General features: G+C 49.7%; 2 protein-coding genes across 3 annotated transcripts; both read left to right on the forward strand.

Moving 5' to 3' along the window:
• Positions 1-1,845: 1,845 nt before the first annotated feature.
• On the forward strand, positions 1,846-69,620 carry LOC145339299 (lysyl oxidase homolog 2-like). The gene is made up of 13 exons (XM_080183722.1): positions 1,846-2,202; positions 5,112-5,287; positions 36,778-36,989; positions 40,045-40,258; positions 48,304-48,487; positions 51,089-51,237; positions 53,000-53,167; positions 55,171-55,336; positions 55,690-55,933; positions 61,932-62,047; positions 64,016-64,152; positions 66,489-66,600; positions 68,815-69,620. The coding sequence occupies exons 1-13, from the start codon at positions 1,917-1,919 to the stop codon at positions 68,892-68,894; spliced, it is 2,244 nt and encodes a 747-aa protein (XP_080039848.1). The 5' UTR covers positions 1,846-1,916; the 3' UTR covers positions 68,895-69,620.
• A 25,371-nt stretch (positions 69,621-94,991) lies between these two features.
• LOC145339300 (mitoferrin-1-like) lies at positions 94,992-117,709 on the forward strand. 2 transcript variants are annotated; one of them, XM_080183723.1, is made up of 4 exons: positions 94,992-95,238; positions 107,921-108,149; positions 114,235-114,291; positions 117,195-117,709. In XM_080183723.1, the coding sequence occupies exons 1-4, from the start codon at positions 95,059-95,061 to the stop codon at positions 117,698-117,700; spliced, it is 972 nt and encodes a 323-aa protein (XP_080039849.1). In that variant the 5' UTR covers positions 94,992-95,058; the 3' UTR covers positions 117,701-117,709. The 2 variants fall into 2 exon arrangements, with proteins under 2 accessions (XP_080039849.1, XP_080039851.1); XM_080183725.1 differs by lacking the exon at positions 94,992-95,238 and adding an exon at positions 97,006-97,017.
• The last annotated feature ends 25,750 nt before the right edge of the window (positions 117,710-143,459 follow it).

Consider the following 143,459-nt stretch of genomic DNA (forward strand, 5'->3'; position numbering starts at 1 on the left):
ATCCGAATGAATCCACAGAAAATTCCCACTTGCTTTGATCTTTGTTCCCACAATCCCAGGGTTAAATATGGCTTGAAATTTGGAGCTGTCAGTCAGTGTCACACTCTTCCCTGGGTCATAAGGTTCTGGGGTTTGAGGCTAACTTCAGAAAGGTGAACACAAGATTTGATGGTGCTGTACCAAGGGAGTGCTGCGCTGTCAGAGGTGTTGTCTTTTGGCCTAAACCAAAGCTTTGGTGATGGATGTACAAAATCCCGTGGGCGTGTTTTGAAGGCAGAACAGGGGACTTCTCTGCAGATTACACTTCCCAAAGTATTGAGTTCGCTTGGGACTTGCTGAAGTGGTGAAGGGTATTGTATGATCATGCACATTCGGAGCAGGGCTAGGCCATTTCGCCCCTCGAGTTTGCAGATGGATTTTCCAGAAAGGCATGTTGGGAATTGCTGGAAGCCTTGCACTTGCCTATGGCTGTGCCTAGCTCTGGAGCTGTCGCTGCTCCGTGTAGTACTGTACTGTCTGAAGAATATTGAGGGGCCAGAGCAGTGCTGTCAGTTCAGTACAGGTGAGCCTGAGGTTTGGGAATCCTGAGGGTTAAATATCGAGCGTCACACTTGGGAAGAGGGGGTCATTTCTCAAGAACTTGTGCATCATTTGGATGTATCCAGCGTCTCTGTTGGGTTGTGTATTGTAGTCCCACTCAACTGTACATCATTCTTCTATCCATTTGCCCTTGGTTCCTTTCACTTGGCCAAAACGTCAAGAAAGAGCAACTAGAACTTGCATTTTAAAAGTGGTTTAAGTTGATTTGTTAGTCACAAGCAAGGCTTATATTAACACTGCAATGAAGTTAGGGTGAAATTCCCCTTGTCGCCACATTCTGGTGCCTGTTCGGGTACACAGAGGGGGAATTTAGCATGGCCAATCCACCTAACCAGCTTGTCTTCCAGAGGAAACTGGAGCACCTGGAGGAAACCCACACGGACATGGGGGGAACGTGCAAACTCCACATAGATAGTGACCCGAGCCGGGAATCGTATCCAGGTCTCTGGCACTATGAGGCAACAGTGCTAACCACTGTGCTCCCACGCTGACCAAGTGAAAGCTCATTGCCATGTCATTGCCAATCTGCAAGACCGTGACCCAGATTCAAAGCAAGGTTGCTGAGGCCACAATGCAGAGTACTAATCCCTGTGTGATCTTGGCCTACTGTGGGCTGTTTCTGGGCATTATTGAATCGCTCTGAACATAATGAAAATCTGAAGGTGCTTGCCAGCAGTGGAAGCAGATAATAGTTGATCGCAGTCCATGCAGTGAGGCTGATAACCACAGAAGTGGTGAAAGGATTAGGTTGAGATAAGTATCGTTGAGGAGGAGAGAGAGTTGGAGAGTTCACAGCTTAGAGTCCACCAAGGGAGGTGATGGCTGAGGGGGGCAGGTGATGGCCGAGTGGTCTCAGTGCTGGACTATTAATCCAGAAACTCAGCTTCTGTTCTGGGGACCCGGGTTCGAATCCCGCCACGGCAGATGGTGGAATTTGAATTCAATAAAAGAATCTGGAATTAAGAATCTGCTATTGACCGTGAAACCATTGTCGGAAAAATCCATCTGGTTCACTCATATCCTTTCGGGAAGGAAATCTGCCGTCCTGACCTGGTCTGGCCTACATGTGACTCCAGAGCCACAGCAATGTGGGTTGACTCTGGGATGGGCAATAAATGCTGGCCAGCCAGTGACACCCATGTCCCACAAATGACTCCTGTGTCCTGGTCAGTGGCGAGTGACGGAAGTGTCACTGTTTTCCTTCCTCTTCAGTTCAATGAGTGCTTTGTTCTCGTTGCAGGAGACAGGCAGACCTCTCTGGAGAAGAAACAACAGAGTGAAGGTTTTCCCGATCGGCTGCAGCTCGTGACGGGAGGATGAAAGACCCCTTTGGTGCACTCCTTCAGTGTTTGGTGCTGGTGTTTCTGTGCAGCACCTTCCTGGCCACGGATGGCAGTGAGCAGGTCCCCAAGATCCAGCTGCGACTCGCAGGCCGAAGGAAGAAAGGCAACGAGGGACGCGTTGAGGTCTACTACAATGGCGAGTGGGGCACTGTGTGTGATGATGACTTCTCCATTGCAACGGCGACAGTCATCTGCAAGGAACTGGGCTTCTTACACGCGCAACAATGGGTACCTGGTGCCAAGTATGGAAGAGGCAAAGGTAATGAATTGGACCATGTCCACTGTGATGGCGGCTCGCACGGTCTGTGACTATCACGGAATCCTTACAGTACAGAAGGAGGCCATTCAGCCCATCATCCGCAATTCTACCCAGGGCCTATCCCCATAACCCCACCTGTTTACCACAGCTAGCCCCAAAGGGGCAATTTAGCATAACCAATCAGCCAGCACATCTTTAGACTGTGGGAAGAAACCCACGTAGACACGGGGAGAATGTGCAGACTCCACACAGGCAGTGACCCGAGGCTGGAATCGTACCTGGGTGCCTGGTGCTGTGAGGCATGAAATAGCGCCCCTAGACCCCCCCCCCCCCACCTCCATATCCAGGGAAACACACAGTTGACAAACTTGGTGGATACCATGACATTGTTCAGGCACATCCCACAATGTTTATGTTTAAGTCTGAGATAAACAAGTTTTTTATTGAGCAGGGGTATCAAGGAATATTGGCCCAGGGAGTTAGACCACAGATCACCACTGATCTTATTGATTGGGAGGAGTGGGCTGGAGGGGCTGGATGGCGGAGCGGGGCTGGATGGCGGAGCGGGGCTGGAGGGGCTGGATGGCGGAGCGGGGCTGGATGGCGGAGCGGGGCTGGAGGGGCTGGATGGCGGAGCGGGGCTGGAGGGGCTGGATGGCGGAGCGGGGCTGGAGGGGCTGGATGGCGGAGCGGGGCTGGAGGGGCTGGATGGCGGAGCGGGGCTGGAGGGGCTGGATGGCGGAGCGGGGCTGGAGGGGCTGGATGGCGGAGCGGGGCTGGAGGGGCTGGATGGCGGAGCGGGGCTGGAGGGGCTGGATGGCGGAGCGGGGCTGGAGGGGCTGGATGGCGGAGCGGGGCTGGAGGGGCTGGATGGCGGAGCGGGGCTGGAGGGGCTGGATGGCGGAGCGGGGCTGGAGGGGCTGGATGGCGGAGCGGGGCTGGAGGGGCTGGATGGCGGAGCGGGGCTGGAGGGGCTGGATGGCGGAGCGGGTCTGGAGGGGCTGGATGGCGGAGCGGGGCTGGATGGCGGGGCGGGGCTGGAGGGGCTGGATGGCGGAGCGGGGCTGGATGGCGGAGCGGGGCTGGAGGGGCTGGATGGCGGAGCGGGTCTGGAGGGGCTGGATGGCGGAGCGGGGCTGGAGGGGCTGGATGGCAGAGTGGGGCTGGATGGCGGAGTGGGGCTGGATGGCGGGGCAGGGCTGGAGGGGATGGATGGCGGAGCGGGGCTGGATGGCGGAGCGGGGCTGGCGGGGCTGGAGGGGCTGGATGGCGGAGCAGGGCTGGAGGGGCTGGATGGCGGAGCGGGGCTGGATGGCGGAGCGGGGCTGGATGGCGGAGCGGGGCTGGCTGGCGGGGCGGGGCTGGATGGCGGGGCTGGAGGGGCTGGATGGTGGGGCTGGAGGGGCTGGATGGCGGGGCTGGAGGGGCTGGATGGCCTACTCCTGCTCCAATGAATCAGTGCCTACATAAAATGTGCTCTTGGCTAACCTGATGTGGAGGAGAGATAAATTCAGATTTTTCTTCAGCAGTTAAGTGGGACAAGGCCATTTTGGCCCTGTGAATCTGCTGTACTGTGCACTGAGACCAGGGCCGAACTCCTCCCTCCAATTCACTTCTCTCTTGCACATTCCTTCATTTTACTGGGTTCAAAAATCTCTCAGTCTTCACCTCATATCCACTCAGTGACTGAGTGAGCCTTAACCTTCTGGGGTAGAGAATTCCACTCTGAGTGAAGACATCTCTCCCCATCTCAGCCCTCAATGGCTGATGTCTCGTTCTGAGACCACAGCTCCGAGATTCCGACCAAAGGTGAGCAGGAGTGCAAGGTTGATCAGCCCAGGGCCATTCCTGCCCTCTGAAGGTGCCTTCCCCTCACACCGAGGGTCTCTCTTTCTTTCTCTCCTCAGTGGGACATTGTGTCTGTATGTCACTCTCCCTGGGGCCTGTGCAAACTAATTACAGAGCACAGTTCCCACAACGCCAAAACAAAAGCAACAGCCTCCATCCAGCTGGAACACACAAGCTCGATGAACTGCCAAAAGCAGAATTTCTTTATGTAATTTTTTTGCCATCAGTGACTACATCTGTTAGTCTGACCTGTTACATCTGAAGCTCAACTACAGCAACTGCAAGCACGGCTGAACCACACAAGTTGCTTGCACAGCCAAGTAACGGGCCTCAGATCAATTGGGGTGTTTTTGGGGTGTAGATTGAGGGACCTGTTGGATGAATCCAATTCTGGATCTGTCCAAGAGGAGAGTGGACTGCCTTGACCACCCTTGGTGTGTTATGATGACACAGTTGGTCTTGGAGCCTATCATGTCATCACCAGTTGTGGGGGGTGACACAGTGGTTAGCACTGCTGCCTCACAGCGCCAGGGAGCCGGGTTCGATTCCCAGTTTGGCTCACTGTCTGTTTGGAGCTTGCACTGTGTTCTCCCCGCCGTGTCTGTGTGGATTTCCTCTGGGTTCTCCGGTTCCCTCCCACAGCCCGAAAGACAAGTTCATGAAAATAGAATCATAGAATCCCAACAGTGCTGAAGGAGGCCATTTGGCCCATTGAGTCTGCACCAACCACATTCCCACCCAAACTCTATCCCTGTAGCCCCATGCATTTACCCAGCTAGTCCCCCGACACTAAGGGGCAATTTAGCATGGCCAATCCACCAAACCCACAGATATTTGGAGTGCGCAGGAAACTGGACTTGGGTGCATTAGCCATGCTAAATCCTCCCACAGTGTACCCAAACAGGCACCAAAGTGTGGTGACTAGGGAAATTTCACAGTAACTTCATTGCAGTGTTATGTTAGCCTACTTGTGATACGAATAAATAAGCTTTAGCTTTGTTATTTTCCAGCCCCTCTCCTTCCGTGTGCGCTCCTGACGCTTGTTTTAATGTTGCCTGCAGGTCGTATTTGGATAGATAATGTGCGTTGTACTGGTGCTGAGAAGACCCTGGCTGCTTGCCCCTCTAACGGCTGGGGGATCACTGACTGCAAGCATACTGAGGACGCCGGAGTCGTGTGCAGTGAGCAGAGAGTACCTGGCTTCAAATTCATCAACACCTTGATCAATGACGTTGAGGTGAGTCTTCCTTGTTGGTTGTGTTTGCTCTCAGGGACGTTCCCGCCATCGGCAATGCGTGACCGTGTCGACCCAAGTGATGTGGGAAAGGCTCTCTGCGTCATGCCTGATGGAACACTTCCTGCACCGGGGGCGGGGGCGGGGGAGAGAGGTGTTGCGGGGGGGGGAGCGGTGCGGCGAAACCAGGCTCCTTCCTTTGTCCTCTCCACGAGGGCTCAATCTGAAGGAGCATTGCAAATACCCAGCTGCAGATACATGTAACAACTTCATTGGCAAGGCTGAAGGATGTCATTGTAGAAACCGGCACCAGATCTTTCTAAAGCTAGTTAATGCGGGATTCGACATCCCCTTTCTTCAAAGGCAATAGTTTGTATCGTAGCAGCCTTCAAAAAATACGATTGAAGCTATTACGTGGGCGGCACAGTTGTTAGTACTGCTGTCTCACAGTGCCAGGGACCGGGGTTCGATTCCCGGCTTGGGTCACTGACTAGATGGAGTTTGCACATTCTTCTTGTGTCTGTGTGGGTTTCCTCCAGGTGCTCTGGTTTCCTCCCAAAGATGTGCAAGTTAGGTGTGTTGGCCGTGCTAATTTCTCCCTCAGTGTACCCAAACAGGCGCCGGAGTGTGGCGAATACAGGATTTTCACTGTAACTTCATTGCGGTGTGAATGTAAGCCTACTAATAATAAATAAACATACACTCCTTGAGTGGCCTTGGTAAAATATTCAGATGATGGCTCCTTCCTCTGGCCTCTTCCCCTGGAGAAAATCTCGTCTCTGTCGTTCCATTAAACACAAGGTTCTTATCAGGAATTTTACCCTGGGATTTGAGACGACTCTGGCTGTGATAGCTTGGTCTCCAATAGACGTGTCTGTCATGCTGGAAGGCAGGGCAGTGTTTGGAGGGTCAGAATTGTGCCGTTCAGCTCATTCAGACTGTCTCAAACTCCAAACCTTACAGCTCAGGAGTGTTTGATTTCCTGAGTTCAGTACAAACCCCAGACCTGGTTAAATTCGATTGCTGTGTCTGCTCAAGGAAATATCGACTGTCTTGTAGCTAGTGCCCAGTGGTGACCACATCCATTACCTTGTTGCTAGTTACCAGTACTGACCAAGTCCACCTGTTGTAGCTAGTTACCAGTAGTGACCAAGCCTGTGTCTTGTCGCGAGTTACCAGTGGTGACCATGTCCAATACAATCAATCTGTGCATGTTTGGAATGGATCGATTGGGAATGATTGAGGATTGTTATTGGGAAGTGTGTTAAATCAGGGATAGGCCTGTGGTGGGTGTTTTAGAAGCCTGCCCACTCTTGGTTACTGTTTACTTGCTGGAATGCGATACTTGCAAACTCCAATATGTGGAGTGTGAGATAATTGGGGTTTCTCCTTGAACCACTGATAATTAATCATGACTCATGAACCTCATGCTTTGATCACTCCTTCAATTGAAGAGTTGTTTTTCAAGGAAGCTCCTTCCTTGATTTGAACATATGTCCAAATTCCCAGGAATTCCTCAACCCCTGAAAGGATCCTGTGTTTCTCACATGCTCAGATTCACACACAGTGTGCACGCTGATGCGAGGAGCTCTCTCCGTCCAGGTGATCTGGGCATTCTCACAGGTAAATGGGAACTCCCAGTAGGTCGATAGAATGCTGTGTTCCAATCATTCTCTGCAGTGTTAGCTGCAAATTCAGCTTCATTGTCTTTAGCCAAGTTTAATTTGGAATTTTTAACGAGTTATTTGACAGGATATGGCCAGCATTTATTACCCTTCTCGAATTGCCCTTGTGAGGGTGCTCCCTTCCTGAACAACCACAGTCCCCCCCCCCCCATTGACTCTCTCTACACTTCCTGCTGCCTCGCAAAAGCAGCCAGAATGATCAAGGACCCCACGCACCCTGGACATTCCCTCTTCCACCTTCTTCCATTGGGAAAAAGATACAAAAGTCTGAGGTCACGTACCAACCGACTCAAGAACAGCTTCTTCCCTGCTGCCATCAGACTTTTGAATGGACCTACCTCGCATTAAGTTGATCTTTCTCTACACCGTAGCTATGACTGTAATACTATGTTCTGCACTCTCTCTCCTTTCTTTCTCTATGAACAGTATGTGACCAAGAAACAATACTTTTCACTGTAAACTAATAAATTTGAGAATAATAAATCAAATCAACAGTTCTGTTTGGGAGATACGGGATTTTGACTTAGTGACAGTGAAGGAATGGCAAGATTCTGTGATCTAATGGAATGGCAGAATAGACTCAAAGGGTTGAATGGCCTCCTCCTGTCTTAATTGTTCCCAGCGAGCAAATGGGATTTCAGCAGGAAAGGGCATTTTTCCAGCTGATTCCCAGAGCTCCAGCTTGAAGCTGTTCCAGTTTCCCTATCAGTGTATCAGACAGAGTGATCGATGTTTTACCGGGAAAACCATTTGATCAAAGCACCAACACGCAGCTTGGAGATTATTTAAACTATGTTCCAAGCTTCTTCGTTTGAACCCTGTCCTGTTTTGCTTTAGATGCCATTTTGTAATGTTATTTCTGTGTATTAAAAAATGTCAGAGGAACCACTTAGAAAGCAACCGCAGCCAGAACTGCATTCCTTCCAAAGTATCTGTTTTCTGGAGATATCTGCTGGGTTACAGAGTCTTGTTAATCCTGATGTGAAAAAGCTCGGGGGAATGAGACCAGGAACTTTTTAACATCTGCATTTTACAGCATTGCTCAATGTTAACCCTGATAAACAAAAGAGAACACAGCACAGGAACAGGCCCACCAAGCCCGTGCCGATTCCTATTCCTTATTTAGACCCACTATTCATTGCCTATACGTGGTTTCTGTCCCTGTGTTCACCTCCTGATGATACGCCTCGAATGTTGCTAATGTGCCTGCTGCCACCACCACTTCTGGCAGCACGTTCCAGGCACCCACCACTCTCTGCGTGACAAACTTTCCTCACATATTTCACCTAAAAAAAAACCCTTCTGCCCTTACTCGGTCCATATCCCTCTGTTCCCTCCCTATTCATGTACCCATCTAGATGCCTCTTAAATGTTGCTAATCTGTCTGCTTCCACCACCACTTCTGACAGCGCGTTTCAGGCACCCACTGTTCTCTTTCCCCGCTCATCCCCCACTAACTTATCCCCCCTCTCTCTCTCTCCTTAAACCTGTACCCTCTTACTGTCAACCTTTCCACCCTGGGAAAAAGCCTCTGACTGCCCACCCTGTCTGTGCCTCTCCCCATTTTGTAGACCTCTGTCAGGTCTCCCCTCAGCCTCTGTCTTTCCAGTGTAAACAATCTGAGTTTATCCAACTTCTCCTCATAGTCAACACCCTTGAGACCAGGCAATATCCTGGTGAACCTTCTTTGGATTCTGTCCAAAGCTTCCACTTCCCTCTGTAATAAGCTATGTGGACAGCCTTCTAAAACTTTGACCACACAATATTCCAAATGTAGCCAAACTCGTTTTATAAAGCTATAACATAGCTTGCTCACTTTCAATGCCCTTACCAATGAAGGCAAGCATGCTGTATGCCTTCTTGACCACCTTGATTGGATTTATTATTGCCACATGTATTAGACAGTGGAAAGTATTGTTTCTTGTGTGCTAGACAAACAAAGCATACAGTTCATAGAGAAGGAAGGGAGAGAGTGCAGAATGTAGTGTTACGGTCATAGCTGGAGTGTAAAGAAAGATCAACTTAGTGCGAGGTAGATCCATTCCAAAGCCTGATGGCAGCAGGGAAGAAGCTGTTCACCTGTGTTGCCACTTTGAGGAATCTGTGGACCTGAATGTGCCCATTCATACTTAGCGATCTTGATGGCACAGAATTCCCTTTATCCAATAGCAGTTTGAATCTGGCGCCTTGTCAAGGGACTGACCAGGCATGTGGCATCAGTGATGTCACCGAGCAGCCAATCATATTGACGCATTCTCAGAGACAGCAAACCAGAAAGGCTTGGAAACTCTGGATTGTTTTTGGTTTTGTTGAAACTTTTACAGAGAATGAAACAACTGATTGGGACATAAACATGAGATTAATGTGGGAAATTTTTTTTAAAGAAAGATTTGAACAACAAATTGAAAACATCTGGAATTGTTTTGGAAAAAATTGACATTCACCAGCCTCAGAATTACTCTGTCGTGGTCGGGGGAGTCTGCTTTGAAGCAATCTGTCATCTTAATTAAAATAATTAAAAACTCACTTACACCTCACCTGACAAGTTGTAGCTTTCTTCAGGGTTCTTGCAGCAAGAGTTTGGGCCCTCTCACTCTGCTTTTGTGTAACTCAAGTTGTCTTGATAATCTATTGTATTAAAACTCCCTCAACCTTCCCTGACCATGTTGGGGTGAATGGGATCAAAGGCTATGGGGAGAGAGCAGGATTAGGCTGTTGAGTTGGATGATCAGCCATGATCGCGATGAATGGTGGAGCAGGCTCGAAGGGCCAAATGGCCTCCTCCTGCTCCTACCTTCTATGTTTCCATGTATCCTCATCTGCCCCTTTGGAGGTCCCAGAAGAATTCTCTGGAATATTTCTTTTACTGTCTAGGTCTGGAAATGTTATTTTTGATCCAGTTGATTTATTTTGCTCGTCCCAGTGAGATGCGTTGGTTAGTGGTGATGGGAGGAGGATCCTGGCTGACACTTGTGTTTTTTTTCAGTTCTGTTTGCTTCAGGGCTCTGTCCCTGTACCTCTCCTGACTTCTGTCTTTCACAATCCTCTTTCTGTCACTTGTTGCCGGTGGAAATTGAAGAGCGAACCTTGTTGGCACTTTCTACGCTTGTGGTTTTGTTTTGGAAGTCTTCACACCTGAAACTCCCAATCCAGGAAGACAATGAGGGTTTAAATTTATGACAGCCTTGAGAAACTTTGTCGGATGGAAATCTGGTTTCTGAAACCTGGAGCAGTGAACACAGAGATACTGCGATGACCTTTGGGACTCACACGGGGAATCCCTGATTGACCTCCCTGGACAATTTGTCGAATATGAGCTCCCTGATGATTGGTAATTACCTTATCAGGTGGAACTCGTATCCTGAGCCCTGTATAAAGCAGGCCCCTGAGTGGGTCCATTATCGTATTGTCCCGTTTCAGACCTTTTTGTGTTCATCACAGGCTTGTGGTTTTTGCTTTACTTTATTTTGTGCAGTAAAGCATCATTCCTTTCTGTCTGACTCCTGAGTTATTACAGATCCAGATGCTTGGAGTCAGAGTTAAGCTGCAGTGAGCAGTGGGCCTCTGTTCTCTGGTGCAGTTTGGGAGTGGCTGGATCTCTGTGTCTCACTGTGGAAGCGGAAGTTATGCTGAGGAAGAGGAATGAGCTGCTAAGTGTGACCCAGATGCATGAGGTCATGTGGGCCCTGTCTGGTGAGACCAGTTTTCCGCACTTCCAGCCGCTCTGGGAATAGCTCGGAGATGTGGATAGAACAGCAGTGACCTCTCTGTGTCGAAGCCTGCTCAGCAGTCAGAGCAGAAAAGGCTATTTGTTCTTGGTGAAAGATGTGAATGGCACAGGGACAAGAGGGAAGATTCCCCAAGGAAACCGGAGAGAAGGACCTTCCCATCCCAGCAATGAGCACTGTCAATTCTGTGCTGGTTCTCAAGTGGATTGTGTGGGGATACTCATTGTGACTGATCCTTAACCCCAGCTTCTCTCTTCTCCTGCTTTTGTTTCTCTTTTTATCCCGTGATCGGACGGGAATGTCTCCAGCATCGCCAAATGTCTTCGGGAAGGTTCAGCCCATGTGGTATGGATGCTGTGAGGAAGGGAATTCCAGGATATTAACCCAGTGACAGTGAAGGATTGGGGGTGGATTTTCAATTCAGGACGGTGAGTGGTTTGGAGGGGAACTTGCAGGTGGTGCTGTTTCCAGGTATCTGCTGCCCTGGTCCTACTAGGTGGCCGTGGTCACAGGGCGGGAGGGTGATGTCGAAGGAAGCTGGGTGGAGGAGGGGGTGAATGTTTAATTTGACATGTATGTAGTTGCTGCAGAGAAAGTTCCGTGTGAGTTCCATGACTTGGAAATATCGATATTCCTGCTGTACGTCTGTCGGTGAATCCAGTTGGTTGAAGACTGGTATCTGTGGTGCTGAGGACATCAGAAGGAAGCTGAGGTGGATCATCCACTCGCTACTTCTGCCTGAAAATCGTTGGGAATGCTCCAAGCCTTGTCTTTCACACTGATGTGCTGGGCTCCCCCATCATTGAGGATGGGAGAGGATCGTGGAGCCTCCTCTTCCTATTACTTGATTCAGTGGGTGGCACAGTGGTTGGCACTGCTGCCTCACAGCACCAGGAATCCTGGTTTGGGTCGCTGTCTGTGTGGAGTTTGCACGCTCTCCCCATGTCTGCGTAGGTTTCCTCCTGGTGCTCCGGTTTCCTCCCACACTCCAGAGATGTGCAGGTAAGATGGATTGGCCATGCTAAATTGCCCCTTAATATCAGGGGGATTAGCAGGGTAAAGATATGGGGTTATGGGAATAGGCCTGGCTAGGACTGTGGTCAGTGCAGACTTGATGGGCCAAATGGCCTCCTTCTGTACTGTAGGGATACTATGAAGTGAGCACCAACATTCACGAGTGGTTGTGGCAGGAGTGCAGAGCTTGGATCTACTCTTTGGGTTGTGGGTTGGCTTTGAAGTCGCTTCACCAGGTTGACACCTCATTTTTGGGTTATGTCTGGTGCTGCTCCTGGCATCCGTCCCGCTCTCGACATTGAAGCATGGCTGGATCTCCTGACTTGATGGGAATGCGAGAGCCGGGGTGGGGTGGGGTGGGGGAGGAGGGGATGATATGCTCAGCTGTGAGGTTACAGATCGTGTACAATCCTGCTCCTGCTATACAGATACAATGGAGAACTCACTTTCACAACAAGTGGTTAAGGCAATTAGCAGAAACTTGGTGAGGATGAAAGGGGATAGAAAGATCTGTTGAAAAGCTGAGAGAACAGGAGGAGGCTTGTGTGGGGTTTTTTTGTTCTTTATTCGTGGGACATGGGCGTGAAAGGGTATTGGGGAGTTTTGGTTAAAATTAGGTCAGCTCTGATCTTGTTGAATGGCAGAGCAGGCTTGATGGGCTGAGTGGCCTACTCCTGCTCATGATCTTTCTGAAATCTTTCCCACGAGACTGGAGGACCAGATACTCTCCACCATGGCTGTACGTTTGCTCCTGCGCCCAATGTCGTTGCCGTGCCCTCTTGACACATGTGGGCAAGGTTTGTCTGACAGTGTTCCTGCCGAGTGCTTGGGACTTTGATGAAGTAGCAGCCAGTCATTGCAGGCGGTTGGGGGTCAAAGACATTCTGACTGTTATAAAGCAGAGGTTCAGACCGAAAAGAGGAGTACCTCGCTTCGTAATCTGTACAAAGTGTGTGAGAAGCGATGTGACCTGCTCTTCAGCAACTTCCAGTGGTCAAATATGAAACAAATCCCCCACACTCCCTCTCAAATCAACAAGTAACAATTTATTTATCTAACTGACAGTGAACAAATTGACTAAACTATTAATAAACCACTTCTAACTATTAACTATTCTGAAATAAAACAGGATTCTAATGGTATGCTGTTGAGACATGTACAATTCCCACTCATTAACAGAATAGAATTTAGTCGCTCTCTAAATTACAACCAGGTTTGGTGTCTTCCGGAATATTCTGGACCTTCTCTGTTGATTCTTCTGCCTGGAGCTGCTTCTTTTTTGGTACTTTTGGTGTCTAGCTGGTGCTGGTTTATGAAGCTATGAGAACCAGTAAGTCTCTCCTTCTCTCCCAAGAGCTATTATCTGTAGCAGATGGCAGTTACTCTCTCTCTTTCTCTCTGTTTCACTGCCCCCTTCTTTTATACCCCTCGTGACATGTCAATATTTCCCACAATAGGATTGGTCCTGGTTGTCAAGACCATCAGAGTTGAGTTGAATCGGTTCTTGGTATCAAGTTGCCTGATTTAATTTGGTTAAATACAACAGCCTGTTGTCTTGGTAACCCTGCTGCTTGGCCTTTCAATATAAATGTTTCAGTCTGGGCTCTCTGTGAACTTGCATTTTTAACCTCTAAGCACAGAAAAAAAACACCACCTTTCATCAGGACCAGGCAATGCTTTCTCCCCTAGTATTTTAGAATTAGAATAAACACCACATTCCAGCTTCTTACTTCTCAATCCACAATTACTGTCCCCAGCTTTAACAACACTGACCATGAATTAACGCCCAGTGCTTTTCCAATTCTCAAACTTTTCATATGGGCTGAGAAAAGAAAAACACAGCCAGTAAATAACCTCTTGGACAGCAGCCAACAAGCATCTGTTTCCCATTGCAACAGATGCCTGTGTGTGTGTGCTCCCAAAGATTATCCTTGAAGAAACTCTGGGTAATGCGACACATGGCGCTTCAGTTACACTGTCACCCGGGGTCGGCAAATTGTCGGAAGAGGTTCTTTCCAATTGGAAGGGGAAGAAATGGTCACAGCAGTGCGGAGGGGGGGGTGGGCGATGCTTTCACCAACTCTGCAGTTAATGGGGAGCAGGGCACAGGCGGTTTCCAGGTGGAGGGGGTACAAAGGCATTTCATAGGTTTCCCCGTAGTGTAGAAGGAGACCATTCAGCAACATTGAGTCTGCACTCACACTCCGACAGGGTGATGGGCGGCATGGTGGCACAGTGGTTAGCACTGTTGACTCACAGCGCCAGGGATCTGGGTTTGATTGCTGGCTTCGGGCTACTGCCTGTGTGGAGTTTGTACATTCTCCCCAGGTCTGCGTGGGCTTCCTCCGGGTGCTCCGGTTTCCTCCCACAGTCTGAAAGACATGCAGGTTAGGTGGATTGGCCGTGCTAAATTCTCCCTTAGTGTACCCGAACAGGCTCTGGGAGTGTGGCGACGAGGGGATTTTCACAGTAACTTCATTGCAGTGTTAACACTGCTTGTGACACTAATAAATAAATTTTAATTTAGAGCATTCCACCCAGACTCTATCCCCACTGACCCATGTATTTACTCCACTAATCCTCCTAACCTGGTCATCCTGGGGCACTCAGGGTCAATTTAACATGGCCAATCCACCTAACCTTTGGACATGAATGGGTAATTTAGGGTAACCAGTTCAATGAACCTGCACATCCTGGGGCACTAAGGACAGTTTAGCACGGCCAATCCACCTAACCTGCACATCCTGGGGCACTAAGGGCAGTTTAGCACGGCCAATCCACCTAACCTGCACATCCTGGGGCAGTAAGGACAGTTTAGTATGGCCAATCGAGCTAACCTGCACATCCTGGGGCACTAAGGACAGTTTAGCATGGCCAATCCAGCTACCTGCACATCCTGGGGCAGTAAGGACAGTTTAGCATGGCCAATCCACCTACCTGCACATCCTGGGGCACGAAGGACAGTTTAGCATGGCCAATCGAGCTAACCTGCACATCCTGGGGCACTAGGGACAGTTTAGCATGGCCAATCCACCTACCTGCACATCCTGGGGCAGTAAGGACAGTTTAGCATGGCCAATCCACCTACTTGCACATCCTGGGGCACTAAGGACAGTTTAGCATGGCCAATCGAGCTAACCTGCACATCCTGGGGCAGTAAGGACAGTTTAGCGTGGCCAATCGAGCTAACCTGCACATCCTGGGGCACTAAGGACAGTTTAGCATGGCCAATCCACCTACCTGCACATCCTGGGGCACTAAGGACAGTTTAGCATGGCCAATCCACCTACCTGCACATCCTGGGGCAGTAAGGACAGTTTAGCATGGCCAATCCACCTACTTGCACATCCTGGGGCACTAAGGACAGTTTAGCATGGCCAATCGAGCTAACCTGCACATCCTGGGGCAGTAAGGACAGTTTAGTATGGCCAATCCACCTACTTGCACATCCTGGGGCACTAAGGACAGTTTAGCGTGGCCAATCCACCTACCTGCACATCCTGGGGCAGTAAGGACAGTTTAGCATGGCCAATCCACCTACCTGCACATCCTGGGGCATTAAGGACAGTTTAGCATGGCCACTCCACCTAATCTGCACATCCTTGGACAGTTGATGTTCTATGTATGCTTTGATATTGATGGGGTGTTCACAGTAAAATTCAGGGGATTTCCAGAGCACAGGGCCCAGGTGGCTGAGCACCCAGTGGTGGGTGGAAGAGATTAAAGGCAGGATTCCTGGAGATCTGGAGTTGGAGGAATGCAGCTTTGTAAGATGGGAGAGAGCTGGGACGTCACAAATAGATTTAAATATGGTGAATACTCTACACACCTCTACCTTTCAACTCGCTGACTGAATTTGGTGTTCTTGGTTATTTGTAATAAGATATCGGAGGAGAATTCGGCCATTCAGCCTCTCGAGTCCGCTCCACCATTCGATCATGGCTGATATGCTCCTCATCTCCATTTTCCTGCCTTCTCCCATTACCCTTCACCCCATTACCAATTAAAAATCAGTCTAACTCCTGAAATTTACTGACTGTCCCGGCATCCACCCCAGTTTGGGGTAGTGAGATTTAGGGTTTCTGCTCTCTCTCATGTCCCTTTCTCTTCCCAGGGACCTTTCTGCTGCGTTGTCCGGAATGAGCAGGCTTTTCTGCTGGGTGAATGCTTGCCCTGGTTCGGGTTCTTGTTTCTGAGCACCTCACCCAGTTCAGCAATATGCCTGTGTGCTGTCTGTCGTCCACCACCACCACTGTGGCACCAGAATGGAGCTTGTGCCATCTTCACATGTGAGGGGGGCCACTGGTCCACTGCATGTTGAACAAATCGGAGCAAGCTGTGGACCACAAGACTGCAATGGAAAGAATCAAGAGGAAAAGGAATTTGCAGCCTGCCATTGTACTGCCAAGGGGAGGTGATTGAATATCATCATTCCAAATTCACCCCAGTGGCACAGTGGTTACCACTGCTGTCTCACAGCGCCAGGGACCCGGGTTCGATTCCAGGCTCCAGTCACTGTCTGTGCGGAGCCTGCACTCTCTCCCCGTGTCTGTGTGGGTTTCCTCCGGGTGCCCTGGTTTCCTCCCACAAATGTGTGGGTTCGGTGGATTGGCTGTGCTAAATTGACCCTGGTGTCAGGGCGTTAGCAGGGTAAAGGTGTGGAGTTACGGGAATAGCACCTGTGGGATTGTGGTCAGTGCAGACTCAATGGGCCAAATGGCCTCCTTCTGCATTGCAGTGATTCTATTCTATTCTACTCTGTTCTTTTCTATGCCTTCCCCACATCCACCACAGGAGCAACTGGATAAGGCCATTCAGCCCTTCTAGAATTGTAGAATTGTGACAGTGCAGAAGCAGGCCATTCAGCCCATCGAGTCTGCACCAATTCTTCAAAAGTGCATCTTACAAAGACCCTACCCCCATAGCCCCACACATTTACCCCACTAATTCCCCTAACCGACACATCTTGGGACATTAAGGGGCAATTTGGCATGGCCAGTTCACTGAATCTACATATCTGTCACTCCATTGAGCTAACCAGTAGGCTCCTAATTTGTTGACTGGGATAGGAGTTGGAATGAACCTTCTGGATGAAGACTGAGGGACAGGTTGCCAATGGTGCGGGTGAGAGCGTGTGTCCCAATCAAACAACCATTCAGAGCAGCATTAGGAGGCAATTGAATAGTTAACCTTGACTTTCTGAGAAACTTTTAGCCCGGAGTCCTATTAAGCAAATATTTACACAAGTTCTAGACTTGTTTACTGGTGTCCGGTTTAGATTGGAGAGTAAAGATGGATGAGGAAGGTTCCTTATTCTGTCTTTGGGTCAGGCATGTCGAAATTCCCACTGTTTGCTCTTTCGCTTTGTCCAGCCTGAAACTGATGTCTTCTTTCTGCCAACAAACACCATGTTTAAATTGCCCCCCTCTGCACGAATCCCACTGAGGTATCAGTAATTGTGGATGCGGAGGGTCTGGCTTGCCAACACTAAGTATAGATTTAGTGGGAAGGTTAATGGATTCTGAGGAAGCTGGGGGCCCCTCCGAGGAGCTTTTGGATTTCAGCCCATGTTTCTGTCCCAAAAATTTCCGAAATGGAATGTCTCTATCACTGTGGATAAATGAAGGGAGGGGAGGTTGGGGGAGAGGGCTGGGGAGACACCAATACCATGACAACACACTTTCTCCAAGCCTGTCGCTCGCCTTCCTGCTACCTCCTCCCTGCAGTCTGCCTCAATGCAGAGATATTTCAGTGCAATAAACCTGGACTGAGCCTCTCATCCCCTCAACCTGAGACAGCCGCTATCTCACCCAGTGCGGGCAGAGAGGGCAGGCCAGCGCTGTAGGTGAGACAGGGGAAGGAAAGGACCCTGAGTGACACGCAGTCTTCCAAAGCAGCGTACAGCCAATCGAGCACTCACTGTCATCACGGAGGAAACACAGCAGCCTGGCCAAGCACAAGAAGATTCCACTATCCGGGATGGGATAACGACCATACCTCATCACGCTGGTTGCCAGATCAATATTGTCCAGGAGACCAGCGAGAGTATTTCCCCTGCACCTCCGCTGTGGAAACTGTGCTGTCGATGGAATAGAATCCCTACAATGCACAGGGAGGCCATTTGGCCCATTGAGCCTGTGCCATCCCATTCAGGCCCTATCCCATGACTGTAACCCCACACATTTACTCCCCATTATCCTCCTAACCGACACATCTTGGGCCAATCCACCCAACCCACCCATCCTTGGAGTGTGGGAGGAAACCAGAGCACCTGGAAGAAACCCACGCAGACGGCAGTGGGGTGGGGTGGGGTGGGGGGAGAAACCCATGCAGATGGTGGGGTGGTGGGGGGGGGGAGAACATGCAAACTCCACCCGAGGCTGGAATTGAACCTGGGTCCCTGGTGCTATGAGGCAGCAGTGCGAACCATCATACCAGGAAGATGTGGGGACCTCTGACAGTGCAGCACTCCCTCGGCCCTGCGGTGAGATTGTTGACCCGGACTTTGCGGTGATGTCCCAGGACTGGAAACCCCCGTTGACCTTCTGACCCGGAGCTAAGGAATTATAATGATGAATCGGAAATGCCTGAAGCACGTTGTGCCAGCGTTTGGAGTGAAATTTAACACAGGTTGGTGTTTTGTCTGCAATGCCCAATCACCCTCCGGAAATATGAGCCCATTCAATTGTTTCTCAGTCAATGCCAGGAATCGCTCAAAGCCGTGTTCTGGCAGCATTGCTGCTGTTCTTGAATCTGAATGTGTAGTCCCGTTTTTAATAGAGTTGCGTTTTGTGTCTGAACTTGTTTCAACGTGTGTCAGCTGGATTTAATCTGACCCACAGTAGTCCGTCTGACTGAGTACAGCAGACGCAGCCCAGCCAAACTAATCATCAGGTTCAAAAACAATCCTGGGCTTGGCTTCAAGGGGCAGCTTGACAAGGTGCCGAGTAGGTAAAGGCATCGTCCCAGCAGCTGTAATGTGCCTTCCAGTTATTGACCTGTCCCCCAGACAGCACACCTGTTCTACGCTGACCTGCAGTGTTGGAGGCGAGAGCACGCCCCACCCCACACAAGTGAAGAAATTGATTTTGATTTGATTTATTATTGTCACATGGGGTGGCACCATGGTTAGCACTGCTGCCTGACAGCGCCAGGGACCCGGATTCGATTCCCGGCTTGGGTCGCTGTTTGTGTAGAGTTTGCACGTTCTCCCTGTCTCTGCCTGGGTTTCCTCCGGGTGCTCTGGTTTCGTCCCACAGTCCAAAAGACATGTTGGTTGCGTGGATTGGCCATGCTAAATTCTCCCTCAGTGTACCCAAACAGGCGTCGGACTGTGGCGACTCGGGGATTTTCACAGTAACTTCATTGCAGCCTACTAGCGACTAATAAACAAACTTTAATTTTAACTTGAAACTTTATGTGTTAGTATACAGTGAAAAGTAATGTTTTCTTGCGAGCTATTACAGACAAAGCATACTCTTCGTAGAGAAGGAAAGGAGAGGGTGAAGAATATAGTGTTACAGACATAGCTAGGGTATAGAGTAAGATCAACTTAGTGTGAGGTAGATCCATTCAAAAGTCTGACAGCAGCAGGGAAGAAGCTGTTCTTGAGTTGTTTGGTCCGCGACCTCAGACTTTTGTATCTTTTTCCTGCTGGAAGAAGCTGGAAGAGAGAATGTCCGGGGTGAGTGAGATTCTTAATTATGTCGGCTGCTTTGCCAAGGCAGTGAGAAGTGTGGACAGAATCAATGAATGGGATGCTGGTTTGCCTGATGGATTGGGCTACATTCATGACACTTTGCAGTTTCTTGCAGTCTTGGCAGAGTCGGAGCTATACCAAGCTGTGATACAACCAGAAAGAATGCTTTCTATGGTGCATTTGTAAAAGTTAATGACAGTCAGAGCTGACATGCCAAATTTCCTTAGGATTTTGAGAAAGTAAAGGCGTTGTTGGGCTTTCTGAACTATAGTGTTGGTATGGGGGCACCAGGACAGGTTGTTGGTGATCTGGACATGGAAAAACCTGAAGTTCTTGACCTTTTCTACTTCTTCCCCACTGATGTAGAAGGGATATGTTCACCTTTATGCTTCCTGAAGTCGATGACAATCTCCTTCATAGAATCATAGAAAATCATAGAAACCCTACACTATAGAAGGAGGCCATTTGGCCCATCAAGTCTGCACCGACCACAATCCCACCCAGGCCCTATCCCCAGATCTCGACAAACTTGTCCACTAACCCCTCGAACCTATGCATCTCAGGACACTAAGGGCAATTTTCGCATTGCCAGTCAACCTAACCTGCACATCTTTGGACTGTGGGAGGAAACCAGAGCACCCGGAGGAAACCCACGCAGACACGAGGAGAATGTGCAAACTCCACACAGACAGTGACCCAAGCTGGGAATCGAACCCAGGTCCCTGGAGCTGTGAGGCAACAATGCTAACCACTGTTTTGTTGAGATGATTCTCTCCCTCATTGTTCACCAGATTCTCTATCTCATTCCTGTACTCTGCCTCATCATTGTTTGAGATCCGACCCTCTGCGGTGGTGTCAGCAAACTTGAAAATCGAATCGGAGGGGAATTTAGCCGAACAGTCATTGGTGTTTAAGAAGTAGAGTAGGGGCTGAGAACACAGCCTTGTGGGGCACCGGTGTTGAGGATGATCGTGGAGGAGGTGTTGTTGCCGATCCTTCCTGATTGTGGTCTGTGGGTTAGGAAGTTCAGGATCCAGTCTCAGAGGGAGGTGCCGAGGCCCAGGCCACGGAGTTTGCAGATGAGTTTTGTGGGAACAATAGTGTTGAAGGCTGAGCTGTCGTCAATAAATAGGAGTCTCTCATCGTTGTCTTTGTTACCTAGGTGTTCCAGGGTTAAGTGTAGGGCCTTGGAAATGGACCTATTGTGGCCGTAGACAAACTGTAGTGGATCCAGATAATCTGGGAAGCTGTAATTGATTCGTGCCATGACTAACCTTTCGAAGTCAGAGCCACCGGCCGATAGTCATTAAGGCACACTGCCTGGTTTTTCTCAGGTATCGGGATGATGGTCATCTTCTTGAAGCAGACAGGGACCTCAGATTGTTGTAAAGAGAGGTTGAAGATGTCTGTGAATATCCCCCACCAGCTGATCCTCGCAGGATCTGAGTGCACGTCCAAGTACCCCATCCAGGCCAGTCGCTTTCCGTTGACCTTTGAGAAAGCTGCTCTGACATCTGCAATGGTGACCCTGAGATACAGGGTCATTCAGGGCTTCCAGGATGGAGGGCATGCTCTCGTTGGCCTCTTGCTCAAAACGTGCACAGAATGCATTGAGCTCATCAGGGAGGGGTGCGTTGGAGCCGGCGATTTTACATGTCTTCATCTTGTAGCCTGTTATGTCTTGCAGACCTTTCTATCGTCAGCAGGGGTCGGTGCGGCTAGCCTGGGACTCTAGCTTGGTCCAACACTGTCTTTTAGCACCTTTGATGGATCTCCTTAGATCGTATCTGGCTTTCTTGTATTGGTCAGTGTCTCCTGACTTGAACGCCTCAGACCTGGACTTCAGCAAGCAGCGGATATCCCTGTTCATCCATGATTTCCGGGTGGGAAACACATGGATGAATGAGGGAATGGCAAAATTATCTTTTCACGAACTCATGTTGAGTGGGGTGTGTGCAGTGTGTAACTTGAGGAGTTCGATAGAGTACACAAATCTGGATATATTACAGCGTGGTGTGGTTCCTGCTCTGTCCAAGACTGCAAGAAAGGGTCATGAACGGAGTCCATCACGCAAACCAGCCTCCCATGCATTGACTCTATCCAGACTTTCTGCAGCCTCGGAAAAGCAGGCACCATAATCAAGGACCCACTCACCCCAGACATTCTCTCTTCTACCTTCTTCCATCGAGAAAAAGATACAAAAGTCTGAGGTCACAGACCAACCGGCTCAAGAACAGCTTCTTCCCTGCTGCCATCCGACTGTTTAATGGACCCAACTCGCAATAAGTTGACCTTCCTCTCCACTTTCCCTGTGGTTGTAACACGACATTCTGCGCCTTCTCCTTTCCTTCTCCCCTATGTACCCTATGAACGGTATATTTTCTCTGTACAGAGCGCAAGAAACAATACTTTGCACTGTATCTCAACACATTTGTCAGATCACATGTAGGATAAATTGGATAGATCTTTCAAAGAGCCAGGCAGGATAACCTTCCTCTGTGAGGTACAATGTACATACTTTTCACTGTTCTATCTATGTGCCCTATAGCTGAATGGTGATAAAATCTAAAGCTTTTAACGCAGGTTGGCTGGCCCCAAGAACTCCAGTACATCTGTCAAGATAAGATCGTAAAAAGTCTGACAACACCAGGTTTTAATCCGACCGATTTATTTGATAGTAAACGCACAAGCTTTCGGGGTTAGTCCCTTCGTCAGGTGAATGGAGAACTCTCCATTCACCTGACAAAGGGACTAACCCCGAAAGCTTGTGCGTTTACTATCAAATAAATCGGTCGGATTAAAACCTGGTGTTGTCAGACTTTTTACTGTGTTTACGCCAGTCCAACGCCGGCATACTCACATCAAGATAAGATCAGCAGATTTTTGAGTTGTTACCTCTTGTAAGTTTGGTATTCTTGTGACTCTGTTCTGATGAGTGCAAGGTGAAAAGCTTCGACCCCGTGTCTCATTTTTTCACCAATATTCAATCGCTGTGCTGCCAAATGATTGGATTTTTCTCATTGTGAGGGGATCCATCCACAGATAAATGGAATTGAGGAAGAGGTGGCTTAATGGTTAGCACTGCTGCCTCACAGCACCAGGGACCCGAGTTCAGTCCCAGCTTGGGTCACTGTCCGTGTGGAGTCTGCATGTTCTCCCCGTGTCTGCGTGGGTTTCCTCCGAGTGCTCCAGTTTCCCCTCTCAGTCCAAAGATGTGTGGGTTAGGTTGATTGGCCATGCTAAGTTGCCCCTTAATGTCTGGGGGATTCGGAAGGTAAACATGTGGGGTTATGGGGATAGGGCCTAAGTGGGATTAAAAGCAAATTCCTGCGGATGCTGGAATCTGAAGCCAAAAGAGAAAATGCTGGAAGATCTCAGCAGGTCTGGCAGCCTTGGTAAGGAGAGAAAAGAGCTGATATTTTGAGTCCACATGACCTTTTGTCAAAGCTAAAAGGCAGAGAAAGTGGGAGATATTTGGGCTGCAGGAGGAGGGGATAAAAGATGAGTCATAGCCACAGAAACCAGGGGAAAGGCTGCTCATGGCAGCCCATCGAGAGAATAGGGCCAAACGGCAGAGAAGCTGGAAACTGTGACAGATGGAGATGCAAGGAGGGTGGGGGTGGGGGAATTGTTCTCGATGCAGGATCGATGGGCCAAATGGCCTCCTTCCGCGCTGCAGGGATCCTATAATTCTTCGAGATCAGCTGTGAGTGAGACAGGTTTGAGGGGCTGAATGGCCTCCTTCTGCAGTCAGGGATTCTTTAATTTTTAGAGATCAGCTGTGAGCGAGAGAGGTTTGAGGGGCTGAATGGCCACCATGTTTCAACGCTTGACTCTTCACAGAGTTTGTGCGGCTGGAGATTTGTTTCTTGCTCCTGAGGATAGACTGAGTGCCCTCTGAAAGAAATCTTCAAGCTGTTTTGTAGACGTTGTTATGTGAGCAGATGTTTGGGTTGAAACTTGGTAGAGGATGTGATGGCGGGGAAGTGAGGAGACGGACTTGGAAACTCTTGCTCAGGCATCTTGTGTTGTGTCCAATTGCTTTGGTTACGGAACGGGAATGACTCAGGGAGGCTCCAACAGCTGGGCAGTTTTCCCCTGCCTGTATTCCTGAGAACTTCACCTCACAGCTTCCCACCTCCACACACCCAGTGTTGGCTACTCCGGTCTGTCACTGCTCAGCCTCCCCATGCACACAAAGCAGCTCCGAGTGAAATTTGGAGCTGAGAGTTGGTTGTGGTTCAGACAGCCTCACCGGCCTGTCTCCAATATCGGAGAAAGGGAGGGAAGGAAACAGCATGCTATCATTCCATCGCGTCTCTGTGACTTTTCTCCTCCTCTGCCTTTCGTGCTTTTCGCTATGTCCTGGAGACTGATTCTCATTTCCTGCACAATCCCAGAGTCATCCTGGAGGATGGTTGAGGCTAATGCTCCATTGGTGGCTTGTCCTGCGCACAGGTCTCCCTCAGCACTGACCAGGAGCAAGTAGGGCCATTACTGACTCCCCCCACCCCCCCCGCACTCTCCAGTCTGCACCCTGACTCCAGGGGAGGTTAGCACTGGGGAATGAGAGAGAGAAGCCAACAGTTCCAGTCTGGAATGAGGAAAGAATGGAAAATCTTTGCAAGAACACTGCAATTCCAGTCTGCTGACCCTTGTGCTGTATTTATTTCATCGTTTATAAATGGTTAGAGAATAAAAGGTGCAAAGAAAGTTGGAAAAAAGATATGAAAGCCTGAGGTCACCGACCAACCGACTCAAAAACAGCTTCTTCCCAGCTGCTGTCAGACTTTTGAATGGACCTACCTTGTATTAAGTTGATCTTTCTCTACGCCCGAGCTATGACTGTAACACTACATTCTGCACTCTCCTTTCCTTCTCTGTGAATGGTATGCTCTGCCTGCAGAGTGCGCAAAAAAACAATACTTCTCACTGTATCCCAATACATTTGATAATAATAAATCAAATCAAATGTTTGTGTCACAAGTAGGCTTACATTAACATTGCAATGAAGTTGCTGTGACAATCCCCGAGTTGCCACAGTCCAGTGCCTGTTCACTGAGGGAGAATTTAGCATGGCCAATCCACCTAACCAGCCCGCCTTTCAGACTGTGGGAGGAAACCGGAGCACCTGGAGGAAACCCATGCAGACACGGGGAGAACATGCAGCCTCCAGACAGACTGTGATCCAAGCCGGGAATCGATTCTAGGGCCATGGTGCTATGAGGCAGCCGTGCTAACCACTGTGACTCCCCGTGCTGCCTCAGGAAACCTGATGAAGATTTGTGATTTCCTGTTTTTTGTATTCATGTTACCTGGTGACTTTGGCCAAGCCAATCCCAATGTCCAATGTCTGTTCTGTCAGTCAGTGCACCCTCTGTCCCTGCTCCTGTCGGGAGAACGTTAACCAGAGTGGACTCTCCAGGTCCCTCCAGCCTGCTCCACCATTCAGTCTAAACGGCTGATCTTACCTCAACTCCACCTTCCTGCCTGACCACCTCTCTCCCGCCCCTGATTCCCTCAGTGTCCAGAAATACAAATGTTCTCCCAGTTGGATCCTTGCAGTGTCTGATGTCACTGACATGCCACCTTGGGAAGTTCTCCTTCTCTCTGTTCCATCTTCATCGCCATCATGCAATCACTGCTACTTTCCTCCTCAGAAACCATCACACCCCTTTCCTCTTCCTTCCTCCAGCCCCAGCGGTGTGGTGGGTGCGGGGGGGTGGGTTTGAGATGTCCCTGCACAGGGGGACACCGGATGTCAGGAGATGAAATGGCAGCCAATCGGAAGACTGATCTCCATTCTCCTCCCAGTAGATCATGAACAGCCATATTGACGTGTTTGCTTGGCTGACATCCCTGTCTCATCTCAGACTAGTACAACTGGAGATAAAGTATTACAGAAGAGGCCATTCTGCCCATCGTACTTGTGCCAGCTCTTTGAAAGAGCAAGCTAATGAATCCTACACCCCCACTACTCTTTTTGCCATGTCTGCTGCGATTTCCTTTCCAATTATTGGATTTTGAGATGGAAGGGCAGTCAAAGTACATTCAAATCAGAGGGTCCCCCTCACTGCATTTGAAGCAAACACCCTGGTTTCCCTTCTGGTTTGTGAAGAAAATCTCTTGCGTTGTGCGTCCTCTGGTTCTTGATAGCCCTGTCACTTTTCTCTCAGTCTACAGGAGCTGCCTCTCAGATCCCCAATCTCTGATTTTCTTGGTCCCATTGTAATGGATAGTTCACCTCTGCTAGCTGGATGGTGAATGTATGGACTTCACCACCACAGAAAGCAGTTGAGGCCAAAATGTTGTGTGATTTCAAGAAGAAATTAGATATAGCTCTTGGGTCTAAAGGTATCAAGGGATATGGGGGGAAGGTGGGATAGAATATTGAACTCGATGATCAGCCATGATCAAAATGAATGCAGAGCAGGCTTCTAGTTTCTATGGTTCCGTCTCTCACTCCACCTCTCTCTGCCTGTATCGCTCCATCTGTACCATGGAATATGGGCAATTGCTGGCAAGACCAACATTTACTGTCCACTCCTAATTATCTTTGAGAAGGTGGTGATGTAGGTACCCCCATAGTGCTGTTAGGGAGGAAGCTGTTGCATTTTGACCCAGTGACAGTGAGGGAGGGGAACTTGCAGGGGGTGGTGTTCCCAGGTATCTTCTACATGGTAGAGGTTGTGGGTTTGGAAGTTGTTGTTGAAGGAGCCTTGGTGAGATAATATTGAGTCGTTCTAACGTGAGGACCTCAGCAGGTGTTTTACAGCCAATGAAGGAACCTTTTGAAGTGTTGTGACTGTTAAAATGTTGGAAATGTCGCGGTAGGGTCTGAGTCAGAAAGGGTTAATGTGGGATTGAATACACAGTGCCCACACAGTAATGTCACAAGACACAAGACTCAGAGGCAGGGTCAGTCTGCAGATGGACAGAGTTGGGTTAAGACATGACGTGGGCCTCACACACCCTGTGCTGTAATGATGTACGTTGTTAGGAGTTGTTAATGAAGACTTTCTGCGAATGTAGTCCATCCTGGAAGTCTACTGCGTCGTGCGCAAAGCAGGAATCTTCCGGAAACAAGCAAGCTCCCACAAAGAATGATGCTGACTGGACAATTGATCTTAGCTGAAACACCCAGCTTGACTCCACTTGGAATGGCGTCATGGGATGATTATAGAAATCTCTTTGGGCTCGTTGCCTTTGTGTCTGACAGTGTGGTGGGAAGGTGGTACTTTGCAGAATTAGTATAATTATAACAGCATGGAGGAGGGATTGCGAGGCCAGTGTACATTCTCTGCTCAAACATATGGTTTTGACTCTCAGCTCAGCAGATTGGAATTTGTCAATTCTTCAATTTGGTACATTGTGTTCCTCGAGTGGGCCGTGTTTATCTCTTCCCAGAGGCTGTCCCTGAGGCCTCTCAGCGCTCCACTATTCCCACAACACTTTGCTCGATTACATGCCCTTGTGTTTCTGGTTGCACACTGTGCCATTACGTTCAGTCTCCACTGCGGGAGGATTTCAGTCACACAGCACATTTCACCTCCTTGCGTCATTGTAAATCAAGCTCAAGCCTTCAGGGGAAGTGTTATACAGAGTTACCATACAGCAGAGGAACAGGCCCGAGAGTGCAACCACTTCAACGTCGTCCTGTTCCTCCACATCTCGCTCTCTCTCAGTATCATCCTTCTCCCCTCCATCATTCTTTCCAACTTCCCTTTCTTTGTGCCTCTGCTATTCGTCTCAACTGGGTGACCCAGTGGTTAGCACTGCTGCCTCAAAGTGCTGGGGACCCGGATTCGATTCACTGTCTGTGTCGAATCTGTATGTTCTCCCCGTGTCCGCGTGGGTTTCCTGTGGATGCTCCAGTTTCCTCCCACACTCCAAAGCTGTGCGGGTTAGGTGCATTGGCCAAGCTAAATTGTGTCAGGGAGATTAGCAGGGTAAATTCATGGGGTTACGGGGATCGGGAGAGCCAGTGACACCCACGTCCCATGAATGAACAAAAGAAAATTGACCATGTTCCTATTCTGGTTTCCACTCAGTTTGGGGGATAAATATTGAGCAGGGCACTGGGACTGAGAGGGGGAAAGGTGGGAGAACCTGAGTGGGATTATTGTCACTGCAGGTTTGATGGACTACTTCTGCACAGTCGGGATTCTCACCTTCCCCCCTCTCTTTCTCAACCGTACATCCTGCCCTCGCCTCTGATGCCAGTGATTCAGGGCTATGGGCTATGGAGGAGCAGATGCGCTTGCACACGTGCTGTCCAGCTGGATGAGGGCATTCAGCACTCAGTGAACAAGTGAAGCTTTAACCCTCACCTCCTCATCCTGGTCAAGAAGATGGAGCAGCTGAGTTCTCCTACTTCTCCCTCTCCCTTCCCCTGTGCCCTGTTATTTATCTCCCAAACTGAGAATACACCAGATTAGAACACAGTCTATTCTTTGTCGTTCATTCGTGGGACATGGGCATCGCTGACTGGCCAACATTTATTGCCTGTCCCGAGTTGCCCCTTGAGAAGGTGGATGTGAGCTGCCCTGTTGAATCGCTGCAGTCCATGTTCTGTGGGTTGACCCACAATGCTGTTAGGGAGGGAATTCCAGGATTTTGACCCAGCAACCGTGAAGGAACAGCGATATATTTCCAAATCAGAGCTGTGAGAGGCTTGGAGGGGAACTTGCAGGTGGTGGTGTTCCCATTTACCTGCTGCCCTTGTCCTTCTAGATGGAAGTGGTCATGGGTTTGGAAGGTGCTGTCTAAGGATCTTTGGTGAATTGCTGCAATGCATCTTGTAGATAGTACACACTGCTGCTCCTGTGCCTCGTGGAAGGAATGGATGTTTGTGGATGGGGTGCCAATCGAGCAGGGCTGCTTTGTCCTGGATGGTGTCGAGCTTCTGGAGAATTATTGGAAAGGCACCCATCCAGGCAAGTGGGGAGTATTCCATCACATTCCTGTAGGTGGTACATAGACTTTGGGGAGTCAGGATGTGACTTATTCACTGGTGGGATCTGGCTGTGTGTGAATTGGGCACAGTAATTCCTGCACCTCAATCATTGCCTATAAAGCACTATTAGACTCTCACTGTGGTCCCAGTGGATGGCCAGTTTGGCAGGACTGAGCCGAGACGGGGTATACTATCTCCACTGGTGTGTCACTTCCTGCAGAGGCTCCAAAACAGCAGTCAGGGAAGGGAAAATTTCCCTCTTCCCAAATAGGAGGAGGCTGTTCAGCCCCTCAAACCTGCTTTCCCATCAGTAAGATCATGGCTGATCGTCTCTCTCTCAACTCCAGTCCTGTCTTACCTTCATTTGAGATAATGTCAAAGAAATCTCGCGCCGTGAGTGAGCATCTGGCAGCCATCTGTGGTGTTCCAGATATTTCCACCTCTTCCCCGCCCTCCCTGGTCTCAGTCCTTACCCTTCCAGTTCGAGATTCAGTGAGCAGGGGACAGATACTGTCTCAGGATCAACCCTGCCAAACCCACTCACTATCTTACATATTAGTGAGCCCAGTGAGAACCCTGCACTGACAGAGATGAGACAGTTCATGGGGTGGTGAGTGTCTGGAACAGGCTGTCAGAGGTACTAGTAGAGGCGAGTACAATTTTTCTCTTTTAAAAAAACATTTAGACAGTTACATGGGTACGGTGGGTATAGAGGGATATGGGCCAAACGCGGGCAATTGGGAGTAACTTAGTGGTTAAAAGAAAAGGGCGGCATGGACAATTGGGCCGAATGGCCTCTTTCCATGCTGTAAACCTCTATGACTCTATGAATCTAGAATCAAACCTTATCAATACATTTGATTTGTTCTGTAAGCTTTGTGGGTCAAATACAGAAGGAAGCCATTCAGTCCATCCTTCACTGTGCTGGCTCCAAGAAAGATCCGTTCCATTCCCCCAGGGTCTAACCGCCTAATTTCTTTGAAATAGCGGTACTGCTGGTGTCTCTACTTTTAACCATAAGAATGGGCTTGAATAACCTTCAGTCTGGGGGAAATGGGGGGGGCATCAAGATTGGATTCTCTCTGCATTGGTAGTGTTGGTGGAACCCATGGTGGAATACCTGGCTCAGAGCTCCGGAAATAACTTGGCGGAGAGGGAGATGAGAATCCTGAATCTTCACTGGGACCGTAACATCATGCAGTGTACAAGAGGCCCTTCAGCCCATCGAGTGTGCCCCGACTGCTGAGAAACACCTGACCTCCCGCCTCATCCCACTCACCCATCCTGACTGTGCAAGTGGGGGTTATTCCTGGCAGAGGGGAAGAGGGGAATCCTGAATTTTCCCTGGGATCACCTGCCCTTCCTGCGAATCAGTGTAAGACTGAGAAATGAAGCCCACATATGGGAGCAGTATTTGTTTGGAAGAGTTTGTGTTTTTCTGTTGAGTCCCAGCTGCTGTGAGAAGAAGAGTTTGGCGGATGACAGGCCACATCTGCCTCGTGGCTGGAGAGCTGTGGTGGACTGGGACGAGCAGGAACGTTTCCAGCCTGTGTGGAAATTAAGATCAACTTGGATCCCACAGAATAGTTTTCACTTGATTCTTCTCTCCTTTTTTATCTCTCCACCTCGGGATTCTTTTATTCTTTCAAGTGCATTTATTGCCCATCCCGATTTGCCCAAGGGCAGTTCAGGGTTAACCACATTGCTGTGGCTCTGGAGTTCCATGTTGGCTGGACCAGGTAAGGGTGGCCCAGTGACACAGTGGTGAGCACTGCTGCCTCACAGCTTACCCCAGTCCAACGCCAGCATCTCCGCATCGTGGCCCCTCACAGTGCCAGGGGCCCAGGTTTGTTCCCGGCTCGGGTCTCTGTCTATGCAGAGTCTGCACATTCTTCCCATGTCTGCGTGGGTTTCCTCCCACCCTCCAAAGATGTGCGGGTTAGGTGGATTGGCCATGTTAAATGTTAAAACTCCATGCAAGTTCCACACAAGCTTGAAGGAGGTGGACAAGATTATCAGGGGCCTGGACAGAGTGGATAAGGAGCAGCTGTTCCCCTTAGTTGAAGGGTCATTACCTCTGGCATTGACCCCTCTAAAAGTACGGGCGAGGTACCAGAGGATTGGAGAGTAGCTGACATTGTTCCTCTGTTGAAGAAGGGCAGAAGGAACAATCTGGGAAATTACAGGTTTGTGAGCCTTACATCGGTGGTGGGGAAATGATTGGAGAAGATTCTTCGGGACTGGATATATTCCCATCTGAAAGAGAATAGGCTTATTCACAATAGGCAGCGTGATTTTGTGAAAGGGAGCTCATGTATCATAAACTTGATTGAGTTCTTTGAGGAAGTGACCAGAAAAATTGACCAGGATGGGACAGAGGATGTTGTTTACATGGACTTCAGTAAAGCCTTTGATAAGGTTCCTCATGGCAGGCTGAGACAGAAGGTGAAGTCATAAGGGAACAGAGCTGAGCTGGTAAGATACAAAACTGACTTGGGCATAGAACAGTAAGAAGTCTCACAAGTACTGTGTGCAGTTTTGGTCGCCGCACTTACACAAGGATATTTTGGCCTTGGAGGGAGTGCAGAGGAGGTTTACTCGGCTGATACCAGAGTTGAGGGGGTTGAGCTATGAGGAGAGGCTGAATAAACTAGGCTTGTACTCGTTAGAGTTCAGAAGAATGAGGGGAGATCTCATTGAGGCATATAAGATGATGAATGGGATGGATAGGATAGAGGTGGAGAGACTCTTCCCGCTCAGAAAGGACAGTAGGTCAAGAGGGCACAGCCTCAAGATAAAGGGGGTGCGGTTTAGAACAGAGTTGAGGAGGAACTTCTTCACTTAAAGGGTGGTGAATCTCTGGAATTCTCTGCCCGTTGAAGTGGTGGAGGCTGCCTCGCTAAATATTTTTAAGATGCGGGTTGATGGGTTTTTGATAAGAGAGGGGATTAAGGGTTATGGGGAGAGGGCGGGAATGTGGAACTGAGCCACGACAGATCAGCCATGATCTTATTGAATGGCGTGTCAGGCTCGAAGGGCTAGATGGCCTACTCCTGCTCCTATTTCTTATGTTCTTATGTAACACCAGGTTAAAGTCCAACAGATTTATTTGGCAGCACGAGCTTTCAGAGTCTCAGGCTCCTTCATCAGGTGAGTGAGGAGTTTGTGACTGTATCTCCCCTCTTTGTGAACACAGCTTCTCACTCACCTGAAGAAGGAGCCTGAGACTCTGAAAGCTCGTGCTGCCAAATAAGTCTGTCGGACTTTAACCTGGTGTTGTGAGACTTTGTACTGTGCTTCCCCCAGTCCAACACTGGCATCTCCACATCTTGGGCATAGAAAGCAGAGAGGAGCAGTGAAAGGGTATTTTTCTAACTGAGGTCTGTGACAAGTTCCACAAGAATCAATGCTGGGGCCTCTGTTGTTTGTAAGGTACATCAATGATTTGGAGGAAAATGTAGGTGGTCTGATTAATTGGGGGAGTCGTGGATCGTGAAGAGAATTGTCAAAGGACACAGTGGGATGTAAATCAGCTGGAGACCTGGGCCAAAAGATGGCAGATAGAACTGAACCCAGACAAATGTGAGGTGATGTGATTTGGGAGGTACACTGCAGAAGGAAACAAAACAGTAAATGGTAGAGCTCTTCGAAATATTAGCATAGAGGGAGATTTAGGTGTGCAGATCTACAGTTCCCTCAAGGTGGCAACTCAGGTGGACAAAGTGGTCAACAAGGCGTTTGGCATGCTGGCCTTCATCAGTCGGGGGTTGAGTACAGGAATTGGAAAGTCATGTTGCAGCTGTATAAGACTTTGGTTGGGCCACATTTGGAGTATTGTGTACAATTCTGGTCGCCACACTACTGGAAGGATGTTGATGCATTGGAAAGGGTGCAGAATACATTTACCAGGATGTTGCCTGGTTTGGAGGATGTGGACTATGAAGAAAGGTTGAACAAACTTGGATTGTTTTCACTGGAGTGTTGGAGGATGAGGGGGGTGCCCTGATAGAGGTTTACAAGATTATGACAGGCTTGGATAGAATGGATAGTCAGAGTTTTTTTCCCAGGGTTGAAGGGTCAATTACTCGGGGGCATAGGTTGAGAATGAGAGAGGCAAGTTTAAAAGAGATATAAGGGGCAAGTTTTTCACACAGAGAGGAGTGAATGCTGGAGGATGTGTTGGAAGCAGATTCTGTAACAACATTCAAGAAGCATCTGGATGGAGATAGGAACAGGGAAGGAATAGAAGCAAGGAGATATTCGATTAGAGAGGCATCTGTGTCGGCACAGACTTGGTGGGCCGAAGGGCCTGTTCCTGTGCTGTACTGTTCTTTGCTCTCTGTTCAGTCACGAGGGGACGGAAGTTCAAGCTGAGGGGCAGGAGGTTTAGTGGGGTTGTGAGAAAAAGCCTTTTTACCCAGACGGTGATGACAGTGTGGAAGGTGCTGCCTGGGAGGGTGGTGGAGGTGGATGCCTCACATCCTTTTATTAAGTGCCTGGATGAGCACTTGGCACATCATAACATTCAGGGCTACGGGCCAAGTGCTGGTGGATGGGATTAGGAGATGTTTCTCACATGTCGATGTTTAAGTTCAAAGTTTATTTGTTAGTGTCACAAGTTGGCTGACATTAACAGTGCAATGAAATTATGTGAAAATCCACACTCCGGCGCCTGTTCAGGTACACTGAGGGACAATTTAGCACGGCCAATGCATCCTAACCAGCACATCTTTCGGACTATGGGAGGAAACTGGAGCACCCGGAGGAAACCCACGCAGAACGTGCAAAGTCCACACAGACAGTGACCCAAGGCCGGAATTGAACCTGGATCCCAGGCGCTGTGAGGCAGCAGTGCGAAACCACTGTGTCAACTCAGGTGGACAAAGGTGCCATCCAATGTCTCAGTGTCCAAAACAGGCCATCTTGTGTTCAGGTTGCACAGAGCATGTTACATACCGTTAACTCACAGCCTCAACAGCTCTGTTGTGGATGGACAGTGTGGAACCTGAGCCTGGTGTAAACCATGAGGTCCAAACCTTGCTGTGACCTCCGCGGGGAGACCATCAGTGTGAGGACCTGGAGAGAACATTGAGGCTCCACACAGACGGTGACCCAAGCCGGGAATCGAACCTGCCTCCCTGGCACTGTGAGGCAGTGCCTGACTTCCGATGTATACGCGATGGGCCAGAGGCCCTTTCTGCACTGAATGAAACATGTCGGGCTTTGCGCGGGGGTTTCACAGCATTCTGCTGTGTCCTGCCTTCACCTCTGCATTTGGAGAAGACATTTGGCAGAGTGGGTGATGAGAGATAGCTGCCATTCCCAGACAGGGTGGAAATGACCAGTTGATTTCAGTTGGCAGACAGACCAGTGAGCTGAAAACCTGACCCATCTGCGCATTTAACGCATCAACAGGAGGGAGACTGGGGCCAGGTCAGGATCAGCATCTGGCTGATCCTGACCTCCTGCCGGATACTCAAAGTCTCAAAGCAACAGGACAACAACTGAACGCTCCAGACATCCGCACACGTGGAACAAACTCAAAAGCTGCTCCGGGGACTGGGGTGCCGATGGTTTCTGACACTGCCCTCTGGAAGTCTGGGAGCAGCCGTGTCTCTGAACTGTCTGCTGTGGGCCTTGCAGAATCCACAGGAGGGCTGAGGAAGGAGTGAGTGAAGCTTGCTTCCCAATGTTGCCTGCAGCTGCTGTGCTGCCCTAAGCTTGCTACATCCTGCACAGCTGCTGTGTTCATGTTTCAAAACCATCTCCAGAGCCAAAGTGTCAGGGGCTGTGTTACCATGGATTTCTCGTTGTATCTTAAAACTGTCGTTCACCTCAAGTAGCCAGACAACGTAACAGAGAGGTTTTCAGCTGACTATTCAAACTCTCCTTACAGGACTTGTGTGATTATTGACCTTTTCACAAAGCAGCCTCATACTCCCTGCCCGTGGAGGGGTTGGGATGGGTTTGCCGGCTGCTACTCTCTGTGCTGTATCTAGTCCCACCTTCTCAATGAGGGAGAGCTGCTGTGAACTGGTCTCAATAACAATGTCCCCTCCCACCCATCCCAGAAGCAGCACAGTGGCTCAGAATCATAGAATCAGTACAGTGCAGAAGGAGGCCATTCAGCCCATCGAGTCTGCGCTGACCACAATCCCCACCCCATTGCCTATCCCAAATGTTTACCCTGCTAATCCCCCGATACTAAGGGATAATTTAACATGGTCAATCCACCCAACCAACTTTGGAATGTGGGAGGAAACCGGAGCACCTGGAGGAAACCCACGCAGACACGAGGAGAATGTGCAAACTCCACTCATAAGCCGGGAATTTCCGGCTGCGCCCGTCCTGAAACCGGAAAATCCTGCCCAACGTCAACAAACCTTTTTTATGGTCCACCCCTCACCGTGGCAGGCAGAACGGGAATATTCTCCCCAGACTGTCACCCAAGGCTGGAATCGAACCTGGGTTCCTGGTGTTGTGAGGCAGCAGTGCAAACCACTCTGCCACCTAAACCCAGGGTGATTGACAAAAGGAAGCAGAGGTAACATAAGGAAGAAGCATTTTTCCGAGGTGAATGATTAGGATTTTGGGATGCAGATTCAATGGTAACTTTCCCAAAGGGAATTGGAAGAAGCAAGCATTGCAGAGATATTGGGAAAGACAGGGGGATGGCATGAACTGGATTGTTGGTTGAAAGGGCAAGTATAGACTCAAAAGGCTGAATGGTCTCCATCTGCACTGTAGCATAGTATGTCCTATTCTGGTCCTGGACAAAATAGACCATCCGTAGAGAAGGAAATGAGAGATCGTTACAGTCATAGCTAGGGTGTAGAGAAAGGTCAACTTAATGCGAGCTAAGTCCATTCAAAAGTCTGATGGCAGTAGAGAAAAAGTTGCTTTTGAGTCACATACCAGTTTGGTACGTGACCTCCAGAGTTTTGTATCTTTTTCCCAACAGAAAGTGGTGGAAGAGAGAATGTCCGAGTTGCGTGGGGTCCTTAACTATGCTGGTTGCTTTGCCGAGGCAGTGGGAAGTGTAGACAGAGTCAATGGATGGGAGGCTGGTTTGCGTGATAGATTGGGCTACATTCACGACCTTTTGTAGTTTTTTGCAGTCTTGGGCAGAGCAGGAGCCCATACCAAGCTGTGATACAACCAGAAAGAATGCTTTCTCTGGTGCATTTGTAAAAGTTGGTGAGTCGTAGCTGACATGCCAAATTTCCTTAGTCTCCTGAGAAAGCAGAGGCGTTGGTGGCCTTTCCTAACCATTGTGTCGGCATGGGGGGAATCTGAACAGATTGTTTGTGATCTGGAAACGTGAAGCTCTCGATCCTTTCGACTTCATTCCCATTGAGGTAGACAGGGGCATGTTCTCCTTTACACTCCCTGAAGTCAATGACAGTCTCCTTTGTTTTGTTGACATTGAGGGAGAGATTATTGTTGCCGCACCAGTTCACCAGATTCTCTATCTCATTCCTGTTCTCTGTCCCGTAATTGTTTGTGGTCCGACCCACTGTGGTAGTGTCGTCAGCAAACTTGAAAGTCGAATTAGAGGGGAGTTTGGCCACACAGTGGTAGTGTATAAGGAGTATAGGAGGGGGCTGAGAACACAGCCTTGTGGGGCACCGGTGTTGAGAATGATTGGGGAGGGGGTGTTGTTCCCTATCCTTACTGATTGTGGTCTCTGAGTTAGGAAGTTCAGGATCCAGTGGCACAGGGAGGTGCCGAGGCCCAGGCCATGGAGTTTGGAGATGAGTTTTGTGGGAATAATAGTGTTGAAGGCTGAGCTGTCATCAATAAATAGGAGCCTGACAAAGGTGTCCTTGTGATCCAGATGTTCCAGGGTTGAGTGCAGGGCCAGGGAGATGGCATCTGCTGTGGACCTGTTGCGGCAGTAGCTTTGTCCGCATCGCATTCAAGAAACAATTTGGGCGGCACGGTAGCACAGTGGTTCACACTGCTGCTTCACAGCTCCAGGGACCTGGGCTCGATTCCTGGCTTGGGTCACTGTCTGTGTGGAGTTTGCACATTCTCCTCGTGTCTGCGTGGGTTTCCTCCCGGTGCTCCGGTTTCCTCCCACAGTCCAAAGATGCGTGGGTGAGTTTGATTGGCCATGCTAAAATTGCCCCTTAGCGTCCAGGGATGCGTAGGTTAGAGGGATTAGTGGGTAAAATGTATCGGGATATGGGGGTAGGGCCTGGGTGGGATTGTGGTCGGTGCAGACTCGATGGGCCGAAGGGCCTCTTCCTGCACTGTAGGGTTCTATGATTCGATGACAACACTGTTCACTGGATGCTAATACATGTGACAATAATAAATCAAATCCAAGATGTTGGAGATAATGATTTGAGTGGCGGAGATTGCTCTCAGCTCGATAATAACAGGGCATGTTATTTTTTTAATTTCAGGAAGAGCAGTTACAGGTGGAAGATGTTCGCATCAAGGCAGTCTTTGGGTCGTCACACAAGCGGAGGCCTGTGACTGAGGGCTACATTCAGGTGAAGAGGGATGGAGACTGGAAACCAATCTGTAACACTGACTGGACAAGCATGAACAGCAGAGTCGTCTGTGGCATGTTTGGGTTCCCAGCAGAGAAAAACTACAACGCGAAGATTTACAAGTAAGTCGGGATGGCATTCACTGTGCAGCTGCCAGCCTGAAACAGTCACCAGGCTGGAGAGCCAATGGCCCTCCTATTGCAGTGAGTGCTCACCGAGTGTCAAACTAACTGTTTCTTGAGCCTCGTCCAGACTGAGCTCCCTACGCTGATGGTGGTCTACTGCCTAGGTCCAGGCCATTCAGCCCAACACACACATGCCAGCTCCTGTGATGAGGAATGTCTTCTCTGAGAAGGACATCAGTGAGTGGAGACCGCCTCATTGACTATATTCAAGGCTGTGTTAGGCAGATAGCTGACCCAATCATGGAGGGCAACTTGGGAAAGAAACCTACAATCCAATCAGCTGTGATCTTACTGAATGGTGGAGTAGTTTGGATGGGCTGAATGGCCAACTCTTCCCCATGTTGTTCCCATCCCTCAACTCACCTTGACAGCCAATCCTCTGATTACTTCCTTCCTTCTGCGTTTATCCAGCTTCCCATCACAATTTATTATTCACCTCAACCATGGGAGCGAGTCCCACATTCTCCCCACTCCCCGTGGGAGCGAGTCCCACAATCTCCCCCTCTTCCCCGTGGGAGCGAGTCCCACATTCTCCCCCGCTCCCCGGGTGAAGACATCTCTCCTGAATTCCCCATTTGGCTTAAATTTGCAATTACCAATAATTCCTTCAGTCTTTCCTTCTGAAAGCCCTTGGTCATTTGGAACACCTGGACTGGATCTCCCTGCTGTCTGATCCACTGCTTTAACAAGAATTCCACTCTCCCAGGCCAATCCCGGCACAGTGGGGAAGAAGGCAGGATAACATCCATGATAGGATTGCAAGCTAGAGGAGCCGAATGGCCTCGCCCCCCTCCCTCCCGTTCATAGCTGCAAGCTTCTCAATGACCTTTCTCACCTGCTGAGTATTGAGTTCAGCCTGAGATGTTTGCTGCTGTTTGGTCAGCGTGAGATTCCTCTCACATTCACACTCCCTCTGTCGGATTGTCTCTCTCTCTGTGTGTCTGAATCTCAGCCTACAGACAGGAGGCATTCCTCATTCCCACTGAATGATCGGGATGATGAGATAAGGACTGAATGGCTTCACACGAAAGTTCAAAGCTCAGTGAGTCATCAGAATGCACTGTACAGGAAGGGGGTGGAACTTTCTCACGAGTTAAAGCAAAGTTTATTTATTCATGACAAGCGAGGCTGACACGAACATTGCAATGAAATCACTGTGAAATTCCACCCCCCTCCACCGCCGCCCCACTCCAGCGCCTTTTCGGACGCACTGAAGGAGAATTTAGCGTGGCTCATGCACCTAACCAGCACATCTTTCAGAATGTGGGAGGAAACCCACGCAGACACGGGGAGAATATGCAAACTCCACACAGTCAGCCGAGGCTGGAATCGAACCTGGGTCCCTGGTGCTGTGAGGCAGAGCTGCGAACCACTGTGCTACCATGCCGCCTGTGCTGCCCATGAGTTTGTTTGTCCATCCGGATGGGTTTCCTCAGAGTCTGTAAAGGTCGCCTCAGAGTATTCCTGTCAGCTGCTGGTCGCTTATTTACACATCTATATACATTTCAGTACCCGACACTAGGTTCCCACCAGATCACAGCCCCTTTCTCATTGTGACCGTGCAACATAGTTCCAGCAGTGACAGGTTAGCACAATGGCACAGCGGTTAGTGCTGCTGCCTCACAGCGCCAGGGACCCAGGTTCAATTCCGGCCTCGGGTCACTGTCTATATTGAGTTTGTACAGTATCTGCATGGATTTCCTCCGGGCTAGAACATGACCTGTCTATTTTTATACTCAGTGCCCCGACTGATGAAGGCAAATGTGCCATATGCTTTCTTGACTACCTTATCCACCTGCGTTGCCACTTTCGGTGTTCAGTGGACATGTATGCCCAGATCTCTCCGCCTGACAATACTCCTCAGTGTTCGACCATCGACTGTATAATTCCCACACACATTGGACCTTTCAAAATGCACTATCTCACACTTGTCCGGATTAAACTCCATCTCTCCGCCCAGGTCTCCAACTGGTCTGTATCTTGCTGGATCCTCTGTCAGTCTCTTCCCTATTTGCAAATCCACCAATGTTTGTGTCGTCTGTGAACTTACTAATCATACCAGCAACATTTTCCTCTCAATTATTTATATATACAGTGAACAACAAAGGTTCAGAACTGATCCCTGTGGAACACTGCTAGTCACAGCCTTCCATTCAGGAAATCCCCTCTCTCCTGCTACCCTCTGTCTTCAGTTGCCAAGGCAGTTCTGTGTCCACCTTACCAGCTCTCCCCTGATCCCATGTGACTTCACCTTTGGTACCTGTCTACCATGAGGTATCTTGTCAAAGGTTTTACTGACTGGTGCAGCAATGTATTCTGGAGTATAAAAACAGGGAGGTCTTGCTGCAACTGTACAAGGTACTGGTGAGGCTGCACCTACACTACTGTGTACAGTTTTGGTCCCCTTATTTAAGAAAGAGTATATTAGCTTTCGAGGGGGTACAGAGAAGGTTCACCAGTTGATACTGGAGATGAGGGGATTAGCTTATGAGGAGAGACTGAGTAGACTGGGCCTGTACTCATTGGAGTTTAGAAGGTTGAAGGGAGATCTTAAAGGGACAGAAGATAAGATAAGACTGGGTAGAAGCAGCGAGGTTATTTCCACTTGGAATGGAAACAAGAACTCGGGGGCACAGCCTCAAAATACGGGGGAGTCAGTTTAGAACAGAGTTGAGGAGGAACTTCTTCTCCCAGAGGGTAGTGAATCTTTGGAATTCTCTGCCCAATGAAGCAGTCGAGGCAACATTGTTAAATGTGTTTCAGTCACAGATAGATTTTTGACCAATAAGGGTTATGGGGAGCAGGCGGGTAAGTGGAACTGAACCACTGTCAGGTCAGCCATGATCTTATTGAATGGCGGAGCAGGCTCGAGGGGCTAGATGGCCAACTCCTGCTCCTGTTTCTTATGTTCTTCTCTCTCTCCCTCTCTGGTCTGGGTAGGGGATATTGCTCCTGTTGTGTACTCTGACCTCTCTTTGCTCTCTTTCTTCAGGACCTTTGCGAGCAGGAAGAGACACACCTATTGGCCGTACAGCATTAACTGCACCGGGAATGAGTCTCACCTCTCCGGCTGTAACCTGGGTCACTCTGTGGTGAGCAAGAACAACACGTGTCCCGGCCAGATGCCCGCCGTGGTGAGCTGTGTGGCTGGTGCACCCTTTGCCGCGCTCAGCACCACTCGAGTGAGAAAGGCCTTCCCCACTGAGGTAATAACTGTGTTGTCTTTGTTCCCAGTTTGGGCTGAAAGAGGGACAGCAGAGTCCAGGCAGTAGAAGGAGCTAATTCGTGGGTTAGCATTGCCTGGCTGCAACAGAGGGGCTGAATGGCCTCCTCCTATCCTGGCAATAACACGAAAAGCTGGAAATCCGAAATCAAAACAGAAAATGCAAGGAAAACTGAGGAGGTCTGGCAGCATCTGTGGAGAGAGAAACAGAGCCCAAGTTTCAAGTCCAAATGACTCGTGGGGTGGCACAGTGGGTTAGCACTGCTGCCTCATAGCTCCAGGGTCCCGGGTTCAATTCCGGCCTCGGGTCACTGTCTGTGTGGAATCTGCACGTTCTCCCCATGTCTGCTTGGGTTTCGTCCCAACGCTCCAGTTTCCTCCGCAGACGTGCTGGTTGTTTCCTAGGAAGGAGCTCTTCAAATGCAAATAATAAAAATATAACAAAAGTTCCTCCAACTTATAAATCGAAGAAAGGGTTTAGTAAAGAAATTTCATGACCCCAAACTTGGGGCCTCACCCTGGGCCAATCCAAGCTCCCCACAATTCCCAACAGGTTCTTATTTACAGTGAGTCAGCTGACCATCACACCATTCTGTAATTGGTTCCATGGTTTACTGGGTCAGCTGACCCTTACAGCTTGTTACCATTGGCCACATCACATCCAATACAAAGTTGTCCCTGCTTCCATTCTAACAGTGGTTGAGTGGATTGGCTATGAGAAATTGTCCCTTTGTGTCAGCCTCTCACCATCCCGACTTGGAAATCTTTTGCTGTTCCTTCACTGTCGCTCGATCAAAATCCGGCAGTTCCCTCCCTAACAGCACTGCAGGTCTACCGACACCACAGGGACTGCAACGGTTCGAGAAGGCAGCTCACCATCATATTCTCAAGGGGCAATTGGTTGGCACAATAGCACAGTGGTTAGCACTGCTGCTTCGCAGGGCCAGGGACCCTGGTTCAATTCCTGGCTTGGATCACTGTCACTGCTCTAGTTTAGTTTTAGTTTATTTATTCGTGTCACAAGTCAGCTGACATTAACACTGCAATGCAGTCATGAAAATCCCCGAGTCGCCACACTCCGGTGCCTGTTCGGGTACACTGAGGGAAAATTGTCTGAGGGAGAACTGTCTGTGTGGAGTTTGCACATTCTCCCCATGTCTGCGTGGGTTTCCTCCGAGTGCTCCGGTTTCCTCCCACAGTCTGAAAGACGTACTGGTTAGGTGGATTGGCTGTGCTAAATTCTCCCTCAGTGTCCCCAAACAGGCACAGGAGTATGGGGACTAGAGGGTTTTCACAGTGGCTTCATTGGAGTGAGCCTACTTGTGACAGTAATAAATAAACTTTAAAAAGTTTTAATCTTTAAACAATTAGGAGCGTGCAGTGCATGCTGGCCGAGCTAGCGACGCCCACGTTCTGGAAATAAATTGAAAGATAGATCCTCGAATGGGTGCGAATCTACAACCTCCTGATGGGTGGTCACAGTGCTCCTGACAGCGTGCGTTGTTGGAGATAGTCATCGCTCTCTGACGAGGAAGTGTGGTAGTCAGAGAGTGAGGTAGGCTCTGGAAACTGGACAGCAAACCTGAGCTTCTAACCACCCTGTCCTGAGTGTCCTGTTAAATTGGTGAATGTTACAAAGCATTCCTGAATAGTTTGGGAACTGGAATGAACACATCACACATTCCACATGGCATCTGTCATGCACATTGGAAAATTAAAACCAGATGGGTGTTTTGGCTGGGAATCTTAAGCACATATTCTTCACTCAGAGAGACACTGCATGAGTTCTTAAAGAACCATTCACTCCAGCCTTTTCCTCACCCTCTGGCCCTCCCAGGTCAGATTAAACCCAGAGCTGATTGAATCATTGGAAAGAGAAGCTGGCTTGTGGAGTGGCTGGGTACAGATCGTAGTGTCACAGGATACTACAGTGCAGAAGAGGCCCTTCGGCCCATCGAGTCTGTACTGACGTACAAAAGGCCCTGGCCTGCCTATCTAATCCCATTTGCCAGCACTTGGCCCATAGCCCTGAGTATTACGATGCACCAAGTGCTCATCCAGGTACTTTTTTAAAGGATGTGAGGCATCCCACCTCCACCACCCTCCCGGGCAGTGCATTTCAGACCCTCACCACCCTCTGGGTAAAAAGAAGTTTTTCCTCAAATCCCCCCCGCCCCCCAAACCTCCCACTCGCTTCGCCACACTGTGTAATGACCACAGTCTCCCAGCTCCACGCCCATTCCCTGGTGAAAACCCCTGCTGTGATCTCGGGCACAGAGCAAAGAACAGTGCGGGCCCCTGTCCTCTTCATTCTGCTTCTCCATCCTCCCCTCCCTTCCTCTGAACATCTCACTGTGATCCTCAATCAATCACTTCACCTCCTTCCCCCTCCCTGCCACCTTTACCTTCCTACCCCCCATCCCCCCGACACCTTTCCCCTCCTCCCCTCACCTCCCCGAACCTTTCCGCTCCTCCCCTCACCTCCCCGAACCTTTCCGCTCCTCCCCTCACCTCCCCGAACCTTTCCGCTCCTCTCCCACACCTCCCCGAACCTTTCCGCTCCTCTCCCTCACCTCCCCGAACCTTTCCGCTCCTCTCCCACACCTCCAGCCACCTTCCCCCTCCTCCCCTCACCTCCCCGAACCTTTCCGCTCCTCTCCCACACCTCCCCGAACCTTTCCCCTCCTCCCCTCACCTCCCTGAACCTTTCCGCTCCTCTCCCACACCTTCAGCCACCTTTCCCCTCCTCCCCTCACCTCCCCGAACCTTTCCGCTCCTCTCCCACACCTCCCCGAACCTTTCCGCTCCTCCCCTCACCTCCCCGAACCTTTCCGCTCCTCTCCCACACCTCCCCAAACCTTTCCCCTCCTCTCCCACACCTCCCTGAACCTTTCCGCTCCTCTCCCACACCTCCCCGAACCTTTCCCCTCCTCTCCCACACCTCCCCGAACCTTTCCCCTCCTCCCCTCACCTCCCCGAACCTTTCCGCTCCTCTCCCACACCTCCCCGAACCTTTCCCCTCCTCCCCTCACCTCCCCGAACCTTTCCGCTCCTCTCCCACACCTCCAGCCACCTTTCCCCTCCTCCCCTCACCTCCCCGAACCTTTCCCCTCCTCCCACACCTCCCCGAACCTTTCCCCTCCTCCCCTCACTTCCCCGAACCTTTCCCCTCCTCCCCTCACTTCCACGAACCTTTCCCCTCCTCCCCTCACCTCCCCGAACCTTTCCCCTCCTCCCCTCACCTCCCCGAACCTTTCCGCTCCTCTCCCACACCTTCAGCCACCTTTCCCCTCCTCCCCTCACCTCCCCGAACCTTTCCCCTCCTCCCCTCACCTCCCCGAACCTTTCCCCTCCTCCCACACCTCCCCGAACCTTTCCCCTCCTCCCCTCACTTCCCCGAACCTTTCCCCTCCTCCCCTCACTTCCCCGAACCTTTCCCCTCCTCCCCTCACTTCCCCGAACCTTTCCGCTCCTCTCCCACACCTCCCTGAACCTTTCCCCTCCTCCCCTCACTTCCCCGAACCTTTCCGCTCCTCTCCCACACCTCCCCGAACCTTTCCGCTCCTCTCCCACACCTCCCTGAACCTTTCCCCTCCTCCCCTCACTTCCCCGAACCTTTCCGCTCCTCTCCCACACCTCCCCGAACCTTTCCCCTCCTCCCCTCGCCTCCCCGAACCTTTCCGCTCCTCTCCCACACCTCCCCGAACCTTTCCGCTCCTCTCCCACACCTCCAGCCACCTTCCCCCTCCTTCCCCTTTACTCTTGCTCCTTAAAACCTTGCTGTGTGAGAAAGCTTTGATCACCTCTTTCAGTAAAGTCTTGGTGTCATTCAGCCTTAAACTTTGTGTGACAGTCTTGGCATGTTTAAGGTGCTCTTGAGATGTCCAATGTTGCTGTCAAGGCTTCATTCTTTCATGGGATGTGGGTGTCACTGACTAGGCCAGCATTTATTACCCATCCCTAGCTGCCTCTTGAGAAGGTGGTGATGAGCTGCCTTCTTGAGTCACTGCAGTGGAAGTGTGGTGCGGGTGCACCCACAGTGCTGTTAGAGCAAGTCTTCCAGGATTTTCACCCAGCCACAGTGAAGGAACGGTGATATATTTCCAAGTCAGGATGGTGAGTGGCTTGGAGGTGAACTTGCAGGTGGTGGTGTTCCCCATGTATCTGCTGCCCTTGTCCTTCCAGATGGAAATGGTCACAGATTTGGGAGGTGATCACCGTATCCCACTTAGTTTGGCCGAATCTTCAGCTGGTTGTGTGTGACTCTCTACAAGCTGTCTGCTTCACCTGGGCCCTCAGTGAAGTCCTCAATATCCAGCTCTTAAAACGGCACAGTGGTTAGCACTGCTGTACTCACAGCACCAGGGACCTGGGTTCGATTCCCGGCTTGGGTCTGTCTGGAGTTTGCATGTTCTCCCCGTGTCAGCGTGGGTTTCCTCTGGGTGCTCTGGTTTCCTCCCACAGTCCAAAGCTGTGGTTCGGTGCATTGATCCAAACAAGTGCTGGAGTGTGGCGACTCGGAGAATTTCACAGGAACTTCATTGCGGTGTTAATGTAAGCCTTACTTGTGACACTAATAAATAAACTTTTTTACTTTTTATTGGTTAACAGGGGAAATCTTTCTCTTCCTGGATCGATGTTTATTCTTTTGCACCAACTTGAGAAACACGTTGGGATGATGTAGTCAAAGGTAGCACATCAATCCAGGTCGTTGCCATCAAGAGGTGACCCCCACCGCCCAGCCCACACACCCGACTACCAATATCCAGCAATCCTGATACTGATGCCCAGTGACAAAGAACAGAAAAAATTGAAGCATGGGAACCTTCTGCCCTCCAAGCCTGCACCGACCATGCTGTCCAATTTAACTAAAATCCCCTACCCTTCCGGGGACCATATGCCCCTATTTCCATCCTCTTCATATATTTGTCAAGATGCCCCTTAAAAGTCACTACTGTATCTGCTTCCACCACCTCCCCCAGCAGTGAGTTCCAGGCACCCGCTACTTTCGGTATAAAAAATCTGCCTCGTACACCTCCTTTAAACCTTGCCCCTCGCTCCTTAAACCTGTGCACCCTAATCATTGACTCTTCCACCCTGGGAAAAAGCTTCTGACTATCCACTCTGTCCATGCCTCATAATCTTGTAGATTTCTGTCAGGTCGCCCCCTCAATCTCTGTTGTTCCAGTGAGAACAAACCAAGTTTCTCCAGTCTCTCCTTATATAATGCCCTCCATAGAACATAGAACACTGCAGCACAAACAGGTCCTTCGGCTCACTAGTTGCGCCGATCACTTCTATACCTACTAAGCCATAGACCTATCTATAACCCCCAATCCCATTAGCTCCATACCAGGCAACAGCCTGGTAAATCTTTTCTGTACCCTCTCCACTATTGACCTTTAGTTCAATAGTGACCCTGGACATTGAGGTCTTCACTGAGGGCCCAGGTGAAGCAGACAGCTTGTAGAGAGTCACACACAACCAGCTGAAGATTCAGCCAAACAAAGTGGGATACGGTGATCACCTCCCAAATCTGTGACTATTTCCATCTGGAAGGACAAGGGCAGCAGATACATGGGGAACGCCACCACCTGCAAGTTCACCTCCAAGCCACTCACCATCCTGACTTGGAAATATATCACTGTTCCTTCACTGTAGGCAATGGAGGATCACCAGGTATCAGTAGAGTGTCACTGAAAACAGTGTGTGGAGTGGCTGAGTGGAGAGGGGAGGGTCATTGCTTGAAGACAGAGACCTTTATTTATGCAGTGTACAAATTGCCTTGTCTTGTGGAACCCACAGTACCTTTAACACCATCAATGATACACACACAAGTCTTCATGGACATGTTGTCCCAGTCTAATTTAGAATCCGATTGTTCCACTTTTCACTGCTATCCTGTGACGGAATGCTGTTGGATTTCTGGCCACTGTGTGGGTTCTCTCGGGTGAATGCACGCACTCTGATGAAACAGATAACTGTGAGCCTCATTGGATCCGTAATCTCGACCCAGGCTCCCGGCCTCTGGGTGGCTGCTATTGCCTTTGGAACTCAATGAATGCAACAAACTCTGAGATACTTCAAGGAGGTTGGAACAGCCCGGCTTTTGTGGGCTGGCGAGATGGCTGTGTGGTGGAAGGGGAAGGAGGTTAAGGTCAAGCTGTGTGTTCTGTGCACTCTGCTGAAGTCAAAACAAATCCTTCTGTCTGGCAAAGACACCGCTGCGCAGGCAGCTTTACAACAGCAGCAATGAAATTCAATAAATACTCCTGTTGTTCCACTCTGCTCTCTTCTGGCCACTGTCAGGCAAACTATGCGATCTTGAGCGTGGTGCCATTAAAGAATGATAGGATTTTGCAGCAGAGAAGAGCCCATTTGGCCCACTGTGCTCCTGCTGGCCTTTTGGCAGAGCTTTTCATTCAGTCCCATTCTACCCTCCACTGTTCTTTGCTGATGACTCAGGATTGGTGGAGGAGTGGATCAGAAGGAGGGCTGTTGTAGGCTGCAAAGAGACATTGATGGGATGCAGAGCTGGGCCAAAAAGTGGCAGATGGAATTCAATCCTGATAAGTGTCAAGTGATTCATTTTGGTAGAGCAATCCTGAATGCAGATTACGGGGTCAATAGCAGGGTTCTGAGGAATGTAGAGGAACAGGGAGATATTGGGGTTCATATCCACAGATCTCTGAAGGTTACCACTCAAGTAAATAGAGCCATGAAGAAGGCTTATAGTGTGGTAGTGTTTATTAACAGGGGGTTTGAGTTTAAGAGCCATGGGGTTATGCTGCAACTGTACACGACCACATTTGGAATATTGTGTGCAGCTCTGGTCACCTCACTATCAGAAGGATGTGGAAGCATTGGAGAGAGTGCAGAGGAGATTTACCAGGATGCTGCCTGGTTTGGAGGGTAGGTCTTCTGAGGAAAGGTTGAGGGACCCAGGGAGCTCCTTTTCTCTTCAGAGAGGAGGAGGATGAGAGGTGACTTAATCGAGGTTTATAAGACGATGAGAGGGATAGATGGAGTGGATGTTCAGAGACTATTTCCTTGGGTGGATGCAGCTGTTACTAGAGGGCATAACTGTAAGGCTCATGGTGGGAGATACAGGAGGGATGTCCGAGGGAGATTCTTTACTCAGAGAGTGGTTGGGGTGTGGAATACACTGCCTGCTGTGATAGCGGAGTCGGACACTTTGGGAACTTTCAAGCGGTTATTGGATAAGCACATGGAGCACACCAGAATGATAGGGTGTGGGATAGCTTGATCTTAGGTTCGGACAAAGCTCGGCACAACATTGAGGGCCGAAGGGCCTGTACTGTGCTGTTCTATGTTCTGTGCACCCTTTATCTTTCCCCAGGTTCCTTTTCAAGCACTGATCCGATTGCCTTTAAAAGGTGGCAGTTGAAGCTGCCTTTTAGTTAACACGTTGCAAATTCCAAACACTCCTGTATCTCCTGTGGTCGTATCCCACACCCCACATCTAGCTTCTTCCTTATCGTGCAAATTCTAAAAAATTGTCCTCCTTACACATCCATGTTCTCCAATTTGAATGTTCCTAACTAGGCGTGTCACTGAGGGCAAATACTCTTAACAGATTAACCTCAAACTCAGCTGGATCTCTGCGTTCGAACCAACTCTCCAATGTTCTAACTGTGTGAGGAGTTGTGGGTTTGAAACAAAAAAGGAAAAAGATGTGGTTTGCAGATGAAGATTTAAACTTACAACAACAGGTTTATTGAAGAAGCTTTGGACTGTCCAGAATATAAACTGAAAATAGCAGCTTGTGGCAACACCCTAATGACATCACCACCAAATCATACAATCAGGAACATGCGATCCTGTTAAATATACCAGACTTACTGAGTGAGCTTTTTTGAACCTTTGCTCACTCTGGATTATCTCTCTGCCAGTTTTGGAAAGCAGTCTGTGTTATTAGTTGCAATAGTTTGGGAAGTTTCTGATCTGAGTGAGAGATGACTATTCGAGCAGGAGCCGTGCGAGTGAACCATGCTTCTGTTTCCATAGAAACCGTTGGTGCGCCTGAGGGGAGGAGCGACGGTTGGAGAGGGCAGAGTGGAAGTGATGAAGAATGGCCAGTGGGGAACAGTGTGTGATGATCGCTGGAGTCTCCAGGCAGCCAGTGTCGTCTGCCGTGAACTGGGCTTTGGCACGGCAACGGAAGCTTTAGCTGGAGCGAGGATGGGCAAAGGTCAGATATTTACCGCACCCGTGACTCTGCCCCAAAGCCTGAGCCCCTCGCTGACCCCCTTCCCCAGCTCCTTCGGGACCCTCTTCCCCATCCCCTCGCTGACACCCTTCCCCCCATTCCCCTCCCAGACACCCTTCCCCAGCTCCTTCGGGACCCTCTTCCCCATCCCCTCGCTGACACCCTTCCCCCCATTCCCCTCCCAGACACCCTTCCCCAGCTCCTTCGGGACCCTCTTCCCCATCCCCTCGCTGACACCCTTCCCCCCATTCCCCTCCCAGACACCCTTCCCCAGCTCCTTCGGGACCCTCTTCCCCATCCCCTCGCTGACACCCTTCCCCCATTCCCCTCCCTGACACTCTTCCTTACACCCTTTCCCATCTCATTCCGGACCCTCTTCCCCATTTCCTCTCTGACACACTTCCCCCAGTCTTGTCCCAGACACCCTTCCTTACCCCCCACCCCCCGGCCTCCTGGATACCCTCCCCCACCCCCATTCCAGACCCTCTTCCCCATCCCCTCGCTGACATACTCCCCCATTCCCCTCCCGGACACCCTCACTCTCCCATCAGCCTGACACCCTCCCCACCCCTCACTCTCCCGGAACCTGGACCCCTTTCCCCATCCCCTCAGTGACACCCTCACTCTCCTGGAATATTGACCCCGTCACTCTCCCGGAATCCTGACTCTCTCTCCCCCCCTGCCCCCCGAGTGAACCCTGAGATTTCCGCTGAAAGACACCCAGCCAGTGAAGGCCTTTTTCCAAGGGGAGTCCTTGTGGCAATGTAGAAATACAGCAGCTGGTTTATTCCAGGTTGTGGGGAGTTCTCCCTGGATCCTCTCTCAACCCACATCGCTGAGACACAAAACCCCCCATAAATACTTTACTCTCTGTGGGATCTTGCTATGCACTAATTGGTGCTGTCACCTTCCCCACAGTACATCAGTGAACACACGACTGTAATGGGAGACAGGTCCTCAATTTAAATACCAACCTTCGAAAGATGGCCACTGTGATAACTCTGTCTTTGTGTGTCTCTCTCTTTCTCTCTCTCTCTGTCTCCCTCTGTCAATCTCTCTTTCTCTCTGTCTTTCTCTCTCTGTCTCTCTCTCTCTCTCCATTTCTGTGTGTGTGTGTGTGTGTGTGTGTGTGTGTGTGTGTGTTTCTCTCTCTCTCTTTCTCTATCAGTCTCTGTCTCTTTGTCACTGCCTCCCCGTCTCTGTCTCTCCCCGCCTCTGTCTCCTCCGTCTCTCTTTCTCTCTCCCCCCATCGCGCTCTCTCGGAATCCCTCCCCCTCTCTCGAAATCCCCCCTCTCTCGGAATCCCCCCCTCTCTAAATCCCCCCCTCTCTGAATCTCCTCCCTATCTCCATCTCTCCCCCCCTCCCTATCTCCGTCTCTCCCCCACCTCCCTATCTCCATCTCTCCCGCCCTCCCTATCTCTGTCTCTCCCCCTCCTCCCTATCTCTGTCTCTCCCCCTCCTCCCTATCTCTGTCTCTCCCCCTCCTCCCTATCTCTGTCTCTCCCCCTCCTCCCTATCTCTGTCTCTCCCCCTCCTCCCTATCTCTGTCTCTCCCCCTCCTCCCTATCTCTGTCTCTCCCCCTCCTCCCTATCTCTGTCTCTCCCCCCCTCCCTATCTCCGTCTCTCCCCCACCTCCCTATCTCCATCTCTCCCCCCCTCCCTATCCCTGTCTCTCCCCGCCCTCCCTATCTCTGTCTCTCCCCCTCCTCCCTATCTCTGTCTCTCCCCCTCCTCCCTATCTCTGTCTCTCCCCCTCCTCCCTATCTCCATCTCTCCCGCCCTCCCTATCTCTGTCTCTCCCCCTCCTCCCTATCTCTGTCTCTCCCCCTCCTCCCTATCTCTGTCTCTCCCCTTCCTCCCTATCTCTGTCTCTCCCCCTCCTCCCTATCTCTGTCTCTCCCCCCCTCCCTATCTCTGTCTCTCCCCCCCCTCCCTATCTCTGTCTCTCCCCCCGCCTCCCTATCTCTGTCTCTCCCCCCCTCCCTATCTCTGTCTCTCCCCCCCGCCCCTGTCTCTGTCTCTCCCCCCTCCCTATCTCTGTCTCCCCGCCCCTCTCTCACTATTCAGAGAATTGATGTGTTTTTAATTCTTCCTGCCAAAGTGGTCAATTTCCTATTTCTCCACATTATTCTCCATTGGAGAGATCTTTGGCCCACTCACTCAATCCACCTGTATCTTGCTGGAGCCTCCTTATGTCATTAGCAAATTTGGCATCCTTCATTGATATAAACTGTGAAGAGTGAGGCTCCAGTACCAATCCCTGCTGCACACCACTGTCACATCTTGCCAACCTGAAAGCGACCTATTTATGCATACTCTCTGTTTCCTGTTTGCCAATCTCCTGGACTTGCCAATGTGTAACCCCAGAAACGACCAGCTTTTATTTTCCGCAATAACCTTTGATGTGGCACCTTAACAGATGCCTTCTGTTCACCCACCTCGCCCAGATTCCCAGTGGATGGTTGGGGAAGAGGTGATTGGGAGCATCCTTTGACATGAGTAGGCGTTGCAGCAATGTCTTCAGGCCAGAGTCTGTCTTCCTGTTCTCTATTTAAACCCTCGCTTGTCCCCCTCCCACAGGAATTGGTTTGACCCACATGAATGAGGTGTCGTGCACGGGCTTTGAGAGGTCCATCGTTGAGTGCAAGTTTAACCAGGACAACCTGTGTAATCATGATGAGGATGCAGCAGTCCGGTGCAACATTCCCGCCATGGGCTTCGACAAGGAAGTGAGTTCAAACCTGTTCGTCAACCATTCCGACCCCCTGCAACAACTCGGACACAATGTGGCAAAACACCCCCCAGTGTTTGACTGGAGTGTTAGAAAATTCCTGACCCTCCGAGTGAGAGGCTTTGAGGAGGAGTTGGAATGAGGGAAGTGGGAGAGAGGTTCAGGGAGAGAATTCCAGAGCTTGGAGTTGAGGAGGCTGAATGGAAACTGTCACTTGGATATCGAACAGGCTCTCGCTGTGCATCATTCAGGGGCAGTGGGAGGTGGTGACATCGTGGCACTGTCACTGGACTTGTAATCCAGAGACCCAGGGTAATGCCCTGGGGACCCGGGTTCGAATCCCACTACAGCAGGTGATAAAATTTGAATTCAATAAATATCTGGAATGAAGAATCTACTGCTAACTATGAAACAATTGCTGATTGTTGGAAAAGCCCATCTGGTTCACTATGTCCCTTTAGGGAAGGAAATCTGCCATTCTTAGCTATCTGGCTCACATGTGATTCCACAGCCACAGCCCTCCAAGGGCAGCTAGGGATGGGCAATAAATGCTGGCCAGTCAGTGATGCCCGTGTCCCTTGAAAGAATAAAGAATAAACTGGAAGCTATAGTGAAGGTTAGGGTTAGTGTTGAGTGTGAAACAGGGCAGTGATTAAATAACTCCGAGAATTCTCTGTATGTTGGTGAACTTTGACGAGTCCGAGAATACTCACCAGCTCACACCCAACCCTCTGTCACCTCGAAGCAGAGTCATGTCACAGGGACAGGATCACCTCGAGGTTCCCTCCAACTCACTCACCATCCTGACTTTGAAATGTATCGCTGTTTGCTCACTGTCGCTGGGTCAAAATCCTGGAACTCCCTCCTGAACAGCACTGTGGGTGTACCTACACCACATGGGCTGCAGCGGGTTCGAGAAGGCAGTTCACCACTACTCAAGGAATGCCCCATCCTGAGGCCAAGTTCAATCAAAGCCTGGAAGAAAGGACGATGACAGGAGTATTGTGTGCTCTCCTGGTGTCCTTATTCAGGGAATTTCACAGTCACTTCATTGCGGTGTTAACGTAGGTCTTACTCGTGACCCATAAATAAAAAAACTTTTTGAAAAAAACTTTATCTGAGGAAGGATGCCCTTGGCACAGAGGGAGTGCAGTGAAGGTTGACCAGACTGAGATGGCAGCTCTGTCATGTGAAGAGAGACTAAGTCAGTTCGGGTGATATTCACTGGAGTTTGGAAGAATGAGAGGGGATTGTAAAATTCAAACAGGGTTAGACAGGGTAGATTCAGAAAGAATGTTCCCCATGGTGGAGGGATCCAGGGAACTGGGGGTCAGAGTTTGAGGGTGAGGGGTAAACCTCTTAGGACTGGAGGTAAGAGGGTGGTGATTGTGTGGAATTCACTTCCACAGAAAGGAGCTGAGGCCAAAATGTTGTGTAATTTCAAGAAATGAATCGAGCTCTTGGGACTGAACATAAGAACATAAGAAATAGGAGCAGGAGTAGGCCATCTAGCCCTTCGAGCCTGAAGGGAAAGGGGAGGAAATCAGGATACTGAATTGGATGATCAACCATGATCAAAACGAATGGTGAAGCAGTCTTGAAGGGCCGAATGGCCTCCTCCCCCTACTCCCAGATTCTATGAGTACTGTGGGGAAATGTTGTACAGATGACGTTGGATTGATGTCTTGCCAATGTTGATGGTGATGGCCAGGTGCTGTCTAAAACTCTTGCTCTGTGTCCTTGAACTGCCCTCCCCACAGATCCGCCTGGTTGGAGGGCGTACGCCATTTGAAGGCCGTGTGGAAGTACTGGTGAAGAAGAACGGGAGCCTGCGGTGGGGAACTATCTGCAACAGCAACTGGGGTCTGACGGAAGCTATGGTGGTGTGCAGACAGCTGGGCCTGGGCTTTGCAGACCATGCAGTTCAGGTACGAGTCACCACCTTCCTTAGCATCTAACTGATGATATCTGTGTGAGGGCCAGGCCGCAAAGTCAGCAATTAGATCCATATACTGCTCGGAATGAGAGCTGTGACCAGATCTCGGTTTGACCACTCTTGGAATATTGTGCACACGTCAGCTCCCCCAATTTAGAATCATAGAAACCCTACAGGGCAGAAAGAGGCCCTCCGGCCCATCGAGTCTGCATCCTACCCAGGCCCAACCCCTATATCCTGACATGTTATCCCCACTAATCCCTCTAACTAAACATCCCTGGACACTAAGAGGCAATTTCTTAGCACGGCCAATCAACCTAACCCACACGTCTTTGGAGTGTGGGAGGAAGCCGGAGCACCTGGAGGAAACCCACGCAGACACGAGGAGAACGTGCAAACTCCACACAGACAGTGGCCCGAGCCGGGAATCGAACCCGGGACCCTGGAGCTGTGAAGCAGCAGTGCTAATTACCGTGCCGCCCCCATTTATTTCTAGAATTTCAGCGTGCTGGAAAAGGTGGGGTAAATGGGGTCTGAAGGACGCTGGTCAGAACTCTTCAGTTCTGGAAGACTTGTGACCAGGAGGTGAACAGGCCGTGTCTTTTTGGTCGGGGGCTTGTGGGAGGATTGGGGGGTGCGGGGGAGAGAGGGTCAACTCAAACGTCATATCAGAGTTTATTTAGCTACAAAGGAGCTTGGTTTGGTGGACGTAAAGCAAACCTTTCTGATTGTGGGGAGATGGAAATAATGGATAGTCACTGATAAATCCAAAGGAAACTCAGGAGAGATGCTTTTACCAGATGGTAATATGACTTGTTAAAGGTTGGGTCGGATACTTCAAGGTGTTCCGTGAAGCTGGCCTGACCTGTAATGTTTGACATTGGATCTACCTGGGACGAATATGGGAGGTTCCACTCCCAGTGTCATTCAACTGAACCATGAGGAGCTTTCATGAAAAACAAAGTTTAATTAAGAATATTGTTGACGTGTGCAGTAAGACACTTAGCAAGAACTTCTAACAATTACAAACAAGAAACGCAACAACCATGGTAACGTATAATTCTTAAGGAAATATCTCTAATGTGTCCCAACCAAAGTCAACATCCAATACACAAAACTCTCGAAATAAACACAGTACAGCACAGGTTAATGCCCACTTGTTACAGGAATCCAGCCTCCTTGGTTTAATGCTGAAAATCCCTTGTGAAGAAGCTCAGAAGAGGTTGTAATCGAATCTGTTTCCCAAAAAGCAGCTTCTTAAAGAGAAGAACAGGGAGGGAGAGAGAGAGACTGCCTCTTTGCTTGCTGCTAAACTGCTTCCAAACACACTCCCCAAAACTAAATTCAAAGCCCAAAGGGAAAAAAGCCTGATCACCTGACTGCCACAGCTCAGCTCCAGCCCCAGTGACATCATTGAAGCTGAAAACTGCATGATTGACAAAAACACTTTCTTAAAGGTTCACTCACATCACAAACTGTTGAACACACGGCCACAGTGAGTGATGGATTAGTGTACAAAGCTTCAAGTACCCAGCATCGAGCTACAGTCAATTGCACAACTGACCTGTCAGCAATGTTCCCCGAATATTCCATTTTCATGATTTGATTTTCAACCTGGAATCAACTCTTTCTTCTGGGTCCAATCCAGAAGTTTCGATCTGAGAGGGAGTGAATGGAGAATGGGAGGGGTGTGGGCTGAGGCTGAGGGCTGGAGGGAATGAGGCCAGTCAGAGGTGTTCCCTGTGACCACGGAATGTGGGATGTGGGAATGCGGGAACAGAAGGAGGGAGGGAATGAGGGCAGTCCGAGGAGACAGCTGGACCCAGCGTTGGAACAAAGGTTAGGGTTAGCCTTTTCTCCATGATGGGGGAATGGGTAACTGTGGGATAAGATGTGGGATTTGGGTATTTGAGGAGATTGTTCGTTAACTCCAGTCAGCCCAGCTCAGCTTGTCAGGGTTCTCCCTTTGACTGACCTTTTGGGATTTTTCCTCAGGAGACTTGGTTCTGGCAAGGTGATCCAAGCGCGGATGAAGTGATTATGAGTGGTGTGAAATGTTCGGGCACTGAGATGTCCCTTTTCCAGTGCCTTCATCATGGGGAAGAGCTTCATTGCCCTAACAAAGGGGGACAGTTTGCTGCTGGGATCTCCTGTACTGATGGTAAGCCCCTTTCCTGTTTCAGCTGGGCTCTAAATGCCCGAGAGAGAGAGAGAGGGCAATAATGGAACATCGCTCACAATCTCAGGCCATAATAGAGCACTTGACTCAACGAAATGAGTGTGTAACCACGTGCAAAGTGCTTATTCTCAGCCCCCTCCCAGCCAAACACAGCACTGGACATTGTCCGAGTGGAAATTATTGACCAGGACACTGCGAGGACGAGCCTGCCTTTGTATAAAGTTGTGCGATGGGAGCTTGGTTCCGATAAATACTGTGAACTATTAGAAATGTATCCATCTCCAAGGGTTGGGAGCGTCTGGTGAACTCTAACCCAACCTTCTGTCTGTTTCTAGTTGCTTCTGATCTGGTTCTGAACCCCCGTGTGGTTGGAGAGACCGCTTACTTGGAGAATCGGCCCCTGTCCATGCTTTCTTGTGCTATGGAGGAGAACTGTTTGAGCAGCTCAGCCGTTGGACTGGCGCCTCTCACCAACTATCGTCGCCTGCTGAGATTCTCTTCGCAAATCCACAACAACGGGGAGGCGGACTTCAGGCCCAAGGCTGGTCGCCATGAGTGGATCTGGCATGAGTGTCACAGGTACTTGCATTGTTCCCTCATATCTCTCTGCTTTACGGCATCCCTGCACAGGCATGATGGGCCAAATGGCCTCTTCCTGTGCTTTCTTGTTTTGTCATTCCACATGTCCTCTGACATGACTGAGCGAGACACTCAGTTCCATCAACCCACCATGGACAAGTCAAGTAAGAATGAAGTCGAACCATTCATGTCAACCCTGCAAAGTTCTCCTTACTAACATCTGGGAGCTAGTGCCAAAATTGGGAGAGCTGTCTCACACACTAATCAAGCAATAGTCTGACAGAGTCACACTCACAGAATCATACCTTACAGATAACACCCCAGACACCCCCATTACCATCCCTGGATATTCCTGTCCCATATCCAGGAGCGAGTTTCCCTGGGAGTCCTCAACATCGACTCTGGACTCCATGAAGACTCAGGGTAAACCTGGGCCCGGAAGCTTGCTGCTGCTTACCATGTCACTGTGCCCGATCAGCTGATAAATGTTGAACACCACTTGGAGGAAGGATTGAGAGCAGCAAGGGTGCAGAATATACTCTGGGTGAGGCGATGCCAGTGTCCACAACCAAGAGTGGCTCAGTCGCAGTACCACAGACTGAACTGACCAGGCCCTCATGGAAAGAGCTGCAAAACTGGGACTGCAACAGGTGGTGAAGGAACCAACAAGAGGGAAAAACTGACAAGGCCTTATCCTTACCAGCCTGCCGGCTGCAGATGACCAGACCGTGGCGGTATCGGTAAGAGTGACCAATGCACAGGCCACAGTCTTCACATTGAGAATACCCTCCATTGTATGGGGCACTATCACCGTGCCAAATGGGACAACTTACAACTGGGCATCCATGAGGCGCTGTGGGCCCTCAACAGCAGAGATTCCTGTTTGCTGCTGATGTATCAGATTGCAGAGTCAGTCTAGCTGCTGTGCTGATGGGGCTTCAAATGGGGGAAGATTGGGAGGGTGGGTACCAGAAGAGGTTTTGGGAAGCAGGCAGTACGTCACATCTCTACCCCGAGCCAGGTTCGGATCCCACTCCAAGATTTGACAGTGATGGCAAGTGTGTTGACAGTGCCAATCTGGTAGTTCTTCCAGCAATGGTGGTCAGCTATGCATGATGTGGAATGGCACCCCCACCAAGCTACAGCCTCCAGTGACAGACTCGTAACTTCGGATCATAGAATAGAACCATAGAATCCCGACAGTGCAGAAAGAGCTTATTCAGCCCATCAAGTCTGCACCAGCACATCGACAGAGTACCTTACCCAGGCCCTATCCCCATAACCCCACAAATTTACCCCGCTAATCCCCTCATCTTGGGACACTTCGCAGCAATTTAGCATGGCCAATCCACTTAAACTGTTCAGTTTTGGAGTATGGGAGGAAACCGGAGGAAACCCGCGCAGACACGGGGAGAACGTGCAAACTCCACACAGACAGTGACCCAAGCCAGGCATCGAACCCGGGTCCCTGGCGTTGTGAGGCAGCAGTGCTAACCCACTGTGCCCCCGTGTCGCTTAATGTTCGAGGAGAAAACAAGCTACAGCAACAGACATAACGGTGTCCCTCATCTGCACCACGTGTCTTCAGCAGTCAGGGAGGAGCGTTCCAAATGTAATATTAGCAAGGGGTTGTTCGAGAAGTGGATGTGAGTAGATGCAGACTTCACTGGAGGTGTGCGTTAGAATCTGCAGGTGGTTCTCTCGGGGCTTTTAGAAGGAGGTTAACCACATGGGAGTGAAAGCAGCTTTTAAGGTGCTCCTTCACCATACCCAGGGCCCAGGTCAGTCAAAGCTCGGTTTGATTTGCCTCGGAGATGACTGGCTCCTACCACCAGGTGGCACTGCTGGCCACCGGAAAGGAAGAGATTTGATTGGCAGAGCAAAGCCACCCTCTGCTGACGACAAACTCACATTACACCCTGGAGATCCGAGCTGGAATTCTCCCATCCCACCTGCCACTGGAATTTCACCGGCTGCATCACGGACAATGTGAATCCCCATTGACAGTCGGGTAGGAATTCCCGGCTTTTAGACCAGCGTGGTCGGAGAATTATAGAGTCATAGAGGTTTACAGCATGGAAACAGGCCCTTCGGCCCGACTTGTCCATGCCACCCTTATTTTTTTAAAACCCCTAAGCTAATCTCAATTGTCCACGTTTAGCCCATGTCCTTGCATACCCATCGTACCCATCTAACTGTCGAAATGCTTTTTAAAAGATAAAATTGTACCCGCCTCTACTCCTACCTCTGGCAGCTTGTTCCAGACACTCACCACCCTCTGTGTGAAAAAATTGCCCCCCTGGACACTTGTGTATCTCTCCCCTCTCACCTTAAACCTGTGCCCTCTAGTTTTAGACTCCCCTACCTTTGGGAAAAGATATTAACGATCGAGCTGATCTGTGCCCCTGATTATTTTATAGACCTCTATAAGATCAGCCCTCAGCCTCCTACGCTCCAGAGAAAAGACTCCCAGTTTATTCAGCCTCTCCTTATAACTCAAACCATCAAGTCCCAAAGCATCCCCAGTAAATCTTTTCTGAACTCTTTCTAGTCTAATAATATCGTTTCTATAATATTTTACAATACTTTATATAATTCTGTCCTCAGTCTCCAAATCTAAATCTCCAAATCTGACAGCCAAGTTCCGCACACATGCGGACAGCCTTAACCGGGATCTTGGGTTCATGTCACACTATCTGTCACCCCCACGACTTGTCTGGGCTTGCAAAACCTCACTAACTGTCCCAGCTGGAGACAATACACATCTCTTTAACCTGTGCTTAACCCTCTCTCCACTCACATTGTCTGTACCTGTAAAGACTTAATTACCCGTTAAGATTGGCATTCCAACCATTACCTTGGAATGGAGTTTGTGTCTGTAAATGCCCTGTTTGTGAAACAAATCCTGCACTCACCTGATGAAGGGGCAGTGCTCCAAAAGCTTGTGTTGCCAAATAAACCTGTTGGACTTTAACCTGGTGTTGCGAAACATCTTATTGTGCCCACCCAAGTTCAACATAGGCATCTCCGCGTCCGAATCTAAAGACAAGGACTTGTGTCCACAGATCCCACCTGCCTTGAATCATTTCAGTGTCTGCACCTTCATAACTGGAGAGTGGTTCATGTCAGGGGGAGAGTGCGGAGGATCAGTGATATCAACAAACCAAAGCCTCGGGAGTGATTTAACTCCAATCACAACCTCTGCATGTCTCAAAATGCAGCATTATATGTTAGCCAAGTGCAGTCACTGTTGGGACAAGACCTTGTAGCACAGTGGCTTTGTGTGCCAAACTCTGAGCCAGAATCTCTGGCTCTGAGTCCCACCTCAGGACTTGAGGGCCAGTGAAGGTAAGAACATAAAAACATAAGAAATAGGAGCAGGAGTAGGCCATCTAGCCCTTCGAGCCTGCCCCGCCATTCAATAAGATCATGGCTGATCTGTCGTGGCTCAGTTCCACCTTCCCGCCCTCTCCCCATAACCCTTAATCCCCTAGCCTATCAAAAAGCTATCAACCCGCGTCTTAAATATATTTGGCGAGGTAGTCTCCACCACTTCAACGGGCAGAGAATTCCAGAGATTCACCACCCTTTGAGTGAAGAAGTTCCTCCTCAACTCCGTTCTAAACCGCCCCCCCTTTATCTTGAGGCTGTGCCTCCTAGTCCTACTGTCCTTTCTGAGCGGGAAGAGCCTCTCCACCTCTATCCTATCCATCCCATTCATCATCTTATATGTCTCAATGAGATCGCCCCTCATTCTTCTAAACTCTAACGAGTACAAGCCTCGTTTATTCAGCCTCTCCTCACAGTTCAACCCCCTCAATTCTGATATCAGCCTAGTGAACCTCCTCTGCTCTCCCTCCAAGGCCAAAATATCCTTGCGTAAGTGCGGCGACCAAAACTGCACACAGTACTCCAGCTGTGGCCTCACCAGTGCCCAGTACAGTTGCAGCAAGACCTCCCTACTTTTATATTCAACCTCAAGGTGTGTCTGTAATGTGGTCAAACAGACTGAGTATCGACCTGCAAATCCTTCCAGTGCTCTGGCAGTGGCTGGAACAAGACAGAGTTCTAATTATGTGTGTTCCCATCAGGAACCTTGATCATAACGACCGATAGCTGTGTGTAACAGTGCCTGCTGCCACAGCAACTCTGTAATCGACCGTCACTGCTGTAATGTGGGAATTGCAGGAGCCTGTTGGTGCACAACAAGATCCGAGATTGTGACCAGGCTAAGTGGGTGTTGTAGGTTGAGGATTAAATGGGATGGCATAGTGGCACGGTGGTTCGCACTGCTGCCTCACAGCGCCAGGGTCCAGGTTCGATTCTGGTTTTGGGTGACTGACTGTGTAGAGTTTGCATATTCTCCCAATGTCTGCGTGGGTTTCTCCCTCTGGGCTTCCTTCCTCCTTCCTTCCTTTTCCTCCCACAGCTCAAAGATGAGCAGGATAGGTGGATTGGCCATGCTAAGTTGACCCTTAGTGTCAGGGGGATTAGCAGGGTAACTGCATGGGGTTACGGGAATAGGGCCTGTGTGGGATTGTACTTGATGCAGACTTGATGGGCCGAATGGCCTCCTTCTGTCCTATCAGGATTCTAACTCTTGGTCCTCGATATCAGGGCGATCTTTCCTGCTGTTCTTGGCAAGTGTGCTAGGGGATCCTGGAGTTGATGGGGCAGGTGGTGCCTCGGTCAGTGTCTGACCAAATATCGTACACGTTCATCCTCTGAGACAATCTGCACCTTGAGGAGGTGACTGATAACACATGGGGAAATGTGGCTGCTGTAGTGAGCAGCTGGACAACAGACAGATGTGAATGCTTGTCATGATGGTTAGTATCTCAGACCGTGCTGCACTCCCTCGGTAACACACTGAGCTCTCAGTGAGTGGGAGAGAGATGTGGATGGGCTGGGAGGGGGCTCGTGTGGACCAGGCTGGTTGGTTGGAGGCTCCTGTCGATGCGAATGATGTCCTGTTCAGGATGATTGAAGGGTTAATCCGATCTACCTTATGGAGCCCTGGTGTGCAGAGAGGTACGTCAAAGTGAAATAAATGAGTGCAATTACTTTATAAGCAATTATCATCCAAAAAAAGATCAGATTTGCAAGGTGAGTTGACAGATATTTAGCCAAATTGGAAGGTGCTGGAAGAGGCAGGCTTATAGGTCTTAACACAACTGGAGGAAGAGGGATAGTGAGTTTGTAATGTTGGTTCAGACAGTGAGGTCATGGTGCAAATTCAGACTGAGATTTAGGATTGATTTAAGGCAATTCTTCGTCAATGAAGTGTGAAGATTGTTGGGATACTCAATCGTGGAGACATACTGTGTCGAGGTGAAGATGTTGAAATCATTGAGGAATCATATGGATCAGCAGGGGGTGGCACGGTGGCACAGTGGTTTGGACTACTGCCTCACAGTGCTCGGGACCCGGGTTCAATTCCCTGCTTGGGTCACTGTCAGTGTGGAGTCTGCATGTTCTCCCCATGTCTGTGTGGGTTTCCTCTGGGTGCTCCGGTTTCCTCCCACGGTCCAAAGACGTGCGGGTTAGGTTGATTGGCCGTGCTAAATTGCCCCTGTGTGTCCCAAGCTGTGAGGTTAGTAAGAGGCGATCTGACCCTGTACGGGAATGACGGTGAAAACACTTCAGAAAAACAATTGCTGGAATTTTACAACCTCCCTCAGGCGAGATTTGTAAAATCCTGCCCGAGGCCAAGGAGAATTCCATTCTGTAAACCGGAATCGGGACGAGTGAGGCATTAAAATTCCAGCCAAACTTCCCGACTCCTGGGTGAAAGCTGCAGCCGGCAATGACTGCTCCATGTTAATCTTTCAATGCTACACTTCCTTCAGCAAAGCTGCTTTAGCCTCTTGCCTCCTTTCCCCACCATTGAGGGAATTATTAATGAGGTTGGTGTGCCGGAGGGAAATCGAGGATGTGAAGGGTGAGGTCCTGTCGAAATGGAGATGGCTGACTGCTGCTTATTCTGTTCGATCTGTAGGCACTACCACAGCATGGAGGTGTTTACAACTTACGACCTGCTGATGCTGAATGGAACCAGAGTTGCTGAGGGACACAAGGCCAGTTTCTGTCTGGAGGACACAGAGTGTGATTCAGGTAAGATTACCCGTTCCCCGCACCTTACCCATTGCCCGCTCCTTACCCGTTCCCCGTGCCTTACCCATTGCCCACTCCTTACCCGTTCCCCGCGCCTTACCCATTGCCCGCTCCTTACCCGTTCCCCGTGCCTTACCCATTGCCCGCTCCTTACCCGTTCCCCGTGCCTTACCCATTGCCCACTCCTTACCCGTTCCCCGTGCCTTACCCATTGCCCGCTCCTTACCCGTTCCCCGTGCCTTACCCATTGCCCACTCCTTACCCGTTCCCCGTGCCTTACCCGTTGCCCGCTCCTTACCCGTTCCCCGTGCCTTACCCGTTGCCCGCTCCTTACCCGTTCCCCGCGCGTTACCTGTTCCTGGAGCACAAAGAAAGACTTGAAATGATGCCGTGCCTTCCGTCACCTCAGCATGTCCCAGAGTGCCTCACGTTGGTGATAAGCAGAATTAGCGTACGGTGAGCTCCCACAGACATCTGTTTTTGCCTGTCGATTGAGGGTGAGGTATTGGCCTGGTCTCCAGTTTAGAGACCGTGTTACATCGAATCACAGAATCCTACAGTGCAGAAGGCCATTCGGCCCATTGCGTCTGCACCGACCACAATCCTACCCGGGCCCTCTCCCCATTACCCCATGCATCTAACCGCTGGTCCCCCAGACACTAAGGGGCAATTTAGCACGGCCAATCCACCTAACCCTCACACTTTTGAGTGGAAATTCACAGGAGCACCCGGAGGAAACCCACGCAGACACGAGGAGAATGTGAAGACTCCACACAGACAGTGACCCAAGCCGGGAACTGAATGTGAGTCCCTGGTGCTGTCATGGGATGGACTCTCAGAATCCCCACAGTGCTCAAGGAGGCCATTCGGCCCATCGAGTCTGCGCCGACCAATTCCGACCCAGGCTCTATTCCCGTAACCCCATGCATTTACCCTAGCTCGTCCCCCGACACTAGTGTCAATTTAGCATGGCCAATCAACCTAACCCGCACATCTTTGGACTGTGGGAGGAAACCGGAGCACCCGGAGGAAACCCACACAGACTCGGGGAGAATGTGCAGACTCCACACGGACAGTGACCCAAGCGGGGAATCGAACCCGGATCCCTGGCGCAGTCAGGCAGCAGTGTGCTGCAATTCACAAAATTGTTTGAGAGAGCCATGGTTTGACGCTTGTCCAAAAAAATGGCACCTCTGACAGTGTCGCACTGCCTCCATGGTAAGCTGGTGATTTAGCCAAGACATTTTGTGTTCGGGTTTCTGGAGTGGAACCTGAACTCAGAACTTTGTGAGTTTGAGAGCAAGGAGCTGTGACTCGTGACTGCACTCCAGTGGTACATCACTGGCTGGAGTGCTTTGGAACAAGCTGAGGATGTGTGAATGCAACTCCAGAACTTTCCCGATAACACAGGAACAGGAAGTTAAAGTCCAACAGGTTTATTTGGTATCACGAGCTTTAGGAGTGCTGCTCCTTCCTCAGGTGAATGGAGAGGTCGGTCCATTAGCACAGCATGTACAGACAGAGATACAATTGCAAGATAATAATTTGCCTTAACAGGTATCAAGTCTTTATGGGTACAGATAGTGTGAGTCGAGAAAGGGATAATCACAAGTTAAAGAGGTGTGAATTGCCTCAAGCAAGGACAGTTTGTAGGATTTTGCAAGCCCAGATTAAATGGTGGGGTTACATGTGGTGTGACATGGACCCAAGATCCCAGTTGACGCCATCCTCATGGGCAAAGACTTGATTACCTGTAAAGACTCACATTCCAATCATTATCTTGCAATTGCGTCTGTGTCTATATCTGCCCTGTTTGTGAAGCCTTCCTCTCCACTCACCTGACGAAGGGGCAGCGCTCCGAAAGCTCGTGATTTCAGATAAACCTGGTGTTGAGACACTCCTTACTGGGCCCACCCAAGTCCAACACCAGCACCTCCACATCTTAACACAGGAACATCTGCATTTCAGAGGAAAAGAAGAACTACCAGTGTGACAACTTTGGGGAACAGGGGATAACAGGCGGTTGCTGGGATACCTACCGACATGACATCGACTGCCAGTGGATTGACATCACTGACGTCTCTCCAGGGGAGTACATTCTTCAGGTAAGCACAGTGATTTCTCCAGGTCTCTGAACAGTGAGATCGACCCAATCTGACTAAGAAAAACAAAGCCATTCTTTATAGATTGCACCTTTGGCAATGTTTGGATTCCCCCTCGAACTTCATAAAACCAAATAGGAGCAGGCTCTGAGGCCATTCAGCCCTTTGAGACTGTTCTGCATGACAGTCAGTCAAGTCCCTTCACATGTGGTCCTGTCATGTTGCCACACGGCAGTCAGTTTGTCACACAACAAGATCCCACTGACGGCAAGGTGGTGACGTTTCAGCTGTATTGACCAGGGGAGAACTCTTCATCTTCTCTTGGAGCAGGGAGAGAAGGTGTTGGGGTTCAGGAAAGGCTGGAGACGGGCAGATGGAGAAAAGGTGCTCCCAGCCGCTGGAGAGAGCTGAACGAGACATTCACCAGTGTAAGAACTATCACCAATAAAGATCTTCCCCCAGGATATGGAACTCACAACCACAGCACATAGTCCAGATGTCCTTCAAGGAGCTGGATAACCACACGAGGGAGAAAGAAAGAGAAGGATGTGATGATTTGGTTAGCTGACACTGAGTGAATGAAGCCTGGTGTGGAACAGAAACACTCACATTTACCAGTCAGGCCGAATGGCCTGTTAATGTGATACAAGTGTCCTTGAAGTTGGCTGTTTAAACCATCTGCAGTGTGGTGTAATTGGCAGATAAGGAAGAGAGTTCAATGTAATGGAGAGGCTGCAGGACATTAGAGATGATTGAGGTGTGGAAGGAAGCTGGTTGTATTAATCTCAGCACACACCCTTCCTCAGTGTCCTTCAGAGATGTTCCATTATGTTCTGTTCTTTAAAGTTTTCAGTTTATTTATTAGTGCCACAAGTTGGCTTACGTTAACACTGCAGTGAAGTTACTCTGGCGCCTGTTTGGGTACACTGAGGGAGAATTTAACATGGTCAATCCACCTAACAGCACGTCTTTCCGACTGTGGGAGGAAACCGGAGCACCCGGAGGAAACCCACGCAGACACATGGGGAGAACGTGCAAACTCCACACAGACAGGAACGCAAGCCGGGAATCAAACCTGGGTCCCCGGTGCTGTGAGGCAGCAGTGCTCACCACTGTACCATCATACCGCCACGTCCCTCTGACAAGGCGAGATCACATTGAGAGGGTGTGGGAATGATACCGGGGTTCTGAGAGAGTGAGGGGGGCTGTTCTTCTTGGAGCACAGGAGCTTTAATATCTGTTCAGAATGATGGGGGGTGTTTTGATCGAGTTAATGAGGAAATATTTTCGCGGATGGGATGATCAGAAACCAGGGATTACAGATCACTGGAACGGGGGAGGGAACGGCCAAGGGATATTATCACTTGACTATTCATCCAGAAACTCTGCTAATGTTCAGAAGACCCGGGTTCAAATCCCACCACGTCACCTGGTGGAATTTGAATTCAATAAAAAAACTTTGGAATTAAGGATCTACTGATGACCATGAAACCATTGTCGATTGTTGGAAAAAACCCATCTGGTTCACTGATGTCCTTCAGGGAAGGAAATCTACCATCCTTACCCGGTCTGGCCTACATGTGACTCCAGAGCCACAGCAATGTGGTTGACTCTCAACTGCCCTCGGGCAGCTGGGGATGGGCAATAAATGCTGACCCAGCCAGCGATACCCATGTCCCACAAATGAATAAAAAAGTGGCGTTTGAGTTGTGATCTGGAATGTGGTGCCTGAAAATGTGGGTTAAAGTAATTCAATAGAAACTTTCAAATACATATCCACTTTCACAATGGCACAGTGGTTGGCACTGCTGCCTCACAGCGCCAGGGACCCGGGTTCGATTCCCAGCTTGGGTCACTGTCTGTGTGGAGTTTGTGCATTCTCCCCGTGTCTGCGTGGGTTCCCTCCGGGTGCCCCGGTTTCCTCCCACAGTCGGAAGGATATGCTGATTCGGCTGCATTGACTGGGCAGGCACCGGAGTGTGGCGACTCAGGGAATTTCACAGTAACCTCATTGTGGTGTTAATGTGAGCCCACTTGTGACACTCATTAAGAAACTTAAAAGGTGATGTTGCAGTGTTCTGAGCAGAGAGCAGCAGGGACCAAGTGCTTTGTGGTTCGACCAGAGTAGGTGAAGTGATGCTGTTCCTGACGCCATGGTGACAACCCATCTTGTGACAATCTTTGAGCTCACTGGTGATGTTGAGGTGCTGGGTGAAGGCAGGGACCAGGGACTTTGGGAAGAAGACACTGATCGTGTGGAACAGTTCCCAGCTCCCCCAGATGGAAAGTGAACGATACTGTGTCTCAGTGCTTTGTAATTAATATCTGTTAATCCGCAGGTCGTCATCAATCCCAACTATGAGGTGGTGGAGTCAGACTACAGCAACAATATTGTGAAATGTCGCTGCAAGTTTGACGGACATCGCATCTGGACTTACAACTGTCATGTTGGTGAGTGACAACGGGAAGGTATTCTTTAAAGGTCAATCACTTCCTCTCTCCCTACTGATTCCCTACTGGGAATCCAAACGAACTGCTTCTACTGCTCTGAGGAAACGTCACCCAGACTCCATTCTCTCTCCACAGACGCTGATGGTAACATTTGGAAATAGTACCCCCAAGAGAAGGTTCCCCTCATCCCCCTTCTCGAACTGGCCAAAATAGTTCCCCGACTTGATTCACATCTCCTCAGTGATGCGCTGAAACATCAGCTCAGCTTACAAACATAGAAAATAGGAGCAGGAGTAGGCCATTCGGCCCTTCGAGCCTGCACCCACCATTCAATATGATCATGGTTGATCATGCACTTCCCTTACCTCAGTCCCACCTTCTCTCCATATCCCTTGATCCCTTTAGCCACTAGGCCCATATCCATCTCCCCCTTGAACGTATCGAACAAACTGGTCCCCACCAAATTCCTCAGGTCACAACTCTCTGAAAGAAGAAATTCTTCCACATCTCCGTCCTGAATAGCTTACCCCTTATTCTTAGACTGTGACCCCAAGTTCTAGACTTCCCCAACATCAGGAACATTCTTCCCACATCCAGTCTGTGCCATCAGTATTTTATACGTTTCTGTGAGATCCCCTCTCATTCTTCTCAATTCCTGTGAGGACGAGCCCAGTCGATCCAGTCTCTCCTCATATCTCAGCCCTGCCATTCCAGGAATCAATCTGGTGAACCTTCACTGGACTCCCTCAATAGCAAGAATGTCCTTGCTCGGACCAGGAGACCAAAACTGCACACAATACTCAAGGTGTGGTCTCACCAAAACCCTGTATAACTGCAGCAAGACGTCCTCACCCGATACTCAAACCCTGTTGCAATGAAGGCCAACATGCCATTAGTTTTCCTCACTGCCTGCTGTACCTCCACGCTAATCTCCAGCGACTGTTCCACCATGACTCCCAGGTCACATTGCACTTCCCTTTTTCCGAAACTGCCACCATTCAGATAATAACCTTCCTTCCTGTTTTTGCCACCAAACTAGAGAACCTCACATTTATCCACATTATATCACATTTGCCCACTCAGCCAGTCTGTCCAAGTCACCCTGCAGCCTCTTAGCATCCTCCCCACGGCACACACTGCCACCCAGCTTACTGCCGTCTGCAAATTTGGAGATATTGCACTCAATTCCTTCGTCCAAATCATTAATACACATTGTGAATAGCTGGTGTCCCAGCACTGAGCCCTGCGGTACCCCACTACTCACTGCCTGCCACTCTGAAAAGGGCCTGTCTATTCCCATTCTCTGCTTCCTGTCTGCCACCCAGTCCTCTATCCACGTCAGTTTGTTAGCCCGAATACCACGAGTTTTAATTTTGCTCACTAATCTCTTGTGTGGGACCCTGTCGAAAGCCTTTTAAAAGTCCAGAAATACAACATCCAGTGGTTCACCCGTGTCCACTCTCCTGGTCACATCCTCAAAAAATTCCAGAAGATTTGTCAAGCGCGATTTCCCTTCAGTGAATCCATGCTGACTTGGATTGGTCCTGTCACCCAGATGCTGAGTCCTATCCTGAGTAATGGACTCCAGCAATTTACCCAGCACTGATGTCAGGCTAACCAGTCGAGCATTCCCTGCTTTCTCTCTCCCTCCTTTCTTAAAAACTGGGGTTACATTCGTTACCCTCCAATCAACTGGGACTCTTTCAGAGTCGAGAGAGTGCTGGAAACCGATCACCAATGCATCCAGTATTTCACAGGCCACTTCCTTCAGTACTGTGGGATGCAGAACATCAAGCCCTGGGGATTTACTGGGTTTTAATTCCAGAAATTCCCCCAATTCCTCTTTCATGCCAGACACTTTATCAGACAGTTTATTTATCAGTGTCACAAGTAAGGCTGACATTAACACTGCAGTGAAGTTAATGTGAAATTCCCCGAGTTGCCACAGTCTTGGTACCTGTTCAGGTCAAGGCAACTCACCAGCATGTCTTTGAGATGGTGGGAGGAAACCGGAGCACCCGGAGGAAACCCACGCAGACATGGGGAGAGAACACAGTGCAGACTCCACACAGGCAGTGACCCAAGCTGGGAATCGAACCCAGGTCCCTGGCGCTGTGAGGCAGCAGTGCTAACCCGCTGAGCCCCCGTGCTGCCCCTTTGAGATAGGTGAGATTGCCACGTGAATAATCTTTCTCTCCTTCCTCTCCTCGCTAGGTGGTTCTTTCAGCTCTGAATTGGAAGAACTCTTTGACCATTTTCCCGGGTTGATGAGCAACCATCTGTCTACATGGTAACGCCCCGCCGCAGAGAAGAAGTCTCCAGCAATGCTTACCAAAAAAAAGATGTCCAGTTACATAAGGCCAATGGCAGAGACTGATGTGTGGTTGTTACTTGAATATTGGTGCTCCCATTATTACCACTCCAAGGTTAGTGTGCTGTGGAACTGAGCTGTGTTCCATTCCAGCAAGTTACAAGCTGAATTGTACCCATCCTCACTGAGAGAATGAACACACCAAAGTCACAGCCCAAAGACTCCAGTCCGAAGCTGTGTGGTGTCTCTCTCTCTCGCTCTCTCTCTCTCTCTCCCTCCCTCAATTTCCTGGACAGGCTGTGGTTGGCAGGCTCGGGCAAGGTCAGCGTGCATTCATTGGTTGTGACTGGCTCTCAGCCAGGGCGATGGAGAGATGCAGCAGAGATACCCGAAGCTAACGAGGGCTGCAGAGGCGTTCAACCTTTCTCTGGACGCCTGCAACACAAGTCCTACTGCAGGGACAACCATACCTGATGCACAAGTCCCAGGAGGTGGAGGGATGGGGGGTAAGTGACTACTGCACACTAGAATGGTTCATAGATAGCGGTATCTTTTCAAATTGGAATGTTCAAATCTTCTAAGATCCACGTTTCTAGATCTCTTTGTAACCGACTTGACCTGGTCTGCTTTGGACACCATTGGACATTGCAGTCATGTGTCCTGAGGTTAGATGTTCACTTGGAATTAAAAGAAATCCCATTCTAATAAATCAGCTTCAATAGATTGTTGTTCTTTATCCTCCTGAAGGAAGTCTGTTGATGGCTGAGTGACGAAGAGAAGGCCATGAGGATCGTACAGCACAGAAGGAGGCCATTTGGCCCGTTGAGCTTGTGCCTGTGTTTGGTCACATTTGGCAATGAATCCCACATTGCTTGGGTTCCTCACCCTTCGCCCCCTGTACCTTTCCCCCTCATGTATCTCTCCAATTCCCCTGTGAAAGTCACCATTGAATCTGCTTTCACTGCCTGACTGAAGAGCAAAAATGGATTGATTTGTTAGAGTCATTAAAAACAGAGGAATATTATCCCAAATCCATGAAGATCTTCCCAAACTCCAAAGCATCGCGGTGAGGACACTGTTCATGTCTTGTTTTGGTCTCCACAGTCATTAAAGGATGTGAAGACATTGCAGAAAGTGCAAGGTACTGATCGAACCAAGGGGTTTGAATTCTGAGGAAAGGGTGACAGCCAGTCTGGGCAAGACCCAGAGATGGCCAGATGGAGAGGTTCAGGACAACAGAGCAGGGTTCTGTGTTGGAGCGGTAATTCGAATGAATAGATAGCTCTTTGTTCAGTGACTGATTCAAGAAAGATTGATGGGAATGTGGGTGTGCATATGCATTTATGTATACATGTGTGTGTGGGCGCGAGTGTGAATGGGCATGTGTGTGCGCATGTGTATATGTGTGTGCACACGTGCTTCTGTGTGTGTGCGCGCGTGTGTGCATGCACGCAGGTGTGTGCGCGCATGCATGTGTGCGTCTGCATGTGCGTTCACGTGCTTGTGTAAATGTGTGCATGCATGCGTGCAAGTGCGGGCGTGTGTGTGTGCTTGTATGCGTGTGTGTGTGTGTGCACGTGCGCGGACGTGCATGTGTGTGCATGCAGGTGTGTGCGCTTGTGTGCGCATGTGTGTTCGAGTGGATGTGCATGCACACGTGTGCGGGTGTGTGTGCGCTGTGAGTGTGCAAGGGCAGGTGTGTGCACACAGGTGTGTGAGCTTGTGTATGTGCGCATGCGTGTGTGTGCCTGCAGGTGTGTGTGCACTTGTGTGTGTCTATGCGTGCAAGTGTGCGCACGTGTGTGTGTGCACATGTATGTGTGTGTGCGCGCTGTGCATGTCTGCGTGCGTGTGTGAGTGTGTGCACATGTGTGTGCACGTGCGTGCGTGTGCACTGTGTGCGTGTGTGTTCCTACAATTGGGAGTTCAGTGTGTGTAGTCGCAAGTGAGTGTAATCCAGAGAAATACAGAAAGTGTTGGCTCCTTGGGGCCAATGTTGATGTCTTTGTGGTCACATGTCAGGTGGAATTTTCCTGCTCCACCCACCACAGGAATCATATTGGGCAGTGGACATACATCACACACAGATGCAAAGGTCCGCTAACCTCAGGTGGGATTTTCTGGATCTGGTGAATGAGTTGGAAAACCCTGCCCATCGGATTTACAGCACATAAACGGGCCGTTCCACCTCAGTATCCTGTGTGTCATTATCCTCTGCACCTCCCCCTATCACCCGATCCTTCTCTTTCTCTCTCCCTCATGTGTACATCCAAACTACCCTGAAATACACTGACACTGTTGCCTTTAAACATTCCCCGTGGGAGCGAGTCCCATATCCCCCCCCTCTCCCTGTGGGAGCGAGTCCCATATCCTCCCCCTCTCCCTGTGGGAGCGAGTCCCACATCCTCCCCCTCTCCCTGTGGGAGCGAGTCCCATATCCCCCCCCTCTCCCTGTGGGAGCGAGTCCCATATCCTCCCCCTCTCCCTGTGGGAGCGAGTCCCACATCCTCCCCCTCTCCCTGTGGGAGCGAGTCCCATATCCCCCCCCTCTCCCTGTGGGAGCGAGTCCCATATCCTCCCCGTCTCCCTGTGGGAGCGAGTCCTATGTTCTCCCCACTCTTGCTGAGTCAAGCTATTTCTCCTGCATTCCTGATTGAATTTATCAGTGAGTGTCTGGTATTTGGGTAAAGTGTGCATCGTTTTTGTGTATGCACTTTCAGAGGGAGGTGTTTTCAGATGACTGCCTATCTCTGCTCAGTAAGAAATCAATGAGAGGCTGGGTCACTTTATCGTGAAGCTTCAGTCTGCATTTCTGGGAAGATTAAACCACGTGTTCACTCTCTCTCTCTTCCCTCCCAGACTGTCCCTCCCCCCCTCTCTCTCCTCCTGCAGAAACTGATTCCGACTGGGTTCCAGTTTGCACATTCATGCTGTCCAGCTTCTGTCTCCCAGTTCAAGGCAGTTTAAACATGCAACCTGGGGCTAACTTGCCATTTTCCTGATGGGGTCCAATGGAGTGCAGGGCAGGTGACGGCACGGTGGCACAGTGGTTAGCACTGCTGCCTCACAGCGCCAGGGCCCCGGGTTCAATTCCTGGCTTGGGTCACTGTGTTTGTGGAGTGTGCACATTCTCCCCACGTCTGCGTGGGTTTCCTCTGGGTGCTCCAGATTCCTCCCATGGTGTACGGGTTAGGTTGATTGGCCATGCTAAATTAACCCGAGTGTCAGGGGGATTTGAAGGGTAAATTTGTGAAGTTGTGGGGATCGGGCCTGGGTTGGGTTGTGTTCGGTGCAGGCTCTTGGATCAAATGGCCTCCTTCTGCACTGCAGGGACTCTATCTCGATGAAATGCTGAGTTAGTGAGTTTTCGTTCACCAAACTTTCCAGCCTCATTCAACCTTGAAGAGGCTTGGCTTCCTATTCACAGACCTGAGATAGTTCAAACTGTGTATTAAGAAGTATATACAGAGGCCTCAGGGTAAGCACAGAGTGTCCAGAGCACAGACTCCTCAGCGTCTCCCTCTCTCAAAGACTCACAGTCAGCCCACTGTGAACATCATCATGCTCCTGTTCACTCGCGGCTCCTGTGGGACAGAATCCAAATTCCAGGGACTGCAATTTCAAAGTTCGGAAGCAAATTGGGGAGGTGGAGAGAGAGGGGCATGATTCAACCAAAGAAAAGAAAGAGTTCACTTGGCCTTTTGTTCTCCGAACAAATGAGGCCAGGACTGAGCTGTGATTGTTCTTTGTCTCCTATCCGTTTGGGAACCAAACTCTGATTTAAATGAAAATTTAGGTCAGAGTGTCAAAGGTTCTACCCCATGTTGACCCTGTGTAGAAATGCTTCCTCTTTTACTTGAGTGCTGCTCTCTCTCTCTCTCTCTCTCTCTCTCACTTCACACCGACACAAGCCAAAGGAAATCGATTTCAGGGACTCAGGGACCCTGACTGAGATAAGGGCTCAGACAGAGTAGGAATAAGGAAATGAGGCACAAAGTGTTTGTAGCCAAGTCCTTTATCATCTGTTATCAGGTCTGATGTGACAACACTCCTCAGGAAATCCAGGCATGGTACTGGAATACGCAAGGGGATATGACGAAGTTGTGCAAGGTGCTATTTAAGTGCAAGTTCTTACGTTTCTCGAACTCTCGGCCTCAGTTCTCCATTTCTACTCTGCTGTCTGTCAGTGAAGAATTTCTTTCTCATATCTGAGACAATCTGACAATGTTGAACGTTAATGCTGAATCCAGAAAATGTCAAGTGTTGACGTGAAAGATCTTCCTGTACCACATTCCAACCCATCTCCAGCATCAAAAACGATTCCAGTGATGGAGTGAGGATGTTCACTTTGTCTCTCTGTCCATAGTTACTGCCTGACTTGCTGAGTATTTCTATTTCCTGATGATTTTTTAAATAATATATTTATGGGATGTGAGCATCACTGGCTGGGCCAGCATTTACTGCCCATCCCTAACTGCACTCCATTCCAGAGGGCAGTTGAGAGTCAACCACATTGCTGTGGTCTCTGGAGTCACATGTAGGCCAGACCAGCTAAGGAAGGCAGATTTCCTTCCCTGAAGGACATTATTGAACCAGATGGGTTTTTCCAACACTCGACAATGGTTTCATGGTCATCAGTAGATTCACAATTCCGGATATTTATTATTGAATTGAAATTCCACCCTCAGCTGTGGCGGGATTCGAACCCAGCCCCTAGATCTTGCTCTGGGTCTCTGGATGACTGGTGCAGTGATTATGCCACTGGCTCCCCCCTTGTGTGTGAATGTCAGTGTTCTCATTGAGTATAAACGACGTGCAGTCTCGGTGTTCCCCCCACTGCCCGATGTGACAAGGGCATATCACTGAGCAGTGGGAATGCAGACTTCTTGGAGCTATTCCTGTCTGAGAGGCTTCGGTAGTGATCGGTTCAATACAGTCAGTGATACTGTTGTGTCCTGTACTGTTAGAAAGTAATATTCCGGATTATCGGAACAAATTCCTTTCCAAAAGTCACCTTGTGATTTTCACCATGGATACTGGAAAAGAAGCTATTCTACCTGCCCGTGGAATCCCACAGTGCAGAAGGAACCCATCAAGCCTGCACTGACAACAATTCCACCCAGACCCTATTCCCATAACCCTATGCATTTACTCTCGCTAGTCCCCCCAGGGGCAATTTAGTCAGCCAATGCACTGAACCAGCACCTCTTCCAGACTGTGGGAGAAAACTGGAATCCCACGCAGGCATGGGGTGAATGTGCGGACTCTGCACAGACAGTGGCCCGAGCCAGGAATCGAACCAAAGTCCCTGGTGTGTGAGGCAGCTGTGTGAACCACTGTGCTATCCTGAGGTGGGTGACCGCAGCCAGTGCTGTTTTATTGACTGCCATCTACCCCCACCAAAGTCCAGAACAGATGAGACCTGTGCAAAGAGGAACAGCCGGACGTGGTGACCTGGTCGTGTGACAATTCCACTGCTTGGAAACAGGAGGAGTTTCTGGAAGGTGAGTGAGTGATTGTCTGCCGTAGCTTGAGAGGTAACACTCTGAATTCTGAGTCAGGAAAGTAGAGCTTCAAGATTACCGGACTGATCCTTCAGTACATTCCTGTGGGCATGCTGCACTGTCAGAACTACTGTCCTGGTTGGATAAGGTGCTGGTGAGGCCACACCTGGAGTACCCTGTGTGGTTTTAGTCTCCTTATTTGAGAAAGGATATACTGGCACTGGAGGGGGTGTAGAGGAGATTCACTGGGCTGATTCCGGAGTTGAGAGGGTTGGCTCATGAGGAGAGACTGAGTAGACTGGGGCTATGCTCATTGGAATTCAGAAGAATGAGGGGAGATCTTATAGAAACTTATAAGATTATGAAGGGAATAGATAAGATAGAAGCAGGGAAGTTGTTTCCACTGGCAGGTGAAACTAGAACGAGGGGGCATGGCCTCAAAATAAAGGGGAGCAGATTTAGGACTGAGTTGGGGAGGAACTTCTTCACACAAAGGATTGTGAATGTGTGGAATTCCCTGCCCAGTGAAGCAGTTGAGGCTCCCTCATTGAGTGTTTTTAAGGCAAGGATAGATAGATTTTTGATCAGTAAAGGAATTAAGGGTGATGGTGAGTGGGTGGGTAAGTGGAGCTGAGTCCACGAAAAGATCAGTCATGATCTTATTGAATGGCGGAGCTGGCTCAATGGGCTAATTGGCCGACTCCTGCTCCGAGTTCCTATGTTCTTCAGGTGAATGGTGGAGCAGGCTTAAAGGGGCGAATGGCCTACTTCTGCCTCTCGTTAGAACATAGAAACCGGACAGTGTAGAAGGAGGCCATCAAGTCTGCACCGACAACAATCCCACCGCAGGCCCTTTCCTCACAACCCCACACATTTACCCCACTAATCCCCCTAAACTATACATCCCAGGATAATATGGCCAATCCACCTAACCCACACATCTTTGGACTGTGGGAGGAAACTGGGGCACCCGGAGAAAACCCACGCAGACATGGGGAGAATGAGCGGACTCCACACAGACAGTGAATTGAACCCGTGTCCCGAGCACTGTGAGGCAGCCGTGCTAACCATTACGCCACCCACATAAGTGCTTGTGTCCTGTTGGAGTGCATCTGCCTGCCCTCTCTCACACATGGATATCCACCACAGCACAACGTGACGAAGTGTTGGGAAGTTGTCTTCAGTCTCCTGGTCAGTCACTAACCCTGAACGGGAGTCAGGTGAGGTGGTGATTGTTTATTTGTTCTGCTGTTTGTACAAGTTTGCAGGCTATTCTTACTGTGCCTGGACAGCTCGCCAGCACACACTGAGTATACAGGGAGGGTGGGTAAGGACCGGCCATTATCAGCGGTGTACCTCGTTGATAGGTAATCATGGTTTCACAGTCACACAGCCCAGGGCAGGCACCTGCTGAGGGTGGAACAGCACTGATAAGGAAGTAGCAAGGTGCTGAGTCAGCATATGTTCGTCAGCAGCATAAACCTGCTTCACCCTACAGCTAAACAACCCTAACAAGGAAGAACGGAGGGTGTGGACATTGGACAGTGTGCGTCATTCTGGGCTCTTTCAGATGGAATTACTCTACTGGCTCTCTCTATGTGAGGGCATTGGGTTATCCTCTTCTAACCTGGGAAATAGACTGAGTGGGCCTTCCCAGTGGAGGGAAATCACAACAAGTTTCCAATCTGGACTAATGTTTGTCCCACACCAAACATCATATTGCTGAGTGTGGTACATCACACATCCACTGGCACACCAGTCACTACTGTGAAGCCATTGAATCCCGACAGTGCAGAAGGGTTGAGCACTTGGGGCAAATGGGATCAAAAGTTATGGAGAAAAAGGCAGGATCGAGTTGAGCAATCAGCCACGATCGTGATGAATGGTGCAGCAGGCTTCAAGAGAAAATGGCCTCCACCTGCCCCTATTTTCTATGGTCCATTGAACCTACACTGACAACAATCCCACCCAGGTCCTATTCCCAAAACCCCATGTATTTACCCTGCTAATCGATAGGTTCTTGATTAATAAGGGGACCAGGGGTTATGGGAAAATCGAGGAGAATGGGGATGAGGAAATTATCAGCCATGATTGAATGACAGAGCAGACTCGCTGGGCCAAGTGGCCTAATTCTGCTCCTATGTCTTATGGTTTAATCCCCCCTGACACTAAGGGGCAATTTAGCATGGCCAATTCACCCAACCTGCATATCTTTGGACTGTGGGAGGAAACCGGAGCACCCAGAGGAAACCCAAGCAGGCAGTGACCCAAGCCGGGAATTGAACCCGGGTCCCTGGCACTGTGAGGCAGCGGTGCTAACTACTGTGCCACTGTAATTTGGGATTTTCATAGAAATCATAGGAACCCTACAGTGCAGAAAGAGGCCATTCAGCCCATCAAGTCTGCACCAACCACAATCCCACCCAAGTCCTATCCACATATCCCTACATATTTACCCACTAATCTCTCTCACCAAGGCATCTCAGGACACTAAGGGGCAGTTTTTAGCTTGGCCAATCAACCTAACCCGCACATCTTTGGAGTGTGGGAGGAAACCCACGCAGGCATGAGGAGAATGTGCAAACTCCACACAGACAGTGACCCAAGCCTGGAATCGAACCCGGGTCCCTGGCGCTGTGAGGCAGCAGTGCTAACCACTGTGCCGCTGATGTTGTGAAACACAAGTTCATTCTTCTGAAAACAGCTGCATTTAAGAACATAAGAACATAAGAAATAGGAGCAGGAGTAGGCCATCCAGCCCTTCGAGCCTGCCCCGCCATTCAATAAGATCATGGCTGATCTGTCGCTGCTCAGTTCCACTTTCCCGCCCTCTCCCCATAACCCTTAATCCCCTCTCCTATCAAAAACCCATCAACCCGCGTCTTAAAAATATTTAGCGAGGCAGCCTCCACCACTTCAACGGGCAGAGAATTCCAGAGATTCACCACCCTTTGAGTGAAGAAGTTCCTCCTCAACTCCGTTCTAAACCGCCCCCCCCTTTATCTTCAGGCTATGCCCCCTCGTCCTACTATCCTTTCTGAGCGGGAAGAGTCTTTCCACCTCTATCCTATCCATCCCATTCATCATCTTATACGTCTCAATGAGATCTCCCCTCATTCTTCTAAACTCTAACGAGTACAAGCCCAGTTTATTCAGCCTCTCCTCATAGCTCAACCCCCTCAACTCCGGTATCAGCCTAGTAAACCTCCTCTGCACTCCCTCCAGGGCCAAAATATCTTTGCGCAGGTGCGGCGCCCAAAACTGCACACAGTACTCCAGCTGCGGCCTCACCAATGCCCTCCTTACCTGGTCTGGCCGACATGTGACTTCAGAGCCACAGCAATGTGGTTAACTCGCAACTCTCCTCCAAGGGTAACTGGAGGTGGGTAATAAATGTTGATCAGCCAGCGATGTCAGAACCCTCGGATGCATTCCATCCGGTCCTGGGGACTTGTCCACAGTCAGCCCCCTCCAGTCTGTCGAGCACCGCCTCTCTAGTAACAGTAATGTCATTAAGACCCTCCAGTCCTACCACCTTTCCATCGCGAACACCCGGCAAATTATTCACGTCCTCCTCCATGAAGACAGAAACAAAAAAGTTATTCAATACCTTAGCCATATCCCCATCCCCTACCACTAGGTCCCCTTTTTCAACAGCATTGCAAAAAGCAGTGTCCAAAGTGACGGTGAATGTCGTTCCAAATGGGACAGTTCAGCCCAATGCTATCTGAGTGGCTCCTCCGTGACCCTCTGTTTACTCACTTCCTTCCTATTTGTCTGCTCCCCACTGTCCCTTCTCTCCAGATGTTGCACGTGTGCCAGTTAGACCCCCTATTGTCCTTCTGGGAAGTGGCAAAGCACTACCAGTGCTGGAAATCTCAAGTCAGAACAGACCAATCTGAATGGCACACTCAGCAGTATCTGCACTGTTCGAGAGACAGTGTTTCGGGCCTGCGACGTTCTATCAGAGCTGGGGGAACGTCAGAATTGGAAGCAGCTCTTGAGGCTGTGCTGGGGCTGTGGGACACGGCTTCGGAGAGATTGAATGGCAACAGAGGGCATGGTGATGGGGGAAGGAGGAAAAAAATAAATGTCCCTTGAGCGTGTGTGCTGCTGACTGAGTGCAAAAATAAAAAGAAACAAAACAGAGGACAAAGTTTATAGTGTGAAATTGTTGGCAAGTGCCCACCCAGAAGGAACTAAAAGAGCTTGGACAAGTATTTTTATTTCGTCATTGTACTTGTCCTTTTATTTGTCCCACCCTGCACACACTCAATACAGAGGTGGCACAGTGGTTAACACTGCTGCCTCCCAGCGCCAGGGACCCAGGTTCGATTCCCGGCTTGGGTCACTGTCTGTGTGGAGTTTGCACATTCTCCCCGTGTCTGCGTGGGTTTGCTCTGGGTGCTCCGGCTTCCCCCCTCAATCCAAAGATGTGCAGGTTAGGTTGATTGGCCATGCTAAGTTGCCCTTAGCGTGAAGAGGATTAGTACTGTAAATACATGGGGTTGCGGGAATTGGACTTGGGGTGGGATTGTGGTCAGTGCAGACTCAATGGCCTCCTTCTGCATTGCGGGGATTCTGTGATACCTTTCTCACTTTACCCCTTCCAAAGAGAGGTCACAGACGGAAGATGTTAACTCCCTTTCTCCCTGCACTGTTGCTGCCTGGCTTTGCTGAGGCCATTCTGCAAGACGTAATAATTCCCCTCCTGTCACCTCGAGGTGTCAAAGTTGGAAGCAACTTTTGAAAAGCATTGGGAGAAAGGCTGGAGGAATCAGAAGGGTGTATTATACACATGAACAGGGAGATTATATAACAGTGTATCACTCTGTGGGTTTGTAGGTGTGATGGTGTACACAGCCTGTTATCAGACACACGTACGCAGTGAAATGCCCAGAATCCGAGGAGGCGAGCTGTAGCTGCTCTCGGTCCCCTGTACATCCAGTATCGTAGAATCCCTACACTGTAGAAGGAGGCTGTTCCGCCCATCAAACCTGCACCAACAACGATCCCACCCAGATCCTATCCCCATAACCCCACATATTTACCCTGCTAATCCCCCTGACAATAATGGACAATTTAGCACAGCCAATCTACCTAACTTGCACATCTTTGGAGTGTGGGAGGAAACTGGAGCACCCGGAGGAAACCCACGCAGACAGTGACCCAAGCCAGGGATTGAACCTGGGTTCCTGGCGCTATGAGGCAGTCGTGCTAACCACTGTGCCACCGTGCCACTCCTCTTCTTTGATGTTGCAGGAAGCAAATGCAGATGTAACATGAAGACCATGAGACAAAGGAGCAGAATTAGGCCACTCGGCCCATCGAGTCTGCCCTACCATTCAATCATCGCTGATATTTTTCTCATTCCCATTCTCCTGCCTTTTCCCCATAACCCCCGATCCCCTTATTAATCAAGAACCTGTCTATCTCTGTCTTAAAGACACTCAGTGACCTGGCCTCCACAGCCTTCTGCAGCAAAGAGTTCCACAGATTCACCACTCTCTGGCTAAAGGAATTTCTCCTCATCTCTGTTTTAAAGGATCGTCCCTTCAGCCTGAGGTTGTGCCCTCTGGTTCTAGTTTTTCCAACTTGTGGAAATATCCTCTCCACGTCCACTCTATCCAGGCCTCGCAGTATCCTGTAAGTTTCAATAAGATCCCTCATCGTTCTAAACTCCCAATGATTACAGACCCAGAGTCCTCAACCATTCCTCATAGAACAAGCTCTCCATTCCAGGGATCATTCTTGTGAACCTCCTCTGGACCCTTTCCAAGGCCAGCACATCCTTCCTTAGTTATGGGGCCCAAAACTGCTGACAATACTCCAAATGAGGTCTGACCAGAGCCTGATACAGCAACATTAAGTCACACAGAGAGGACATGTGGCTTCCTTGAGACTTGTACAGTGTCAGAGAGTCATGCAGCACAGAAAAGGCCCTTTGGCCCATCGAGTCTGCACCAACAATGACTACCACTAAAGGCGCGCCAATCCCATTTTCCCGTACTTGTCCTCTCGTATTATGATGTTTCCAACACTCATCACAGCCCATAAATTCTTTCAGTCTCATAAGAGGCAGGACAAGCTGATTTAACATTGCACGCTTGCCAAGAAGAAACGAGAACTCGAGGGCGTAGGTTTCAGTTGAGAGGGGAAAGAATGAATGGGAACCTGAGGGGCAATTATTTTTCCACAGCGGGGAGTGGTACGTGTGTGAAATGAGCTGCCAGGGGGAGTGATTGAAGCAGGGGCATTTGGAGAGGTAGATGGATCGGAAAGGTTTCGAGGGATATGGGCCAAATGCTGGCAAATGGATTTAGCTGAGATGGGCTTTCTGGTTGGCATGGGCCAGTTTGGGCTGAAGGGCCTGTCTCCGTGCCGTAGAGTCTGTGACTCTGTGAAGGAGGAAATTTGTTGGGCTGACAGGAAGAATCCCCCTTCTCCTGCTTGCTCCGTGTGAGGATAAACAGGCCATTCAGCCCCTTCAGCCTGTTCCAGTTCTGCTGAACGGGCCAAACATCACAGCAGTCAGGTGTGTCATCCAAGGAGCGTGGGTACTTGCAACTGAACCTAACCACACCTCAAACTGAGTTTATTTTGCTGAAGGAAACGTGTGGAGGTGAGGTTTTCCCTTCTGCCCACCACGGGAATCGGAGCGGGCGAGGGGCGGACCACGGAGAGGTGGGATTTTCTGGTTTTGGGGAGAGCGTGGCCAGAAAACTCCATGGGTATTTGTATGTTTGGGGAGAGTGGGTGTGTGGTTTGAGGTACGTGCTGCCCCTTTAAGAGTGCGGGTCACGTGACCCCTGAGGGCGGGTTAGCTCCTCGTAGGGTGAAACTTGGTTCAGCAGTCAAGGTTCTGACTGTGGGACAGTGCAAGCTTGGAATGAAGTGCTCCCCAGTGTTGAAGTTAAGAAGCTTCCATTGTAGTTCTTCATGCAACTTTCTTTGCAAAGAAAATATCGAATTAAGATGAGGATGCAAGGGCAATAGGTGTGTCAGAGAGTGTAATAGAGACATACCAGCTCATGGTAAGAGAGATACACCTCCCAGTCACCTGGTGAAGGGGTAGCGCTCTGAAAGCTCGTGCTACCAAATAAACCTGTTAGACTTTAACCTGGTGTTGTGAGACTTCTCACTGTGCTGCCCCCAGTCCAATGTCAGCACCTCCACATCAAGAGAGATACAGACAGGGCAGAGGTGAGAGAGGGGATGAATTGGGTTGCACTGGTTCATTCCAGGCATCTTGAACATTGGCTCGGAAGTCTCAGGAACTTGCATTGATGTCGCAGGAATGCGTGCCGTTGAATGCAGTTCCAAGCTCCATGACAGGGGCATTCTCAGATCCAGTCTGACCCTGAGCCACAGCTGAGCAGAGGTTTGGGGAAAGAGGTAGATCTGAAGGAGGTTCAGCTAGAGATTTACAGAGAGAAAAGCTGGCAACAGCAGAGTCAGCCAATGGAGCAGCAATGTGAAGCTGGAAGAGAAGAGGTGGCTGGGGACAGTTTGGGAGAAGACAGGAGATTACTTTGTTGAGATTTGAACTTGATTTGATTTATTATTGTCACATACATTGGGATAGAGTGAAAAGTATTGTTTCACTGTACACTGTCTGTGCTATACGGACAAAGCACACTGTTCATAGAGTACAGAGGTGCTCTGCCGCAGACCACAAGGAACTACAAAAGGTTGTGAATGTAGCCCAATCCATCACCCAAACCAGCCTCCCATCCATTGACTCTGTCGACACTTCCGCTGTCTCAGCAAACCAGCCAACATAATTAAGGATCCCACTCACCCCGGACATTGTCTCTGCCATCTTTTTCCGTCGGGAAGAAGATACAAAAGTCTGAGGTCACGTTCCAACCGACTCAAGAACAGCTTCTTCCCTGCTGCTGTCAGCCTTTTGAATGGTCCTACCTCGCATTGAGTTGATGTTTCTCGACACCCTCGCTGTGACTGTAACACTACATTCTGCACTCTCTCCTTTCCTTCTCTATGAATGGTATGCTTTGTCTGTACAGCACGCAAGAAACAATACTTTTCACTATGTTCGAATCCATGTGACAATAATAAATCAAACCAAGGGGAGGAGGAGAGGAGAAGGTGCAGAATGTAGTGTCACAGTCAAAGCTTGGGTGCAAATTACGTCAGGCGTGACCAGGTTCTGGAGGATGTGCATTGTAAAATCAACACTTTGTCCAGGGGGCCAGTGTTATTCAATCAGTTTGGGTATGTGAGACTCCAGAGTTTTTGGGGAGTTTGAACTGATCTTCAGATCTTCCCTGTGAAGGCAGTGGTTCTGATCTAAACTGATCTGATTTTTGTGATGGAGGGACACAAACTCCAGGAAAAAATTCGACACTGAGTGCTTAAACCCTTTGTGGTTGGAGGGCCTTCACTTATTAATGTCCTAACCACAGGGATCAGTGACACACTCACAATTGGCTGCCCAGCATCCAAACAGGAAGGCACGGACACTGCATGGAAGGAGAGACACTGATTGCTCAGTTAAAGAACACACTACCCATCGGTGGGGATTGTCAAATCATCTGCTCAATATTGATAGCAATATGAATCGGGGAGGCGGCAGTGTAGTGGTCTTGTCACTGGACGATTAATCCAGAGACCCAGGGTGGAATTTGAATTCAATTTTTAAAAAAAAATCTGGGTTAAGAATCTACTGAACACCATTGTCCATTATCGCTAAAACCCATCTGGTTCACGAATGTTCTTTCGGGAAGGAAATCTGTTGTCCTTACCTGGTCTGGCTGACATGTGACTTCAGAGCCACAGCAATGTGGTTGACTCTCAACTCTCCTCCAAGGGTAACTGGAGGTGGGTAATAAATGTTGATCAGCCAGCAATGTCCGTGTCCCACGGATGAAATAAAAAAAAGCAAAATCTGCACCACTTCTCAAAGCCAGCTGAGTGCACGAGATAGGCTTCAGGATGGGAAGACACTTTCCTTATTGAGTTCTGTGGAAACTAGTTCTACATTTCATGCACCTCTCCCCTCCTCCAATCTTCACCCCTCTGGCCTGCCAGATCCTGCACCAGCTGTGACTTCCAGCTCTCCCTTGTTTCGGTGTTGGGACAGTGCTCTCGTCCTGTGTCATGAAGCCTCTCATTCTGGGTGGTGTTCACAGATTGGGCTCTGTCACGTGGACCGTGCTCTGGAGGAATACCGAGCCTTCCATTCATTACTGAGCTGCCCTCAAGCTCTGCTGTTAGAGCAAAACACTGCCGAGGCTGGAATCCAAGACAAAAACAGAACACGCTGGAAAATCTCAGGCCATCTGACAGCACCTGTGGAGAGCCATCTCGACGTGACAGGTTGGCTCCATGCTCCTCTCCACAGATGCTGTCAGACCTGCTGAGATTTTCCAGCATTTTCTGTACCAGTTGCACATGAGTGGCCATCCATTGCTCTTGCAGCAAGCTCGTCCAGGCAAGATGGGCTCAATGGCCTCGTTCTCTCCAATCGCCATTCTACGATCTATGTGATCAAAGCATTCAAATTCATGTATTTACTGGGAAGCTGGATCAACACTTGAGTGGAGAAAGGGATAGACCAGCAGAGTGGGACTGAATAGCCTGTTCCTGTGCTGGAAATGCACCCTGGTTCGAATATTACTGATGGGGTGATGTGATCTCGATGAGATGCAGAGACGTTCTCTCCACTCTTGCCTTTCTCTGAGGCCTGTCTCTCTTGCCCACGGTGTGTGGTCAAATTCCCCTCCAACTCAATTTTCTAGTTTGCTGATGACCTCACCGTGGTTCGTTGGATCTCAAACAATGACAAGACAGAGTCTAGGAGTGAGACAGCGAACCTGGTGAACTGGTGCAGCAACAATAATCTCTCTCTCAATGTCAACAAAATGAAGGAGATTGTCATTGACTTCAGGAAGTGAAAAGGAGAACATGCCCCTGTCTACATCAACAGGAAGGAACTAGAAAGGGTCGAGAACTTCAAGATTTTGGGTGTCCAGATCACCGACAACCTGTCCTGGTCCACCCATGCCGACACTATAGTTAAGGAAGCCTGCAAGTGCTTCTCAGAAGACAAAGGAAATTTGGCATGTCAGCTACGACTCTGACAACTTTTACAGATACACCATAGAAAGCATCCTTTCTGGTTCTGTCACAGCTTGGTATGGGCTCCTGCTCTGCCCAAGACCACAACAAACAACAAAGGGTTGTGAACGAAGCCCAGTCCAACATACAAACCAGCTTCCCAACCACTGACTCTGTCTCCACTTCCTGCTGCCTCAGCAAAGCAGCCGGCAGAATTAAGGACCCCACACACCCCGGACATTCTCTCTTCCACCTTTCTCCTTCAGGAAAAAGATACTAAAGTCTGGAGGTCACGTACAAACCGACTCATAAGAACATAAGAACATAAGAAATAGGAGCAGGAGTAGGCCATCTAGCCCTTCGAGCCTGCCCCGCCATTCAATAAGATCATGGCTGATCTGTTGTGGCTCAGTTCCACTTTCCCGCCCTCTCCCCATAACCGTTAATCCCCTCTCTTATCAAAAACCCATCAACCCGCTTCTTAAAAATATTTAGCGAGGCAGCCTCCACCACTTCAACGGGCAGAGAATTCCAGAGATTCACCACCCTTTGAGTGAAGAAGTTCCTCCTCAACTCCGTTCTAAACCGCCTCCCCTTTATCTTGAGGCTGTGCCCCCTAGTCCTACTGTCTTTTTTGAGCGGGAAGAGTCTCTCCACCTCTATCCTATCCATCCCATTCATCATCTTCACCAGTGCCCTATACTCAAGAACAGCTTCTTCCCTGCTGCCGTCAGGCTTTTGAATGGACCAGCTTGCATGAAGTCGATCTTTCTCTGCCCCCCAGCTGTGACTGTAACACTACATTCTGCACCATCTCCTTTCCTTCTCTATAAACGGTATGCTTTGCCTGTATATTGCGCGCAAGAAACAATACTTTTCACAGTATACCAATACACATGACAATAATAAATCAAATCAAATCAAATGATGCTGAGGAGTCCTTTGTCTATTTGGCAAATGTTTCCCCCTTTGATTTTTGTCAAATAGCAACAGTAACCCGTCCAGAAGTTCTTTGTTGGGTATGTTGGAATGTCCTCAAGGTCTGGAAGATGTGATGTTGATGTCGAATCTTTCTTTCTGACTGTGGTTGCCATGCCAACAGCTGGTATCTGTGAAGTGAGTTTGACATGACAGAATGCACCAAGATGCCTGGTTACAGGGCTCTGGGTTGAGTCACATGAGAAGAATTCAGGGTGGGGAAGGGGGAGAGGCAGGTGGCAACAAGAAAAGATAAAGTTGTGAAGTTCCAAAGAGCGGTTCTGGGGAGAAAACATTTAGCACAAACATAGGGTGACACAATGGCAGACAGGGTGGCACAGTGATTAGCCCTGCTGCCTCACAGCGCCAGGCACCTGGGTTCGATTCCCGGCTTGGATCACTGTCTGTGCAGAGTTTGCATGTTCTCCTCGTGTCTGCATGGGTTTCCTCCGGGTGCTCCAGTTTCCTCCCACGCTCCAAAGATGTGTGGGTCAGTTGGATTGGCCATACTAAATTGTCCCTTCGTGTCAGAGGGACCAGCTGGGGTAAATGCATGGGGTTATGGGGATAGGGGCTGTGTGGGATTGTGGTCAGTGCAGACTCGATGGGCTGAATGGCTTCCTTCTGCAGTGTAGGATTTAATGATTTATTTGGATCTGACTTTCCACTTTCCTCTCTGTTATAACTGTGTTTTACCACATCACAGTAATGTCTTGACTCCACTGCTCTGTGTGGAAGACAATGCAATTCATGTCTGGTTATTGCATCACGACATCCTTTCTCACTGCTTGTCATGGGGATTTCCCTTGCCAGCCTTTCCTGGAACTCATTTACATGGCTTTCACTTGCCTGGAAGCTGTACCATTTCCCAATTCGAGTTGCTCAGGACAAGTCAACATTATTATGTTGGAATCTGCTACAAAGGCTGCCATCTGTTGGACCCCACGGGCAAACGGTCAAACCGAGGTGGGCTGCCTCCACTCACACTCGAAGAGCTGAGATATTACGCTCTCAACCAATGGTTCGCACCGCTGCCTCACAGTGCCAGGGAACCAGGTTCGATTCCCGGCTTGGGCCACTGTCTGTGTGGAGTTTGCACGTTCTCCCCATGTCTGCGTGGGTTTCCTCTGGGTGCTCCGGTTTAAGAACATAAGAACATAAGAAATCGGAGCAGGAGTAGGCCATCTAGCCCTTCGAGCCTGCCCCGCCATTCAATAAGATCATGGCTGATCTGTCGTGGCTCAGTTCCACATTCCCGCCCTCTCCCCATTACCCTTAATCCCCTCGCTTATCAAAAACCCATCAACCCGCGTCTTATCCTCCCACAGTCCAAAAATGTGCAGGTTAGGTGGACTGGTCATGCTTCGTGTCAGGGGGAATAGCTAGGGTAAATGTACGGGGTTATGGGGACAGGTTATGAGATTGTGGTTGGTGCAGACTCGATGGGCTGAATGGCCTCAGTCTGCACTGTAAGGATTCAATAATTCTATAACTTTTTCTGCCGAGATTGACTTTCATTTTTTAATATTTCCTTGGATTCTGGAAAAGGTCCCATCAGATTGGAAAATTGGGAATGTAACAGGATAGGAGGGAGACCAAAGCCAGGAAACTACTGCAGGCCACCTTAACATCTATCATGGGAGAAGAAGCTATTATTCAGGAGGTTATATCACACCTCACTGCAATCGGGCGGAGTCAACATGGTTTTGTGAAAGGGAAATCATGTTTGACTAATTTATTTGTGATCTTATTTAGCCCGCGGTGACTGCTGCCTCTCAGTGCCAGGGTGCCAGGTTCAATTCCCAGCTTGGCTCACTGTCTGTGTGGAGTCTGCACATTCTCCCCGTGTCTGTGTGGGTTTCCTCCGGGTGCTCCAGTTCCCTCCCGTAGTCCAAGGATGTGCAGGATTGGCCATGCTGAATTGTCCCTTAGTGTCCCAAGATGTGTAGTTTAGGGGAATTAACAGGATTAATACATGGGATGACGGGAATAGGGTTTGGATAAAATGTTCTGTCGAGCCGAATGACCTCTTTCTGCACTGTAGGGACTCTCTGATTCTTTGAGGCAAGAACAAATAATGTGAATATTGGGGAAGCTGTAGAAGTGTTGCACTTAGACTTTCAGAAGGCATTTAAGGAGATGCCACATCGAAGAAGACAACAAAGAGTACGTTTATGGTGTAACAGTTAGTATCTTTGGATGGATAGAGAATTGGTTCATGAATAGGAAGTCTATTGGGCCATTTTCGGATCAGCAAGGTGTGATGAGTGGAGTGACGGGATCCGTGCTGGCCCTCAATTGTTTACAAGCTTTGTTAAAAACTTGGGTGGCAGGATGGAATGCAGAGAGTCGTAGAGGTTCACAGCATGGAACAGGCCCTTCGGCCCCACTTGTCCATGCCGCCCTTTTTGTTTAAGCCCCTAAGCTAATCCCAATTGCCCGCATTTGGTCCATATCCCTCTTTATCCATCATAGCCATGTGATGATCTAAATGCTTTTTAAAAGATAAGATTGTACCTGCCACTACTATTACCTCTGGCAGCTTGTTCCAGACACTCACCACCCTCTGTGTGAAAAAAATTGCCCCTCTGAACACTTTTGTATCTCTCCCCCCTCACCTTAAACCTATGCCCTCTAGTTTTAGACTCCCCTACCTTTGGGAAAAGATATTGACTGTCTAGCTGATCTGTGCCCCTCATTATTTTATAGACCTTTATAGGGTCACCCCTCAGCCTCCTACGCTCCAGAGGAAAATGGTCCCAGTCTATCCAGCCTCTCCTTATAACTCAAACCATCAAGTTCCAGTAGCATCTGAGTAAATCTTTTCTGCACTCTTTCTAGTTCAATAATATCCTTCCTATAATGGGGTGACCAGAATTGCACACAGTATTCTGAGTGTGGCCTTATCAACGTCTTGTACAACTTCAACAAGACGTCCCAACTCCTGTAATCAATGTTCTGACTGATGAAACCAAGAATGCCGAATGCCTCCTTTGCCACTATGTCCACCTGTGACTCCACTTTCAAGGAGCTATGACCATGTCTCCCTCAAACTCTTTGTTCTGTAACTCTCCCCAGTGCCCTACCGTTAACTGAGTAAGTCCTGCCCTGGTTCAATCTATCAAAATGCATCACCTCACATTTGTCTTAATTAAACTCCATCTGCCATTCGTCAACACACTGGCCCAATTGATAAAAATCCTGTTGCAATTGGAAATCACTTTCTTCACTGTCCACCATGCCACCAATCTTGGTGTCATCTGCAAACTTACTAACCATGCCCCCAATATTCTCATCCAAATCATTAATTATAAATGACAAATAACAGTGGAACCAGCACTGACCCCTGAGACACACCACTGGTCACAGGTTGCTAATTTTGCACAGGTCACTGAAAGTGGTAATGAAGATGGAGAAGATAGTCAAGAAGGCAAACAACATGCTTGCCTTCATTGGCCAGAGCACTGAGTTTAAAAATTGGCCAGTCATGTTGCAGCTTTATAGAACCATATTTCGGCCGCACTTGGAATATCGTGTTCAATTCTGGACGCCACAATACCAGAAGGATGTGGAGGCTTTGGAGAGGGTAGAGAAAAGATTTACCAGGATGTTGTTTGGTATGGGAGGAATTAGCTATGGGGAGAGGTTGGAGAAACTTGGTTTGTTCTCACTGGAATGACAGAGGTTGAGGGCAGACCTGATCGAAGTCTACAAGATTATGAGGGGCATGGACAGAGTGGATAGTCAGAAGCTTTTTCAAGGGTGGAAGAATCAATTCCTAGGGGGCACAGGTTGAAGGTACGAGGGGCAAGGTTTAAAGGAGATGAATGAGGCAGATTCTTTACACAGAGAGTAGTGGGTGCCTGGAACTCGTTGCCGGGAGAGGTATGGTAGTGACTTTTAAGGGGCATCGGGACAAATACATGAACAGGATGGGAATAGAAGGATATGGTCCCCGGAAGGGTAGGGGGTTTCAGTTAAGTCAGGCAGCATGGTTGGTGCAGGCTTAGAGGGCCGAAGGGCCTGTTCCTGTGCTGTAATTTTCTTTGTTCTTTATGACACAAAAGGGTGGCGTGGTGGCACAGTGGTTAGCACGGTTGCCTCACAGTGCCAGGGACCCAGGTTTGATTCCAGCCACGGGTCACTGTCTGTGTGGAGTTTGCATGTTCTCTCCATGTTTGCATGAGTTTCCTCCTATTTCCTCCCACAGTCCAAAGATGTGCAGGTTTGTAGGTTCATAGGATCCCTACAGTGCAGAAGGAGGCCATTTGGCCCATCAAGTCAGCACCAACTCACCAACAGAGCTTTTCTCCCAGGCCTACCCCCCAAACTATCCCCACACATTTACTCTGTTGAACTCCCCGAACATACACATCTTGGTTCATTAAGGGGCAATTTAACATGGCCAATCCAGTTAACTGGCACTTCTTGAGTTATAAGAACAGGCTGGATAGACTGGAGCGTAGGAGGCTCAGGGGCGATCTGATAGAGGTCTATAAAATAATGAGGGGCACAGATCAGCGAGATCGTCAATATCTTTTCCCAAAGGTCAGGGAGTCCAAAACTAGAGGGCACAGGTTTGAGGTGAGAGGGGAGTGATACAAAAGGGTCCAAGAGAGGCAATTTTTTCACACAGAGGGTGGTGAGTGTCTGCAAGAAGGGAGTAGTAGAGGCGGGTACAATTTTGTATTTTAAAAAGTGTTTAAACAGTTACATGGGTAAGATGGGTATGGAGGGGTATGGGCCAAACCCAGGCAATTGGAACTAGTTTAGGAGTTCAAGAAAGGGTTGGCATGGACATGTTGGGCCAAAGGGCCTGTTTCCATGCTGGAAACCTCGATGACAAGGAGAATGGAAGAGATGTAGTGAACGAGTACAAAGTGGAAAGTGGAGGTGAGGATTATCATATCAAAGAGTGATGATCTCACTGAATGGCAGGGTCGCCTTGCCTGCCTTACTCCTCCTCCGACCTCTTCAACTTGACTGCCCCACTTGTTTCGCGACTCACACTCTTTTGTCTTTGTAATTGCCTCGTTAGGTGGATTTGCATCTCTCTAACTGGTCTGGGCACATTTCTCACTCCTCTCTCTCCCTGCCTCCCCACCCCCGCCCCCCCCCACCCCCCTCATCCCAGCTCCTCTTTCTGTGATGGATGTGGAGATGCACTCATTGTACTCACCTGATGAAAGAGCAACACCCTGAAAGCTCGGGGTAACAAATAAAGCTGTTGGACTTTAACCTGAGACTTCCTGCTGTGCCCTGTTTTGTGTGTGGTTTTCTTGTGCTCACTTATCAAAAAAGGCCAGGGTTTTATTACGGAATGGGGGGGATGGGCAGGCGGGGGAACCACACCCAAGGGGAGAGCTGGTAATGTCTTCATGATGTGGACACTTACTCACTTATTGTCCTGTCTGGAGACAATGCACATCTCTTTAACCTATGCTATCTCCACTCACATTGTCTGTATCTTTAAGACTTGAAGAGCAGATTAGCTGTAAACACTCACATTCTGTAAACTGCCTTTATATACCCTGCTTCTGATCTGAACTCTCTGTTCACCTGATGAAGGAATAGCGTTCCGAAAGCTTGTGGCATTTACTATCAAATAAACCTGTTGGACTTTCACCTGGTGTTGTGAGACTTCTTACTACAACCTTGTCACCCAACTGTGCTTCAACTGAGAAGTTTCTTCGAATCCCTGCAGTGCAGAAGGAGGCCATTCAGCCTGTTGAGTCTGCACCGATCCTCTGGCAGAGTATTTTACCAGACCCACTTTCCTGCCCATTTCCTGTAACCCCACATATCTACCCTGCTAATCCCGTTAACCAATACATCTTTGCACATGAAGGGGCAATTTAGTGTGGCCGATCCACCTAACCCACACATCTCTAACTTTCCTTTCCTCAACTCTGATGACCTGATGAAGGGTCACCCAGACTCAAAATGTTGGCTCTGGTTTTCTCTCTCTCTCTCTCTCCCTTCACAGACACTGTTGGACGGACCTGTTGAAGATTTTCTGGATTTTTCTGTTTCAAAAGCCACAGTAATTTGCTTTAATTCCATTACGATGGAGAAGTTTCTTTACTTGTGTATGCCGGGAGCCACTGTCTGGCTGGGTGTTCACCCATTGCCCCTTGGACAATATATTCAGGCCACTGAATTAAAATGGAAATTGCGGACAGCACAGTGGTGAGCACAACACCAGGGAGCCGGGGTTCAGTTGCAACCTGGGGTGACTGTGTGAAGTTTGCATGTTATCCCCGTGTCTGCTTGGGTTTCCTCACACACTACTCCACAGATGTGCGGGTTACGGGGGATTGAGCCATATTAAGTCCCCCCTTCGTGTCAGAGGGATTAGCAGTTTATTTATTAATATCATACGTTGGTTCACATTAACAGGTACTGTGAAAATCCCCCAGCCACCACACGCCAGCACCTGTTTGGATACACTGAGGGAGAATTTAGCATGGCTAATTGACCTAGTAGCAATGTCTTTTGGATTGTGAGAGGAAACTGGAGTACCCAGAGGAAACCAACGCAGACACGGGTACAACATGTAAACTCCACACAATGACCCAAGTTGGGAGTCAAACCCCAGGTCCCTGTGAGGCAGCAGTGTTAACCTTTGCACCACTGAGTTGGGTAAAGATGTGGGGGTTTCTGGATAGAACATAAGAACATAAGAACATAAGAAATAGGAGCAGGAGTAGGCCATCTGGCCCTTCGAGCCTGCCCCGCCATTCAATAAGATCATGGCTGATCTGTCGTGGCTCAGTTCCACTTTCCCGCCCTCTCCCCATAACCCTTAATCCCTTCTCTTATCAAAAACCCATCAACCCGCTTCTTAAAAATATTTAGCGAGGCAGCCTCCACCACTTCAACGGGCAGAGAATTCCAGAGATTCACCACCCTTTGAGTGAAGAAGTTCCTCCTCAACTCCGTTCTGAACCGCCCCCCCTTTATCTTGAGGCTGTGCCCCCTAGTCCTACTGTCTTTTTTGAGCGGGAAGAGTCTTTCCACCTCTATCCTATCCATCCCATTCATCATCTTATACGTCTCAATGAGATCTCCCCTCATTCTTCTAAACTCTAACGAGTACAAGCCTAGTTTATTCAGCCTCTCCTCATAGCTCAACCCCCTCAACTCCGGTATCAGCCTAGTAAACCTCCTCTGCACTCCCTCCAAGGCCAAAATATCCTTGCGCAGGTGCGGCGCCCAAAACTGCACACAGTACTCCAGCTGCGGCCTCACCAATGCCCTATACAGCTGCAGCAAGACCTCCCTACTTTTATATTCAATCCCCCTCGCTATGAAGGCCAGCATCCCATTCGCCTTCCTGACCACCTGCTGCACCTGCAGGCTGGGTTTTTGCGACTCATGCACAAGGACCCCGAGGTCCCTCTGCACCGTCGCCTGCTGCAGTTTTTCGCCACGTAAGTAATAGTCCTTCCTACCATTATTCCTACCAAAGTGGACCACCTCACACTTGCCAACATTAAATTCCATTTGCCATTTCCTGGCCCATTCGCCCAGCCTATCTAGATCCTTCTGCAGACTCTCCACACCCTCCGCACAATTTGCCTTTCCCCCAATCTTGGTGTCATCAGCAAATTTCGACACCCTACACTCGGTTCCCTCCTCCAGATCATCTATAGGGTCTGGGTGGGATTGTTGCCGCTGCAGACTGGATGGGCAGAATGGTCCTTTCTTGCACTGGAGGGATTCAATGAAATCCCCTAAAAAACCCTCCAATTGCCAAGTATTTGTGGCAATTCGAAAGCAGCAATTTGCCACTGCAGTGGTTGGGGATATTTTATGACAAGGTGAGAGCCTGGCAGCTTGCACAGTATTGTTGGGGGTGATGTGGGTTGTTGGGGCTGGTGTGAGTCAGTATTGTCTGGGGAGGTGTTGATGGCAGCTTACACAGTGTTATTCGGGGGACTGATGTGGGTTGTTGGGGCTGGTGTGGGTCAGTAGTGTTTGAAGTGGGGAGTCTGGCAGTTTGCGCAGAGTTGTTGAGGGTGGTGTGGGTCAGTATTATCTGGCGGAGAAGGCGAACGGCAGCTGACACATTGTTGTGAGGAGGTGATGTTATAGAATCATGGAAACCCTCCAGTGCAGGAAGAGGCCATTCGGCCCATCGAGTCTGCACCAGCCACAATCCCACCCAGGCCCTACCACCATATCCCTACACGTTTTACCCGCTAATCCCTTGAACCTATACATCTCAGGACACTAAGGAGCAATTTTAGCACGGCCGATTGATCTGTTGCTGTGTAGTAATTGGAGGTGGGGGTGGGGGGCGGGGTGTGTTGAGCCAGATGTGTAGGAATTAGTGGGGGGGGGGGGCGCGGATGTTGCTGTGTAGTTATTGGGAGGTTGTTGTTGTGACGTTGTTGGAGGTGGTGTTGAGCCAGATGTTACTGTGTAGTAATTGGGCGGGGGTGGGGGGGTTGCTGTGTAGTGATTGGGGGAGAGGGGGTTGAGCCAGATGTTGCTGTGTAGTAATTGTCGGGGGGGGGTGGTGTTGGGGAGTTTGCTGTGTAATAATGGGGGCGGTGGTGGTGTGCAGTTATGGGGGGTCTGAGCCAGATGTTGTTGTGTAGTAATTCGCAGGGGGGGAATTTGGGAGTTTGCTGTGTAGTAATTGGGGGGGGGGGTTGCTGTGTAGTTCCTGGCGGGGGGGGGGGGTTTGAGCCAGATGTTGTGTAATAACTGGGGGGGGATTGGGGAGTTTGCTGTGTAGTAATGGGGGCGGTGGTGGTTGTGTAGTTACGGGGAGGGGGGGATTGAGCCAGATGTTGTTGTGTAGTAATTGGGGGGATTTGGGAGTTTGCTGTGTAGTAATTGGGGGGGTGTTGTTGTGTAGTTACTGGGGGAGGGGGGTTGAGCCAGATGTTGTGTAGTAATTGGGGGGGGGTGGTTTGGGAGTTTGCTGTGTAGTAATCGGTGGGGGGGGGGAGTTGAGCCAGATGTGTAGTAATTGGGGCGGGGGGTTTGGGAGTTTGCTGTGTAGTAATGGGGGGGATTTGGGAGTTTGCTGTGTAGTAATGGGGGGGGGGTTGAGCCAGATGTGCAGTAATTGGGGGGGATTTGGGAGTTTGCTGTGTAGTAATGGGGGCGGTAGTGGTTGTTGTGTAGTTATGCGGGGGGGCTGAGCCAGATATTGTGTAGTAATTGGGGAATTTTTTAATGAATGAGTCGAGTCACGGTGAAATGTAACAATGTGCCGGGGGCGGCACCCTCTCTCTGATTGGACAATGTCTGTGTTGAGTGGCAGCCGCGCCCACCAATAGGGCGCCGGTGCCCGGCCCCGATTGGTCGTGATGCACAGACTCCCCGCCCCCTCCCCGGCGCAACGTGACGCCCTGATTGACAGGCCCCACCCCTCTCCCGCCCCATTGGCCGGGCCTCCCGCCGCTGATTGGCCCAGAGGGATGAAGGGGAGGAGCCTCTGTCACGTCGGCCGCCGGGGGGGCGGGGCTATGTACCCGAGGGGGGGAGGGGGAGAGGGAGAGAGGATTCCCCATCCACCCTCTGACCCACACACACACACACACACACAGTGCCACCCGCACCCTGGCCATGGAGGTGGCCTGTGTCCAGGGGCTGGAGCCTCGACAGGAGCCGCCCTGTGTCCAGCCAGTCCCGTCGGATCAGTATGAGAGCCTGCCCGAGGCTATGCCCATCAGCACCCACATGATGGCAGGATCAGTGGCTGGCATCATGGAGCACTCAGTAATGTTCCCCCTCGACTCTGTCAAGGTGAGAGAGACCTGTCACTGTACCTGTCTCTATGTCTGTCCCTGTGTCACTGTATCTGTCTCTGTGTCAGTGTGTCACTGTCTCTGTCTCTGTGTCAGTGTGTCTCTGTATCTGTCCCTGTGTCAGTGTGTCTCTGTATCTGTCTCTGTATCAATGTGGCTCAATGTGCCTCTGTATCTATTTCTATCGCTGTGTATAACACACTGGCGTCGTGGAGTACTCAGTAATATTCTCCCTCGACTCTGTCAAGATGACTGAGTGAGAGAGAGAGAGACCTGTCTCTGTATCTGTCCCTGTGTCAGTGTGTCCCTGTCTCTGCCCCTGTGTCAGTGTGTCCCTGTCTCTGCCCCTGTGTGAATGTGTCACTGTATCTGTCCCTGTGTCAGTGTGTCACTGTCTCTGTCCCTGTGTCAATGTGTCCCTGTCTCTGTCCCTGTGTCAGTGTGTCACTGTCTCTGTCCCTGTGTCAGTGTGTCTCTGTATCTGTCCCTGTGTCAATGTGTGTATACTATCCCTGTCTCTGTCTCTGTGTGTGATCCCCTGGGCTGGGGGTGTGTACTATACACTGGCATCGTGGAGCACAGTAAGAAGTCTCACAACACCAAGTTAAAATCTAACAGGTTTATTTGGTAGCAAAAGCCACTGGCTTTTGGAGAGCAGCTGCTTCGTCAGGTAAGTGGGATTTCAGTTCACAAACAGGGCATATAAAGACACAAACTCAATTCACAAAATAATGATTGGAATGTGAATCTTTACAGGAAATCAAGTCTTAAAGGCACAGACAATGTGAGTGGAGAGAGGATGAAGCACAGGTTAAAGAGATGTGGATTGTCTCCAGACAGGGCAGTTAATGAGATTTTGCAAGCCCAGACAAGTCGTGGGGGTTACAGATAGTGTGACATAAACCCAAAATCCCGGTTGAGGCCGTCCTCATATGTGTGGAAAATCATGATACATGCATTAATGTTCCCCATCGACTTGTGTGTGTCTGTGTATGTATGCATTTGTGTGCTTGTATGTGTGTCTGTGTGTGAGAGAGAGAGAGAGGCCTCAATCTATCTGTATATGTATATCCCTGTATCAATGTGTATATATCTATCCCTGTCTCTGTGTGTGATCCCCTGGGCTGGGGGTGTCCATAATCCACTGGCATCATGGAGCACTCAGTAATGTTCTGCTTGACTCTGTCAAGGTGAGTGTGAGAGAGAAATCTATCTGTATCTGTCCCTGTGTCAATGTGTCTCTGTATCTGTCTCTGTGTGTGAATCCCCTGTGCTGGAGATGTGTATGATACGATAAGAAGTCTCACAACACTAGATTAAAATCCAATGTGTGTAGAATACACTGGGATCATGGAGCACTCAGTAATGTTCCCCCTCGACTCTGTCAGGGTGAGTGTGTATGTGTGTGAGAGAGAGAGAGAGAGAGACTTCAAATCTATCTGTGTCTGTATATCCCTATATCAATGTGTACATATCTATCCCTGTCTCTGTCTCTGTGTGTGATGCCCTGGGCTGAGGATGTGTATAATACCTGGTGTATAATATCTGTGTGTGTGAGAGAGAGAGAGTGTGTGTGGAGCAATCACTAATGTTCCCCCTCGACTCTGCCAAGTGTGAGAGAGACCTGTCTCTGCGTCTGTCTCTGCGTCTGTCTCTGCGTCTGTCTCTGCATCTGTCTCTGCATCTGTCTCTGCATTTCAGTCTCCTAAACTGTGGGTGTGTACAATACACTGGCAACGTGCAGCACTGAGTAATATTCCCCCTCGACTCTGTCAAGGTGAGTGAGTGAGAGAGAGAGAGAGACCTGTCTCTGTTTCTCAGTCCCCTGGGCTGGGGGTGTGTACTACACATTGGCATCATGGAACTAATGTTCCCCATCGACTCTGTCAAGGTGAGAGAGATCGGTCCCTGTATGTGTCTCTGTGTCAATCTGTATCTACCCCTGCCTCTGTCTCTGTGTGTGATCCCCTGTGCTGGGGATGTGTATCATACACTGGCATCATGCAGCACCCAGTCATATTTCCCCATCGACTCTGTCAAGGTGAGTGAATGAGAGGGATCTGTCTGTGTATCCATCTATCTTGTATCTGTCTCCAGATTCAATACCCGAGGCTGGAAGTGTATATAATACACACTGGGGATTCAGTCATAATCATTCAGTTGAGTGAAAGAATGGGATCAGTGCGTGTCTGTCTCTGTCCCTGAATACCCTGGGTGAGAGTGCACTCTATATATTAACAGCATGAGGACTGGTCTCTGCTGTAATGTATACCTTCATCTGGTGGATTCAGTTGTGGGGAAGAGTGCGTTCAGTAAATAACATGGGACTGGTCTCTGCGTCATGAACACACCTTCTTTCGATAAGTTAGGCCCATGTTTATATATAACAGCACTGAGGTAACATGAACCTGTGGGATAAAATTATGTTCTATTCATAACTCTCTGGGACGGCTGTACTCTTTACAACCGAGCATTGCAGTGTGCTTTCTGTAACACTGGAATCACATCTGTATCTGCCTGCTGTACACGAGATAAATGGTCCATTCTCAGTATAACAGTGTTGGACCTCCTCTCTGGGAAACATGCACCTTAGCCTGTGGTTTGTGTCCTGCTGCAGGAGTCCATTCTATGCTGTGTAAAGTATCAATTCAATGTTCCCATATTCCTCAACAGCGAAGCAGTGTGCCCCAACTGGAGCAAAGAGCAGTAGGACAGACAAGATCACTGGGCTTGTGCAGACTCGATGGGCTGAATGGTCTGTGATGCACTATTCTATATGATCCTATGCAGAACCCTGAGACTAATTTGTGAGAATAAGATGCATCTTGACCAGGGATAGGTGTCCATTCTATACAGGGGTGGCATGGTGGCACTGTGGTTAGCACAGCGCCAGGGACCCGGGTTCAGTTCCGGTCTTGGGTCACTGTCTGAGTGGAGTTTGTACCGTGTTCTCCCTGCGTCTGTGTGGGTTTCCTCCGGGTGCTCCGGTTTCCTCCCACACTCTGAAGATGAGTGGCCTCGGTGGATTGCCCCTGAGTATCCAAGGGATTAGCTGGGGTCAATGCATGGGGTTATGGGGATAGGGCTGAAAGGCCTCCTTCTGCACTGCAGGGATCCGATATAGGAACAAGCAGGAATCGTCTGTCAGAGGCAGGTACAATGACAGCATTTGTAAGACATTTGGACAGGTACATGGAAGGGAAAGCTTTAGCATGATATGGGCTGAGTTCAATTGAGAAAACCTGGTCAGCATGGAGGAGTTGGGCCGAAGGGCCTGTTCCCATGCTGTATCTGTCTCTGGCTCCAAGTCTAGGAGAATGTCAGACGTTGTGATTTGTTGTTAAGTAGCGAGCTGGTGATGGTGTGGGTCGCTGGTGATGCTGAAACATTCCTGTGCAGGGCACAGCTGGATTTCAACTGAAATGTAACTTGTGAAAGTTGAAATTGGAGCTGTGTTCAGTCTTCCCCACTCGACTGCTGTGTAATATTGCTGCTTGCCAGGGCGTTGGTTCAGTCCGCAGACTGGGAGCAGCTCTCCATCCTGTTTGAGAGTTTCCTGGACTGAGTGTGTGTGCCGATGGCTCTGCAGGAATGCTCAAACCACCTTGTGAATCTGTCTGAAAAAATCAGGATTTTGAGGGGGGGTGGGTTAGCACTGCTGCCTCACAGCGCCAGGGACCCGGGTTCGATTCCCGACCTTGGGTCACTATCTGTGTGGCGTTTGCACATTCTCCCCGTGTCTGCGTGGGTTTCCTCCGGGTGCTCCGGTTTCCTCCCACAGTCCGAAAGACCTGCTGGTTAGATGGACTGGCCATGCTAAATTCTCCCCCGGTGTACCCGAACAGGCACTGGAGTGTGGCAACTGTGGGATTTTCACAGTAACTTCATTGCAGTGTTAATGTAAGTTGACTTGTGACACAAATAAAAAAAAATTGTTTTCCCGTCAGAAAATACTCCTGCTTCAACAACTCCCAACAAGCCATTTGGCCCATTGAGTTTGCACCAATTCTCTGACAGAGCATCTTACTCAGGTCCCCTTCCACCTCTCGATCCTCTTAACCCAACACATTTACTTTGGTTTGATTTATTATTGTCACATGTATTATATACAGTGAAAAGTGTTGTTTCTTGCACGACACAGACAAAGCATACCATTCATAGAGAAGGAAAGGAGAGAGTGCAGAATGTAGTGTTACAGTCTTAGTTAGGGTGGAGAGAAAGATCAGCTTAGTGCGAGGTAGGTCCATTCAGAAGTCTGACAGCAGCAGGGAAGAAGCTGTTCTTGAGTCAGTTGGTACGTGACCTCAGACTTTTGTATCTTTTTCCCGAAGGAAGAAGGTGGAAGAGAGAATGTCCGGGGTGTGTGGAGTCCTTAATTCTGCTGGCTGCTTTGCCGAGGCAGCAGGAAGTGTGGACAGAGTCAGTGGATGGGAGGCTGGTTTGTGTGATGGACTGGGCTACATTCCTGACCTTTTGTAGTTTCTTGTGGTCTTGGGCAGGGCAGGATCCCATATCAAGCTGTGATATAACCAGAAAGAATGCTTTCTATGGGGCATCTGGAAAAGCTGGTGAGAGTCGTAGCGAACATGCCAAATTTCCTTAGTTTTCTGAGAAAGTAGAGGCGTTGGTGGGGCTTTCTTAACTGTAATGTCGGCCTCTTTCAGATGAGATGTTAAATCGAGGCTCCCTTCTGTTGATGTGACGATAACGTTTCAGGAAAAGCCACAACGTGGACATTATCACATTGCTGTTTGTTGGAGCTTGCTGTGTGTAGACTGGAAAGCGTGTTTCTGTAATACAGCAATGGCTACACTGTGTGCACTAATGTTTGGACGTGCAGTTCATGAAAAGCACGCTATTTCTCAATGCAAATCTTTTCATTAGTCTGAAACAATGTGCTTGCTGACTTTGCCAGTTCTGGTATCCTTGCTTGTCCACCTATCTGCCTCGGTATCACATGGCCCTATGAGATAGATCTGCAACCCCTCCTGTTTATTGCTGCACCATCAGTGACAATGCCTTCAGCTGCCTCTGAGCTGTTGTTGCCTTCCCTCGGAGAAACTCTCTGCCTCTTGGTCATGCTCTGACCTCTTACATAGCTTTGGCCTGTCTTACACCCTCCTGCTGTGGCTCACGTTTTGATTGGTGGAGCACCTCGGAATGTCTTCGACTGCGAAAGGTGCTATCCTCCTTACCTTGAAAGGGTGTCATTGTTCTCTGAAGCAGTCGGCACTTTTTGCTCGATTGAATTTTGACTTGGTTTCTCCTGGCCGTTTCTGAGTCTTTCTCACCTCTCCAATGGTTCCTTCATTCTTTCAGTGTGCAGTAGGATTGTGTAATGGGATTGTGTGTTCTGGCTGGTGATTTACGTTATGTCAACAGTGACTCATGACTTGGTGGAGATTTTGGTGAATCAGAACACAGTGTTGCAAAGTTGAGCTCACTTCCTTTCTGGATCTGAGTTCGAACACTTGGTCCTCCAACTGGGACTCAGGTGAAATGTCAGGGATTGATTTAATTTGATTTGTTGTTGTCACGTGTCAGATTACAGTGAAAAGTATCATTTCTTGTGCGCAATACAGGCATACAGTTCATGGAGTGCACAGCAGGAGAAGGAAAGGAGAGGGTGCAGAATGTAGTATGACAGTTGTAGCGAGGGTGTAGAGAAAGATCAACTTAATGTGAGGTAGGTCCATTCAAAAGTCTGACAGCAGCAGGGAAGAAACTGTTCTTGAGTCGGTTGGTACGTGACCTCAGACTTTTGTATCTTTTTCCCAACAGAAGAAGGTGGAAGAGAGAATGTCCAGGGTGTGAGGGGTCCTTTATTATGCTGGCTGCTTTGCTGAGGCAGCGGGAAGTGTAGACAGTCAGTGGATGGGAGGCTGGTTTGAGTGATGGACTGGACTCCATTTGCAATCCTGTGAAATTCCTTGCGGTCTTGGACAGAGCAGGAGCCCAGACCAAGCTGTGATACAACCAGAAAGGATGCTTTCTATGGTGCATCTTTAAAAGTTGGTGAGGGTCGTAGCTGACATGCCAAATTTCCTTAGTCTTCTGAGAAAGTAGAGGCATTAGTGGGCTTAGTTCACTACAGTGTTGGCATTGGGGGGATCAGGACAGGTTGTTGGTGATCTGGGCACCTAAAAACTTCAAGCTCTCAACCATTTGCGCTTTGTTTCCATTAATATAGACAGGGATACGTTCTCCTTTACGCTTCCTGAAGTCAATGACAATCTCCCTCATTGACATTGAGGGAGAGATTATTGTTGCCGCACCAGTTCACCAGATTCTCTATCTCATTCCTGCACTCTGTCCCGTCATTGTTTGAGATCCGACCCTCTATGGTGGTGTCGTCAGCAAACTTGAAAATTGAATTGGAGTGAGAGGAGTTTCACTGGCTGGAATCTTTTCCTCTGAAAGCTCAGCTGGGGGTGATGGGGAATGAGGAGCGATTATCGGGGTGGGATAGCTGAACATGGGCGCTCTTGCGCTGTTGGGCTTGTTACTGACATGTCCATGTGTAGTACGGTGAACCCTGTGGTGGAGGCAGCCAGGAAATCACCGTGCCTGTCATTACCCGCTGGGGGCACCATATTTACGGGTTGCCTGCACCATCACTTCCTCTTCAACCCTTCCTTGGGTTACCCTGCACCACAGAGGGTGGCACAGACAGATACCAATCCTGACATTAACATACACTCCCCAAAGGGGACGATACCGTGGCAACTCCCCATTAATCATGGAAGGGTTCACCTCACCAGGTACGTGCCACTGAGGTGCAAGGACAGAAATGACATTTATAACGAGTGACTGGCCAAAGTCAAATTCCACGTGTGAACTATTCCAGCCGCACTTCCCCCAAGAGCCAAAATTCCCACCCAAAGTTAATGGACCTTGACGTGGTCTGCTGAATTCTCTGTCCCAGCTAAGACGAGAAAATTCCACCCCGGAAGTTTGTCCCAATGTCAGGAAACATGGAAACCAGAAGCAGGAGGAGGCCATTCGGCCCTTCAAGCCTGCTCCAGTATTCATAATGATCGTGACTGATCATCGAATTCAGTATCCTGATCCCACCTCCCCCTGTCTCCCCACTGTCTCGCTCCCTTCAGCCCCGAGAACTAGATCTACAATCACACAACATTTTGGCCTCCCGGGGTATAGTAGATGGAGAGAGTACCAAAGGAGGCCTCTGAACTCACTGAGACCATTCCAGCTCTTCACTCTGGCTAACCACAAGCCAGATCGTCCCTCGTGCAACTGGGGATGACTTGCGTGTTGTTGTGTGTCTGAGAGATGGAACTGGTTTCTTTCACTGCTGCTCAGTGGTGAGTTGAGCCTTGATGAAGTTGCTTTCAGAAACAGGATGTCCAGTCTGGAGCTGGAGTCTGACAGGGTTCACCTGATTGGGAGCTCCAACTGCAGACTTGACCATGGAGGTCCCAACAAACACTTTGTCCATCAGCTTTGGACTGAGAATCAAAACTCTTGGATTGGACTCTGACCTCTGACTCTCCAGTCTTGCCCCAAAGGGTTGAGTGTGTGTAAGAGGGATGAGTTTGTCTCTCAGTCTCCGGGTGTTCCACTGTGCTTTGCAGTCAATGAAATACTTTGGCAATGCGGTCATGGTTGCAGGAAGTGCACAGCAAGCTGCAACAAATGAGGAGCAGTGTGAGACTGACCACATACTCTCCAGTGATTCGTATCAGGACATGGGAGAGAATTGCCCTATTTCTTCTGAGAAATAGTGCGGGAATGAGATAGAGAATCTGGTGAGCTGCTGCAGCAACAATAATCTCTCCCTAATGTCAACGAAATGCCAGTCGCTGAACTACAGCTGACCAGAAGTGTAACAGGGGTGGCACAGTGGTTAGCACTGCTGCCTCACAGTGCCAGGGACCCGGGTTTGATTCCCAGCTTGGATCAGTGTCAGTGTGGAGTCTGCACATTCTCCCCATGCCTGCGTGGGTTTTCTCCGGGTGCTCTGGTTTCCTCCCACACTCCAAAGATGCGCAGGTTAGGTGGATTGGTCATGCTGAATTGCCCCTTAGTGTCCTGGGCTGCATAGCTTAGAGGGATTAGTGGGGTCAATATGTAGGGATAGGGACTGGGTGGGATTGTTGTCGGTGCAGACTCAATGGGCTGAATGGCCTCCTTTTGCATGGTAGGGATTGTACGAACAGGTCCTGTCCCTTTTACTGACCTCAAACCAAGCGCTGGTGTGTTTGTGGCTGTGTGGCCTGGTGTAAGGTGGGCTGTGTGTAACTGTCAACCTCTGCTCTCCTGTTCTGGCACTGCTTGCAGATGGTTCAGAAGCTGAAATTGGCGCTGTGTGTTGTGAGAATGATTGGGTAAAATTCAGTGTGCGTGTGCGTGCGTGCGCCATGAGTCAGAAATTGGCCAGCTGTGATCTGTATACCCCAGTCACAGTTTGATTAAGATGTTTACACATGTCCTCAACACGCAAGGCTGTGTATATAAGCACAATCTTTTCACAGTACGGGAGGCAGAGTTGACACGAAATGCATTTGTATTGACAAAATGTCAACTCCTTACAGTGGACAAGAGGACATTCAGTCCATCGAATCTACACTGACTCTGTAACAGAGCGTCTGACTCAGTCACCCCCAATCCTCACAACCCCACCCATTTACCATGGCTAATCCCATATGACCAACACCTCTTTGGACACGATGGGGCAATTTAACATGGCCAATCCACCTGACCTTATTTGTGGATTGTGGGAGGAAACCCACACCGACATGGGGAGAATGTGCAGACTCCACACAGTCAGTGATCCAAGCCGGGAATTGAACCCAGGTCCCTGGCGCTGTGAGGCAGCAGTGCTAACCACTGTGCCACTGTCTTCTCTTCCAGTTTGACCCAACATGGCCGTACGAGTAATGTCTCTTTTTTTAAGCTGTGTTGATGGGTTCGAGTGGGAGTGATGCGCTGCTGTATCAGTGGAGAGACTGCTGAGATTGGGCTGGGGGTAAAACTGTGCTCGAGGGGAGAATGCTACAAGGCAGCACCCTCATCAGAAATGAATGGGACCAACCCATGTCTCTCTGAGCAGGCTCAGAGATTGCAAGATTGTCCTTTCCCTGGCCCACGTCGTTCCAACAAAAGGTTCATCAACGGCAGCACAGTGGTTAGCACTGCTGCCTCACAGCACTGGGGATCCACGTTCAGTTCCCGGATCGGGTCGCTGTCTGTGTGGAGTCTGCATGTTCTCCCCGTGTCTGCGTGGGTTTCCTTCGGGTGCTCTGGTTTCCTCCCACAGTCCATAGATGTGTGGGTTAGGTTGATTGGCCATGCTAAATTGACCCTTAGTATTCGGGGGACTAGCTAGGGTGAATACGTGGGGTTACTGGAATCGGACTTGGGTGGGATTGTTGTTGGTACAGACTTGATGGGCTGAATGGCCTCTTGTGAACTGTAGGGATTCTCGGAGACTAATCCTTGGGATGAAGGGACTGTCCTGTGAGGAAAGATTAAATAGGCTGAGCCTTTATCGTACGGACTTGAGAAGAATAACGGGCAACCTTATTTAAGCAGATAATAGTCTCACAGGGCCCAACAGGGTCGATGGGTTGGGGGAGGGAGATTGTAGGGAGATTACAGAGACGGGGCAATAAATTAATCATGGAAGGACTTGAAAAGAAATGTCGGAGCTTTAAAGCGAAGGGGTAATTGAGTGGGGAAGCTGTGTACAAATGAGGAGGATACAGGTGGCAGAATTCTCCCCTGTTGATGGGGAGAGATTAGAGACTTTGGTAGCTTCTTTCCACATGGGCTGCAGTTGCTGATTTGCTGGCAATCTCTCAATCCTGGCTGGTGAATGAGCCAAGATGCTGAATTTGGACACTGGCCCCATGATAACATCCTCTTCGTACAAGTATCGTAGGGCTTGGGCAGAGACCCAAAGCAAATGTTTTTGAACAGGTTGCGCTCTGACCCCCTTTGTGTACTGTGTGTACAGTCAGGGTTTGATGCCATGTGCGTCTATGGAGATCACTGCCTTGTGGAGAAGGTTCCAGAACCGTCAGTGCTGTTGGGTTTCAGCTCACTGTTGAGAGGGTTGAAGGCGAGATTTTGGAATATGTCAGATGTCAGGAGTTCCTTGAGTTTAACTCCTGTCAAGGGATACAATTTGATTCATTATTATCACATGTATTGTTTCTTGCACACTATACAGACAAAGCATACCATTCATAGAATACAGAGAGGAGAAGGAAAGGAGAGGGTGCAGGATGCAGTTTAAGGGAGTGAGGGTTCACTGTGAAGAGCATTGAACGGGAGTTTAAAATGGAATGAGAGGGTGTGCTGGAGACATCTCGCGAGAAGTCACCAAACCCTGGCACCATCTTTCTTTTGACAATGGGCTCTTGGCTAACCGTTACAGTGTGTCTCTTAGCAAAACTCCTGAGGGAACTCAGGAACCCTTGGCCCCAACTTTCCTGTTCATCTGAAGACTTGGCATCAACCACATCCCAAAATATTCTTTGAAATAGTTGGAAGTCCTTGTCTTTGGCAAACGTTTAAGATGTCAGCATCGGTATCTTGAAAGCAGCGTGGTGAGAACCCGCTACCGCAGGGAGAAGCTGAAGCCAAGACAAGGCATGCACTTGTCAGGAAGCCAGGTAAACTAGGGAGAGAGAGGAGACAAGCTTCAGGAGGTCAGAGTACAGGACAAACATCGTCTGGACTGAATGGTTTTTGTCCTGTTGAGATGCGAGCGAGAATGACTGATACTGTGTCCCCATGGGCAGTGCACAAGTGTTGGCTCCGTTGAGGTACAGGAGTGGGTTAAATGTCTTGCTCAAGTCCCTTTGTGCTGATGTACATGCGGATCACTGAGCTTGCAGGTTATCAGTGAAGAAAGCATTCGATAGCCCTGAGCAGTTGTCTGTTGCTCCCTGAAGCCTTGTCTGTCTGATAAGGGTGGGGCAGTTTGATGGCTCTTTGCCCGTCTTTATCATTGCCCCAGAGTAGCGTTCTTGGAATTGAGTTCGGCGAATCAGCAGGGGAGCCCCTGATAAGGCCAAGTAACTGCTGTGTTTCTGGCATGGTCGAGTTGGCACACAGGATCTCTGGAAGAAAAGCAATGGTCTTCTCCCCAGCGCCCTTCAACATGACTCTTTTAAAGCTGGTCATTGGTTTCACGGGATCTTGCTGAGCGTTGCCACATTTACAAGCACAGGAATGGAAGTGTTTGCTTTGGGTTGTCCTGAGACAGACAAGCAGGAGGAGGCCATTTGGCCCTTCGAGCTTGCTCCGCCATTCACTCTGTTCATTGAATTCAATATCCTGATCCCCCGTTTTTCCCCCCCATATCCCTTGATCCCTTTAGCCCCAAGAGCTATACCTAATTTCTTCTTGAAATCATATATTTTGGCCTCAACGACTTTCTGTGGGAGTGAATTCCACACATTCCCCACCCTCTGGGTGAAGAAATTTCTCCTCACCTCAGTCCTAAAAGGTTTATCCCCTTATCCTCAAACTCTGACCCCTAGTTCTGGACTCCCCCCACCATCAGGACCATTCTTTCTGAATCTACCCTGTCGAATCCTGTTTGAATTTTATAAGTTTCTGTGAGATCCCCTCTCAGTCTCCAGTGAATATATTCCGAATGGACTTAGTCTGTCCTCGTATGTGACAGACCTGCCATCCCAGCAATCAGCCTGGTAAACCTTCGCTGTACTCCCTCTGTAGCAAGGACATCCTTCCTCAGATAAGGACACCAAAGCTGCACACAATAGTCCAGGTTGTGGCGATGCCAGTGTTAGACTGGGATGGGCACAGTGAGAAGTCACACAACACCAGGTTGAAGTCCAATGGGTTTATTTGGTAGCATGAGCTTTCGGAGTGTTACTCCTCCATCAGAGGACTCACTCAAATCTGGAATCATCTTGCAATTGTGTCTGTCTGTATATGCCATGTTTGTGAACCTACCTCTCCACTCACCTGATTTGGTTTGATTTATTCTTGTCACATGTAAAAAGTGAAAAGTCTTGTTTCTGCGCACAACACAGACATAGCATACAGTTCATACAGAAGGAAAGGAGAGAGTGCAGAATCGAGTGTCACAGTCATAGCTTGGGTGTAGAGAAAGATCAATTTAATGCGAGGTAGGTCCATTCAAAAGTCTGACAGCAGCAGGGAAGAAGCTGTTCTTGAGTCGGTTGGTACATGATCTCAGACTTTTGCACCTTTTTCCCGACGGAAGAAGGTGGAAGAGACAATGTCCGGGGTGCGTGGGGTCTTTGAGTATCCTGGCTGCTTTGCCAAGGCAGCGGGAAGTGTAGACAGACTCAATGGATGGGAGGCTGGTTTGTGTGATGGATTGGGCCAGATTCACGACCTTTTGCAGTGATTCTGCAGTGATATAACCAGAAAGAATGCTTTCTCTGGTGCATCTGTGGTGAGTTTTGTCACTGAGATGCCAAATTTCCTCATGATGAAGGGGCAGCGCTCTGAAAGCTCGTGATTCCAAATAAACCTGTTGGACTTGAACCTGGTGTTACGAGTCTATTCACTGTGTCCACAATATTCCAGGCGGGGCCTCCTGTCCAATTGCAGGTAAAGGCGCTGTAGCAATGCAAGAGTTGTATTTCTCCGGGGGAGGGTAGTATCTGTGAGTCACTTTCTGATGTGGTTTCTTTCCCCCTCCCTTTCCACAGACACGCATGCAGAGTTTACAGCCTAACCCTAAGGCGCAGTACAAGAATGTATTTGATGGCCTGCTGCGGATAATGAACACAGAGGGATACTGGAGACCTTTCCGAGGACTGAATGCAATGGTGCTTGGTGCAGGACCCGCTCACGCAATGTACTTTTCCAGCTATGAGAAAATGAAACGGACTTTTAGTGATGCCTTCGGTAACGGTGGCAATAGTCACTTAGCAAACGGTATTTGCCCATTAAGTCCGATGAATTCTATACTCTAACATTCTGCTCCAAGCCTGGCTCCCCTCTGTATTTAACCAGCCAGCCAGTGTAAGCTTTTCTGTAGTCTTTGTGTCTTGTTTGCATGCCTATCTGTTAGATTGTGTTGTCATTCAGCCACTCCTCTCTGGAGCGGCAAAGTGAAGCTAAAGTTTATTTACTCGTGTCACAAGTAAGGCTCACGTTAACACTGCAATGAAGTTCCTGTGAAAATCCCCGAGTCGACACACTCTGGCGCCTGTTCGGGTACACCGAGGGAGAATTTAGCATGGCCAATGCACTCTAACCAGCACGTCATTCGGACTGTGAGAGGAAACCGGAGCACCCGGAGGAAACCCACACAGACACGGGGAGAACGTACAAACTCCACACAGACAGTGACCCGAGCCGGGAATCGAACCCGGGTCCCTGGCGCTGTGAGGTAGCAGTGCTAACCCACTGTGTCAAAAGTCTGACTGTCACCCTATCCGCTCTTAGCTTGAGGTTTGTTCTAGTGTTCTGAGTTCAGTCCATCGCTCACTGTCACATCAAGTCGCTTCCTGCATTGACAATCTGGTACCCAGTAACTTGCAATGTCCACAGCTGTTCAGTGTGCGCCAGCCTGAGGCACCTGTAAACCACAGGGTGCCAAGTCAAATAGGGCAGCACAGTGGCACAATGGTTAGCACTGCTCTCTACAGCCCCAGGGACACGGGTTCGAGCCCCAGCTCAGGTCACGACCTGTGTGGAGTTGGCACTTTCTCCCCGTGTCTGCGTGGGTTTCCTCCGAGAGCTCCGGTTTCCTCCCATACTCAAAGCTGTGCGGGTTAGGGGGATTGGCCATGCTTAGTGTCAGGGGGATTAGTGGGGTAAATAAGTGGGGTTATGGGAATGCATGGGTGGGATTGTGGTCAGTGCAGACTCAATGGGCCAAATGGCCTCCGACTGCACTGTAGGATTGTATTAATGGGGCCCAGACACTTCAGATTTACCTCCAGCTGAATGGGGCAAGTCCATGCCCAGAGGGTGAGTGAGACCCATGACTGTCACTGTAAGGGCAGTTTTCCGGGCTTCCGGATTGAGCGTCAGAAACATTCCCACTGGGATTAACAGGGAAGGTGATTGGGAAGCAAAGGGGCACCCACTCAATGAGTGGCCTCAGTGAGAGATGTTCTCCTTTTGAGCTGTGAACTGATACTGGTCTTAAAAGTTTATTTATTAGTGTCGTAAGTGAGGCTTACATTAACACCGCAATGAAGTTACTGTGAAAATCCCCTGAGGTGCCACACTCCGGTGCCTGTTCGGGTACACTGAGGGAGAATTTAGCACTTAACCAGTGTATCTTAAGGACTGTGGGAGGAAACCGGAGCACCCGGAGGAAACCCATGCAGACACGGGGAGAATGTGCAGACTCCGCACAGACAGTGACCCAAGCCGGGAATCGAACCCAGGTCCCTGGCGCTGTGAGGCAGCAATGCTAACCCACTGTGCCACCGTGCCGCCCATTCTATTGCACCTTGCATCGTTTCAGGATGTCCCAAGCTCCCTGCAGGCCAACAATGGCCTTTTTGATGAAGGGCACTTATTGTTGTGATGCAACGCTGCGCTCATGAATGGATTATCTGTTCCAGTGACGTTGGGTGAAGGATAAATATTTGCTGGAACACAGCATATTGAGACAGGGCCCTGGAACAGTGTGAGAGTAACTCGAGACGACTCCTGTTGGACGCGCCTGGCACTGTAGCAACCCTAGCTCAGTGTTAGCGTGCCAGTGTCAGCTTGGATTGGCAGAGTGGATGGTCATTGTGTACCCTGTGTGCCGCCCTGAGCTCTGGGAATCGACTGTGGAATTCCCTCACCACCCCACTTTCCTTCTTGGCTCCACAATCCTGGAATCTTTGGCCTTTCCAGCGAGCTACGGGTCATCTGAGCCAATTGTCCTTGCCGGTCTCAATTATCAAACACCAGGCTCTGATATGAAAGGTGTTGATTAACTCGGCCTCGAGATCAAGTGAGGCACAAGAGACGGGGAAATTATATTTCCACTGGTCTGGTCTGTGTCCCCAGGTGGGATCCTGGGAGCAAAGAACAGCACAGGAACAGGCCCTGCGGCCCACCAAGTCTGTGCTGACGCAGATTCCTCTCTCATATTTTCTTGCCTCTGTGTGGTCCATGTCCGTCTATTCCCTGTCTACCCCTGTATCTATCCAGGTGCCTCTTGAACATTATTATAGAATCTGCTTCCACCACCTCCTCCAGCAGGGTGTTCCAGGCATTCTCCACCCTCTGTGTGGAAAAACTTGCCCCTTCCATCTCTTTTAAACTTTCACATTTTCAACTTATGCCCCTGAGTAATTGATCTTTCGACTCTGGGGAAAAAGACTCTGACTATCCACTCTATCCAAGCCTGTCATAATCTTGTAAGCCTCCATCAGGTTCCCCCCTCGTCCTCCGACACTCCAATGAAAATAATCCAGATTTATTCACCCTTTCTTCATAGTCCATATCCTCCAAACCGGGAAATATTCTGGTCAACCTCTCCTGCCCCCTTTCCAAAGCATCAACATCCCTTCCGGAGACCAGAATTGTCCACAATACTCTAAATGTGTCCTGACCAAAGTGGCTTCAATGTGACTTTCCAATGGGCCGAGCTGTGAGGAGATCAGCCGGATAATACTTGGTTGACTCTGGGTGAACTGGAACTTGCCAGTCGGAGTGGGACACAGCAGTCATCCTGCTTCTGGATTCATTTTGAGTCTGAGATTTCTCTTGACAAAGGAACTGTCCTCTGAGTGTCCAAGCCTATTGAGGAATCCGTTTTGCTGATGTTCTGTCTGCCTAGGAGCGGGTTTCTGGGGATATCAAATCCATCCTGCCTTGGTATCGGCGAGAACACCCGGAAGAGGAACAGGAGTGGACCAGTCGGCCCATCCAGTCTGTTCTGTCATACAGCAAGATCAGAGTAGATTTCCCACTTTCCCACCCAATCCCTTTGCCCCTCAATCTCTCCAACTGGCCAAGGTCTTCTGATCTATGTTTAGAATGTACTCCACTGAGCACTGGTGGCCCTCTGAAGGGAGATTTACAAATCCCTCCGCCTCCTGTCAAGCCCAAAGGGTTAACCCCCCTTATCCTGAGACAATGATTCTGAGTCGGCACGGTGGTACAGTGGTTAGCACTGCTGCCTCACAGCTCCAGGGACTCGGGTTCGATTCCCAGCTCGGGCTGTGTGTGTGTGTGTGTGTGTGTGTGTGTGTGTGTGTGTGTGGAGTTTGCACATTCTCCCTGTGTCTGCGTGGGTTTCCTCCAGATGCTCCGGTTTCCACCCCCAGTCCAAAGATGTGCGGGTTAGGCAGATTGGCCATGCTAAATTGCCCCTTGTGTCCTGGGATGTGTAAATTAGAGGAATTAGCGGATAAATATGTGGGATGACAAGGACAGCTCCTGGATGGGATTGTTTGTCAGTGCAGACTCAATGGGCTGAATGGCCTCATTCTGCACTGTAGGGTTTCTATGAGTGCTGAACCCTCCAGCCGAGAGAAGCAGCCTCTTCAGCCTGAACATTGTCAGCATTTTCAGTGTTTCTCTCAAGTTGATCTCAATGAATATTGGCCCATTCTGCTTGATGTTTAGATGGCTGAATCCAGGCCTATCCTGGGATACACTGGATTTGAACCATCGACAGCACCAGGCAGTGTCCTCTAGGTAGACCATTATAACTCCAGCCTTGGAATGAAGGCAGACCGCAAGAAATCATATTTTAATTCCAGTAGCTTCCAGTCAGCACTGCTCCCTCACAGCAACAGGGACCCAGGTTCAATTCCCAGCGAGGGTCACTGTTTGTGAGGAGTCTGCATGTTCTCCCCATGTCTGCGTGGGTTTCCTCTGGGTGCTCTGGTTTCCTCCCACACTCCAAAGATGTGCAGGTTAGGTGGATTGGCCGTGCTAAATTGTCCCTTAGTGTCAAAAGGTGCTTAGATGAGAGGGATTAGCGGGTGAAATATCTGAGGTTCCAGGCAATAGGCCTGGGTGAGATGCTCCTGGGGAATTTCACAGTAACTTGATTGCAGCGTGAACGTAGGCCTGACTTGTGACAAAAAAGATAAACCTTTTTACTTTGCTCTATCAGAGAGTCAGTGCGGACTCCATGGCTGCCTTCTGCAATGTCGGCACTCTGAGGTTCAATGTTCAACTTGTCAAAGTGGTGAGCACGTCAGTAACGTACACCTCAGTCCCAGGGTAGAATACGGCAGAGGGGGTGGGGGCAGAGGGGGTGGGGGCAGAGGGGGCAGATAAGGTGAGTCTTGGAAGAGGGGAAGACTGTCTTCACATGACTGCGGTTACAATGGTGAGAGAGGGATCTGTATTCTCTCTCTCTCTCTCTTCCTCTCTCTCTCTCTCTCCTCTCTCTCTCTCTCTCTCCCTCTCTCTTAACCAGCTTGTATCTTTGAATTAACTGCGAGACTGATGGTGGAGCCTCCAACAACACTGTGCAGGCAAATAAATGCAAAATGCTGACAGGAAGTGCAGGTCTGGCAGCATCTGTGGGGAGATTCCAGTCCGTGTGACCCTTGTACAGAACTTGGACCACCCACCCCGTTGAAGAGAAGGCCTGCCCGAGAGCTTGCAGGATCCTGGTGCCCCAGTGTCAGCTCATTGTGGCCGTCATTCAGACGATTCCTATCCCCCTTCCCTGGGTGTAAGTTATCGGGTTTCAGCCTGCCTTGTCATTGTATTTTCACTGGGGCACCCACTCCATCCCAGCCACGGAATCACAGTCCCGCATTCACTCGGAAAGCTGTGGCAATGTTTTGTTACGGAATAGTGTTTCCGAAATTCAAATTACTTTTCCTTCTGTACTTGTTCAGCTTTTCTGATGTCTCTCTCCCAGCTGCGTGATCTTTCTGTCTTGCCTTTCTCTTTGTTTCTCTCTCGCTCCCTTTTCTTTTCCCCCCCGCTCTGTCTTCATCTCCTCTCTCTCTTTCTTTCTCTCACGATATCCTTGGTAAAAAGAGCAAAGAAAAGCCCAGCACAGGAACAGGCCCTTCGGCCCTCCAAGCCTGTGCCGATCACTGGAGAAAATCTTTCTGCTGTTGCTTGGTCCCTATCTCTCCATTCCCTCCCGATTCATGTCCCCATCCAGATGTCTCTGAACTGTTGCTCACGTGCCTGCCTCCACCACCTCCTCTGGCAGTGTGTTCCAGGCACCCACCACTCTCTCGGTGAAAAACATCCCCCCGTACATCTCCCTGAAACTCTCCCCCCTCACACCTTGACCCCGTGTCCCCTTGTAACTGACACTTCCACCCTGGGAAAGAGTCTCTGACTATCCGCCCTGTCTGTGCCTCTTGTATTTTCGTATTCCTCTGTCAGATCTCCCCCTCTCTCCGTCTTTGCAGTGAAATCAATCCTAGTTTATTCTCCTCGTAGCCAACACCCCCGAGACCAGCCAACATCCCGGTGAACCTTCTTTTGCACTCTCTCCAAAGCGGCCACATCCTTCTGGTAGTGTAGAACATCGAACGTTCCTGCACAGCACAGGCCCTTCGGCCCTCAATGTCGCGCCAACCTGTGAAATCACTCTAAAGCCCATCTGACCTCCACCGTTTCAATATCATCCACATGTTTATTCAATGACCATTTCAATGCCCTTGGCGACCAGAACTGCATGCAATATCAGGGCTTTGTCATTGATGAGTTTGAACCTTTGGAGAATGATTGCACTGTGACTTGTTGCCGGAAGACTGTTTCTCCCCTTTTCCCTTCTTCCAGAAGCCAGGATTCTGGAAGTTCTAACATATTGTCTCTCTCTCTCTCTCTCGCTCTGTCCTGTGGCTGCTTTAAGAGTGTGTGGGCTAACGCAGTGCCATTGGAGGTGTATCAGGCACGTGTGGGCCAGATCCCGTGAGTCCCTGTGACACACTGCCTGTCTCTCGACACGCGTGCAGGGGCTGAGCGTGATGTTGTGGACACGGCACTGCGGGATCCTGGGTGACCACGACGTGGAGATGACGGCGAGACTTCTGTCTGGGTCTTGGTGACGCACTGATATCCACGTTCTGTTTGACAGGTATCGCTGGAGGTTTAGCAACCCTGTTGCACGATGCCATCATGACACCGGCTGAAGGTAACGACACCTCGACGGTGGGGGGGGGGAGGGCGGTGAGACGGTGTTCCAGTTCGTAATGGATTTTACCCTCATGGCCTTGATGCTGCTTCTGATGTGACCCCCTCAGGGTGTCCGATCTGACAGGGTGGAGCCCCCTTGGGGCAGGAGGGTGGTGAAGCATCAATGTGTAGCCAGGAGGGAGCAGATTGAGGTTGTAGTTTGATGTGGGGTGAGGAATGAATGACCGAGACCACACGCAGGCTTCCGGCCTTGCCAGGACAGGTGGCTCCGTGTATTCTCAGCATTGTCCAGAGTTACAGCATTGGCCAAACACAAGTCTTCAGACGGATCTCCCTGCCTTTGAGGGAGGTGGAAGTGGGGGAAAGAGGAATTTCTCAGGCAGGAATGGGCTGCACTGTGGGGCACAGAGCCGTGAACTATGATTAATTGGCAGAGGGGGAACATGGGTCTTTTCCTTCATTCGTGGGACATGGGCATCGCTGGCTGGGTCAGCATTTATTGCCCACCTCTAGTTGCCCTTGGAGGGCAATTGAGAGTCAACCACATTGCTGTGGCTCTGTGGTCACATGTAGGCCAGACCAGTTAAAGACAGCAGATTTCCTTCCCTGAAGGACATTAGTGAACCAGTTGGGTTTTTCCAACAATGGTTTCATGGTCATCAGTAGATCCTTAATTCCAGATATTTTTTATTGAATTCAAACTCCACCATCTGCCGTGGTGGGATTCGAACCCGGGTCCCCAGAAGGTTACCCTGGGTGTCTGAATGGTTAGTCCTGTGACAATATCACTGTGCCACTGCCTCCCCTATGGGCCAGAGGCTTCTCTCTGCTGCACTGGCTCTGAGATTGAGAGGTGTGGCATTGAGGTGGGATTTACTGACCACCGCATTCCACACCTTCCCTTCCCAACTGTCCAAACTCTCCCATCCCACCTGTGGCAAACACCTGCTGCTGCCAGGGCCCGCAAATGCCACCTGAAATTCAGGAGCAGGGTTTGAGGGTCCAGTATACCCACTCGGGCTGAATGGTCTGTCTGATGGGTCGGTGCGGATGGAGTCCCCAGGGTATGTGGAACTCTCATCCCAACTCGGGCCCAGGTCGACACTGAATCCCAGCTGAACAAGGGGCTGGAGTTTGACCATAGGTGCCGGATCATGCCTGGGAAATTGGGAAGTCAGTGCTGGGATTTGATGGATTGAGCTATAAGGAGAGGCTGGATAGACTGGGAATTTTTTCTCATAAGAACATAAGAAATAGGAGCAGGAGTAGGCCATCTAGCCCTTCGAGCCTGCCCCGCCATTCAATAAGATCATGGCTGATCTGTAGTGGATCAGTTCCACTTTCCCGCTTTCTCCCCATAACCCTTCATTCCCTGGTCTATCAGAAACCTATCTACCCGTGACTTAAATAGATTTAGCGAGGTAGCCTCCACCACTTCAACGGGCAGAGAATTCCAGAGATTCACCACCCTTTGAGTGAAGAAGTTCCTCCTCAACTCCGATCTAAACCGCCCCCCCCCTTATCTTGAGGCTGTGTCCTCGAGTCCTACTGTCCTTTCTAAGCGGGAAGAACCTCTCCACCTCTCCCCTATCCATCCCCTTCATTGTCTGATACGTCTCTATAAGATCCCCCCTCATCCTTCTAAACTCCAACGAGTACAGACGAGTATTTCGTCTCTCCTCATAGTCCAACCCCGTCAACTCCGGTATCAGCCGAGTGAACCTCCTCTGCACTCCCTCCAAGGCCAATATATCCTTGCACAAGTGCGGCGACCAAAACTGCACAGGGTACTCCAGCTGCGGCCTCACCAGTGCCCTGCACAGTTGCAGCAAGACCTCCCTACTTTTATATTCTATCCCCTTCGCTATAAAGGCCAGCATCCCATTCGCCTTCCTGACCACCTGCTGCACCTGCAGACTGGGTTTTTGCGACTCGTGCACAAGGACCCCCAGGTCCCTCTGCATCGTAGCATGCTGCAGCTTTTCACCCTTTAAATAGTAATCCCTCCGACTATTATTCCTGCCCAAGTGGATAACCTCACACTTGCTAACGTTGTACTCCATCTGCCAGGTCCTCGCCCACTCGTTCAGCCTATCCAGATCTCTCTGCAGACTTTCCACACCCTCCGCACAATTTGCTTTTCCACTCATCTTTGTGTCATCAGCAAATTTCGTCACCCTACACTCAGCCCCCTCCTCCAGATCATCTATATAAATGGTAAATAGCTGAGGCCCCAGCACCGATCCCTGCGGCACCCCACGAGTCACCAACCGCCAACCAGAATAGCACCCATTGATACCAACTCTCTGCCTCCTATTATTCTCTGGAGCGTAGGAGGCTGAGGGGTGATCTTATAGAGGTCTATAAAATAATGAGGGACACAGATCAGCGAGATAGTCAATATCTTTTCCCAAAGGTAGGGGAGTCTAAAACTAGAGGGCACTGGTTTAAGGTGAGAGGGGAGAGATACAAAAGTGCCCAGAGGGGCAATTCTTTCACCCAGAGGGTGGTGAGTGTCTGGAATGAGCTGCCAGAGGTGGTAGTAGAGATGGGTCCAATGTTGTGTTTTAAAAAGCATTCAGATAGTTACATGGGTACGATGGGTGGAGAGGGATGTGGGCTAAATGCGGGCAATTGGGATTAGCTTTGGGGGCTTTCAGAAAAGAGTAGCATGGACAAGTTGGGCCGAAGGGCTGTAAACCCATGCTGTAAACCTCTCTCTGAGTGGGGGAGGAGGACGATGTTGAGGGGGTGGGGGTGGGGGGCGGGGTGGAGGACGATGGGGTGGGGGTGGGTGTTGGTGGGGAAGCTGCTTCACTGGGGGCATTGTTTGGTGAAGCCATTGCCAGTGTGTCTCACTCTGTTGTCCTGTTTCTCCCCCCCACTCCCACCCCCACACAGCTGTCAAGCAGCGGATGCAGATGTTTAACTCCCCGTACACGGGGGTCCTGCAGTGTATCCGGCTGGTGCGGAGGTCGGAGGGGATCCGAGCGTTCTACCGCAGCTACACCACCCAGCTGACCATGAATGTGCCGTTCCAGGCCATCCACTTCATCACCTACGAGTTCATGCAGGAGCAGCTCAACCCGTGCCGCCATTACAACCCCGGCTCGCACGTGGTGTCGGGGGCCCTGGCGGGGGCCGCCGCCGCAGCCGCCACCACCCCGCTGGACGTGTGCAAGACGCTGCTCAACACCCAGGAGAACCTGAAGCTGGGGGCGCTGAGGAGGAGAGGCGGGCACCTCTCTGGCATGGCCAATGCCATCAGGACTGTCTACCAAGTCGGAGGCCTGCCCGCCTACTTCAAGGGCGTTCAGGCCCGCGTCATTTACCAGATGCCCTCCACTGCCATCTGTTGGTCAGTTTATGAATTCTTCAAGCACTTTATCACAAAGCAGCAGTCCTGAGGGTGAGCCCCCCCCAACCGACCCACCCCCCCCCCCCCTCTCCGCCGCTGCCACCGCCGCCGCCTCCCTTCTCCCGTCCCAGGGGAAGATGGCTCTCGGGTCGATTCCCTCCCAAGAGGTGTTGGAGGAAGGTGGCTGGCCTGGGCAACACCCTTGGAAGTTGGGAGCAGCCCCGCGCCCGGTTTGTCTTTCAGAGGGCACCCTCTCTGAACGTGAGGCAGTGGAGAAGGGAGAGGGACTGCCTCCAGCCTCCCCTTCCCCATTGGGGTGGGGTGGGGTGGGGTGGGGTGGGGGAGAGAGTGTGTCAATGTCGGGGACAACAGCAAGCTCGGTGACCGCCCCCGCACCCCTCCCCTGCGCCCCCCCCCCCACCACCCCACCACCACCCCTGCTCCCCGTCTATTGCTACGCTTGCGAAATATCTCTTTGAATAAATGGTCTGACAAAGCAGCGATGTGAGAGAGCGGGCTGCTTTCACTCACTATCTGAGTGGGGAGGGTTCGTGGTGGAGCGGGGGGGAGGTGGATCTGGCTTTGAAAGGGGTGTGAGACTGGGGTGGGGGCGGGTGTGGTGGTGGTGGGGGAACGCCAGATGAAGGGTCCTTCCCCATGCCCTGGCCTGGATAGAGACACACACACATACACACACACACTGGGGGAACACCTTATTCACCAGGATCTTTCAATGCAACTTTGTACCAAAGAGTAGCCCCCAGTTTCTGAAGTGCCTTTGGCTGTTCAACTCCACAGCAAGAGGTCGAAACACCAACACCCTTGTTTCCTCCTCGACTGGTCACTGTGGGCAGGCAGGGGTGAGGGTGGGAGAGAGAGAGAGAGAGAGAGAGAGTCGACATGAGGCAGAGACAGAAATGGGCTGAGTGATGCCTTTCACAGCCCAATAGCTCGATCGTTCCGCAGGGTATAACTGGAGCTCCAATGTTTGTGTGTGTGTGGAAGAGGAGGAAGGTAAAAGGGCAGGATATTTGCAGCAGTGGAAGGATTGTGTGTCTGAGATATATGTGATATAGAGAGAGAGATTTTATTCTTGCAGAGAGAGATTTTCACCAGTGTGTGGGTTCAGTGGAATGTATTGAGAAGGACGAGAGGATGTTTTTCACAAAGTGAGCAGGAGACATTGGAGCTTTAGTGTTTTTGTTGATTTATTTTTAGCATGTGAATGTTGTGAGATCCCCGAGACACCCCTGATTTTCAAGGAGTTTATTCCTTTTCGGAACATCCCTCCAAATAATCTTCCCCGTGTGTGTGTGGGTTTCCTCCGGGTGCTCCGGTTTCCTCCCACAGTCGAAAGACGTGCCAGTTCCCTGGATCAGCCGTGCTAAATGACCCCTCAGTGAGGAAAGCTGTGTCGATTCGGGGGATTAGATTAGCAGGGTAAATATGTGGGGATAAGGCCGGGGTGGGATTGTTGTCGGTGTGGGCTCGATGGGCTGAATGGCCTCTCTTTGCACTGCAATGATTGTAAACTGCCTCTTAGTGTCAGGGGGAACTAGCAGGGATAAAGACATGGGGATCGGGCCTGGGTGGGATTGTACTAGGAGCAGACTCAATGGGCTGAATGGCCTCTCTTTGCACTGGAGGGATTGTAAATTTCCCCTGAGTGTCGTGGGAACGGCAGGATAATTCTATGGGGATAGGGTCTGCGTGAAGGCTCGATGGGCTGAATGGCCTCCTTTTGCACTGTAGGGACTCTGAGATTGATTCGATAGTCAATGAGTGAGCAAACATTAAGCTGATGTTCAGACATAATGGGGGAAGTTTCGCATCCCCCCGCCATCATCCATTTACCTCGGGCAGTATTCCCCGGGAAATCCCACCCAGTGAGTTTGTGTGACGGTCTCTTGCTGCGTTGATGACCCCTTTCCTCTGGCTCCCACTTATCCCGGTTTTGCTTGCTGCCCTCTCATGCGCCACCTCTCATTCCCCGATTTCCCAGCGCTCGCTCCTTTAATCCGTCTAATCCGAGTTTCTCCAGGCAACACCGACCCCAGTTCACCATCCAGTATCCGGAGATTTCAATCCACGGCTGAGATTCAAAACTCTGACCGTCTTTTCGATTTATCGGATTCGTTCTCCCCGGCTTTTGGATTCCCTCCCTCTCTCCTGGCCTGCGGAGAGGGTCACTGCTCATGGCTCCCGAGCTTTGGGATGAATTTGAAATGGGTGTCTAGAGATCTTCGGGAAATTAGGAGCTCCCCCCCATCCTCCCCTCCCCACCGCCCCCTCAAATCTCCATGCCCCAAAGGCAGGATAGTCGCGGGAGGTATGGATGGGGATGGGGGAAGGGAGGAAGATTTGTGTGTTTCATTAACCCCCCCCCCCCCCCCCCCGCCAACCCTCAAAAGAACGAGGTAGAAAATTTCCGTGTGTGAGTGGCACGTCAAAAGGTGCGAACAGCTCCCGATACCAGCTCTTGGAATCTGCCACCTACCCCCTCCCTGGAAACAGGGGTTTTACCCCAACAACACAAGCTTCGTAGGAATAGGCTTTTTTGCTGGCCCTCGATTTTTATTCAGCTTCGAACCCCACTCTTCAGCAAGGATGTCAGGCTGCGGGAGTGGGGGGGAGGGCGGGTGAGGGACAGTCTTCCTCGACCCTACTTGACCACCCCTCGCTGGCCAACCTCTGAGGAACACTCCTGCACACTCACTGAGCTGGCCAAGTGTGTGTGTGTGTGTGCGTGTGTGTGTGCGCATGTGTGTGTGCATGTGTGTTTGTGTGTGTGCATGTGTGTTTGTGTGTGTGCATGTGTGTTTGTGTTTGTGCACGTGTGTTTGTGTGTGTGTGTGTGCGCATGTGTGTGTGTGTGTGTGTGTGCGCGTGTGTGGTGCGCGCATGTGTGTGTGCATGTGTGTTTGTGTGTGTGCACGTGTGTGTGTGTGTGCGCGCATGTGTGTTTGTGTGTGTGCACGTGTGTGTGTGTGCGCGCATGTGTGTTTGTGTGTGTGCACGTGTGTGTGTGTGCACGCATGTGTGTTTGTGTGTGTGTGCGCGCGCGCATGTATGTTTGTGTGTGTGCACGTGTGTGCATGCGTGTGTCTGTGCGCATGGGTGTGTGTGTGCATGTGTGTGTGTGCACGTGTGTGTGTGTGTGTGTGTGTGTGCTGTGGACCCCTAACTCAAACCGGGCAGAGTTTGCTCCCTGCTGAACTCCTCACTGCACCGTCAATGTTTTATTTCTCAATCTAGTTTTATTGTGTAAAGAGAGATTTAGGTGCCTTATTGGAGGACCGCTTTGCACTGAGATGCGACTATCGATGTCTGTAAGAAGTTCCAAAACAATGTGTATTTTTATAATAAATTAAAACAAAGTAGTCACTTTAAACTGACTGTCATGTGTTGAATGTTCCAGCTCTGAGTGAGGGGTCACCCAGACTGCAAACATTTGGTTCTATTCTCTCTCCACAGACCGGCTGGGATTTTCCAGCATTCCAGCACCGGCATGTGTTTTTTATTCATTCGCGAGGCTGTCCAGCATTTACCCACCATCCCTACTTGCCCTTGGAGGGCAGTTGAGAGTCTGTGACTCTGGAGTCGCATGTAGGCCAGACCGGGATAAGGACGGCAGATTTCCTTCCCTAAAAGACATCAGATGAGTTTTTCCGACAGTCGACAATGGTTTCATGGTCATCGGTGGATTCTTAATTCCGGATCTTTACTGAATTCAAATTTTACCATCTGCTGTAGTGGGATTCGAACCCAGGTCCCCAGCGCAATACCCTGAGTCTCTGAATTAGTAGTCCAGCGACAGTGCCACTACATCACCACCTGAATGATGCACAGCGAGAGCCTGTTCGATATCCAAGTGACAGTTTCCATTCAGCCTCCTCAACTCCAAGCTCTGGAATTCTCTCCCTGAACCTCTCTCCCACTTCCCTCATTCCAACTCCTCCTCAAAGCCTCTCACTCGGAGGGTCAGGAATTTTCTAACACTCCAGTCAAACACTGGGGGGTGTTTTGCCACATTGTGTCCGAGTTGTTGCAGGGGGTCGGAATGGTTGACGAACAGGTTTGAACTCACTTCCTTGTCGAAGCCCATGGCGGGAATGTTGCACCGGACTGCTGCATCCTCATCATGATTACACAGGTTGTCCTGGTTAAACTTGCACTCAACGATGGACCTCTCAAAGCCCGTGCACGACACCTGATCCCAGATAATATTTTCCATTGAATTCAAATTCCGCCATCTGCCCTGGTGAGATTCGAACCCAGGTCCCCGGAACGTTAGCTGATTTGCTGGATTAGTAGCCTACCGATAATACCACGAGGCCATCACTTCCCTCTGCTGCGTTCCGTTTCTCAGAGCTTCTGCCGTTAGTAGTTCTGTGACACTGATTTGGGTTGGCGGGGGAGGGGGGTTGAGTTTGATTTGCACAAATGTGTCGGAAAAGTGAATCAACAGTGCCTGCTGTGAAGCTTCTGTATAGACCTCCCAAACGGTGGCACAGGGGTTAGCGCTGCTGCCTCACAGCGCCAGGATTCGATTCCTGGCTTGGGTCACTGTCTGCGTGGTGCCTGCACATTCTCTCCCTGCGTCTGTGTGTGGGTTTCCTCCCGGGCGCTCCGGTTTCCTCCCACAGTCCGAAAGACACGCTGGTTGGGTGAATTGGCCGTGCTAAATTTTCCCTCGGCGTACCTGAACAGGCGCAGGAGTGTGGCCACGAGGGGAAAAGGCAGAGTGAGTATGAACCACTTGAGTTGCAAACTGACTTGATTTATTATTGTTACACGCATTGGGATACAATGAAAATTTCTTGCTTGCTCTCCAAAGTATACCATTCATAGAGAAGGAAAGGAGAGAATGCAGAATGTAGTGTTACAGTCATAGCTAGGGTGTAGAGAAAGATCAACTTAATGCGAGGTCAGTCCATTCAAAAGTCTAACGGCAGCAGGGAAGAAGCTGTTCTTGAGTCGGTTGGTGCGTGACCTCAGACTTTTGTATCTTTTTTCCGAAGGAAGAAGGTGGAAGAGAGAATGTCCGGGGTGTGTGGGGTCCTTAATTATGCTGGCTGCTTTTGTGAGGAAGTGGGAAGTGTAGACAGAGTCAATGGATGGGAGGCTGGTTTGCGAGATGGATTGGGCTAGATTCACGACCTTTTGTAGTTGCTTGCGGTCTTGGGCAGAGCAGGAGCCCATACCAAGCTGTGATACAACCAGGCAGAATGCTTTCTATGGTCCATTTGTAAACGTTGACGAGAGTCTGGTCTCGTGTTGGTTGAGGGAGTGTCCATAGGGTGGCGCCATTGGACTTCCGTTCAGAGGGTCAAACATCAGGTTCAAAACTGAACATGTCACGGTTAAATCACGCGTGACGATGGGATGTGACAGAGTGTGGTGGATAACGAGTGAGGCAGTCACCAGACTTGCTGTCCTCCTTGCTGCGTTTCCCCAGACAGAAGCTTGTTGAAGTGACAGAGACTGGAGCACCAGAGGGGAGTCTGGCACCGAGACTGCACTGACACTGAAAACCAACACCCCCCCCCACTCCCCTCTACCCCCACTGCTGCTGCTGTCCCCCTGCGTGGGTCAGACTTGATCAACAGCCCAGGAATCGGCCCCCTGGGCCCAGCCTGTGTGTGTGTGTGTGTGTGTGTGTGTGTGTGTGTGTGTGTGTGTGTGTGTGAGACCAGCATCATTCTCACACGGGTCACTTGGCCATGGCTGATTGTGGGATCTTGCTGTGCATAAAATGGCAACTGCCAGCAGACCACAAGTTGATGAGTGCCTGGTCGAGCAGTCTCAGCCATCCTGAGGTCATCGAAGGCGCTATATTAATGCAAGTTTTACTGGGAGGGTATGGCGGTGGGGGAGGGAGTGGGTGGGGGGGTGCCGTGGTGGGGGGAGAGGGGTGCATTCTCGAATCTTGTCCTGCCCACCCGTCTGCCAGTGAGAAGAGAGAGTCTGGAGTTGCAGCCAAATCTCCGTTCACACTCGGAGAATCCCAGCCAGGAACAAGGACACCATTCCCTCTTTAACTCCTCCACTTCAAAATAATCCCTCCAGTGCAGAAGGAGGCCATTCAGCCCATCGAGCCTGCACCGAGCACAATCCCACCCTGGCCCTATCCCCCTGTCGCCCCACCCATTTACCCCAGCTCGACCCCCCCGACCCCGACACTGAGATGGAATGTACCACGGCTAATCCACCTTCACCCGCACATCTGGCACAGTGGGTTAGCACTGCCATCTCACAACGCCAGGGACCCGGGTTCGATTCCCGGCTTGGGTCACTGTCTGTGTGGAGTTTGCACGTTCTCCCCGTGTCTGCGTGGGTTTCCTCCGGGTGCTCCGGTTTCCGCCCACAGTCCAAAGATGTGCGGGTTGGGCAGATTGTCCATGCTAAATTGCCCCTCGGTGTCCCAAGATGTAGAGGTTGGCAGGGTAAATGTGGGGAATTACGGGGTAAACTTGGATAAGAGTCAGTGCAGACTCGATGGGCTGAATAGCCTCTTTCTGCCCCGCGGGGATTCTGTGATTCTAACTTTTGCACTGCAGGAGGGAAACGGAGCACCTGGAGGAAACCCTTGCAGACACGGGGAGAACGTGCAAACTCCGCGCAGTGATTCAAGCTGGGGAATTGAACCTGGCTCCATGGTGCTGTGAGGCAGCAGCAGTGCTAACCACTGTGCCACCGTGCCTATCACAGCCTCCTGTTGGTTGAACGTGCACCATTTCTCTCCGGTCTGAAAACCCACAACCAATCGGTGAGGTGTTTGCAGCAGTAAAAATCACCATCTTGACAAATGGTGAGGCCAAGTATTGGAATGGCCAATACTCGGTGAGAAATCTGTACAGCAATCCCCTGCCCCTCTCCAGTCAGTCAGTGATGGGGTGAATGGCTGTTCCAGGACACTGTACTTTATCTTCATACCAGCACATAGATTTCCTATCTGTCAGCTCTTTAATATCATATTCCTGATACAGATCTCAGTACACAGCCTCCCACTAACTCTGTCTGAGACTGCCAGAACAGTGTTACTCTCAACTCTTTGGGAGGTAACTCTATATTTGTCATGCTTAATCCCCCTCTCCAGCATCCTCTCTTTCTCTCTCTCTCTCCCCCCCCACCCCGCTCCTCCCTCGCTCCCTCCTCTCTCCCCCCTCTCTCTCTCTCTCTCTCTTTCCCCCCCACTTTTCTCTCTCTCTCTCCCCACTTTCTCCCCCCACCGGCTCTCCCCACCTCTCTCTTCCCCCCCCACAAACCCCAATCTCTCTCTCTCTCTCTCTCCCACCTGAGGAAATTGGCGGCACAGTGGTTAGCGCTGCTGTCTCACAGCGCCAGGGACCCGGGTTTGATTCCCAGCTTGCGTTGCTGTCTGTGTGGAGTTTGAACGTTCTCCCCGTGTTTGCGTGGGTTTCCGCAGGGTGCTCCAGTTTTCTCCCACAGAAGGTAAGGTGTATTGGCCACATTAAATTGCCCCTTAGTGTCCGAAGATGTGCAGGTTAGGGGGATTAGCCGGGTAAATGCATAGGTTTACGGGGAACAGGTCTGGATGGGATTGCCCCTTAGTATCGGGGGATTACATGGGGGTACGAGGATAGGGCCTGGGTGGGATTGTGGTCAGTGCAGACGCCATGGGCCGAATGGCCTCCTTCTGCACCGTAGGGACTCTATGAATTGAAGAGTGTGCATCTGAGAGCAAGAGAGAAGAGACTGGGAGGAATAGGAGGCTAGTCAACTTGGGATAGAGAGACCAGTGTGGGCAACATTAAACAATTCCAAAATTGCAGCTTTGTCTGAGATTTCCCAACTCTTTTCAAAGAAATCTTGATTTTTTTTCTCCTTCCAATCCCACGACCGCCACCACCCCGACACACTTCCTCAGTTTGACTTTCAAGTTGACACACTACTGCCAGAACAGCAATAACCAAACACAAAAAGAAAGCAATTAAATCCTTTCTCATTTCTTCCTTTCAAGTTGTCCATTGAGCTATTGGAAAGAAATATAGTCAGAAATAGACCTGGCATAGGCAGAGAAAAAATCTAACATGGAGGAAATGGGTAAGCACGGTGGTTCGCACTGCTGCCTCACAGCGCCAGGGACCCAGGTTCGATTCCGGCCTCGGGTCACTGTCTGTGTGGAGTTTGCATGTTCTCCCTGTCTCTGCGTGGGTTTCCTCTGGGTGCTCCAGTTTCCTCCTCTCCTCTGAGGAGTAATTTAGGTCGTTTAGATGGTTTGGCCATGGTAAGTGCACAGAGTTAGAGGGATGGGCCTTGTTAAGGTGCTCTTGCAGACAGTCACTCCAGAGTGGCACAGTGGTTAGCACTGCTGCCTCACAGCGCCAGGGACCTGGGTTCAATTCCCGGCTTGGGAATGTTTGCACGTTCTCCCTGTGTCTGCGTGGGTTTCCTCCGGGCGCTCCGGTTTCCTCCCACAGTCTGAAAGACGCCCTGGTTACGGCGTATTAGCCATGCTAAATTCTCCCTGAGCGTAACCCAAACAGGTGCCAGAGTGTGGCGACGAGGTGATTTTCACAGTAACTTCATTGCGGTGTTAATGTAAACCTACTTATGACACTTGTAACTGAATAAACTTTCAACTTTAAATGTCCCCCTGCACTGTAGGGATTCTATTCCCTGTTTTCTCCTGCTCCCTTTCGCTGTGAGCAGACAGCTTTCTGCTCTGGGTGTGTCTGTCTGTTTTGGAGCTTTCTTTTTGCTTGTAGTGTGTTTTTTTTTCTAAAGTTCCGAGATGTCGACAAAGGGGCAATTCCAGCTCCTGGCCAGCATTCCCAGTCTTGAGTTTGATCCTGTGTCACCCATGGGGATGGGGCCCTGGGGTGGCGGGGAGACAGGCACTGAAGGATGGAGTGTCCTTTCCTTATTGACTGTCTGCCCAGCAGAGTCTCCTGTCTCTTCAACATCTGGAACCTTCTGAAGAGCCCCTGACAACAGCGTTGTCTGCAGAAGTGGCCAGCTCACTTCAAACAGTAATGATGGAAGGATGGAGAGGTTGCTGCACAGTGGGGGATCTAACCAGTTGGTGGGGCTTTATTCCATAGGGGTGGTGTTTGCTCAGACTCCAAGATGGAAAAGGGGGAGAATCTTCCCAAGGATGTCTCAACATAATCACTGCACAGAATCACATTGGTTTACAATACATGGCACCAGAGAAAGATCCCTCAGAAATAGAAAAACACAGTTTGACCCCCTGGTGCTGTGAGGGTGAAGATGCCATTTATCAAATCTGCGGCAAAGTAGTGCCTCTGACAATGCAGCACTCTCTCAATGCAACATTGGAGGGTCCAGCTCACAGCTTTCTGTGGATGTGTGTGTGTGTCGGTGAGTAGGTGTGGATGGGTGTGTGTGCGTTTGTATGTAGGTGTGTATATGTATGTGTGTCTGAGTGTGGATAAGTGTGTGTGTGTGGATATATGTGTGAGTGTGTGTGTGAGTGGATATATGTGTGTGTGTGGATGTGTATGTGTGGATGTGTGTGTGTGTGTGAGAGTGGATATGTGTGTGTGTGTGTGTGAGTGGATATGTGTGTGTGTGAGTGGATATGTGTGTCTGTCTGTGTGTGTGTGTGTGTGTGTGTGTGTGGATATGTGTGTGTGTGTGTGTGTGTGGATATGTGTGTGTGTGTGAGTGGATATGGATGTGTGTGTGTGTGAGTGGATATGTGTGTGTGTGTGTCTGTCTGTGTGTGTGTGTGTGCGTGGATGTGTGTGTGTGTGCGTGGATGTGTGTGTGTGTGCGTGGATGTGTGTGTGTGTGTGTGGATATGTGTGTGTGTGTGTGTGTGTGTGTGTGTGTGTGTGTGAGTGGATATGTGTGTGTGTGTGTGTGGATATGTATGTGTGTGTGTTTGTGTGTGAGTGGATATGTGTATGTGTGTGTGTGTGTGTGTGTGTGTGTGTGTGTGTGGATATGTGTGTGTGTGTGTGGATATGTGTATGTGTGGGTGTGTGTGTGTGTGTATATGTGTGCGTGTGCGTTACCACCACAACAGCACAGTGACCTCTCATCTCCTGTTGTCATTCAGATTTCACTTTCCCAGCAGATGCAAGGAGAATACTTCTTGGACCATTTATTAATCAGTCTCCCAAGTAGGCTCACATTTACACTGCAATGAAGTTACTGTGGAAGTTTTGGTTTTTTCTGCGGAAGGATGATCTTGCTCTGGAGGGAGTGCAGTGAAGGTTTACCAGGCTGATTCTGGGGATGGTGGGACTGATGTATGAGGAGAGAGTGACGAGATTAGAATTGTTTTCACTGGAGTTCAGATGAATGAGGGGGGATCTCATGGAGACTTAGAAAATTCGAATAGGTTTGCAGATGACACTAAGATTGGTGGCATAGTGGACAGTGAAGAAAGTTATCTCCAGTTACAATGGGATCTTGATTGATTGGGCCAGTGGGCTGACGAATGGCAGATGGAGTTTAATTTAGACAAATGTGAGGTGATGCATTTTGGGAGATGGGACCAGGGCAGGACTTACCCAGTTAATGGTCGGGAGTTGGGGAGAGTTACAGAATAAAGAGATCGAGGGATACATGTTCATAGCTCCTTGAAAGTGGAGTCACAGGTGGATAGGGTGGTGAAGAAGGCATTCGGCATGCTTGGTTTCATTGGTCAGAACATTGAATGCAGGCGTTGGGACATCTTGTTAAAGTTGTACAAGACATTGGTAAGGCCACACTTGGAATACTGTGTGCAGTTCTGGTCACCCTGTTACAGCAAAGATATTATTGAACTCGAAAGAGTGCAGAAAAGATTGACTAGGATGCTACTGGAACTTGATGGATTGAGTTATAAGGAGAGGCTGCATAGACTGGGACTTATTTCTCTGAAGCGTAGGAGGCTGAGAGGTGACCTTATAGAGGTCTATAAAATAATGAGGGGCAGAGATCAGCAAGATAGTCAATATCTTTTCCCAAAGGTAGGGGAGTCTAAAACCAGAGGGCATAGGTGTAAGGTGAGAGGGGAGAGATACAAAAGGGTCCAGAGGGGCAATTTTTTCACACAGAGGGTGGTGAGTGTCTGGAACAAGCTGCCAGAGGTCGTAGTGGAGGCGGGTTCAATTTTATCTTTTAAAAAGCATTTAGATAGAAGGATATAGAAGGATATGGGCCAAATACAGGCAATTGGGATTAGCTTAGGGGTTTTAAAAAAAAGATGATGTGGATAAGTTGAGCCAAAGAGCCTGTTTCCATGCTGTAAACCTCTATGGCTAGAAAGGATAGATGCAGGGTGATGATCCTGATGGTGGGGGAGTCAGGATCGAGGGTCACAGTCTGAGGATTCAGGGTAGACCATTTCGGACAGAGGTGAGGAGACATTTCTCCACTCAAAGAGTGGTGAGCCTGTGGAATTCATTAGCACAGGAAGTAGTTGATGCCAAAACAGTGAATGTATTCACTGGATATAGCACTTGGGGTGGATGTGATCAGAGGTTATGGGGAGAGAGCAGGATTAGGCTATTGAGTTGGATGATCAGCCATGATGGTGATGAATGCTGGAGCAGGCTCGAAGGGCTGAATGGCCTCTTCCTGCTTTTCTGTATTTTCCTATTTCCACTGAGTCGAATCCCATTCTCCTGCTTTTAGCCCACACGCTCTCATAATCCCTAAAATGCCCTTCCATAGTATATGTTTCTGGTGTGCCAACAATCTAATTGGTTGGAAGTTCCATATTTGAACACTGATCAGGGGGAAGAGAGGTTCTCCTTGGGGACTGAGGGTGTGGAGACCGTGGGTTTCCAGTAGTGACCCTGATCCAACAGCTAAAAACAAACCAACACCACGCTGACCACCCAGCCTGGATTAGCCACTAGAAAAGCATCAAGACCCAGGGGCTGACCGACACCACTGTCCCACTGGCAATGTGACCTGATGGATTTTAGAGAATTCCGACAGTGCAGAAAGAGGCCATGTGACCCATCCAGTCTGCCCTAATCACAATCCCACCCCGACCCTATCCCCATAACCTCATGTATTTACCCTAGCTAGTCCCTCTGGCACTAACAGACAATTTAGCACGGCCAATCCACCTAACCCACACATCTATGGAACGTGGGAGGAAACTGGAGCACCCAGAGGAAACCCACGCAGTCACAGGGAGAACGCGCAGACTCCACACAGACAGTGACCTGAGGCTGGAATTGAACCCGGGTTCCTGGAGCTGTGAGGTAGCAGTGCAAACCACCCTCGGCAGTCTCAAGGAGAAGACTTCTCAGGTAGGTCACACCTTGGTGGTAGAATGGGAGGGATGAACTCTGAGGAAGATTCCCTTCACGGGGGAACGAGGGCTGGGCGGGGGTGGGGAGGGGTGTGGGTTACAGCTTGGCGTTGGGGGTAAGGGAACTCTGAGGAACATTACCTTGCTTCAGCCTAAAGTACTGAGGCAATTTTAGTTCCCATGGTACTGCCTCTGTTTGGCTAACTCAGCAATATCAACATCAGTGAGTACTTATTAACAAAGAACAAAGAAAATTACAGCACAGGAACAGGCCCTTCGGCCCTCCAAGCCTACACCGACCATGCTGCCCAACTGAATTAAAACTGCCTACCCTTCCGGGGGCCATATCCCTCTATTCCCATCCTATTCATCTATTTGTCCTGATGCCCCTTAAAAGTTACTCATGTATCTGCTTCCACTCCCTCCCTGGAAATGAGTTCCAAACATCTACTATTCTCTGTGTAAAAAATCTACTTCCTATATTTCCTTTAAACCTTGCCCCTCGCACCTTAAACCTGTGCCCCCGAGTAATTGACTTTTCCACCCTGGGAAACAGCTTCTGAACATCCACTCTGTCCATGCCTCTCATAATCTTGTAGGTATCTATCAGATCTCCCGTCAATCTCTGTCGTCCCAATGAGAACAAACCAAGTTTGTCCAACCATTCCTCACAACTAATGCCCTCCATACCAGGCAACATCCTGGTAAATCTTTTCTGCACCCTCTCGAAAGCCTCCACGTCCTTCTGGTAGTGTGGCGACCAGAATTGAACACTATATTCCAAGTGCAGCCTAACTAAGGTTCTATAAAGCTGCAACATGACTTGCCAATTTTTAAACTCAGTACCCCGGCCGATGAAGGCAAGCATGCCGTTTGCCTTCTTGACTACCTTCTCCACCTGCATTGCCACTTTCAGAGACCTGTGTACCTGTACACCCAGATCCCTCTGCCTATCAATACTCTTTCAGGTTCTGCCATTTACTGTATATTTCCTGTCTGTATTAGACCTTCCAAAATGCATTACCTCACATTTGTCCGGATTAAACTCCATCTGCCACATCTCTGCCCAAGTCTCCAACTGATCTGTATCCCGCTGTATCTATCCCTCTGATGGTCCTCATCGCTATCCACAAATCCACCAACCTTTGTGTCGTCCACAAACTCACTAATCAATCCAGTTACATTTTCCTCCAAATCATTTATATATATTTCAAACAGCAAAGGTCCCAGCGCTGATCCCTGAGGAACATCACTTGTCACAGCCCTCCATTCAGAAACACACCCTTCCACTGTTACCCTCTGTCTTCTGTGACTGAACGAGTTTTGTACCCACCTTGCCAGCTCATCTCTGATCCCATGCGACTTCACCTACTGCACCAGTCTGCCATGTGGGACCTTGTCAAAGGCCTTACTGAAATCCATGTAGATAACATCCACTGCCTGACCCTCATCAATCAAGATGAAATGTATTGTGAAGATCATTCTGTTTGAATTGATTTTCAGTTTCTTGTGATCTTTCCCAGAAGGAGTAGTCCATTTGGCCCATCGAGCTTGTTCCGCCAATCACGCTCGCCCCTGACTAATCTCATGACCCTCATTTGACCCCAATAAACTCTTGCTGTCATTAGTATCCAGAATCTCTCTCAAACACAATCGGTGACTGAGCTCCCACTGCCCTTTGGGCAGAGAATTCCAAATATTCACCATTCCCAGGTGAAGAAGTTCCTCCTCCTTCTCCTCTCAATCTGGAATGGCCTGTTTTCAGGAACTCCTCAGGTTGAGATTTGAAAGCTGTCTCATTGATCATCCAAACTGGGAGACGGAGGAGGGAACGCCATTCACAGATGGCATTGCTGAGAAAAGTCAGGCTTCGGCATTGGTGGGGAATGTCCACCTGCTAATGTTTCACCTTCATCCTTGGGATCGGGTGTGGCACGGTGACACGGAGGTTAGCACTGCTGCCTCACAGTTCCAGGGTTCGATTCCCACCTCGGGGTGACCGTCTGTGCTGAGTCAGCACCTTCTCCCCGTGTCTGCGTGGGTTTCCTCCGGATGCTCCGGTTTCTTCCCACTGTCTGTAAGTGTTGGTTCGGAGAATTGGCCATGGTAAATTGCCCCTGAGTGTCTTGGGATGCGGATGTGAGGGGGATTAGCAGGATAAATACATGAGGTTAGGGGATGGGGTGTGGGGGGGATTATTGTCGGTGCAGACTTGGATGGTCTGATCAGCGCTGTCGGGATTCTATCTGGGCGTGAGCAGCAAGGTGGGAGTTGTTAGTCTGCGAGGGTGGAGGTGATTCCCGCACATTGGTGTTGACCCTCCCAAAGGGGGTTCCAGTATCTTTACCCGTCTACATTGAAATTCAGCGGGGGAGGATCTTGGATGTGAGGCAGTTGTTGTTAAAATAGCCTTGACTAATATATGTTGTGGGTATTTTACACGGCCACCAGGCTGTGCCAGTCGTGGTGGTTTGGTGTTAAAAACTCTGCATGGTTTAGTGAGTGAGTGTCTGTAGCTCTCTCTATAGGGGAACTAGCTTTCCCGGATACCTGGGCGTTTAAACAGCTGGCTCCTCAGGATTACAGCTGTCTTCTCACTTTGGGGGCATTGAGTCAGGTGGCGAGGATTGGCACCTTACCACCCCTTGGTTCACACACTCATAGACATACACTCTCACACCACTCACTCACACAGACACCCCCCTCTCACACACACACACTCTTACTCACACACTCATAGACGCACACTGACTCACACTGGCTCACTCAGACTCACACAGATAGACTCACTCACACACAATCACTCACTCACAGACGCACTCAGACACACACACACACACACACTCACACAGACACACTCAGACTCACGCACACTGACTCGCTCACTCATTCACTCCCAAACACACTCACTCACTCAGACACACTCTCAGACACACTCTCACAAACACTCACACATCCTCACAGACACACACACTTTCACTCACTCACTCATTCACGTTGACACTCAGTTGTACATCCTCACACACTTACACACTCAGATTTACACACACACACACAGTTTTGCTCACTCATTCATTCACATACAAACTCACACACTTTCACTCACTCGCTCCAGCATACAGACACATTCACCTTCACACACACACACACACACACAGAGACACACACACACACACACACACACACGCACAGAGACACACACACACACACACACACGCACAGAGACACACACACACACACACACACACACACACACACGTGTCCCAGGCAGCCAGTGCTGCCTGTTGAGTGATATGAAGAGGATTTGGGTTCCTCTGTCCTCTCTCAGACTCAATGCTGTAAACATCCTCTTGGAAAGAAAGACAAGTCCTGGACTTGCCCAGAGCGATGCAGCGAGAAGGGAACTGATCTCTTCATGTTGCATTTTTATCTCGTTCTGTTGGGAGGAACTGAAAGATATATCTCATGTTATTCTCCAACTCCCCCTGACATTACAGTTGCTACTTGGCTGAGATAAGATTACCAGCTTGGGAAGAAACAAAGAGTTGCTCTGTGGTTCCACAATATCTGAGTCTGTTAAACATTAAAAGAGATTTGAGATATTTGATAGGGAGCAGCAATGTGTAAACAAGGAGTGGTGGAGGGGTTTGATAATCCAAGGCGAGACTTTAGGTGGTTGTCTGCTTTTTAGTGCAGCCCTTTGGAAATCCTTCCTTTCTCTTTGGAGGATCTAGTTTATCAGAAAGTTCTATAAGCATCCCGCATGCAATCAGGCCGTATCACCGTCACTCTTAATGTTCTGTTTATGCAACACAGGGATACATTTCATCTTGTTTGTTTTGGGCTCATCAGAAATGTCAAGCGTAAGATTGCCTCGACTTGACACGCTCTTAGCGAGATAAGCCCTTCCTGCCCTTGGCTGGCACTTGTCGCACACCAAGAACAATGTGCATTGAGAGAGACGAACCCTGAGCCATTAAAGTGTCACCGTGCAGGAAGAGGCCATTCTGCCCATCATGTCAATGCCAGGAAGAAGTCTCACCACACCAGGTTAAAGTCCAACAGGTTTATTTGGTGGCACAAGCCACTAACTTTCGGAGCGCTGCCCCTTCGTCAGGTGAGTGGGAGTTCTGTTCACAAACAGGGCATAATAAAGACATAAACTCAATTTACAAAGTAATGGTTGGAATACGAGTCTTTACAGCTAATCAAGTCTTAAAGGTACAGACAATGTGAGTGGAGAGTGGGTTAAGCGCGGGTTAAAGAGATGGGTATTGTCTCCAGGCCCTTGCAAGCCCAGGCAAGTCGTGGGGGTTACAGACAGTGTGACATGAACCCAACATCCTGGTTGAGGCTGTCCTCACGTGTGTGGAACTTGGCCATCAGTCTCTGCTCAGCAACGTGTGTTGTGAAGGCAGCTTTGGAGAACACTTACCCGAAGATCAGAGGCCGAATGCCCGTGACTGCTGAAGTGTTCCTCATCGTTGCTCGACAGTCACCAGGCAAGGGTGTTCTCTTCCAGTCGGGGAACACTTCAGCGGTCACAGGCATTCAACCTCTGATCTTTGGGTAAGTGTTTTCCAAGAGGGCCGTCAGGATATGCAACAACGCAGAGTCGCTGAGCAGAGACTGATAGCCAAGTCTCTTTAACCTGTGCTTAACCCTCTCTCCACTCACATTGTCTGTACCTTTAAGACTTGATTACCTGTAAACTCTCGCATTCCAACCATTATTTTGTAAATTGAGTTTGTGTCTTTCTCTGCCCTGTTTGTGAACTGAAATCCCACTCAGCTGATGAAGGGGCAGCGCTCCGAAAGCTAATGGCTTGTGCTACCAAATAACGAGAATCAGGTTTTGTGAGATTTCTGACTGTGTTTACCCCGGTCCAATGCTGCCATCTCCACATCAATGCCAGGAAAACAGAGACAAAAGAGACCAGCTGCTCACTTTCATCCCGTTTTCCAGGAACTGGTCCAAAAATACTGAAGGTAGAGCAGTACAGCACAGGAACAGGCCCTTCGGCCCACTATGTTCTTCCAACATGATGCCAAGTTCAACTCATCTCTGTTGCCTGCCCTGCCTCCATATCCCTCTATTCTTTGCATGTTCATGTGCTTCTCAAAAAGCCCCCTGAAGCCCCCCAGAGATTGCACCATCATCCCTGGCAGACACCTACCACCCTCTGTGGACAAAAACCTCCCCCTCACAACTCCTTTGAACATTCCCCCTCGTTCCACCTGAAGCACATTTTTAAATTCATTCATGGAAGGTAGCTGGCTGGGCCAGCATTTATTGCCCATCCCTGATTCTCTTGGAGGGCAGTTGAGACTCAATCACATTGCTGGGGCTCTGGAGACACATGTAGGCCAGACCGGGTAAGGGTGGCAGATTTCCTTCCCTCAAGGACATGAGTGAATCAGATGCGTTTTCCCAACAATGATTTCACGGTCACCAGTCGATTCTTAATTTCAGATATTTTTTACCAAAAGAGAAAAAGCTTTGACCGAGGGTCACCTGGACTTGAAATGTCAGCTCTTTTCTCTCCTTACAGATGCTGTAAGATGTGCTGAGATTTTCCAGCATTTTTCCTTTCGGTTTCAGATTCCAGCATCTGCAGTAATTTGCTTTTATCCAGGTATTTTATATTGAATTCAAATTCCACCATCTGTCGTGGTGGGATTCGAACCCCGGTCCCCAGAATGTTAACTGAGTTTCTGGATTAACAGCCGAACGATAACACCACTCGGCCATTGCGTGCCCCCTAGTATGGGGCATTTCAACTGTGGGAAAAAGATTCTGACTGCCAACCTTATCTGTGCCTCTCATGATTTTATAGACTTCTATCCGGTCTCCCCTCAGCCTCCGCCACTCCAGAGAAAACAGCCTCTCCTTATATCTCATACCCTCTAATCCAGGCAGCATCCTCGATCTAAAACACCTTGGGTGCAACTCCAGAGGGGCATTAGGCTACCCCTAATTTGTGGAGGAGATGTTGTGGGTGGGGTGGGGGAGGCAGGTGGAGCAGGTAACCAAAAACTAGGTCAGTGAGGAAGCTAACCAGGAAGAACTTGCTTTGTGTTGATCCAACAGTGAGTGAGGTTTGAACATTCCCTTGTCTTCTGGGTTGACATGTTGAGAATTCCCTTTCCTTTGTTAGGCGTGAGTGAGTGAGATCATCGGCAGACCTTTCCTCGAAATATTTCTTCAGAACTATTGACAAAGAGGGTAAGAGGATGGTTTTGAGGGCGTAGAGTGTGCTGCATCTCTCTCTCCAAAAAACGACACAAGTTCGTGAACGTAGCCCAATCTACCACGCAAACCAATCTCCCATCCACTGACTCTGTCGACGCTTCCCGCTGCCTCGGCAAAGCAGCCAGCACAATTAAGGACCCGACGCACCCCGGACATTCTCTCTTCCACCTTCTTCCGTTGGGAAAAAGATACAAAAGTCTGAGGTCACGTACCAACCGACTCAAGAACAGCTTCTTCCCTGCTGCTGTCAGACTTCTGAATGGACCTACCTCTCATTAAGTTGATGCTTCTCTACACCCTAGCTATGACAGTAACATTATACTCTGCACTCTCTCCTTTCCTTCTCTATGAACGGTATGCTCTGTCTGTATAGCGTGCAAGAAACAATATTTTTCACTGTTTGTTCATACAAGTGACAATAATAAATCAAATCAAATCAAAAACCTCTCTCTCTTGGAGTCTAATGGTCCGTTTTATATCACTCATATCATGATGTCCCCGTGAATATAACCGTGAATCCATTACCTTACACAGACAGAGAGGTTTATTGCAGGGAATTCCAGGGCTGAGGGGAACTGAAATCTCGGCCACCAATGACGCAGCTATGAAAGCTGAAGGGGCGAGGATTGGAGGAGTGTCCGGATCTTGCAGGCTTGGAGAACAGGAGGGGATTTGATCAACAGGGTTGGAAAAGGATTTGGAGGAACTTGAAAGCGAAGATGAGAATTTTAGATTTGAGGCACTGTTCAACCGAAATTTAGGGGCAGTTCAGAGGACACAGGGGTGACAGGTGAAAGCACAGGGGACACAGTCTCAGGGTCACGGGCCGACCACCTGGGATTGAAATGTGGAGAGAAATCTTCTCAGGGACTGGTGAATCTTTGTCATTTTCTACAACCTGAGGGTTGGAGATGCACTGGATACATTCAAGGCTGGCTGGAGACCTTTTTGGTCCCTCAGGGATTCGGGGGGTGGGGGTGGTGGACAAAGGGAATGGGGAAGAGGGTGAAGGAATAACTCTCTCGAGTCCTGACTTGTGCAGCTTCTGTCGCTGGGTCATTTGGGATCCGCACTGCCTCCGTGGTATCCTGAGGTAGCAGCAGCCTTGACGTGCCACTCAAGGGGGGGGGGGGGGGTTGGGGGGGGGGGGGGGTTGGGGGGGGGGGGGGGTTGGGGGGGGGGGCGGGGGTGGGGGGGGGAGGAGGGTGGGCGGGCAGCTGGAAGAGTGGAGGTGTTTGTACAATCAAACACATTGTGATCTAAGATAAACAGGACAGGAAAGTTATCTGCAATGCTATAAGGGTAATCTGGCCACATTTCACATTTCCAAAGATAATGAGCTGTCCAAAAGGGAAAATCAGATGATATCGCGCAGAGATAATGAGTGGAACCTGCAGGGAATTGTCTCATCACATCTGGGCTGAGGAGAGTCTGAGAATGGCCTGGAATGAGAGAAAGGTTGACATACACAAGAGATGCTTAAAGAGCAGATGGTGTTAGTGAATATAAACAAACAGCTGAGTTTATAAATCCTCTACACGTACAGGACACACAGATAACGCCAAGGCAATCAACCTTCAACAACAACTTGCATTTCCACAGCACCCTTTCATGTTGGAACCTGCTTTGTGTTGTTCCAACTCTGAGTGAGGTTTTAACCTCGCCTTGTCCTCTGGGTTGACATTATTGAGAATTCCCTTTCCTTTGTCAGGCGTGAGTGAGTGAGATCATCAGCAGAGCTTTACTCGAAATATTTCTTCAGGACTATCGACAAAGTGGGTTAGCACCTGTTGCCTCACAGTGGCAGGGACCCGGGTTCGATTCCCGACTTGGGTCACTGTCTGTGTGGAGTCTGCATGTTCTTCCTGTGTCTGTGTGGGTTTCTTCTGGGTGCTCCGGTTTCCTCCCACTGTCCAAAGATGTGCAGGTTAGGTGCATTGGCCATGCTGAAATAGAACATAGAACAGTCCAGGCTCTTCGGCCCTCAGCTTGTGCCGATCTATGTCCGAACCCAAGATCAAGCTGTCCCACTCCCTACCATTCTGGTAAAATTGACCCTCAGTGTCCAAGGATCATAGAAATCCTACAGTGCGGAAGGAGACCATCCGACCCATCGAGTCTGCTCCATCAGCAATCCTACCCAGGCCCTATATCCCCTTAACTCTACATATTTACCCAGCTAATCCCTCTAATCTATACATGTCGGGGCAATTTATCATGGCCAATCTACCTAACCCGCACATCTTTGGAAACTGGAGCACATGGAGGAAACCCACGCAGACATGGAGAGAACATGCAAATTCCAAACAGACAGTGACCCAAGCCAGGATTTGAACCTGGGTCCTTGGGGATATGAGGTAGCAGCGCTAACCACTGTGCCACCGTCCTGCTGCATGTACCGGTTCGGTTAATTGGCGATGGTAAATTGCCCCTTTGTGTCAGGGGGATTTGCAAGGTAAATGGCAGGGTTATGGGTTTTGAGCCTGGGTGGGATAGTTGTCAGTGCAGGCTCGAAGGGCTGAATGGTCTCCTTTTGCGGTGTAGAATTCTCTGATTAAATCACAATACAGGAGCTGCGATAACATTTCCTCCTGGGCCACATGGGATATAAGGACAGGGGGCCCAAAGCTTGCGTTGTGAAGCAGGTGAGAGAGGCACAGAGATTTCAGGAGAGAATTCCAGAACAGCGGAAGGTGCAGCTGGCAATGGTGGAGGGTTGGGAATTGGGAATGGTCAAGCAGTCAGGATGAGAGGAGTCAGGGTGGTGGAGGTTGGAGGAGATTACAGAGATAGGGAGGGATTTGAAAGTGTGCTTGTTGGTTTACGATGATCTACCATAATATTTTGTTATCTTTCACCGTGGCTAGCTCGACGTCTCAGTTTTTTGAAAAGAACACTTGTTTTTTGAAAATGAGGAAAGGACTTGATAGGATTGTTTCCTATTTCCAAAGATGTGCGGGTTAGGTGGATTGGCCGTGCTGAATAGCCCCTCAGTGTCAGGTGACTAGCTAGGATAAATATATGGGCAGAGTGGCCTCCATTTGCTCCTGATTTGTATGTTTTTAGATGAGAGGAACCCGGTTTATGTTGGGAAGTTTTGTTGTCCCGGGGTGGTGGGATGTTACATTGATAGGCTAATCGGGTAAGCCTGGGTCACTGTCTGTGTGGAATTTGCATGTTCTCCCCATGTCTGTGTGGGTTTTGTCCGGGTGCTCCAGTTTCCCCCCACACTCCAAAGATATGTGGGTTAGGTGCATGGGCCATGCTAAATTGCCCCTTGGTGTTAACAAATAAGGAGGGTTACGGGGATAGGGCCTGGGTGCGGTTGCGGTTGGTGCAGACCTGATGGGCTGAATGGCCTCTTTTGGCACTGTATGGATTCTATACTTCTATGATATCTCAATGTGTAGCACAGACAGCTCTGAATCTCAACCTTCCCGAGTCTTAGAGGTTTACAGCATGGAAACAGGCCCTTTGGCCCAACTTGTCCATGCCGCCCTTTTTTAAACCACTAAGCTAATCCCAATTGCCCGCATCTGTCCCATATCCCTCTATACCCATCGTACCATGCAACTGTCTAAACACTTCTTAAAAAATAAAATTGTACCCGCCTCTACTCCTACCTCTGGCAGCTTGTTCCAGACACTCACCACCCTCTGTGTGGAAAAAATTGCCCCTCTGGACACTTTTGTATCTCTCCCCTTTCACCTTAAACCTATGCCCTCTAGTTTTAGACTCCCCTACCTTTGGGAAAAGATATTGACTATCTTGCTGATCTGCGCCTCTCATTATTTTATAGACCTCTATAAGGTCACCCCTCAGCCTCCGACACTCCAGAGAAAAAAGTCCCAGCCTATCCAGCTTCTCCTGATAACTCAATCCATCAAATCCCGGAAGCATCCTAGTAAATCTTTTCTGTGCTCTGTCTAGTTTAATAATATCCTTTCTATAATAGGGTGACCAGAACTGTACATAGTTTCTGGTTGAGATCCTCCTGATGCCATTCCTTGTGGAACAGCCTGATATGATGAACACAGACTGACTGATTCATTTCAACAGAGAGTTGGTCCTTGTTGTGAAGGACAGCAAGTGGTAGCTATCCTAACGGATAAATCCGGGTTGACGTGGATCATTTTCGTTCACACAAAGAAGGTGCAGATAAAGGCAAAATACTGCGGACGTCGGAATGTGAAACAGAAACGGAAAATGCTGGAAAATCTCAGCAGGTCTGACAGCATCTGTGAAGGGTCATCCAGGCTCAAAATGTTGGCTCTATTCTCGCTCCACAGATGCTGCCTGTCCTGCTGAGATTCTCCAGCATTTTCTGAAGAAGGTGCAGATTGAGTTTGCCTCACAAAGTTGATGTGTTATTTGCATCTTCTGGGATCATCGCATGCTGCCTGATTGATGCATCGGTTATCCACAGGTTTGGCCTGGTTGGCTTCAGCAGCTGGAGGTGGTTCAGACCTAATTGCACCGAGGTGAACAGAAAGATGGAAACTTGACAAAAAAAAAAGCCTTCCACAATATACCAAAGAAGAAATTCTTGAGACTTTACCACTCGTATATGGCCTTTTATTGATGCATCCTTGAAACTACTTCAAACAGTAAGTCACGGTTATCAATATATTCAAAGACATGTTTGGAGAGTGGGCCATGTGTAGGGTTCCCAACCCTCCAGGATTAGCCTGGAGCCTCAAGGCATGGAGGGTTAATCTCCAGGACACTGTGCATGTGACACCAGAGATAAATCATTCGGACATTACAAAAGATAGCTTTATTGTGTCATTTTCTTTAACAAATATGAAAATAGAACCAGTTGGTGAAGGGAAGAGATTGTTGGGCGGAGGGACAATTCCACCATGGAATCGGGTGAAGGGTCTTTTTGCTTTCCGATTGGTGTTTACGGAAGGCGGGAACATCACGAGGATGAATGTGTTGGCCAACTAATGGCTGGAGAGTGTGGGAGACTCCTGTGATGAACGGTTGAGGACTCTGGGTCTGTACTCGTTGGAGTTTAGAACGACGAGGGATCTTATTGAAACTTAGAGGATACTGTGAGGCCTGGAAAGAGTGGACGTGGAGAGGATGTTTCCAAGAGTAGGAAAAACTGGAACCGGAGAGCACAACCTTAGGCTGAAGGCACGATCCTTTAAAACAGAGATAAGGAGGAATTCCTTCAGCCAGAGAGTGGTGAATCTGTGGAACTCTTTGCTGCAGAAGGCTGTGGAGGCCAGGTCACTGAGTGTCTTTAAGACAGAGATAGATAGGTTCTTGATTAATAAGGGGATCAGGGGTTTTGGGGAAAAGGGAGGAGAATGGGGATGGGAAAAATATCAGCCATGATTGAACGGTGGAGCAGACTCGATGGGCTAAGTGCCCTAATTCAGCTCCACATGTCTGATGGTCTTATAATCCATAGAATGGCAGTTGACAACCCAGGACATGTGCTTCTGGTGGACCTTTTAAAGTTCGATCACTGATGTTGTGAAACTTGAGTCTGACCCACGAGTCAGAGATTGAGCCATTAAGGGTTGTTCTGTGGAGGTCAGCGATAGGAACTGAAGGCTAAGTGTTGGTGAGTTTCTGACATGGATCTTGTACCTGGTACACACGGCTCTCACTGTCCTTCGGTGGTGGAGGGAGTGAATGTTTTTGTGGATGGGGTGCCAATCGAGCGGGCCGCTTTGTCCTGGATGGTGTTGAGCTGCTTGAGTGTTGTTGGAGCTGCGCCCATCCAGGCAAGTGGAGAGTGTTCCATCACATTTGTCATTCATCCAAGTGTTCCAAATCGCAGGTGTGGTTAGAAAGTGAGAGGTGACAGGGTAAACTATTGATGAGGTGGGTATGATATTTCTCGCGATTAGAGGGATGATAATGAGTTCTGGTTATGTGTGTGTTGATTTAATTAAATTCTGTTCAATTTCCATGATTTCTGCCACAGTTTTCTGGGTGCATATTGGGTTTGTGGGATAGGGCATAACCTCTTTTCCCCCATATATCCCCCATGCCCACATCACCCAACCCCAGATTGTGCCCATCCCACCTGATCCTATCCTGCATCTGTACCCTTAATCTAACAGCCTGTCCCAGTGAACCATAAGGTATAGTAGCAGAATGAGGCCACTCGGCCCATCGAGTCTGCTCTGCCATTCAATCATGGCTGATATTTTTCCCATCCCCATTCTCCTGCCTTTTCCCCATGACCCCTGATCCCCTTATTCATCAAGAACCTATCTATCTCTGTCTTAAAGACACTCAGTGACCTGGCCTCCACAGCCTTCTGTGGCAAAGAGTTCCACAGATTCACCACTCTCTGGCTGAAGAAATTCCTCCTCGTTCTATCCCGGTTCTCAGGGGGTCGTTCTTTCACTCTGAGGCTGTGCCCTCGGATCCCAGTCTCACCTACAAATGGGAACACCTTCTCCACTCTATCCAGGCCTTTCAGTATTCTCTAACTTTAAATGAGATCTCCCCTCATCCTTCCAAACTCAATCGAATACAGGCCCAGAGTACTCAAACGCTGCATGTAAGGGAAGCATTTCATTCCCGGGATCATTCTCATTCTGGACCCTCTCCAAGGCCAGTGCATCCTCCGTTTGAACCCAGTCCATGCTGGTGAATCCAGCCTGACCCACCACCCTCCAATGTTGATGTCTTCCTGGTGCTGGGATGTGGAGATGAGAAGGTGACTTTGTTGACAGTGGGTGCAGTGAGCAGCCCTGGACTTGCTGTGGCTTCAGCTGAAGTGATTGGTGTTGGTACGGCCATCTAATATCACGCTGCACCTCGGGAATTATTGAAATAAGTCGAACGAAAACGAGGTACTGAAAGAGCTGTCAGGGGGAGACAAGCTCTTGGGAATGGTAATGGTTTGCAAGGAGAGAGTGGACAAAGGAACACTATTCTGTCGGGAGACAGCAACAGAGAACAATACACTGCATAGTAGCTGAGAGAGAGACAGGGTCACGACGAGTTCAGTCATGCTTTTTGACAGAGCACAAGGAGTGAGAGGCTACAACTACAATCTCCTGATCCCCTGTCCTGAAGTTGCACAATAGTGAAGGTTATTTACTTTTACAAGTTAAAATAAAAACCAGAAGAGATGCCCGAATGCGTGTGAGCAAACAAACCTGTTTTATAAGCTGCTCATTGGCAGTCAATGTACCATATCGCCCACTGGCACAGCTTCAGGACCCTGCTGGTAGCAAACTCACCAATCCCATCCTTTCTCCATTGTTGCCTCTGTCATTGAGGATCGTTTGACTGGAACATCCCTTTATCTCTGCCTAGCCCAGCCCAGCCCAGC

The sequence above is a fragment of the Carcharhinus amblyrhynchos genome, unplaced genomic scaffold (assembly GCF_965287045.1).
Source record: "Carcharhinus amblyrhynchos unplaced genomic scaffold, sCarAmb.v2.hapA scaffold_389, whole genome shotgun sequence".
Classification (NCBI taxonomy): domain Eukaryota; kingdom Metazoa; phylum Chordata; class Chondrichthyes; order Carcharhiniformes; family Carcharhinidae; genus Carcharhinus; species Carcharhinus amblyrhynchos.

What these genes read in the sequence shown, in the direction of transcription:
- LOC145339299 (XM_080183722.1), top strand. Translation starts at nt 1,917, where the DNA reads ATGAAAGACCCCTTTGGTGCACTCCTTCAGTGTTTGGTGCTGGTGTTT. An exon ending in TGGAGCGAGGATGGGCAAAG is followed by an intron (nt 48,488 to 51,088) that starts GTCAGATATTTA and finishes CCCCTCCCACAG; the next exon opens with GAATTGGTTTGACCCACATG. An exon ending in GGACACAGAGTGTGATTCAG is followed by an intron (nt 62,048 to 64,015) that starts GTAAGATTACCC and finishes TCTGCATTTCAG; the next exon opens with AGGAAAAGAAGAACTACCAG.
- LOC145339300 (XM_080183723.1), top strand. Translation starts at nt 95,059, where the DNA reads ATGGAGGTGGCCTGTGTCCAGGGGCTGGAGCCTCGACAGGAGCCGCCC. An exon ending in TCCCCCTCGACTCTGTCAAG is followed by an intron (nt 95,239 to 107,920) that starts GTGAGAGAGACC and finishes CCCTTTCCACAG; the next exon opens with ACACGCATGCAGAGTTTACA. An exon ending in CATCATGACACCGGCTGAAG is followed by an intron (nt 114,292 to 117,194) that starts GTAACGACACCT and finishes ACCCCCACACAG; the next exon opens with CTGTCAAGCAGCGGATGCAG.